This window comes from Lutjanus erythropterus, chromosome 3, assembly GCF_056507025.1.
Source record: "Lutjanus erythropterus isolate fLutEry1 chromosome 3, fLutEry1.hap2, whole genome shotgun sequence".
NCBI lineage: Eukaryota > Metazoa > Chordata > Actinopteri > Lutjaniformes > Lutjanidae > Lutjanus > Lutjanus erythropterus.
In genome coordinates, this window is record NC_139319.1 from 15,997,790 (window position 1) to 16,119,149 (window position 121,360).

Consider the following 121,360-nt stretch of genomic DNA (forward strand, 5'->3'; position numbering starts at 1 on the left):
TAAATGATGAATCAACTATAAAAAAAAATGTCTGATTAATTTTCTGTGGATGAGTTAATCAACTAATCGTGTCAGCTCTGTACTGTTTACACGTGGACAAGGTTTAGAAGCAAATTGTGTTTGTTCCGGGAAAATAAGTTAATTCCGACCAAGCAATCTGATTGGTCAATTAGACATTTAGAACGTGATGAAATCACCATGACAGCACATCATCCTCATCACTGAAACGTTATTATTCATGAAAATAAATTTTAAAAATCACATAAGGTTTATATTAAGGAGTATGTTAGGCTATTCTTGTAGTTGTTTGAGTAACATTTATAGAATGATTAGAGCTAAATCAACTTTTTTAAATGAATATAATTTATGGTGCTGTCAGATTGCTGCAGACCGCCCATTTAACACAGGTGCGACTCGCCTTGTGCGCGACAAGCCGGAGAGTGAAGAGTTTAGTGACGTAGTGAATATGTTCAATGTTGAAAGACTAAACGCCAAAAAAAATATGTATCAAAGCACAATATTTTGTAAGATAACACCATGTTGTTAATTACGGAAGTCTGTCTTTTAATACAATTTGACTTGGACTTTAAAACGCTCTGGAGTTACTGGAAATGTTTGGAAACTGCTCGGCATCTACCAACTGCTGTCCGGTGAGTCTGTGACACGGTGCTACTAGCTTAAAAAAAACACGCTAAGACTGCGGGCATTGTATAAAGTCTGTCCATATAAATTTATTCTTTTCAGTAGATGTCTAGCTGGTTACAACAACACTGAGCTGTACAAAATTGAGAATTCCCACGGTCTCTTGAAAAGTATTAGTCTAACGTTAGCTCAACTTGGCTGCTGATTCAGCAGACTGGAAATCGTCTGTGTTGCTAGGTCGTTATTAAGGATCGGTCTACTTGCTGGAGTTGTTAACTAGGTTTCGTTACGTAGGAATTCTACTGACGTAAATGACCGTTTTCCAGTTATTAGTCAGACCCTGTGTGTTTCAAGGGATAAGATTACACTCGCAAAAAGTTATTTTTAGAGCGAATTGACGATATGAAGAAATTTTGATTATATATTTTATTTTGTTGGTAACCTGTTGTATAATCGCAATATTACACTCCAGGGTGAGTTTTGCCATCATTATTGGCACTTCAGTGGTGCTTAAGTTTAAGGCTGCAACTAACAGTTATTTTCATAATTAATTAATCTGTCAATTAGTTTTCACGCTTTAGCAATAATTTCTTGTTTTGTCCACTGCCTAAAGATATTCGGTTTACTGTAAAAGAATATATTCACTATGAGACGATATTCACAGTGAAGAAGCTGAAATCAGAGAATTGTGACTTTTTTTTTTTTTTTTTTTTTGCAAAAAATGACTCAAACCAATGAATCAATTATTGAAACAGCTGGTGATTAATTTAATAATCGATCTACTTACAGTCCTTACTGAGTCACTGTTTGGACACACTTCTTTTAGGTCTAGTTGTTAAATTGTGCAGAAATATTCTCTATTTGTGTCAGATGAAAACATGAGCCTGACGCCTTTTCCACCAACTTGGAACCGGCCCTTTTTTTATTCAAGCACAAGCGCTTTCTACCAAAAGTAAACTGGTTGAGAACCTCAAAAGCTGGTTCCCAACTAGAATAAAAAAAATAGCAGGTTCTCCTTAGGAACCAAAGTGGGCATGTCGTATCCTACAGATCATTGTGCATTCTGCAACAACCTCTGTTAATGGCATCCTTGGTTACCATGGTTCCACTCAAAATGGTGGAAACAACAATGGTGAGCTGGTTTACTAGACAGCACCAAGGTCCCAAAAATCTTGAACGGAACTGGTTCAAGAACTAATTTGGTGGAAAAGGGCCGTCTGTGAGTTGCTTTTTAAATAATTTCAGAGCCTGACTGAGCATCAGATAGTAGAGCTGAACAATTAATCGAAATATCATTGAAATATGGCAAAGTGCAATATCCAAATCACAGAAACTGCAGTGTTTTGATGAAGGTAAAATGTGTCACAACATGCCATCATAAATGAAACATTGTGATGCAGCAGAGATGCTCCAACCTACAAATATTATCCAGATGTAAGGGAGCATGGTTGTGTGGTACAGACCCCAGCAAAACTCACATCATCATCATCTTTTTTTTACTTTTCAGTGAAAATGAAAAGCTAAAATTACCATTCCCGCTAAATAATGAATCATTTTGCAATTGCAGAAGGTGATCATTCAGAATAATTGCAATATATTTTCTTTGCGTATCGTTCAGCCGTATCAGATATGACGGCGTGTTTACCATTGCTGTTAACGGTGCATAATATTGCAACAAGAGTTAACAGAAGTTCTTGCAGAAACACATGAAGCAATCATAGTGTTACGCAATGGATCTGCAGTCTAGATGAAGGGACAGCTTCCAACTATGCAAAAAACTGTGTATGCACTCCTACTTGCACAGACACTAGAAGTCATTTAAAAAGATCCAAGAGCATGCTGTGATCTGTGTGGATACACATGCACCTGTATACATGCATCACTTGGACTGTTTAGAGATTTGCTATCAAGAATTAAATAATTACTTAATACAGACTCTGCATCCAAAAACATGTTTATATCATATTTCAAAGTGAGTGGGGGAAAAAAATGTCTAAAGTTATTTTAGGCACCCAAAATGTTTATTAATCTCAAATTTGGCTCTCAAATTTGTTAAAAGTGTAGTGAGCGCTCCTCCTTTTCCAAGATAATCCATCCACCTGACAGGTGTGGCATGAAGAGATGCTGACTAAACAGCATGATTATTGCACAGGTGTGCCCTGGAATGATCGCAATAAAAAAAAACACGCAGTTTGAGATTGAAAATAAAAGACATTTATTAGGTACTGAACTGTGGATATTTCACAAAGCACTACAGATGTTACGCCCTTGCTACAGTTTGTGCAGAAATACTTTGGTTTTGTTGCGTCAGCATCTCAGATGATCTTGCAGGTGAAGAAGACAGATGTGGAGGTTTTGAGCTGACGTGGTTACACATGGCCTGCAGTTGTGTGTGGCCGGCTGGATGTAATGCCAAATTCTAGGAAACAACTCTGGAGAAAGCTTATAGTAGAGAAATGAGCATTGAATTTACAGACAACAGCTCTAATGGATGTTCCTGCAGTCAGTGTGACAGTAAACCCTTTTCACAGAAGCCCTTTTGACCTGAAACAGTAAACACAGGTGTTACCAGTGACACTAATTAAAGTTCAGTTCCGTTCAGGTCAAACAGAGTCAGTGTTCTGCTAATGCGCATGTTGGCTCACTGAAAAGGCTCTGCTACATAAAATGAAACAGGACCTTATTTAGTATCATTGGTGACACCTGTATGTACCCTGCTGTTTCATATCAATATGGCTGCTGTGAAGACGGTCTGCCGTGTTTAACAAGTGCACATTTTAGAGTGTCCTTATATTGTCCAGGGCACACCTGTGCAATAATCCTGCTGTTTAATCAACACCTCTATGTGCCACATCTGTCAGATGGATGGCAGAGGAGAAGTGCTCACTAAAAAAACTCAGATTTTACTTAAACTCAGGAAAACCGAAACAACACAAGTCTTATATTTTACAGTGAGTGTCCAGATATTAACTTAACCAGTCAGAATGAAAAAAAGTACTTATATGGGAGTTGACAAAAAAGTCTCACAAGCTCCACTCAGTATCTGTTCTGCAGCTGTTGATCATAAGACATGGTCTTCCTCAGTCAGCAGATAGTTGCCTAGATGTCTTCAAAACAGATATTAAAATTATCATTATTTTTCAGTTTCTTATCTGTGTTGGCTTAAAAGGTCAACCGTGAACTTTCAGTCTCAACTATTCACAACAGGGAAACTTCATTTTCAAAAGATCATGTGATGTGATCGAAAGTTTAGTAGACCATTTTTATGTCAACTGCTTACACTACTTACATGTAACTACTCACATGTAATAAAATTAAATAAATAATAAAATAAATGTAATTGCAATCTGTTACAGTTACTGAGAAAAAAGCAATTAATTTACGGTTATTAATCAAAATATTGGTGATTAGAAAGAAGTTGCATCCAAATATTCATTCCAGGTTGTCTGGGGATTCTGATACCTGTACATAGCCTAACAGTACTGATCCAATACCAGCATGTTAAAAAAAATAAAATAATTAACAGCTGTATATTACTAACCATACATGAAAGTGATATGATTGCTATCATGGTTTTGTGGCCTGGCTCAAATTTTAAAAAATCGTATACGGGACGCTGCTGGGAAGTACAGGGTCCTGTTCAGGGCTAATAAATGACACAATACCTGTGCATAGATTCCCTTATACCGATCCAGCATTTCAAGCTATATCAGGACATTTATGATACGGATATCAGAATCAGAACAACCCTAAAAATTATATAGTGCTTTTTCAAATATGATAGAAAATGTTGAACATATTGTTGTCCAAGAACACAATCATGAAACATGCAGAAAATGTATATTTCCACTGTATTGTTTTATTTAAAAAGTTGGCTGGAACAGAGAGCTTTGTGTAGATTTCAGACAAATATGCAAAAATCACATTTTCAGTAGCACATTAAAAGGTGCAAAAAAGTCAAGGGCTGCACAAACCTTTGCATAGGACTAAACTCTGCAGGAGAAATCAGCTTTAATTAGACAAATATATTGACTGAACATGTAGAACATGTGTGTGTACATGCAGTATAGAGCTAAGCAAGAAACGTCTTAGAAGAGTCCAGTGTTTTAAGACCTTTAGAAGAAGAAGAGCCCAGAGTCATCATCACTACATTACTGGGCTGTTTCAGGTTGTTATTGCTAAATGGATGTGTCAGTGTGACCCGTCAGTCAGGACACATCAAGTCATTTATCTGAAGTCACATTTACACCACTGTCATGTATGAAATATATAAAAAAATATATATATATACTGTATGCAAGACCATTTCACACACTTCACGCCAATGCACGACCTAATTAAATATCATTTTGGATTAAGAGGTTTGACTGTAGGAATAAATACAGCATCAGGGCAAGTTTTGGAACAAGTCATGTGATAGATACAGTTTATATCTAGAGTACTTAATATGTCATCTGCCCACACTGTTAAATATGCACTTATGTCATCCTGCCACAAATGTCACATTTTAATTATCTGGATACAAACTAATTACAATTACTAATTTCAATGATTATATATTAAGATTTAAAGGACATTTGGGGACATGCGCGTATTTCCTTTCTGGTGGAGAGTTAGCATCGATATCTACGGTTAGCATAATGTCAGCTCTGTTAAGTAGCCAGCAGCTGGTTACCTAGCTGAGCAAAAAGACTGGAAATGGGGGGAAAAAGCTACTCTGGCTCTGTCCAGTGGTTAGAAAATCAGCCAACTGGCAACTTAAAAACTCACAAATTAATGGATTATATCTCATTTGTTTAATCCATACAAAAAAATAAATGTAACTGTGACACTTTGCCGTCTTACACGGGGTTACACGCCGGACTTTTTCTTGGCTGAGATCAGTTACCGAGTAACCAGACTTTAGAAAGTTAGGTGACCGAAAGTTAGACCTACATATATCTGGTGCGTTCAAATGGAATTGTGTTTACTGTGTTTATGAGATGAGCCCTTTTAAAGCCTCCATCACGACTTTGTGAACTGGATGGATTTTCTTTTTAACGTTCTGTTCACAATTTCTGTGTCGTCATTATGAGTTCATGAGTTCCTTTTAAACGCAGCATGTTGGGTAACTGTAGAAGCTGAGGATGGCCATGCTTACAGTTAACCCCTTCTAAGTCCCACCCCTTTTTGCTCTGTTTTCCAATAACAGCTGATCAAGCTGGGTACCAGGCAGAACCTCAGTCTACTTTCTCTTTCCCTGTGTCCTGTGCATATATATGCTGTGTGCTTGGCTTGTCTATGTTGAAAAGAAAACCAAATGAAGATGTTGCTGGGGGGCCTGTAAATAGCTGGTTTTGCTACGGAGCAAAACACTTGCTAACTAGCTAGCTAATGATTGATGTAGATTAAGTAGCTACTTAGCTTATGTCTTTTTTACAGGTCTCCCAGCAACACCTTTTAACCATAATCAATGGTTGACAGGTTTCACAAGAGGTGGGACTTGGTAATCAATTATTTTCAATCAAACTGTTTTGGGTTTTTTTGAGTTATTTCAAGATCATGAGTTAACAATGTTGTTATCTCAAGATAACTAACAAATAAGAGGTTTTCTTGTCATAACACCACAGGGTAATTAATCTTGTTTTCTCGATCTCTCTAGATAAAAAGATAATTTATCTTGAGAAAACAAGTTGTTTTTACAGATAAATTATGGAGAAGTCCACAACAATGAGTGTGAAAACATTATAGCTAATAAGATGACGCAACCTTCTAGTTTCCAGTGATAGCGGTTTGATTATCTTGTTATGTTGAAATAACAAAGCTTCTCAAGATATTTCTCATGATATGATTCTCGTGATGTGATTAAGTCTAAAATCAGCAACAGAACAATAATTGCAAGTGGCCATTCTTAGCTTCTGTAGATAACCACTAAGATAGGCAATAAAGTAAAATAAATTAATGATAAATGTTTGTAACAGCATTATAGGCCTAGCTAAAATTTCTTTCCTAATCAGAACACAGCCAAGCCGAGAAGTTGTTGGGTACATAATCTCATGTACAACTAAGACTGATCATTTTTACACTGGCTTTTGTAGGCAAGTTGTTTCACATCCTTTCCAGTGTTTGTGCTAAGCTAAGCTAACCGGCTGTTGATTACCACCTTGTACCAAAAGGGAAAGTAAATGATCTGGAGAAAGATAGTTTATTGTTGAGTCGCCCATCCTAAAATGTCAGCGTCTGACAACCTGGGAATGAGACTAAATAATCAACCACCATTCTCCAGACTCGCTTACTGCACCTGTAAAGGTCAGTTGCGAAAACAGCATCAATCTTCTCATCTAATTCTCTGCCAGAAAATTAACAAGCATATAACCCAAAATGTCAAACTTTTAAATGACAAATATGTTTTTTTTTTTGCTTTCACTCAAGAACATGCACACGGACAACAACCACTAATAAAAATCAACTTTAAAAGTCAGCTTTTCATGTAGGTTTTGCTGTAGAAGGCAACACTGTTGAATGCAGGTTCAAGACAAAGTCAGCTGCTCTGTGATCCACAGCTCAAAAGGAAAAGAGGGATTGCAAATAATATTCACCACATCTCATCATCCTGCACCCTCCTGCCTGCTGGATCCTCCTCCATTGTTTCAGGCAGAGAGGACATGCTGGTGTCCAGATTTGAAAGGATCAGTGGGACGAACGCTCCTCCCAATGTCGAGGGTAAAGATTATATCCAAAGTGCTATTTACATACATATATACACAGTTTGATTTCGAAAAATAACCACTCTATTTAATAAATTAAAAGTAACAAAAAGCAGATATATTGTCTCAAGGTAATAACATAATTCTTTAAAGGTGAAAAATAGAATTTAAGGAATATAAAATACACTGCTGTGCAAAAAAAAGACGGAAATTAAATGACGCAAACACCCAAAAGCCAGTTTCTCAACCTTCTCTAGTCCTTTATTTTAAGTCCAAATTTTTTTATGATCCCAGGTGGTCTGTTTTCCCAGACTGTGATATATTTCAAATAAATCACATGAGCCTTTAAAATATCTTTCAGATGGTCGTAAAAGGTTGAGAAACATTGCCCAAAGCAATAAAATGAATATTACTCTGCATGTACATACATAGACCTTTCGGATTCAAGATGCTTAACAATCTTGTAAGAGTATATATAAAGAGAGTGACTTTCCTGTGTCCCCCGTTACACTCTGTTGACACTGACACGGTGGTGTATTGCTGTTAAAGTGCATTAAAACCACTGCAGATAGATCTGCCCTCCTCATCCTCAGACCAGGCTGAAGCCCTCGTACTGCTCCACGGCCTGCGTGAGGCGGCGGCGCAGGATCTCTTTGGTCTGGTAGCGGGGCATGTCAAGCAGGTTGTAGCAGGTGTGCGCCACCGGCAGGTAGTGCTCCTCCGCCGTGGTCGACTGGATGACGATACGCAGGCTCTCCATGCCATGGATGGGGATGCGGTCGCTGCCGGTCAGGAACACTGCAGGCAGGAGACACGGAGGAGTTAGAGGGACAATATACCGGAGCTCCACATATGGCTGCATAAAAAGCACTTATATTTTAATTTATATATTCTAAACTAAAGCCGGACTGATAGAGAAACTTTTGAGGCCAAGATTGATTTCAGTATTTGAAAGTACTGCATGCAGTGTACTTAGATTTCCTATTTGTTTGGCTCTAACCTACCTGTTGGGATGTGTGAAAGCAACGTGTGTATATATAGTTACATCATAAGTTAGCTAATGTTAGCAAAATGCTAGCTACCTAGCTAGCTAAAGATGGAGCCAAAAGAGGCAGGATTAGCAAGTGTTGTGACAAAAAGTCAGCCAGCCTGGATGCTGGGAGCTAGCCTAATTGCTGTACATGAGCCTGGACGGTGGCCAGACAGCTAGCCTGAATGCTGGGAATCAAGTGCTGGGAAAGCACCTAGGTGACCTAGGTGATAAATATCGCTGTCAAACCCTTCATTGCAACCACTCTGGAAAACACCAAACAAAACACTGCAGCAGTATTGAATGACATATGCTGGAGGGATGTCATGACAAAAATATACCACTACACAAGGGCCAGTTGTTGTCTAGAGAAAACCAAACATACCATATTTAGTAAATTTTAAGTAAACAGAAGGATTACATGCTCATGTCTTAAAAGACCAGTGTGTCCATAGTGGGCTACTGTAGAAACACGGAGATGCAACATGGCGGATAACTGAAACCCCACAGAAAAAGTATTATTTTAAGCCAATATTGATATCAATATTTGAGAGCTTTAAAACATCTAGTATCAATATTAGCCAGCCATAAACAGATATTTTGAAAAGATACCTTAATTTTGGTTATACATTTGGTTGATACAAAAGATAAAATCAGGTGTTAATGATACTAATTATAGTTCCATTCAGGTCCAGTAGAGTCAGGGTCCATGTTGTCTCACTGGAAAGGCAGAATTAGTATAATTGGTAACACCTGTGTTTACTATTTAGTATCAATATGGCTGCCATGAAAAAAGGTCTATAATTACTGCTAATTTCAATTCAGAATCTACAGATACAACCTGAATTGCCGTCGAGAACAAAAACATGCATTTCCAAGTTTGAAATGCAACGAAAGATTAAATGCTCCTTCATGGGTTAAGAGATGTCTCTTATATCTTCAGCTAATAAAACAATTTTAAAAACATTAAATTATCTAAAAAGAATCATCACAAACTTGATAACAAAGATGTTTTTCTTATTCATTGGAAGGCAATGATATGATCTGATCAGCGTTAAGATATCAGACTCTGAACACACAATTTCATTCATCACAAGGCCTGAAGGAACGAGTCGTCTCAGGCCATCACATAATTTCATTTTCGTGTATTTTTCTTTTCACATGCTTGTTTACAGTGACCTAAAAAGATTAATTTACTGCATCTTAAAGTCTGAGTTGTGCTTTGTGCAGGGATGGAGGAGGTTGTTGTCAACATGTTCAGGCTTTAGTTAAAGCAGAGTGTTTGCAGATTCTGCCTTCACAGCAGGAACTGCACATTATTACAGTATTTCTAAGATGTTTGAGTGTTAGAGCGTGAGAATTAAACTGTCATTCAGACTGAGCAATGAGGCAATTAAGTGCTTACATAAGAACTGCTTCTTCTTCTCCAGAGGGAACTCGTGGAAAACCTCCCAGAACAATCGGACTGTTGGATGAGTGGCTGTATATTCCCCTTTGTAAACGGCGTTCTGTGGAGATGAAAGATGAGGTGATGAAAAGCTTTTCCCTGTTTTATCACTTCCTGTCTGACAGTGACATTTACACAACATTAATCAGTAAAACAAATTCCTCAGAGACGTGCATGAATCTTTGTGTTTTCTCCACAGATAGCATTAAACTTGTAAACACATTTCAGAAAAATTTCTCATGTTTGCTTTGATTTTTTTTGGTTACATAACAATGTTAAGTTTCCCCACTGATTTGATGATGTAATCTGCATAACATGTCTGCACACAAGGGTTGAGCTCACCAGTAAAATATGTGAAACCAAGTGCCAAGACATCACACCCCAAGCTACAGCATAAATAAACAGTCCGTGTCATCCATGTAAACTGTTTTTTTTAAACTATTTGTTTGGTCGGATGTGTCGTTGTTAACAACTGATCAGGGACAACAGATGGAAATGAAGCTTTTAGTCTAATTCTGGCTCAGTTACGTTTTTGTCTCCGTTGATAAATGAACACTGTCCCTGTCAAATAAAATATAAAAAGGGTACTATATATTGTATTACTGTACGGCAATACTGTATTTATTCATAATTTCCATGTTTAACATTTGAATCCACTATGTATCAATTTTTATGGTATGTTCTTGATTATAAGGTTCATATTTTTAACCCTGAAATTTCAACAGATAGTTTTTGTCCCCTGAGGATGAATCATATAGTCTTAAGTGTTCCTATAGAGCCACCTGCAGGTGATAAAAGTTTTCACTTTTAGTTGACAACAACTCAACATCAACTTGATGAACTGGCACCAAATTTTATTCAGACATTTATGGTCCCCAGGTGATGTTTTCTAAAGACTTTAGTGATCCACTGACTTTTTTTTTGTCCTACCACCACCTGCAGGTCAGCATTTGACTTTTACTTTGTTTTATAACCAACAAAAATCACTTTGTGTCCAGTGCTAATTGTAAAATGTTAATAAGCTAGCATGCTGAACTAAGATGGTTAACATCACTGCTTTGCCTCAGTACAGATTCACAAAGCCCCCTGCTTAAAAAAAAAAAAAAGTTGGCCATGTCCTTAAAACACAACCTACAAACTCTCTCAATGTGCTGAACCAGAAGAAACAAAACCTGCAGCTGCTGGAAGAATCTTGAAAGTGAGCGTTAGCATGATTTATCAAGTCACAAGCGTTTCTGTTTACCCCTGTGTTAATGTAATGTACTCCCTTTTAAGTCAGAAATACTGTGAATAACGTGATAGATGTTGATGATGTGAAAGTCACATTTCCAGCTCTGTCCAATGAAACGTGATCATCAACATCTCAACAGCTATCAATTTGCAAATACTTGCGTCACTGAGGATTTGAGGATTTCTACACAGTCATTCCAATTCCAATCCAACTGTGAGATTAATGTGCTCACAAAAAAAACACAGTAAAGAGAGCCAGATCGGACCATGAGTGGGTTGTAATTTCTGCTGCATGACAGTAAATAAGTGCAGCAAACTGAAGTGTTAGACACATTGTTTCTACAAACACTACATGTGTAGACGTTTAAACCACCACACACTGACCTTCTCCATCTCCTCCCAGTTGTAGTTGTTGTTACCGACCACCATGGCCATCAGTTCTGACGGCTGGAACAGCGACAGGATCTCCCCCCCACACACCTTCAAGAAACCAGAGGAGAACGCGGAGTACTGCTCGCTCACGGAGTCTGAGAACACGTAGCGCAGGTAGGCCTCCACAAACTCTTTCCTGAAATGCACACACACACACACCACAGAGTAAGTAAACATTTAGATCATTAATTTGTTCTGCACAGCAGCTGCATCCTCACAAATCACTTTATGAGGAAAGAATTCATTCACACTTGAAGGTGTGACTGTAAACACTCGCTTCCTCCTCCATTGTGTCGGTATCTGTGTGTGGAGTAATTTCATCAGTGGTTCAGAGCTATTAAATTTTTTTCAGACTCGGAGGAGTTTATCAGCAGCCCGATCTGAGTTTGTTTACATCTCAGTGAGGTCGTGCTGCAGATGTTACTCAGGTCGATTAAAGCGATAATCTCTTCAGTCCTGTTGGATCCACCTGTGAGTCCATCATTACAAACACATGTGCCACAACAGCTGAACCCACTCAGGGTTATTTGAAATTTTAGAGAAGCCAAACTACAGAAAAAAGATGAAAGAAAAATCTGAAATATTTCCATTTGATATAAAGTTGAACCCGAGAACCATATCACCGTGCAGAAGGAAGTGTGCATGTTGGAGTGCATGGACGAGAGGCTCATACTCGTGACAGCATAGGATGTAAAGATTAATGGTGTCCCCCCTCAACTGAGTTGTAATGTTAGCACCAGTAAGGCTAGCTAGTGCAGTGATCTGATTGGTGGGTGTAGTACAACAAGCTGCATGCCATCTTCTTCCTTTATATTGCCTATTGTCTCCAAAACTTGGCAACTCATCCAAAACAATTTAGATGTATAAATAGCACTAAAGATAATGTAATGTGTTTTTTAATTTTGGGGTGAGCTGTCCCTTTGACTTAACAGTCACTCTCTGGAAAAGTGACTCCATAGTCCAAAGATTTCTGAAAATCTCCATTCTCTCCACTCTCACAAAATAAAACTGTCTGTAACTAACAGCCACACAGAAATGATGACTTGCTGTTTTTACTTACTGCCACAACATCCTGTCGAAACAGAAAAATCTTGAAAAGAAGGAAGCAAGTTCTTCCAAAAATATTGCTTTGGGGAGTTTAAGGAAATAAACTGAGCTGCAGGGGCTTCTCAGAACAAACCGGCATAAATACAAGTACCGACTCAATAAGCTCATACCGCATCGTGTCAAACAATACTGTCCAATAAAACATTCACAAACACTAAAACCCCTTTCACACATGCACTGCAGTCCTGAACGTATATGGACATCACCCAGAGGAGCTGTATGTGAGAACACAAATGCCAGTTGGACTTGACATTAAATGAATTTCGCCCTGACTAAAAAAAAACAAAAGTGCATTGATTCCACTGACAACTCAGTTGAATCAGGATCACAGTCTTATCTGCTCAGCCACTGAGCAGCTCCACTGGAGCAGTCAGGAGGAGCAGTCGCCGTCTGTCACTTTCCTCACCCAGATTTATCCTGCCGGTTCGGGGACTGAACCAGCGATCTTTCGAGCTTACTTCTGTGACCTTTAGGCCACCACTGCCCTTTTAGGAGCCAGTTCTGATGTAGCAATGATATCAACCCAAAAACGGTCATCTTTATGAGTGAGTCGTCGTCCTCTTCCTGCACGTTCTACAGCCCCCAACCTTGCCTAAACCAAGCAGAGTATAGAGTGCTGCAGGGATGATGTATTCTTGTAAACCAGCCTGGAAGTCAGCATTGCTTTAGTTTCCTCCACAAAAAAAACAATTGGATTTTTATATTCAATTTTGGATTTTAGTCCAGAAAATCTGTGGCAAATAAAAGTTTATGATACTGACGTGTTTCACAAACAAAAAACACTTTTTTTTTTTTTTTTTAACATAAATGCCATCACCAGAAGAGAGAAGCTAATGTTAGAAGGCTATAAACTCCAAACAAAAGGCCAAAACACACTGCAGGCTTCATTTGACGCGCGTCAAAAGACATGCATCAAATGAAGCTTCTATAGCACACTGCAGGCGTCAGATTTAACATGCCATCACCATAAAACCAGCAGTATTTTAGGAAAAGGTCGCTATTTATATGCATCTGTTTATTTATTTAGTATAACCATTAATAATAGTTTATGTCTTTAATAAAATATTGTCCTCTGAGGGGAAAAAATCCTCATCTTTTTTCAGGTCCGTCTATATAATGACTAAACAGTGCGCGATATTCATATTCATAAAAAGTTTTTATATCAAGTTGGCGCATCTGTCCCTATTCACGCGCTCTCTCCCTCCCTCCCTCCCTCTCTGCTGCGGGTCTTTTTTTTTTTTTTTTACCTGGTTTCAGGTGGAGCTAAAGCTCTATCAGCACTCGCTCCTCATGTCCATGCCTTTTTTATTCACTTTAACTCTCCCAAACAGCAGTTGCAGGAAAAAAAAGGCCTGGTCCTCATTTGACGCTCGAAAATCGAAACAGGTTCAGAGTGCGAGCGTCAAGGTAGTTTGATGCGCGTCAAGACGCTTTCAGTTGATTAAATGTATCAAGCCTGGTGTGCTCCGGCTTGGTTGGAACGAAAACCCGTAGCCACATGGCCCTTCATGGAAAACAAACTACACCACGATCACATGACTTCATGTCAACTCAGCTAACTGTTGTGAACATCAAACCTCATCATGCTGAACACTAGTCAGTCTCTGTAGTCTCATTTAGCCACTTGTTACCAGCTGCCTTTTTTAAGACACATAAAAGCTGCAGAATTCATGAGTGAGGTATTTACTGATGCATTTGATATCCTAGAACAAAATGTGACAATCTCTCAAAGTTTGATTGTTCAGAATCTGATCTGAAATACAACTGATGAGCCTTTGAGTGTGCTTCACTTATCATCTGATATTTAAGTATGCATGTTTCATAAATGCTGGCCTTTGGTCTTCATATATCATAGGCTGTGTAATGCTGTCAGAGAATATGCAAATATTGCTGTAGAAATGAAGCTTTGATTGAGGGGGGAAAACATTAAAAAATGAATCAAGTATTGGTTAAGGAAAGTGTAACCCTGCAAAAAACCCACTGACTTTGAGACGAGGGAACCGGACATGCTGATATACTAACTCATGTCCAGGTGTCAGGACTCATTCCTGCAGCTCTCTGTGTATGTCATGTGAGAACACGTCTGACACAGACAGTCTCCTGCTGTGTGCTACATGTGTACAACAGCAAATCTGGACAATGTCCTGACCTGATTCTACGGACATTTTCTGATAGACAGAAACATGAAGACAGGAAATCATCTGTCTGACAAACTAACCTTCAGTCTAAATCAACACATTTGCTTCAGATTGTGATTTCATTTTTATTTTCATTCATTTTCTCTTTTATTTCTGTGATTACAGTTTTATATTTGAATGTTGAGGGGATATTGCAGGAGCAACTTGGGTCACTGCTGCTCGCACCATCTGTTCAGCACTAGCAGCCAGACATGTTGACATCGCTGGCCCCACAACTCTCTGTGGACTCATCCACATTACGCTGTAATCAATGCTACCGGCACAAGGATGAGCTGAGGAAACAGGGCGTTAGCGGTGGAGAAAGACACACCCAATGATGCTTAAAATACCAAAATCAATCTTTCTTTTCAACATAGAACATGACCTTCATTTGGGACAATAAGCCACGAGCTGCCAGCTGTGTGAGCACATGATAATCTGCTGGAAAAATATATTAAAAACCTTATCTGTTTATCTTTCAGAAAGAACAGCGTGTAGAGCATTAAACATATTCATAAAACAAGGTCATTTCAAATGGGACATCAAGTGACGGCAAGTTGATGACTTCATTCATAAAAACATCAAATTGCTGCCTCAGACTGAGTGCAGTTTATATTTGATCCGTCAAGCTGCCTCACCTATTGTTTTTGTCCACGCTGATGTTCTCTCCTCCAGGGATCAGCTCCTTCACTTCCGTCATCCCGTAGTTCTCCCTCGTGATCTGAGATGTGAACACAACAAAAAGTCTTAGACTGGAGTTTTGTACATTTCAGGAAGAAGATGAACTGTCGACTGTAGGATTTAGAGCAGTGGTGTCAAACTCAATTATCATCAGCGGCAGCATCACAATTGTCCTCAAAGGGCCGGTTGTAAATGTAAGACCAGCCTATATAAACATGTCTACTTGTTATCATATTACATAATTACTGCCTCTGCATTCAATTGTTACTGGTTTTAGTAACCCCCCCACCCCCCAAGACCAGTTATTTTATTTGAAATAGAGACCCACATCAGCTCCTGAGATTCTTCCAGTCGAGTAGTCGGCGTTTTTTGTCAGTGTGCATAACAATAGCAGGTAAAAACAGACATAAGCCTATAAAATGCACTTCTTCAGTTTGAGTAATGCTCCCTAAAAGCTACAGTAGTCAGTCGTTTTAGGAAATTATTTAGCCTTTTGAACTCTACATTTGTAGAGATTTCATTTAGCTGTTCCTGCTCGGGCCAAAATGAATAGATCCCCTGATAACTGCACACATCACAAAGAGCCTTTAAAATTAACATTTTATACATTTGAAGTAGAGCTGCAACGAGTAATCGATTATTAATCAACTATTAAATGATTGGCCAACTGTTTTGATAATCAATCAAATGTTTTGGGTAACTTTATAAGAAAGAAAAAGGTCCAATTTTTTTTTTTTTTTAACATTTTATAGACCAACCACCTAATTGATTAATCCAGTAAATAACTGACAGATTAATTGATATTGAAAATAATTAGTTAGTAAGACTAACTAACCTAGAGCCTTAGAGCCCTGATATGAAGTTGAACTTTGAAACTGAATTCTGAGTTTGAGTTTTGACCCTTTGAGGCGTTATTAGTTTGATGTGCCTGAAAGTCTGAGCACACTTTTGGTTTTATTTTAAGCATGTGAAGTAAAATGAATCTGTCAGCTGAGATAATATTACTGTAATCACAACACTAATTTACATCAGCACTTCAATAGCAATTCCAAGTATGTTAGCATCAAGCTAACAGACTGAGTGCTAATTAAAAATTGATTCAACAATCAATCAATCAGGAATTGTAAAAAGAAGAATTATGACACTTGATTTTTTTTCTCCCACCTCTAAAATCCTGTAAGTCAGCATGAAGCAGTGTGAATTAGGTGTGTTGGAGCAAGGAAACACCTAAAACGTGCAGGGCAGTGGGCCCTGAGGACCAGGGTTGGGAAACGGCATAAATGAAGGTAACACTTACAGCAAAGTTGAGAAGAAACGTCTCCTCCACATCATTTCCATCATAGTCTAGAAGTTGTTGTAGACTCCTGCAGAGGAATAAACAGAAGGAATATTAACAAATGATCATGACAGTGAGGAAAACACCATTACAAGTTAAAGTTAAAGGCCAGAATCAGAATCATTAAAAATGTTCAGATGTAGGCGGCCTGGAGGAGAAACAAATAACTACATTTAATATTAAAAATAGCTTATTCATGCACATCATCATACACAGCTGAGGGCTTATCTGTAATAATACCTCCTTCATTTCAGAAATATCTGCAAATCTGTGGCATCATCCATCTGTTTTTTTCTACCTTATCAGACAGTTTATTACATCCATCTGATGTCCCAGGCTTCAATCTGTCCCTGTTTGACTTTTAAAATGAAAACCAGGATCAGCTGTGCCTGTCCTACAGCTGCATGGATCAAACAGATAGGGAACACCCCAAATCGTCTGCTAGATTAAGAGTGGAAACATAATAGCGAATAATACTGAAGGAAATGACTCAGAGGGAGTGTTGTGTTGGTTTTCCAGCCAAGAACATGCTGGAAATTTACCACCAAAACACAGGAAACATTGAGAGAGGGCGAGTGGGTTGGCAAAGGAAGTGCTAATTAATGAAAGACAATCAAATGGTACCAGGCTGAGGTCATTGTGCACTGTTTTAATACTGAAAAGACAATACAAATGGATTTAATGCCAAACATTTTAGAGCCAGTGCTAGTCTTATCTTGTTCTTGTCAGTGTGCTGACTTCAGTCTGTTGAATGTTTAACAGTCAAAATAAACCTGTGGCATATAAACTGTTTTTTGTGATCATGTCCTCTGAGGTTGTGTCGTCTCCAATAGCAACACTTCAGGCTGTGCAGGCCCGCTTGTAGCTTTCAGAGGACTAATCTAAAAATCAATACTCAACTGGACACAATCGGGCACTGAGGAAGTGCTGACACTTCCTGCACTAAATTCAATAAAGAGGCATTTCCAGAGGCAGCCAGTTTCACTGATACTTAAAAAACACACACACACACACACACACACACACACTGGTTATGCAAGAGAGTGACACACTGTTGCACCCTGGTGACAAACTTGAAGAGCGTGTGTTTACGTGTGTTTGAGCACAGCAGGATTCAGGACTGTTGCTTTGCAATTTTACACATTTTACTTACACCTGAAGTGTAATGGATGTGAAATTTTCTCTTTGAAGCCGTTTTGATTTCAGGCTCAGCAGCAAAATGTATTTTAGCCACCTAAGGAAATCAATATCAATTTAAGTGTATACTACTATTAAAGCCAAATATCACTCTTTTCAAACAAACCAGACTCCTTTAGCAATAACAGTAATTTTACCTCACAGGACAGAGGAGTTGCTGGTCTACTGCTGCCTCGATGTGATAATTTGTTTGTGTTGTTGTGTGACTGCTGTGTTTTAAAAGGTTAGTTCAGATTCACCAAAGTCACACAACAAAACAGACAAACTAACCGATCGAGGCAGCAGTAGACAGGCAAATTTACTGTTTGTGCCTATAGAGTTTGCTTGAGCAAGAAAGATCAATATTTAACTCATACAGTGGCAGTTTTACACTGAAAAAAGGCAGTGTGGAAGTAAGATAAAGCAGTAAAAATGTTGTAAACATATATATAGTTAAACTGATATATTTTTAGGTGGGCCCTTCTTTAAAGAAAAACAACTGTTATTAACCACCAAGCCAAATTAGAATGATTAAAAAAAATCGTCTGTCTCAGTGTTGAACACCACCATGACCTGAAAATGACCTGAAACATGGGACGCTCCATCTAGCAGTGTTATTGGACATGTCCAGACTTGTTTGAGCCACTAGAGCGAGAGGACGGTGACAGGAGGGTGTTTGTTTTCCTTCCGTGTCTGGTTGTTGGAACTGAAATAAGCCTAAGACGACGTGAACTGCTGGAGTTGCTGAAGGTACGTTCATAACTGACCGTTGGGGAGGGTGAGGTGAGAAGGAGGCAGTGTTGTTCATGGAGCTTATGTAATGAGGGGGGACTGTGGTTTCGGCACATCACTGAGCCATGTTTCAGGTCTGCCCAAAAGATCCTGAACGCAGAAACCGTGAAGAAGAGTTTAACAGTCTAACTCCTAGTTCTGTGTCTCATGTTTTCAGCTACAGTGCTCTAAGATGTGTAATGTGTTCACACAGTCTTTAAGTGGCTAAAATAGTGACCACTGAAAGAGGATGAGAGGGCTGTCAAACAGGCAGGAGGTGTAGGAAGCTAAACAATGTACTGCTAAGTATCTCATACAACCCCACTTCAAATAATCCAAACCATCCACTTAAATAGGAAAGAAATGTTTATTCTGTGTTGCTTCTCAGAGGACATGGTACCTGGCCTCGGTGGGCGAGAGCTCCTTGAAGTCCTCCAGCGTTGGTGAGACATCAAGCAGCTTCTTGTAAAGAGCCAGAGGGAAGTGGAGGTCCACTACTGTGGAGTTATAGATGGCCAGACCACAGATGATCCCGATCAGGTGAAACCAGTTCTGCTCTACAAAACACTGGAAACACACACGAGAAAATTATTTTACTATTGCCTTTCCGGATGTAGCAACAGAAAGTGTAGCTTGGCTGAACATAAATTCTTACATCCCACAAGCTTGGAAATGATGAGATGATGATCAGCATGGACATGTCTGGATAAATGCACATTTATTATTCAAAAGACTTAAAAGACATGTACTTCAGCTGCCTGTTCTTAAAAAAATGGAGCTGGATATCTGAAATATTAAGACGTTTGATCCAAAACTCAGGCTTAAAAAAATGCGGAATTAATTCCATTTAAAATTCCAGTTAGAGGTTTAGGATTTGTAGACATAAATACACATTTTAAAAGTGTCTGAGTGTGTTTCAGACATTTAACTGTTACATAAAGTCTGAGTAAATATAATTTGTGTTTTTAACAAGTTAATATCACAAGTATGAGGTAATAATGAAGCTGTTTGACCTTGCAAAGACGAATGGAAACAAAAGGGCCCATTAATGTTTCTGTTTCATTGTTGGATCACTTATTAGATTTAAGTAGCTGGTGGTTCTTAAAGTTCAGGGTCATGTTCTCTTATAGAGGGCAGTGTTTTGTAAACCTGAAGGTTTCCACTGACGTGTGTGTGTGTGATGGCAGAACCAGCAGCTGTTCCTGGAAAACGAAGCTGCAGGTCAAATAACACACATTCTGCAGATTCATCATATAGTCTAGTATTTAAAAAAATAAAATAAAAAAAGCTTCCTTCATTTGATTTACTTAAATACTGTCTCAAAACTCTGAGCTGCTACAGGTGGTAAATTCATGTTAAGCTTTTGCACAATCTTCCAGGTGAATTTTTTTAATCTTCTGCTCTGCATTTTACTGACGGCATTGACAAACGCTGATGAACTGTCACTTCCACTCTTCCAGAGAGACAAAACAAATGTCCCCTTTATCAGCATGGAAATGTCTGCATCTGTTTGGCTCTACATTATGTTTAAAGTTGAAGCTAGTAAGAGCTAATGTTCATTTTAATTCAATGACTTTACTGTGGACAACACTGTTATTCATTATCATAACAAGGTCATTTTTATACCACTAATATCAGTGTATTAACAACATCATACCTTTAAAACAAAGTTATATCAAATAATTGAATTTACATACTTCTGACACATTTACAACTGGGCAAACTGTCAGACCACAAGATGAGAGGACCTTGATATTTATCTGTCAAATTACTGATTCAACCCCTAAATTTTAAGGAGGTACTGAACCGAGAACACAGGAAGTAGGAGGTTCAAGGGGTCACTGTCCCCTAACATTAAGGCCCTGTCCCACCTTCTTTTTTAATCGCAAATCAGTTTAAATTTCAGTAGACATTTCAATGTATCACCACTGTTACAATATTAAAGACAATTAACAAATTAAATTAACATTAATTTAAATAGAAATAGTTGATCAAGTAAAGTAGGTAATCAAATAGATACATGAAATATAATATAACACAATATATAGAGAAATGTTAATATTAGTTATAACCATTTATCTAATAAAGACAAAAAAAACAAGCAAACAATCAAATGGAGATGTTGGCAGTAAGTCCAATACAGCACAGTGTATATGTATACATTGTTATTTATCTGTGTCCCACTGGTTTCTTTTGTTGTTGCAGGAAGTGACACGTCTGTCAACCAACACCAAATATTCTGTTTCTCTCTTGTCATCTAAATTTTGGAATTCTTTTCAAATTTTAAAGAGAATTCTGTTCTGATATTTATGTAGTTTTGACGTTGCATTAGAAAGTGTAGTTCATCACTAATAACCTACTGAATCACTGTATTTCTGAAAAACCCATATATTGCTGAGACATCTCAATCATTCCTGTCTACCCCGTGTATGTGTAGACCGCGAGCGTGTCATTAGCTGTGTTTACTCACACACTCGTGATACAAAAAAGCTTTTATTTCAACCTGTGCAGTTGTCTACACCGCCTGCGTGCAGACTTGTGTCTCAGCTGTGTCTCACAGGCGAGCCCACAACTTGAAGGGTTTTTTTATGTTTTGAGTCTATTTTTCCGACAAAACGTGTAAATAAGAGATTGGTGCCAAATAAAAAGACACTGAGTAATATATTTATCCACATTTTGTGACCGAGGCAGAGCAGTGTGCTGCTTTCTGTCTCTCTGCTCCGGCTTGTAATGTAGTTTGAAGGAGCAATAATAACACTTGCATGCCTAAAAATGAGCACTGCAGTCTAAATAGCAGGCTGGGGCCATACATGGTATATTAAATAGGTAGAAATCCTATTAAATAAATTATCTATAGTTGAAGTAAGTTGTTTCCCCCTGGCCGTCTGCACTGTTCCTGCAGGAGCACAAGATGTGCACAACATTATAATTTGACAGTAACAAGTGATGAGTCCAATACTGTAAGTTGATCAACTGTTTATAACTGTCAGAAGTCTGTCAATGTAAAGTCAAGCCTGTTAACCTGAAAACAAAAGCCAGCTGCTCTGAAAATACACAGTCTGGAGTTGTAGTTTAGTGACTGCCTGCCAGACTCCATTAACAAAGTGCTCATTTTAACCGTTATAAATGTCTACTCCTTCTAAAAGAATATTCACGATTTCTTACCCATAAACAAACACTTGGCCTTTTGGCAAACATCTGGCATTGAATTGAACACTAATGAACCTGAAACTGTCAAACAAAAGTCATTCCAGCTCAGAATGGAAATTTCAACTTTCCACCTTAGCAAGTTTCCTTCATCACCGATGACATCATGGTCATTTTATGACTTATTACAGTAAATATATTGCAGATTTCTCCTTTAAAATATTATACCGATGGCCTTCACTTCCCATCATGCAATGCTGGACTACTTACTGGACTGCATTTTCTATTTTCTGTTCCAAAATGCAAAGGTATTGTTTTTTTGTTTTTGTTTTTTTTACTTTTTTTTGTTGGTCTTTTGTTTGTATTGTTGCTCATGTGTTTTTTTGTTTTTTTCAGAACATGGTGGTTCGACACAGCTGTATTTCACTACTGCTTCACACACTTTCCAGTTCCCCTTTGTAATTCTCTATCTAGTGGTATCTAGTGCCCTTGTACTGCACTCTGAAGCTTAATTAAATTATTGATTGCACTGCTCATTATATGGAAAGGCTTCACAAAGCTGATATGTTTCCAGTTCTCCATTTTCATTAACTTGCAGTAAGCTTGTTTAGTAACCTAAAGAATCGTATCTGGAGTCTTTTACATCATTGACATGTGAACACAGCGTTGTTGTGCACAGCAACTCACTTTGTCTGAGAACCACAGCAGGTTGGACTCTTTGTAATGAGTGAACATCCCGTATACAGGATCCATCAGCTCCTTTAACAGCAGCAGGAAGAACTCTTTAGTTACTCCACCTGCATCCACGGCTTCCTCTCCATCAAAGATCACCTGCAGGAGGAAGATGAGGAGATCACAAAGAGTACAGATGGCTTGTGGAATTTTTTTTTTCAAAAGCTTGGGTGTAGCTCTCACCTTGAGCGGTTTCTTGAGGTCCACATCAGAGTACATCGTGAGCTCACGCAGCGTGTCGCTCACTAAATGGTTTCTGCGCACATGGAGCACCAAGTAAGGGTTCCTAGCAAGGTGGGGTTCCAACGTGAGCAGCATAAAGACATTGTGCAGGTTTGCACCGCTTACTGCCATCTTGGTCACAGAGTGATGAGGGAAAAATCAAGAAAAGGTAAAAGTTTATCATTTATAGAGCACATTTAAAACAACCACTGTTGACCAAAATACTGATTAAAATGCCCAAACAAACAAATATAAAAATGCATAACAAATAAGAACTGAAAAAAATCTGTGTCAATAATAATAAATGATCAAGATCGAGAACAGGTGAGTCTTTAGCACAGACTTAAAAGTCTCTGAGCAGCTCTTATATGAACAGAAACTGTTCCAGAGATTAGGGGCAGCCAACGCAAAGAGCATCTGGTTTGTCGACCTCAGTGCTCTACTATATAGAGTATGATGATGCAAGTAGATAATGTGGCAACAACCCTTTTAAACCCTTAAAAACAGGCAATAAAATCTGAAAATCAACCCAGTGAAGGGAGGCCAGTACTGGTGTTACACCTTCTTGTGCTGAGCCGAGCGCCACCTTGAGACAAACACCTGCATTTTTTTCCAAAATGTGAATGGAGAGATGACTGTTCTAGACACACAAAGAATTGGAATAGTCTAACAGAGATGTAATAAAAGCATGAATAACTCAATTAAAATCTTTGAGAGGTAGGCCTAAAAAATCTGAACTGAGAAAAGGTGGTTCTGACGATTGAACTAATATGTTAATCAGTTTTGAAGGAGCTGTCAAAAGCCACAACAAGATTCATCACATAGAGCAGGTCATGCAAACATAACAGAAAAGAAGAAAGTTAAGAGACCTTTTTAAACAATTTAAATAAAACATCCATCTTTAAACCCAAATCTGTGATCAACACTGTATGAAAGAAATAGTAAAACTACTTTCACATTAACAGCAGGTACCTGCATTTGCAGTTCAGCATCTGTTTGCAGCATGGTTGTCTTGGCTTGAGCGTTCAGTATGAACGGGTAGGCACATAGGTTCACTGCGGGAAAGTCGCTCTGCAAGGAAAATAAAGAAATATACTTACTACCCTCGTGACATTTAAAATGGGTAAAATCTAATGTGTAATTTTAGATAAATAGATAGTATAGATAGATAAATAGTTTAAGTTTAGTTTTTAAATCAAGTACCTGTGAAGGGGAGGATGATCCCACTTTCTAGAAAACAAAACAAAACAAAGTCATTTCACCAACTTGAAATGGAACTGCAGTAACATTAAATAAGCATGAAATTGCAATGGCTGCAACCACGTATGTGCATGTATTCACACATACACACTCAAAACCTCACACACACTTGATCTCTGCCAAGTCCAGTGATGCCTCTGAAGGGTTCTATGATAAAAAAGGGTGATGTTACGAAAGGGGGCGTGACCAAAGTATAGGCTAACCTTCACCAGTTAAAAAGAAACTCCAGTGAGACCAGTAATGCCTCCAACAAGAGTCTTTTTCTTTTAGGCCACTCCCACTGCCATGCCCTCTTTTTGCCAATTGACACGAACAGTTTATCAGTTGTTCTCTGGCTCATGATCAACCTCTCCACAAAATATTGTGCAATTCTGTGAATCCAGTTGGAAGTTATGCACCACTCCCGTTACCGCACTCCCTTTAGCCAGTTGACCTTTCCTAAACCCCACTCCTTCTTTTTCTGCGTCCCAATAAGCAAGCAAGCAAAGTCTATTTATGTCGCACCTTTCATGGACTGCAGTCACATGCTGGATCGTCAAAGAAATTAAATCAAATAATATAGAAACAAATAATTAAATCAAAGATAAAACACCATATAAAATATACAGGGGATGTGAATAAAAGCTCAAGACTAAAATCTAAAATGCCACATGCTACCCAACAGCCTGTCTGAGCATGAAGGTTTTTAGCTGCTTTTTAATCCACAGAGTGTAAATATCTCAAACTTTTTTGGGACACTGTTTCAAAGCTTAGGGGCTGCCAATCAGGAAGAATGATCTTCCCCTAAACACTGGAGCAAACTTGGTACTCTGGTCAACGATCTCCTTTTCCTATAAAAGTGACATATATTCACATCTTAGGTTAGCTAAAGTTAGTAAAATGCTGGCTAAATAGCTAGATAGTGATTGAAGCAGATTAACTAATTTGGTTGCATTTTGCTTACATCAAATTTTTTTATTTTTTAACACAGACAAGCTGAGCACATATCTAACATCAAAGGAAACAGGAAAGGAAGAAATTGACCGAGGTACCAAGCTTTCTCAACTGTCATTGGTGCAGTTGTCATGAACACAAACACACACACACAAAGTCCATCCCTAATTTCAGCCTCATAGGGCAAAAACTGTGGCTGCAAACAGGGTGGAAAATTTTTGCGGACTGACTGACAGACTGGTCGCAGCTAAAAATCCCTCCAGTGTCCGAGGAGGTACAGTATGGGGGCTTGTCTGTGAACCTAAATGCTTATTGGACAGCAAGAACTGACAAACAGCGACACACCCACAAGCAGTTATGGATAAAATTTCACACTCTGTCTGCAGACACTGAGAAATACACCAGTTAAGTGCATCTGTGTGTGTTTGTGTGTGGGTGTTGATTCAGCAGATGTCAAGTAACAAGGAAGTGAAACCTGCCAGTACTCACAATCTCAGCTTTACTCAGAAACCATTTGAGGTAGTCTTCCTGGATGTCCACCAGGCTGGTGATGTCAGGGATATAGAAGCGGTTGTACTCTACATGGTGAGCCTTCAAGTTTACCTGGTGACAGCAAACAAAAAAACACCTGCCTCAGCTCCAGGAAATCTCACAGGTACACGGACAGCAGCCTACAGATAACACACGCTTCCAACTCAGAATTGATGGACACGTTTTTAGCAGCAGCGTGTGGCCTGTGCCGTTACCTTGTGGAGTTTCTCCAGCAGCCTCAGAGTGGCAACAAAATAGTTCTCATAGAAGACGGGTACGAGCAGCGTCTTGCCTCCCGTCAGCATGAACACAACGATGCTCTTGTACATGTCGACCATTCTGGTGAAAACACTGCCGTCCACAAAACACCACCAGTTATCTGCAGGGACAGAGAGAAAGGCTGAATTAATTTACAGAGCAGATACCAAACATGGTAACATTTTACTAGAACCAGTGGTGGAATGTAACTAAGTACATTTACTCAAATACTGTACTTAAGCGCAAGTACCTCAAAACTGTACTTCAGTTTATCCTTTTTATGCTACTTTCTACTCCTACTCCACTACATTTTGGAGAAAAATAGTGTAGTTTTAATTTACTTACTTTACTTTTTTTGATGCAAATAATTTTGACATCTTATTAGAGTAAAATTTTGAATACAAGATTGTACTTCTAACTTTACTTAAAGCTAATAAAATAAGTTTTTATTTGGTTATGAAACAGTCTCAAAAAACGGATGCCTCTATATGACCATCCACAAGCAGAAGCAGGTTGTTTCTATATGTTTGTTCTGAATGGCTGCTACCAGGTCAGATTCTCTGTGAAATCAGATGAAACGAGCCTGTGTTTACATTTTCCCAGCCAAAGTTAAAGTGAGTAGTACATTAACCAGTTAAAAAGATGCAAGAGGACATATTTATATAAATGAAATAATTTTGGTTGTTAAATTTTGTGGTTATTACAGTGGAAACATGACCACTTTTGTCCACAGCGGTCTCCAAAATCAACACATTATTTTCCTCATAGCTTTGAGGAACTGATCTGAATATTTCTTTCACCACTGACTGTGACAGCAAATCATTATACTGTGGTTGGCTGTTTCTTCATTGATCTGTCAGGATATTTTTAAACGCTCAAAGTAAACAAACATTTTTCTGGTTAGGGATGTTAATCAGTTTATCTTTAGTCGGGTAACCACCAAGAGAGTTTTTGACCAGTTACGCATGTCAGTGAATTTTCATACAGACATGCTGTGCTCATGTCTAGGAGGGAACCCTAGATTTGTCAATTTGTAGGCAATGTTTCATTATTGTGCACGGCTTAACAACAAACGAGATTGGGTGCAGTAATAGCCTAACCTACTTCACTTAAAGCTCTTCAAAATCAGTTCCATGTCCATATTAAATTTGACAATTCTCTGTCTGTCTCTCTCTCACACACATGCTGCTGCAGCAGTAGACGCGGTGCCGCCTCCAGCTCACTCTGTCCGCTCAGCTGATCGATGCTCAGAGCATGTTGCTTTCTCTCCCTCTCACTTTCTCCCCATTTTTCGCAACAGTGAATTTTAACAGAACAGTAAGCCCACACTTGTAGGTCTACACCGTATTTTTTAGCCTGGCTGTACTGTGTGGAAAAAGAATCAAGTTCACAGTCTCAAGATTTAACCTGTATTGCTGCGATCTGAGCACCAATTACCTGAGCGGACAGAGCGAACCAGATCCAGCGCCTTGTCCACTGAGGTAACAGAGCACTGAACTAGAGCAACTCTTGTATTTAACATTATTTTTAACATTTTTAATCGGTTAGTTGTCAGTAAATGCGTGTCAGCTATCGAAAGCAAAATTTGTTGTTGGTGTTCTGGCATATGTGAAATAGATAATTTTATACTGTATCTGTAGGTATGTAAGGGCATCAGTATGCTTTAAACAAAGTTCTTGTTGGTTGTTCAAACAGCATCTGTTACACCTTTCCAATGTCAAAATTACAACAAAACATCATGCCTGCCAGTATATTATTATCTTATTTGCTCTGGACCAACTTGGAAAGTATTTATTTAAATGTCATTGCAAGGTTAAACGGTTGCAGTTTAAATAAATACAAAAGTTTCGAGATAGAGTGGATTCTGTCAGTTTGTGCCGTCAGTGTGAGAGAGATCAAAAACAAAGAAATGGTTTGCCACATAGCCACTGACTCTGTGAAGAGAACTTCTGATTTTACTTCATCTCTTATCAGTATGAGCCTCAAATATCTTTAATCAGTCAGGGCATTTACAATAGGGCCTTTTCCACCAAATTAGCTCTGGTTCTTGAACTGGTTCCCATCAAGATTTTTGAAACCTTGGTGCTATCTAGTGAACTAGTCTGCAGGTCGTTGCACAAAGCACAACAACCTGTAGAATACAACAGGTCCACTTTGATTTCCAGGGGAAACTGCTGTTTTTGGTTCCAGCTGAAAAAAAAAAACAGCTGTTCAGTTTCTGCACCAATTCATTTTTGGAGGGAATGCTCTGAACGGTTTAAAATTAGGTGCACAGACTGGAACAAGACTATTTCCACGTTGGTGGGAAAGGCCCATGTTTTTGTGATGTTGCAGCATTTCTGAAACTTTTGCTGGTTCGTTGGCCTCTCCTAAATATTCCTCAGGATAACAAGCTAAGCACAAGTGACTTAGGTGAATATAGATGCAGACGCTGACAGACTGTGACAAGTTAAGAGTCATGTGGTGTGATGTCACATGAGTTTGACAGGACGTTCTGTGTTATTATCTACCAAATGTGGTTTGAAATGACTCGATCGATATAAAAAAATTTGTAGTGTGTGCATGCAAGTATGATACCCAATACTTTGCTGGGGTTGGCGTCTAGCCGCAGGATGGCCATCGCCAGGGGGATAGTGAGGCGGATGTAGTTCTTGGAGTCCTGCAGGGCCGGATACTCAGACAAGATGAGGTAGATCCTCATGGCCTCGACGTCAGGAGGGGAGCGCGGCAGCTGAGGGATCAGCAGACTCTCAAAACTTTTGGTGGCCTGAACAGAAAGAGAGTGGAGATGTATTGTGTATATAATTACACAGATCAAAGACACAATATTTACTGTTTTACAGAGAAAAGTATTTGAAATGTAGTGTGATGTGGTATGTTTGAAAGCTACAAGTCTCAATAAATAAGCCAGATAAATGTATGGGATATTTTTTAAATTCCGCTTGGATCAACTTCTTGGCAGCAGGTGGAAAATATCAGTCACTAAATTTTGGGAGAGGCTTTTAGCGGCTTGGAAAGAGGCCTCAGTCTGCACACAGATTATAATTCATGTGCATGAACCCAAAACCTAACATTACAGAGCTAATGTTAGAGGTTGTGACTCAGCCTGCAGTCTGTGCCACAGACCTGCGGCAGGACTTGATGTACTTTCAAAACAAGCACAACTTTTTTTTTTCTTTCATAAACCCAAACAAAATGATGTGTACCGACCACAATGTTCCTCCTTTAACTGCTTCATCACAGACACATTAGGAAGTTTAATATCAAGCTTAATATCAAATCTGAGTCATGTCAAGTATTTTTTTTTTTTACTTTGTATTTCAGAGGTTTTAGATTTAAATGAAGTTTTGAATTTGAGTGTGTGCTATTTTTCTCCTTGGCAACTTTTAATCCACAGTTCTGTAAAGTGAGGCTGTGTAGCGTATGCTGAACAGTAGCCTCAAGTAACAACTGACGCTCACGAAGTCCCGCTCCTTTTCTCTCTACTGTGGCAGAACCGTGACCAACTCTCTTCTTTCCTGTTCCCTGTACTTACATATGTTTTGTACTTGGCTCGTCTATGCTGAAAAGAGAAAATCAGATTCTGAAGATGATTAAAAGCAGCTGGTGAGTTAGAAAAGAATAACTAGGTCAGTAATGATTGACAGAATAGTTTTACTTTTGCTAACATTAGCTATCAGAGGTAACCATCTAAGCTAATGATTGATGTAGTTTTGCTGGCCAGTTAGAACTGTTATTGGAGCACAGAGCAGAAGCCATGTTGAAAACATTTTTTTAAAGATGGTTAAAAGATGTTGATGCGGCTGTTACATAGAGACAGAATGCATGTAAACCCCGCCCCACTAGAGCGGAAAACAATCCATGGCTCTTTATTGACTTGTATTTCCATCTGCTAGCAAATAATAGAAAACTGTATAAAAGCTGCTGTGTGCTGGGATGCACTACCAATAAGATAAAGAACCCAGAACTAAGTTTTTATCAGCTGCTGAGTCAAACAGAAGTGGATACAGACGTGAGGCGTCAGCAGGATGACTGGAGAAACTGTAGGATCCTGACACTCAGTAATGTTATGCCTAGATAACAGGGCTGCAGAAATAATCGCAATAAAATTGCAGTACGGCCAAGTGCAATATCCAAATCACAATTTTTTGAAAAAGGGAAAATATGTGAGGAAACAGCATTTTAATGAGGTACTGTAGACGTGCATAGATGATCTGGCCTAAAAATCTTGTTCACCAGATGCAAGAAAACATGTTTGTTTGGTACAGACCTACGTATATAATAAATAGAATAAAATCTGCCTGTTTTTAATTGAGTTTTTAAAAATCTGACTATGTAGAAATGAATGGGATATTGTTATGATTTTAGTATCAAGTTATTAAAAATGCTCTGGTGAAAGAACAAGGAAGTAATGGCAGATGTAGGCTGTTGTATTTTGATAAAGGAAAATAAGAAAAAAATATGAACCTTCCGGTTTTAAACAACCTTTGTGGCTATTCGAGTCTAGATTTCAGAGTTTAGGAGTTGCACATGGATGCTGCATGAAGTCCCTGCATGTGTCGAACTCCAACACAGACAGTAGGTGGACAGAAGCAGCGTACCTGACACCTAAGTGTGGTCGAGACTGCGTAGTTTTTTTATAACGTGACTATTTTGGTGCAAACATTTACCCACAATTACGGCAGATAACCTTCATCAAACAAAAAAATCTACCCACACTTGGGGCTTGGTGGATGTTCATTTGATTCTTAGCAAACTTTTTAAATAACACTTTTTAATCTCTGGGTTTTTTCATTGTGACAGGATTAATCAATCAATCATTTTGAATCATTTTTGAAAAAAAGTCCAACTTCTCTGATTTCAGCTTTGTAAATGTGAATATTCTCTGATTTCTCCTCTCTGACAGTAAACTGAGTATCTTTGAGTTGTGGATAAAACGAGACATTTGAGGACGTCATCTTGGACTTTGATCAACGTTTTTCACCATTTTCTGACATTTCATGGACCAAACAACGAATTGATAAATTGAGAAAATAATCGATTTATTAATCATTGATGAAAATAATCATTAGTTGCAGCCCTAAAAAACACTATTTTAGGCTAAATAATTTCACCATGTTTTATGTTGAGGTAATCCAAAGAAACGGAAAGTAATTAAGTTACATTACTTTAATATTGTGATACATAGATTAGGTTACCGACTACATTTTTAACAGGTAATTAGTAACTGTATCAGAATATATTTTAAAGTAACTCTCCTGACCCTGGTCACAGTTCATTGATGTCAAAGTCCAAATCAAGTCTTTTTTGATTTTGTCAAGTTGAGTTTATAACTCAAGTCCAACTGTATTTGGGACTTAAAAAAAATAAAATGAGATTGTTATTACTTTGTACATCTTTTAGATACACTGTTAGTCAGTACCTGCTCCAGAAGTCCAGAGAAAGCCGGTTTGCTGAGCGTTGCAAACAGCATTCTGACAGAGTTGAGATCGATGCCTGGGATCTTTGGGTTGGTTTTGAAGTGGGCATCATCACTGAGAAAGCAAAAAAAAATCTGAGTACGTCTAGACTATGACTATGATGTGTCAGTGATCAGGAACAAGATAAAAATAGGTCAGAGCTCAGGTTCAGGCACTTTGTGGTAAAGCCTCGATGTAAAGGGCACACGTTACTTTGGATTAAACACAAATCTATTCCAGCCTGTCATGTGTCAGGTCAGCTGCCAGCCAAGTTCACCGAATGGTAGATGTGCTAATTCTCAACACTCACGGGCGTAAACACACACACGGGACACACAGAACACACAGCCTGAAGGTATTTAAGTCAATCCCTAAGCAGATCTGCTCTTCAGCCCGGGACTGAGTACAAACTGATAAATATGGCTTCACCAGCCAACAAAACCCCTCGGCATGAAGGACAGAAACTATTTACAGTGTAAGCCGTCACATTCTTATTATTCCACAGGTTTTATTTAGTCATAACACAAATAAATCAGATCTGAGCTCATGGAGACTGTTTGCCAAACAGAAAACACTGATGCAGATAAGAGTACGAGCACTGACCACCTTCATCCTGAGAACAATGTCAGCTTCAAGAACCAGATCTGAGCGGGTCTGAGTCCCAAATGAACCTCAAATTCAGCCCCTAATATCTGTCCACCTCATTTCCACTGTCCTCTCCTCTCTGAATGAACGTCCCTGTTGCTGTTTGTCTTTTTGTTTTTGTTGACTTTCTCTGGTTTATGGTGTGATTTTGTCTTTTATGTGCTGCAGAACAGGAACCTGCTATAAACCAGTTTTAACTGAGTCAGGCTCATTTAATTGTAACTAATTTTATTGTTACATTAAATTTTTTCCTATATAATAAATGAAAAAAAAACAAACATAGTAATGCACCTGAAATGGAGGACAGGTTTTAGGTCTTCAACTACAGTTTATTTGTATTTATATTTAATCTTTTACTGACTATGTTTGAATGCATGTTGTTAAGTTTTTCTGATGCATTCATGGTGTATTTTTCCAACAGGCAGCCATTGGCCTCCATTTATTTCCATGTGGTATAAACAGAATTGGCAGACTCTTGAATTTCATCACCAGATCTGCCAACGCTCCGGTTTTTCACAGGTTTCTCCTGCATTTCACTGCTACACACCCTGTTTGTCAAAATGTCAATGCAGGACGGCGTTCCACCAAAAGAAAATCAAAATACTCCCCCACACCCTCCACCAGAATAAACCTCCCGTATTTTGACACCTAAATGTCGGCAGGTATGGATCACAGTTAACACCAATCTGCAATAATTAGTGCCAGTCTTATATTATTATTATTATTGCTGACATGATGCTTCCTGTGATGGAAGTGTCATCAGTCTGCTAATTAGTCCTCATTCTGCACATGAATAAATAGCAACAAGACATAACAGGATGATTTTCAAAATGGTTAACAGTAATGTAAAGCACGCAGCGGGTCCTTTAAATTACAAGTAAATCTAAGACTAAAGCATATTGATCTGCAGGTTTGGTATGAAACGGTACAGTAATAGTAATGTTCAAGATTCAGGCCAAGTAGGTTTTCACATACAAGGAATTTGCTGTGGTATATTGGTGCATTAGAACAAACAAAATCCTAAAAATGCTAATAGAGATTAAGGCAAGTACTGTGAGTCAGCATAAATAGAAAATAAGAACAACAGAGAAGGTCAACATACAAAAATATAAGCAGTAGAAACAATGATATGTTCAAATATGACTTTTAAAAGAGGGAAGAGGCTGAACAAACTTATTCAGGAATGTGCAAAATGTTAAACAGGAACGTTCAAGTTAGTTAAGAGTAGTAATAATGTAATAACTACAGGCTCTTCAAGACTGATTCTGTTTTTTGGTTGTTGTTGTTGGTTATCATTATATGGAGGTTTCATATACAGTAGATTTGATGAACACTGAAGTGGCTAAATTTAAAGGATTTTACAGGATCATACCGAGCACTGTCGAGTTTTAAAAAGCTGTAATACCAAAAAATATCAAAACTATTCTTGCCAAGTTATTATATACAACAACTGAGATCTTTTATTTAAGTAAAAGTAGCAACACTACAGAGCAGAAATACTCTGATACTTGAAAAAGTCGTGCAGTCAGAATTTTACTTGGGTAAAAGCAGAAAGTATGAAAAGTATTAGCATCAAAATATACTTGAAGTACCAAAGATGCTCATTATATAGAATGGCCCATTTCAGAATATTAGATATTACTGGATTGTAATTATGAATGCATCAATTTGTTCACTTTAATGATATAGCTGGTAAACGTGGTGATAATTTTAACTATTTTATATACTGGGTAGTTATATCTATAATAATATAGTATTTATTTGTTGATTACATTTTGTATTAACAAATGAAACTGCAAAGCAAAGCTTTAAAATAAATGCAATGGAGCAAAAAACATAATATTTCCCTCTGAAATGAAGTGGAGAAGAAGTAAAAAACATTCCTACAGCACTCGAGTAAGTGTACAGTACTGGTTTAATTATAAACTGGCTGATTGTTTAATTGACTAATAATTCCTGGTGGGTTTCAGCGGACAGAAACAGTAGTAAGAACTTCCTGTTGTCTCCACAGGTCTGTTTTCCAGCCTGATGTCCTCCACAGTTCATTTCCTGGACATGATAAGTATCTGCTGATGAGTCGGTATTAAAAAGTCATCACACCTCCAGTATCACAGATGTCAGTGACCACACAGATGGCATCTTTTCCAGCCCTGACTGTCAGCATGTTTTGTTGGATAAGACGACATACCATGATAGTACGTGACAGTTCAGTGGACCCTGTGAGGTCTCTGCTCGGTCAGTTCCCAGGAGTCTTGTTTATCTGTAAGTCTTTGCATTCAGACACGTGGTTTTAGGTTGTGTAACATGTATTTCTTTTCTGTTTAATGTCAGTGTACGTGCCTGAGTGACAAGCCAGTCGCTGTATGACTCTGATAAAATGAATATATTATAATGCCTTTCTTACTGAAGTTATTGTGTGAGAAAAAAGGACTGAACCTCACATAAATTACAACAAAAAGTTTAGTTTAAAAAATGTTACTTTTCAAAGGTATTTCTTGACTGTGCGCTGATACCACTTTTTTTTTCTTCTAAAAAAATATTTTAAAGTAAAATCATTATATTACTACGTAAACATAAACTGGCATTATTCCATATAAATGTTGAACTTTATTAATATGAATTTAAAACAAAAGTATTTAAATATCACTCAAAATAAGTTGAGTTAAATAGGTTTAGAGGGGAAATGGTAAAACTAACAACCCACAGAAACCTGAAACATAACAAGGGGCCCCAACAACACATTGCCTATTGTAATAAAACACATGTATTTTATGTAAAATCTTAACATGAACAAGTAATTATAACTGCAGCTGTCAGATAAAGTGGAGTAAAAAAGTGCAAGTGGTAAAATATAAAGTAGTAAAAAATTTATAAAATCTTAATCTGAAAAGTAAATGTGATGCTGTTGTCTGTCATTTTTGTCTCATGTAATACTGTGTGTGTTGCTGTCTTTTAACTTTTGATGCCTTTTTTTTAGCCCCTTAATCCCTTTCCACAAGAGGCTTTTGCCTTTTGGCAGGCCACAATGTTAAATAAAAATTTGTTCTTAATGACTTGCCTGGTTAAAGAAAGGTAAAATAAATAAATAAATAAATAAATATTTTAGAAAGTACTTAAGTACAGTATTTTAAGTTGGGTAGTTAGTTACTTTGTACCACGGAAAGCTTTACATTATGTAAATATGATGTTTACGTACCTTTGGTCCAAGAAGCTGGCGTTCCAACAAGCCGTGGAGGAGAGCTGAATAATGATGTCACTGTTCAAGAAAACATAAAACAGACAAGTAAAGAGGCCATTAAAATATTATTAATTCTTTTAAAAATTAAGTCTTATGTGGGAAAATATCTCCAAGTAAAATCATCACCATTAATACTGAACATCTACAAGAGAACAAGTTTTTTTTTATATCCAGCAATAATGAGCAATAATGACTTTTATTACTCGACTCACTTTGTGACACTGGAATCTGTGCTGTACATCAACTTTAACCTCCAAGAATTTAATCTTTCGTAATTGATCGGGGAGATTGATTTACTGATATTAATCACTCTGAAGTCTTCTGGGGGGATAAAACTCTGCAGAGAGGAAGATAAACAGAGACAACAGAACAGGACTGTCACAAACATTCAGATGATTGTTTGCACGAGTACTTCCACTGTGTGCCTGTACCGTATGTGTGTGTCTGTGTGTGTCTGTGTGTGTCTGTGTGTGTCTGTGTGTGTGTCTGTGTGTGTGTCTGTGTGTGTGGGCTGGGTTGTGTCTCTTTCCTCCATGAAGATAAAATAAATAGGCCACGCCTGAGGTCTAAATATTTTTGCAGGAGCAGCTGAATGTCTTTATCAGCGCGCATTCCTGACAATTTGCAGGATATTTGTAGTAGACATTTATATACAGTCCATATAGAGTCCAGCTTTGTGCCAATATTAAAGCTGCTCTAAAGTTTAGACATTAATGCCCCCTTGTGGTGTCACACTGAACTGAATAAATAGACAGCATTAACAAAAGAAGGTTATGTGAGGTGGGAGGTTTTAAATAAGCTACATATTTTGAAATTATTTTTATCAATATTTTTTGCATTATAATTATGATTACACTAAGATTTGTGTTGAAAAACTGTCCATCCAAGACATTTGATCCTTTTAAATTGGAAGCAACGAGCTCCTCTGTCCTTTTCTCATGGGGTCAAAGATTTCTTTAAACTAAAAAAATAAATACACACTCGAAGGGTCCTCTAAAACTTAAACTCATGTGGAGGCTCTTTCTAGATTTTCTATGATTATCTAAAGGAACACCTTGATAAGGAGTATGGTGGTAAAACCCACAGATATCGTATTCCAATAGTGAGTATTTTTTCTCCTTTTTGTTTGAGTAATAAGCACAATTATTTGTTTATGTTATTATACTTTTCCTTCCTTCACATAAATATATTCTGTAACCTGTAATCATGGGTGGATGGGTGGTGGTCATCCCTACAGTCAAATACAAATGTTTAAGTCTATGTTGGACTTTTCTCAATGCAAAAAAGGTTGAAGGATAGGTAATAAATACTTTAAATGGACTGTAGGTTTCTCAGTATCTAATTTTTATATTTCCCTTTGCGTGACTTATTTCATGTTTTCTAACTTTAAGTAACAGTATGTGTGAAGTAAAATAATAATAATAATAATAATTATGCTCTGAATTCTGTGAAGGGAGTGACAGTAATCACCAGGAATAAAAGGAATAATTTAATCACATTACAAACCTGTTCAGTAGAGTATAATAAGAAACTGTGGTCTCCTCCGCAGATGATTTTGGTCACTGAGCATTGTTTGGATTCTAACAAAGAAAGGAAAAGAGAAACAGAACATGTTAGTTTAACAATATTTTATACAGTTTCATCAAATAGTTACTCAGAGTGGTTGTATGTCTTGTTTTTTAAATTAAATAATCAGAAAACTGTTTGACATCACGAGCTGAATTCTGATAATTCCAACACCATGAGCTGCGGTGGATTTTATAGGGACAGTTCTGTTGTTTGTACAGCAGCTTTTCTCATGATCATTAAGCAAACTCAGTCTGTCATCCTCAGTTAATCGCCTGTTCATCAGTCCTGCCAAACCCAATGAGACAGTTAGTACTTGGAAGCTCATCCGGTAATAACTGGACATTTTCCTTCCATCTGAGAGAAAAGCTGCAACATGTTGGTTATTAGCAGATTACACTAATTTATGCCCACTAACTACACACCAGTCTCCCTTTTGGTTTTCAGTTCTCTAAATGTGACTGTGATTGGTTTTAAAAAGCTTTTACTTGGATTTTTATGGATTTTGCAAATAAGAAATCTAAAAAATACTAACTGCCCCCAAACAAACACTCTTTTCAAACTTTTACTTGTATTATTTTGTTAAGATCCTATTACTTTTACTTCCTAGAAAATAGGGAAAGCACATAAACACATAAGTACTAATGAATGAGAAATGTAATCCGTAGGAGCCAGGTGAGCACACAGTCTTGCTGCTTACCTGTTTTATGGGAATTCCCACTCAGGAAATTAGCTTTGACAGGAAACGGGCTCCGGGCATCCCCCAGTATTCCTGTTCCCAGCTGGCCGTGGCTGTTACAACCAAACGCATAAACCACACCAGTGGAGGGCACAAACGCTAACGTGTGGTGCCTGACGAAAAGGAAAAGCAGCAAGATTTAGGATCCAGAGGGGCAGAACCAGCCCTTATATACTGAGTATTTTAGTTAGACCTGTACACTTTCACAACATAAGAACAATGTCTTCCATCTGCAACAGGCCTCATCAACGAGGCCTGTGACCCCCACTGACACCAACTTCCCCCCATCACCCTTTTCCACATTACATTAACGTGATTTTCAGTCACCTGACTCTAGTTTACACATTGTAGTATCCTCCTCTACTGTGAACTTACACATTCCATGTCAAACTTTTTGCACTCTAGACATATTATTTCTACTCTTTTTATATTTTGTTTTTTTTGCGTGTTGACTGTCTTTTCTCTATTTTTCTATTTACGCCGTTTTAACCGCACTTGCCTTAATCTTTATTTATATTTCTAGCGCTAACATGCCACTGCAAATTCCTTGTAAGTGAAAACGTACTTGGTAATAAAACCGTTTCCGATTCTGTTTTAGCCTCTGACGCTGAAATTCATTCGTGATCTCTTAGTTTTTGTTGATGCTGTGTCAGAAGAACAGTGTTCAATTTCACAATAATTCCGATGCTGCAGCTGCAGTTCTGTGAATTAGGAGCCGACAGAGCATTTAGCATTTTTCCAATTATTGGAAATGGAATTGGATAAACTAATTTTAAAATGTGATCATTTGTCAATACTATAATAAAATTACAACAATCATGCAGCATGTGCCTTTATTTGAGTGATCTACCAGAAGGAATAACAGGACAGATGCCTCCTAAAAAATATTAACTGTAGCAGTGAAAAAAAGCAATTACTTGCAAATGGTTACCCACCACTGATTTTCCTGTTCATCTGTTCAAAAATCTGTTATCAGATATGATTCCTAATAACGGTTATCAGCCCTGAGGAAAACATGTCGACGCCTTGTGTGAACGGCGTAGACACAAAAAATACCTTTCAAATTAGTTCTGTACAAGAAACACCACCAGTAACTACGGCATCAAAAATGTGGTAGAGCTTAATCAACAACTTTCTGGCACAACAAAGTCAAAGTTTCACAAAGACAGAAGTGTACTGAGTCATATCGGATTGAACGGTGTACAAAATAACACGGTACCTGCCGCAAGTGATCTGGGACACCTCAGTGCCCATGAGCTCCAGCACTCGTCTGGGTAAAAGTTCATTATTGGTGGAGCCATGGCCCAGCTGACCCCACGAGCCATCGCCAAATGTAAACAAGCCGCCATCCTGCCACAGAGACGATACAGTGTTCATTTTTTTTGTGGTTCTTTGAAACAGAGTAATGCAGTTAAAATATTAGATGTTTCCAGGATCACGCTTTAAGCCAACGCGTCAGGTGGTGATCAATTATCAGACAGCTGATCAAGCAGCAACTAACCAACTTGGACTATTTAAAATTTGTTGTCAGCAGGATGGTCCAAGATTATGTGAATGTTTTAACTAAAAACCACTGTGGAGCGTTTATTTATTCATACCTTTGTGAGCGCTGCTGTGTGTTCATCTCCACAGCTGATGTGAACGACTTTCTGAGACCTCAAAAATTTGATGTGGCACGGGACGGCACGATCTGAGGAAGGGAACAGAAACCCCACAGAAAGGTCACACTGATCTCCACTGCACTACTGCAGGGTGATTTACAAATGAGCGGTGAGACTAAAGAGAACATGGAAACTACTGCACTTCAGTCTACTACAACAGTGACAGTGACTCAGTGACTTTGACTTTACTATCCAACAGGTGTTTCTGATTTATCATGACAGGAAGTAAAACAAAAAGACAGAGGTTTTGCATGAGACGTCTGTGTTAGTCTCTCAACATGTCCTGTTCAACACTTAACAGCTAAAACACTGAATGTATGACATGGTATCACTGTTCCACAGAGAAGTGACAAAACAATGAAGAAAATGCAATTTGCAATGTTAGATATGTAAAATTTGTTTTAAAAAAAATGTTGCACAATTCAATTATAAGAACAATATTCTAACAATACATCCTTTTTCTCTTTTAAATGGCTGCATCATATTTCCTCTTTACACTTAAAGATGGAGACTTTCATGCAACACTGGGAAAAATGGGTGCGATACATTAAATCCCAAAAAGACCTAATTTTGTTAAGGTAATGAACTTAAAATTATTTTATTCATCTATTTCTCCTTGTTGCATGACTGACATGTGTCCAAATATCTAAATGATGCATGTGTCTTTATTTTTCCCCTTTATCTCTCCCTCTCCGGATGTATGTAGTTATCGTCTGTTTTAGAAGAAACAGACGATGAAATAATCGTGACAGGCCATACTGACAGGACGCAACACACAAGACTCTAGCAGGAGGAGGACTCTGTTTTTACATCGAGCTTTGTGCTCAAACAGTCACAGATGATGGACAGTGTTTCCCAGATGGTGAACTTTTTATGTGAGGATGTCAACCATATTATCACCACCACCTGATGCAAAATTCAAAAACAGATTTATTTCCTGGTGTATATCTGTATCTATCTATGTTTTCATTCTGTTTTATATTTCATCTTATTCCTTTCTGATTTTAATTAATAATCTGTATATATGTTGTATTTTGTGTGTATTATGAAGGAACTGCAACTCTAATTTCATTGTACAACCCTGTACTGTATAATGATAATAAATGTTATCTATTTTGGTACAGGAGAAAAGATACTTCTTCCTCCTCTCTTAATTATTGGCTTATATAAGTATGCTGTTTTTTCCTCAATGCTTGCAAATTCATCTTTATTACTGTAACTGTTGATATAAAACAAAACAAAAATAAAACAAAAGGCACTGACTGCTTTCTACCCAGCTCATTATTACCTTGTTTATCATTGAGGCCCAGCTGTCCAGCTTTGTTCTTGCCCCATCCAAACACAGCTCCGGACAAGGACAGAGCAAAGCTGTGGTCTCCTCCGGCCGTTATCTTTGCCAGAGGAATTCCTGCCAGAGACTTGAGGGGATGAGGGAACAGCTTGCTGGGCTCTCCTTTCCCCAGACCGAGCTGCCCGCTGGTGTTCTGGCCCCACGTGAACAGCTGGCCGTCTGAGAGGGAGAGGACGGGCAGAAGAGTTAAACGGAAAATTTGGCACTTTCCACATGGATGTCCAGTCAGTGTTGACGGTAAATGCTGTCAAGTGAAGCATTAAATCCTTCAGCGTTTGCTACACAGACCAGGAAACCTGAATCCCCTTGCATCCAGTGACATCACGGGAAGAACAACGGATTTTGAGCGTTCTCGGCCATCACAGCACACACTGAGGAATTAACTGTTTCAGCTACATGACAGGTGCCTCACTGTACAAAAACATTTGTCAAGATGAATTTGAGATGCATTTGAAACTGCTATCAGTCTACCTATATTCTTATTTATAATACTCACTTCTACTCACATCCTAACATGTTTATCCCCTCATCTTATTGTTTATATGCAGTATATATTGATGTATACATATTTTCACACATTTATTATTTCTATATATTGTTGTATACAGCAGTGTAATGCAAATATTTTTTTTACATGTTTACATACTGCACAGTATACTGACACTAAAAAGGTATCGCGATAGCCACTGATACATTATGAGTGACAGCATTTTAGTAAGAGCCATATTGCTCCATGTCCGACAGCAGGGCTCTGCGTGTGTGTCTGCTTTCACTTCCTCCAGGTATTGTTGGTGTGCCAAACATTTTCCTACTTTCATGGTGAGAAGTGGAACGACAGGCGCGGCCGTTAACATTGGGGATGATAGTCTTGCCAACCGTCCACAGCTTGTTGACAAATCAGACGTACGGGGCGAAATATGCCGTCTGTGAAAGATGTTTGCAACTCATAAAGACCGAGAGAGCCAACGCATCCAGTTTGACAAAGCATCTTTCCGACAGACATGCCGACCTGTTCAAGGAATTCAAGGAGTGACGGGTTGGTTAGCGAATGTGACAGATAACATAATTACATCCACCCAAATAAAAGTCAAACAAGTGATTTATTTGGTGACATGCAAACCTTTTCATCATTAGAGTTTGACGAGGCAATTAAGGGTTTGACTTTAGCTTTTAAGCTAGTTTACCAATGTGGCAAACATTTCTAATGTTACCGCAACATTCACACTTACAATGTTAACTTTACCAGATCTCACAAGCTGCTAAAATCAGACACTATGCACATCAACAACACCAGTAAATGATCAATTTATACACAATCAGTAATAATAATGATAATCATGGCATGTAGCCTCCATTATTGTACACACAGAGCAGAGCCCTCCGTTAATAAGGAAGTATAGTTTGTGACTTGTGTTCAGTCTATTGTAGTGTACGGCTGTAGTGTGCAGGCTAATAATCCTGGGTTTGAGCCTTTATCATCACAAAGTGCCAGACTTAGAGTTCGTCATTTATGTTTATTGTTTTTATTGGCCTTCAAATTGAAACATTATAGTTCACATTAAATCCCAGATTCCTGCTCAAGTTCATTTCTACAATAATAGTATTGACAATAAAACAGCTCAGATTTCATGTAAATACCCATCCGCTGTTGTCCATTTTAAAAAACGTTTATTTCCGTCATGTCAGGACTGTCATCTTATATTTTATTCCATTAATTTTCCTGGTGTTTTAGGTTTTTGCCATAGTATCATTTCAGTGGTGGTGTAAAGGTGGCACCTTACAGTGCAGGTATGTGTATCTTTTTATATTTATCATTTCTATATGTTTATATAAACTTATATTCTCTGAATTTGAGCAACTGTAACGCAAACAATTACTCTTCGGTGGATCAGTGAAGTTTTTCTGATTCTGATTCAGTCTAACCCGGATAGAGAGACAGTGTGGACATACAGTGGACGGATATAAGAATCTGAACAGTGCTGGTGTGTCATGAAGAGATTCATACCTCTAGAAAGTGCAATGCAGTGCTGATTCCCACACATTACTTGAGAGATCCGGTGGTCACACAGCCTTTTGACCAACCTAAGCAGAGAAAAAAAAAAAAAAAAAAAGATGTTTAAACATTTCTCACTGAAGTTACTGATGTACAAGAACACATAACATTTGTTCATATTCAAAATTCATGTTTTCCCCTTTTTAACAGCATCAAGGTGTCATTAAATATTATCATGGAAACACAGCTCAAGTTCAGAGATAGTAAAGGGGTAATTAAGTCAGTTTTTATTTATCAGAAAATGTGTAATTCATATTGGACTAGTCTCTGATCTAAACAGTAAGGCCAGCCCCTAAGAAACGACTTCACAGTCATAAAAGTTTCACTATCCTGCAGCATGCAATTAACTCCATCTGAATAATTAAATAAATCAATAAATTATGATTGTTTGTTGCATTCTAATTTCATTAGACCAGAATAATTCATAGCATGGTTATTTTGGATGAATTGCCCCCCCCCCCTCTCATCTGCAACGCTCAAACCGACACCTCCAATCTCTTCAAAGTTATTCGCTTGGATTTCTTTATGGGTATACTTCTCAGTCACCTTGGGATTCGAACAGCCGTCTCTGCGGTCCCCAGGCCGAGCTGACCCCCTTCACCGGCTCCCCAGGCGAACACTTGACCCTGCTCATTGACCACCATGCAGTGGGCCCGACCGCACGACACCATCGTTATCTTCTGAGTATCCAGAGCTCCGACCAGCTCTGCGGAGAGGAGGAAGAGCTCGTCAGACGAAAAATAAATACATCAAAGTATGCACAGCCTCGATTTTAGAGTGCAAGTCCTAAAAAAAAAATGTCTCAATACCATTTTCTGACATTTTAAAACAACAATTAATCAATTAATTGAGAAAAATCGACCACTTAGTCAACCATAAAAGTAATCGTTAGTTACAATAATGTAAGACAGGTGATACATTTATACTTTTTAAATCTAATTTTAGAAAAACTATCACAGTATAAAGAACACACCACTGTATATTTAAAAAAAAGTTTTTTATGCAATCAGAACAATGAAGATAGATAACATTACTGCTGTCGACACAAAATGAAGCTACTGCCACAAATCCTTTCATGTATCACGATATCACAACACAGTGTTTTTGAGAATTGATATCACAAAATATAATATCGCAATACTCAAGTGTATCAATACTTTCCTACACCTCTACTACTACTGACTACTGAGCTATTTTTGGTTTGCAGTGCATTTGTACGTACATAATTCAAGGATTCATTGGCAAAAACAATTCACGGCAATTATTTGTACATGTTAATGTCATGGCTGGCTACTTTTGTTTTATTTTATTAAAGAGAGAAAACAATATGAACAAAAAATGTTGTACACATCAGTTTAGGGCAGTAAAATGTGGAAAAATTGATTGAAATTTGATTGAAATTGCAATTACAATATGCGACAAGATTAGTGAGAATAATCATTTTTGTTTTATAATTTTACTTTTTCCTGATATTTATTAGGGTCTGTACCAAACAAACATGTTTTTTATTTCATCCCTAGTAAACACACCGTTTACAAAAGGCAACACAGTTAATTTACTGCACTAATTTTTCATATTCAAGGTACCATGTCATTTTCAATGCCCTCGCCTGGCATTCTTTATGCCCTCAAAGACCAAACCCATGTCAGGCATTTAGCGTGAGGATTTTATTTCATGTTTTGGAACAATCAAACTTCAGACAGTTTCTCTTTCAATTAACCAGGAAGAAAACAGGCATGTACTGTGTGTAATAACAAAACAAACCCCAAGATTCAGAAGCCAGGAACTTTTAAAACTGTACAATAGACGCAAATACACTGTAAAACTCGACTTGTCTCCATTAGGCCTGCTCTTCGTCACATGATAGAGAATCATACAGTCAGTCGCACATGTGAAGAGACTGAGACTGTGCAGTTGATGAACTAATTTTCTGCATGATTTGCTGCTATTAAATTGGTTTATTATCTTGATGAGAAAATTACAAATAGACGATAAAGGTGATGCTGTGGTTTCAACTGAGCTGACACTGCAGCGTGATTTCAAAACATTCAACCTGAAATCCAGATTCTGCAGTCAAGTAACTAAACATACCTGACAAAGGCCAACTAACCAAAACAGTATTAAAGTTCCCCTCCATACAAAAATATGTTGCTCTTCTTGTTCGTACAGTTGAATGTTTGAGCTTCACTGTGCAGAATGACGTATGTCCAGAGTTTGACACTAGAAGGTGGAAGTGGAAAGTTTCTTTGTGCTCATTGAGAATCCTGTTTTCAGGAGTGGGTCTACAAGCATGGTTTGTGACGACACAAACAGTTTTGAAAACAATGGTTTAATCCTTAAATGGTTTCCGTATCGTTGGGGGGATACAGTCATGCGACAGGCTGTGGGAGGGGGGTGTCAGTAAGTGACAGATGAGAAACACTGAAGAGGGGATGGGTCAACAACTCAGGTCATGTGACTTCATGCCAACACTCAAAAATACGCTCAGAATTTGTATCAAAAATCCAAAATGGCAGCATACATAGACAAAGACAATGACCGTGATGTAAGTCTTGTTAAAAATATTTGGATGATTTTTTTAAGTTCTTGCTGAAAAATACTGAATTATACTTTCACAACTTTGATAATCAGACAGTGAATGTCTGCATCCTGGATGATACATTGCCCAGATGATGGTATAAAAAAGGAATAATCACTCACATACATACTTTTGAGGCCTAAACTCTCCAGATAATCAATAATAAATATATGTGACACATTGATTACTCTTTATTTTACTCTTAAATGTGTATTATTGATTATTTCACCAGTGTAAACATGTTTTTGCATGGTCGCTGGTCAACTTGTTGGCAACTTCTTCCTGTTTGCTCTTCTTTCATTGCCAAAAGGACAGTGCCAGTGTGGGGGAACCACACAGGAAAAGGCATATAAAAACAGGAATAGGAGGTTTTGTTTATAAGTGTTAATAGCTCAGTGTTTATTCAGAGATTACATTTGCTTCTAACATTCAAAACATACGTGAATAACTATTGTTTGGTTTCTTCCATTTAATGTTTTATGAAAAACACAAAAGCTAATTAACTGTGGTTAAAAGTTGGCACATTAACAATTTAAAATTTATAACCTAAATGGGCAATATATCTCAGGATATACAAAGTATAAACTGGAAACTAAACATTACGTTTGAAAAAAAATCATTAAGTATTGTCGTTTTAGACTAGATACATTAGAAAACAGCAATTCATTAATTTCCCAAAATATTTACATGTGGTTGCCCATTTAAGGTTTAAACTTCTGAACCACATCTTGAGTAGGTCAACGTATATTTACAGATTCTCAGCTTTTAATGAAACTGAAGGAGAAGATGGAATTTCAAAGAATTTAGTGAGATGATTGAACTATTTTGTGGGGAAATAACATATAAAAGTTCTTCTTCAAAGCACAGTAATTTATATATATGTTAAAACATGTCTGGAGAGGATCTTTAATTAAAGTATATGTGTATGTAGGTGAGTGATTATACAACATGTGGGGTATTATCTAGTTAGTTTCCATCCTACACATTTGTCACCACGGTTTTTAGGTATGCAAGAACCTTCTATTGAATAGGTCTGTTTATTGGCTCAAGGTGAAGTGGTTTTTGCATTTATTCATTGTTGTTACAGCTTCACCCACATGCCTATACACAGTAACACACAACACAAACCTCCACCCACATGATACCAACAGACCCACCACTGTCTGCAATCACTTCACAAGCCATGAGTGTTTCAGTTCTCCTAGAAATGCGGTGCAAGCTGATGTTCCCATAGAACCCACTTACAAATGGAGGCACTTTGACAAAAAATGTGTAGACTGATACTCTGTACAGTTTGCTTTGAATTCAAACAAATCATATATAAAAGTAGCAGCAGTGAAATGAAGCTTATGATATCATCACATTTTTTATTAAGCTTCATCAGAGTCATTCAGACATCTCAAAGCTGTAAAACAAGAGTAGCTGAACTTGCCAAGACCTGCAAAAGACATTTTACTGCATTTTCAGAATGCTTCCTTGGTTTTGAACAAAGACGAGGTGACCTGAAAAAAAAAAAAGGTATGCTGAAACCACAACATCATGAAATGTTGTCATATGAGGGTGTAACTCTCCCACGGAAAGTCACAACTGCTACGTTAATGTGTTTTGTGTACTAATACAGTTTAATCATTTAGGAAGTTAGGCCCAAATCTGTCATTTCCAACAAGATGTTTGCTGCACAGGAACAAGACTTCAAGTCTACATCTATGCTAAAGGCTCTATGAGGCTGAATGTAGGCAGTGTTACTTTGAGCTAAATGTTCATATCATCAAGCTAACATGCTCACAGTAACAACGCTACCATGCCGATGTTAAGCAGGTATAATGTTTACAACATCCACTATCTTAGTTTGGCATGTTAGCATGCTAACATTTGCTAATTAGCACTAAACATAAAGTACAGCTGAGGGTGAGGGGAATGTCATTAGTTTTGCAGGTATTGTCATGAACCAAAGGACTGGACAACATGAGATGTTGACCTGATGATGCCACTGGATAAACGGTCAGGGGACCAAAGTTACAACAAATAATCCAAAATGAATTTTGTACGAAGTTTTGTGCCAATCTATCCTGTAGATGATGACATTACTTCACTAAATTAGTGAACACTTTGACCTGCTAGTAATACTTAGGGGTATAAGAAAATATCAATACCACTGAGTGTCAAAACACTATGTTTTGTAATGTGATACGTTACAAATATCTGTCGGCACTTCACTCTGAAACACAAATGTCAACCTCATGGTGGCACTAGACAAAAGGTCAAGGGGTCACCGAAGTCAGTAGGATTCCTCCATTAGGGTGTGTAAATGTCATAGCAATCAATCAGATAGTTAAAGAGATATTTCAATATTTCAATCAGGACCAAAGTGTTGGACTGAAACAACTGACTGACATTGCCATCCCAGGAGCCATGTCACTAGCACGGCCAAAAATTCTACATACGCCAGTGATCCAAGCACTACTTCTACAGACAGTCTTTGTTTTGTTCTTCAGCTACATTCTGACATTAGTTTGGTGACTTTCCACACACACCTCCTGAAACTACTGCTGCAGGGTGAAGCAGTAACCTACCATTTGTGCTTTTATGCCTTTATGCCACAGGTGGGCCATGAGGCCACCCAACCTACCACTTAAGGTACGCAAATCTTACCTGGGGTAGTGCCAGGTTTGTCGTGGCCCAGCTGTCCACAGCTGTTAGAACCACACGTGTACACACTGCCATCCTGCAGCAGGAATATTGAGTGTTGCCCTCCACAGGCTACCTCCTTCAGGCCCCTGCCAATGAACACGTGACAGTTCCTTGGCTCAAACATGGGGTTCCTCTCCACACCAATACCCAACTGTCCATCCTTTGCATTCCCCCAACACAGCATGTTGGCGAGGGGAGAGGAGGAGAGGGGATGAGCACCAATCCAAAGAGGGAGAGAAAGCGACAGCCAGATGGAGGAAGACAAAAAATGTTCAGGCTTGAGAGCAACCTCGCTTTCTCCTCTTCATGTAGCTTCCAACCCTGAAGGAAAACAAGAAACAGAGAAATGATGTCATCTTTCTTCATCAGGAAAACACTCTGATCACTGTGCTCCACGTGTGGTGTTTTTAAGAATAAAGTAAAGATAGGTTTAGAGGTGGGTGTGGCTCTGTGTCAGAATGATGTAAGCGGCATGACAGAGGAACAGGCAGTGTGTTTAAATAAACCCTGTCAGTGTAATCCCAGCTTAAACAGCTCCAAGCAGTCCAATCCACATGCAATACATGCATGTTACCGACTGAGTTAGCCAAGGGTAACATACACATGGGTACAGAGTATAAGATTGAGAGCAATGAAAAAACAGAACAAAATTCCTTTTATGTGAGTATACTGTATTGGCCAATAAAAATGGTTCTGATTAGAAAAAAAAAATGACATAAATCTGGAGACAGAAAGACAAAAAGAAGAAAGCAACATGAAACCAGCCACCAAATGAACAACCACAGCTACACCTTAAGACACATGACCCCAATCTAATCACTTTTCTGTCCATCTGATCCCTGTCTGAAAAGCTGTTTGCAGTCTGTCACAACTGTAGATACGATTTGTAAACTTAAATTTCATTCTTGAATGTACTAACCTGCACTACACATGTATTTCTAGGTTCACACCTGGCTAAAGTGAAATCTGTCAAATACGAAAGGCCTGCAATTAATCCCACCTTCATAAATGAAGGTTAAAATTGGACCTGAAACAATCAGTTGATTAATCAGGCAGCTGATAGAAAAATTAATCCGCAAATATTTTGATAATGGGTTGACTATTTAAATAATTATAATCAAGCAAAATTAACAAAATAAATCACAGGTTCTTACTTCTCAAATGTGAGTATTTTCTATTTTTCTTAGTCCTCTATAAAAGTAAATTTAATATCTGTAAGTTTTAGACTTAGATTAGACCAAAGAAGCCATTAGAAGATATCAACTTCAGCTCTGGGAAATTGTGATGGGCAGTTTTCACTGTTTTCTCACTTCTCATAGACATAATGATAAAATAACCAGGAGATTAATAAAGACTTAATATAAATGTTAATTACAACCCCAGTTATGATGCTTGTTTTTTTTCTAAAACTGTTACATATAAATGAGAGTAGACTAAATATTTGAATCACTTCTATTTTATTAGCCATTTTTCTGATTTGGTTCTTGCTGTTTTGTTAAAATTTTCAGTGTTCAGTTGATTTTATGTTTGACCACTACCCTCCCATTCCTGGCATGTAGGAGAAGTTATTATGGCTGCAAAGCTTGCAAAAAAGTGCAAAAGTCTGTGTCTAGAGCCACTGTTTAGTTTGTCCTTTCTGGGCTAATAGTGGTGCAGCATGGTGGACTCAGAGGAAGAGGACCCACACCTGCTGTAGATAAAAATGAGTCATTCCAGGTTCTCATTTTCAGGTGATTATAAACTAATGCAAACATGCTCAAGAATGGTATATTCCATATTCTGCCAGTAAATCTTACACACTGCACCTTTTATCAACATTGTTAGCATCAGTAGTAATGGTAGTAGCAGTGTGGTGTAATATAAAAGCACAGCATATAGCTGCATACAGAAGCACACAAGCTGTTAAAACGACTGTAAGGTTGAAATAACACCTGTCTAAAATTTCTCTGCAGTTTCAACAGAACCTAAACACTATAACCTTATTAAGGGAAGGTGGGTTGTTGTATCAGACTGAATTATTTTTATCTGAATGAACCTACCAACCTGACAAGTCGGTGGATATTAAGAGAGGAAGAAAATATTGAAAATGAACTGTAAAATTACAATAAGCACGCTGAAACCACTTCGTAAAGACTGAATAAAACATTAATAACTCTATTATAGCTCATATCACCTCGCTATAACTCCCGAAACTTGGTTTTGAGCTCCTAGGAAATATTTAAATCCATGTTAATCATCTGTGGGCTCTTATAATTACTACAATCAGAATTAGCTGGATATGAAGTAGCTGTGTTTATGTGCGAACTGTGAGCCTCGCCATCTGTAAGGACTTGTATTTAAGGTGATGTTAGCTTGCTGCTGGGGAGAAGATATGAAGAGGAGTGGCCTGGTTCTGCGTTGTGCATACATGATTAACACTGTGCAGACGTAGCTAAACATCAACTAGTACTGACATTACCTGGTTAAACAATTTAGCAATGTTATCGGAGCGAAAACAGACGGCTTTATGACCCACAGTTATAGTTAGGCGTTAGCTAATTAGCCTTAGCAAGCTGTAGCATCGCTGACTGTGACTCTTATCGCCAAAAAAACAGAAATTCACCGGTTGACGGATGCCCACGTACTAAGTTAAACGGTGTTGTAATATAGCTGGTTCATGCAGAATGAAAACATGCTCTTTTACCTGGACAGATGCATCCTGAAATTGGGCGTCTGGTTTCGGTTCAGCTCAGAAAACAAACTAGGAAGTGTCAAAGCTGCCTACGTCACTGAACAAGAAAGCTCCGATTGGCCCGCTCATCAGGAAGTGCAGGTGTTACAACGAATCCTGTCACCCATCAAATTCTGTGATTTAATTGTGGTTTCCGGTGCAAACGTTAAATTACTGTATCACGTTTTATTTGTTTCGATAAAATGTTGTTTCGATTTTCTCATCACCTCATCATATTTATTGGAATATTTCTGTGATAATAATAGATGGATAAACTATCATTTATTATATGTAGTATCTTTCATGTATATTTTATGCATGAACAATATTAACTGTAGATGATGAGATAGCTTTTTTGATAAATAATCATTCAAAATGTGGATATAATGACTAAACTGATTAAGACAAATAATATCTCAACCAGTACAGTCCAGTAAGTTCAGAAAATTACATCACTTTACTGTAATACAGCCTTTAAGACCAGAAAAAGACAACACGAATTTCATATCATAATACAACAATATCCAAAATCTAAGACATTTAGTCTCATATCATGGCATCAATATATATTGATATATTGTCCAGCCCTTGAATGTTTACCAACACAATTTTTTACATGCATTAGATCAGGACAGAATAATAAAGTGGAGTAGAAATGTTGCATATTGGTTATTTACAGGCTTAATGAATGGTTAAATCATAACTGACTCATTAATAAGTTATGGTTTGGACCAGACAGTATGTCCACATATGCAGAAGGCTCACATAGACTTGGCTTCAGCAGAGCATGAAATGCACTGTAAGGCACTTTGAAGAAAATGTAAAATGTTACTTAAATTACATGACAGTACTGAGAAAACTTTTTTTTGCAAAGAAGTGTGTGAAGATGCCTGAAAGGTTCTGCAGGAATTAATTTAATTGAGTACATCAAATAATTGCAGTTCTGTTTAGAAAAGAGAGGGTGCTGTAAGAGGGTGTTCATTATGCTAATTCGTGCTCTTTAACTACCTGCTACCTGGTTTTAGCCAGTGACACTAGTTTACAGTACTCTATGCCAAAAGCAGGGCAGTGGTACCAGTGAGTCCTCTGCCCTGTGGCCTTAAATTCCAATGGCAGTAAACATTCAAGCCTCAGCTGACTCATGTAATAGAAATACAAACTGGTGTGCTGGTGGCAATAGAGGAAGTAGTAAGTGATTGGACTCCAGAAGAACTGGGAACAAAATTAAAGGTGTGTATGGAGAAATGCATACCTTTACATTAACATGAACGGCATCCATTAACCACTATCCACTAATTGATACCCAACATGCAGCCTGTGGGCCAAATCTGGTGTGCAAAGACCAGTAGGACCAGGCAGCAATTAATTGAAGAGGAGTAGAAGTTACGCACAGAAATTAGGATAATTCTGATTTTATGAATATGTATTTCATATTAAAAGTGTGTAACTGCAAAAGTGCATAAAAATGTGCTCTTCATTCTGTCTGTGGTTGGATCAGTTCATATTTATGGTTTTATGTTTGTGAATCATTCCAACATTTCAATGATTGCATGATGAAAGAGGTTCCAGATATGTTTAATATTGTGTAAGCTCTTCTAAATGTTACCAAAAGCATTTACAACTAAAATCCAGTTGTAGTTATTAAATGCAGTAAAATATCTGATTTATTTGTCAGTCCTTGCACCAAGTTAATTTAGCTAATTGGTATGCACTACTATGTACATCAATTGTATAATATTAGTACGTGTTTTCAGGTATAATGTTACTTTATACTATGCAATATTTCACACAGGTGATTTTTTTTATTTAACTGCGCAACATTCAGTACTTCAGTCAGGTGTATTACCATTCAGTGTGCAATGTCAGTATTTCACTCCGATGAATTTTAATTCCAATGTGCAATAATCAGGTGTATTATCATCATTTTATGTGTAATATGAATATTCCCTCTGTGCAATGGTGTCTCCTTGTATTGTATATACAGTTCATATTTTTATATTTCCCCTGTTTATAGTGTTCCTATTTTTAGTTTTATATGTCCCCTGTTTGAATTGTTTATATTCTTTATATTTACTCTTGTTTATCTTATCCTATCTTATCTTATCTTATCTTATCTTATCTTAATATGAAAATTTATTTGAAAATAAAGATTTTCAAAGAAAAAGGAGTTTGGGGCTTATAATGTTAATCGATTTTACCTGATAAATAACGTCATTGTTAATATTTTTTATTAACTGGCCACTGACCCCCTGTCATTTTGCAAAAGTGCCCCAGCATGTAGAGTATCCCTCCTGCCCTACAGGGTCCTGCAACATCAAATCCTTCCCTGATTCGCTGCGTGTGGCCAAAGTTTCCGATTAATGATTGGTGTATACAGCTGTCATTGATCACTCCGTCGACCAATCATCTGCTCTACACGTGGGGGCGTCGAAGTAGGCGTAGACGTTTCGTGCATGCTCATTGGCGCGGTCACATCAGAGGCCGTGTTTGATAACATTGAAGATCCACAACACTGAAGACGCGACGAGGGCGGAGGTCTTCATTCAGATATTAGCGAGTTATTTTCCATAAATCAGTCGAGGATTCAATCGTATTGATACATTCAAGACATCAAAGGTATGATTTTCAGTTCACAAAACGCTGAAAGGTCAAGGGTAATGTTGGACAAACTGCGAACTTCTAGCTAATGCTAACCACCTAGCCAACTAGCTCTACTAATCAGTTAAAGCTAGCTAACGTTAGGTTGCTAGCTAATCAATGCTAACGCCGCCAAAACGAAAAGCTGCTAATTTCTTGTTATTTTGTTGATAACTGCAACATCTAGATATTATTCAGGAGTATTGAAGTATATTAACTGAAACAAAGGCATACCTCAGCTGGCACGTGTGTTTATGTAATCGGTATGGTAACGTGTTGTTAGCGGTAGGAGCTATCGGTAATGGTAGTCACTGTAAGAGTTGCATCATTCGTGCAGGTAAGCGTTAAAGCTAGTCTTAACGTTACTTAAAAAACTTAAAAAAATATATATGATGTAACATGAAGCAAAACGTAATATTTTATTACTCTTTTCGAATAGGAAGTTCTCGCATTGATTGTACATATAAATGCGTTTAAATGAAAGAAATGAAGCAGGGTTTAAACTCAGTAATGCAGTTTAACTAATTTATGATCAGTTGACACGATTTTTCAGTCACACACGCATATAGGCTAATAGGCTCAAGTTTAACGTTAAATGGGTAAGAATCAAGGCTTGTCTCGGCTTGTAGCTGATTTTAATTTTAAAGGTTATGATTTAGAAAATGATTTTTTGAGAGCCATCTCGAAAGATGTGAGGTCAATCATGTTAGACTTCAAGTATTATCTTAATGTAATTCCCCCCATTAAGTGTTTTGTGTAATCTTAGCAAGATTTTATAAATGTTAATTTTCTTTCAATCAACTAACTTTCAATTCGAGTCAATAGTAAGTACTGTGTAGAGCTGTGTGACATAGCTGAAAAATGTATCGCAATAAAATGTTAAATTTCAGTTGATATTGGTAATTATTTCTATTAATTTATAATAATTTCTAATATCTTCCTAGGTGTGAAAGGTTGAATTTAACCACCTTACTTTGATTTAACAATTAATTCATCAGGGCTCACAGGTAATGCTAACACAAGAGTGAAAAACATAAATAAAGACATTTTCACCCAAAAAAAACAAAAACAAAGGATATTTTAATGATCCAGCACACAAATGATACTGAACAAGTCCAATCAAGCTGCAGGACCAAGCGTCCGTGTTTCAGGTCCTTTTCAGGTTGTACTGGTGTTTGACACTGAGACAGTGGATCGGTCACACCCCCAGCATTTCAGAGCAGAAAAAACTGTTCATTTTTTAAATGATTTTGAGGCCTCATTTTCTATACATAGAGATTTTTAATGATTCAATTTTGGCTTGGTGGTTAATAACACGTTTCTGTGATGTGATAAACTCAGAAAACACATTTATTGTTCCTGTGCATGACCTTTAAGCACCTTCTGTAAATAAGTTAAGGGTTTGTAACATATTAACACAATTCTGTCTTTTAAGAGATGAGTGGAATCCAAAGTATTTGGTTAATGATTTTAGTTTTAAGACTTTCACTCCAAACAACATAGGGTTGGTGGCAACAGCTGCAACATTTAAGACATTCTGGTATTGTGAGACCCTCCTAAAGAATCAAGTTTTTAAATGTTCATTAAAATTCTGCACCCAGTCTAACTAACTGATTTTTATTTGATCTTTTCCTCATTGTTAGGACAGCAGATCCTTCTTCCTGTGCATCCAGTGCTTCTCTGGTGTTTGTGCTGTCAGGGTGATGTCAGCAGCCTGTCTCGTGCGCCTGGTTAGGTGCAGTGGTCCTCATGTGGGTCGCAGTGGTCTTTTACAGACGACCCTAGCCCCATTCACATTCCAGCAGGACAGCCATCTTCAGTCCACAATCTTCCGGAGACAACTGTACAGCCCTTCAGGAAAACGGCACAGCAACACACGCTTTGATCCAGACAGCAGTGGCCGCCCCACAACTTGGGATTCGTTTGGCATATGGGACAATCGCATTGATGAGCCCATCCTGCTGCCTCCCAGCATTCGCTACGGCAAGCCCATTCCCAAAGTCAGCTTATCAAAGGTAGGCTGTGCCTCGCTCATCGGTCAACGCAAGGAGAATGAAGACCGCTTCCAGGTCTCTCAAATGACTGACAACATCCTCTACTTTGCTGTGTTTGATGGGCATGGTGGGCCAGAAGCAGCAGACTTCTGTGAAAAATACATGGAGAAATTTATCAAGTAAGGAAATCATGCTGTTATTACATAACATTACCAGTCAGTGTGTCTAAGATGACATCTGTAAATGTCTTGTTTTGTCCACAACCCAAAGGCATTTAGTTTACTGTCATTTAGGAGAAAATAAACCAGAAAATATTCACATTTAAGAAGCTGAAATTGAAGAATTTGCACATTTTGTTTCATCACAAAAGTACTCAAAATGGGGCGTCCCTGTAGCTCAGTTGGTAGAGTGTGCACACCATTTATTGAGGCTGTCAGTCCTCTGCAGCGGCTGCTGGTTCAATTCCCACCTGCAGCTCATTTGCTGCGTGTCATCCCCTCTCTCTGCCTCCTCTCCTGTCATATCTTCAGCTGTCCTATCACAATAAAGGCAAAAAGCCCCCCCAAAAAAATCTAAAACAAATAAATAAATAAATAAAAGTACTCAAAATGATTAATTGATTATCTAAGTGGTTGATGATTCGTTTAATAGTTAACAATTAACCAATGCATCAAGTAATCATTGGAGTTCTAGTTAGAACTAGACTGGAAAAAAATCATAGCTGTTCCTTGATAGTCTGATCAGTTTGGTCTTTTTGTTGTTGTTTCAGGGACCTCGTGGCAGAGGAGTCCAATCTGGAGCTAGTTTTAACAAAGGCCTTCCTTGAAGTAGACAAAGCTCTTGCGAAGCACTTGCACTTCTCTCCAAATGGTAAGTTCTTTCATATTTCATGTACATAGATATACACACGTATATATGTAATGAAACTTTTCTGTTTCTCTCTTCAAAACCTGACCTACTTATTATCCTACTTAGGCCTTGAAGCCTTGGATTTCACAACTGACATGACCTGAGCACTTTTGGTTAGAGGTCTGTCATTTAAGCCAAAGTTAATCAATTATTGATGAGCAATAAACCAGCTACAAGTAGAGCAAACACTATTGCTGCACTGCTTCCAATACTGCATGTGCACATACAGAATGGTGCCAAATTAAAGGAAAAACGTGAATATTTGTCGATAAATATAACAAATGTGCCGGTTTCCATATAGGGCACAAAGGGTCACTGAATGGGTTTTGATGTGTGTAAAAAAATATATGCATCTTAGCTGAACGTCCTCACAGTTACCAGATCTCACCTCGGTTAAGCAGCATTTGAAAGAATGACTCTACAAGTCCTAGGACTTGTAGAGTCAATACTGGTAAACATTTAAGTTTTGAACAGGCTTATGGTTGTTTTCTTGTTGTTTTTTCCTTTAATTTGTCACCCCTCTTTTCATATTTTCTCAATATGCAAAGTATATTTGTTTAGTGTGAACGTTTAAATTGATATTAGAGGTGATTTGAGCATCCCTAAAACAAAATAATGCAAAACATTTCTCTCAATAAATTATGTTTGCCCTCATATAGGAACTTTTCAAATTAGCTGTATTCTTCTCAAAGGGCATTATGTCTGATTAAGCATATGTTTATATAAAAGTTAGTATATCTATGATGTGGCCGTACATTGGCCACGCTGTGTGAAATGTCCCAATATGCCTGTGTGTGTGTGTGCATGTTATCTACGGCAGCTGCTGACCCAGCTAAGAGCTGGAGGCCCTTGGCACCAATGTGGATGACGAGAGGCTAGATATTGAAGGAGAGTCCAGCGGGTCCTAAATCCTGGGCTACTGGAAGGTTCCCTATCTTTCTCTCACTCCTCTCTATCTCTCTCTCTTTCTCTTCCTTTTCTTCTCTCACCAAGTGTATGCAAAGCTTCTTGTGAGACAGTGCGTCAGCTTGACGAGTTGTATGAGATGTGTGTTGTCAGTGACAGATCTAGTCCATGAGATGCAGCATTTTTAATGTGCAGATTAGGCTTTAAAAAAAGCAAAACACGTAGCGTAAACTGTTCAGTTAGCCATCTCATTTATTTACTATTTCCTTGCAGAGAAAAAGGTCTAATGCAGGTGCATGTCAGCAGATAAACACATGACATTTGATGCTATTTCAACAAATTTGTCATCCCTTAAGAGAAGGGGTGTACTATGAAGGAAGATGGACATGGCCAGGTTCTCTTTGTGTTACCTTGGTCGACAAAACTTTTTCTTTTTGTTATCCCAGGTTTCTGTACACGCTCTCATAAAAGGGGAGGTTGATTCGTCACAGAATGGGGTGATCCCCTGCTGTTTACTTCAGTAAAGAGGAACAGGTTGTTCTAATGGACACCTATGAAGAATATTTTAAAAAAATGGTAGAAAGCAACATTTTTGCTGAACAATAAGGTGGTATAATAATAATATAATAAGTATGGTGTCAGAAAATTTGCTGATTGTGAAAATTTGTAAGTTAACATATTTATATTATTACTCCACTGCATTCTTGTGGTCTCAGGTTTATTCATAATGTGTCAGCTGGACATTGTAGAGGTTGTAAACTTAAATGTTTAAACTTGATACAGCTGATATTCAGCAGTTATATTAAGGTTTGACACTTTTGTCCCATCATGAAGGATATGTGGATATCACTTTTGTTTTTGGCCAAATGAAAGTGAAATGAACTTTATCAACTGAATATTATCTGCAGTGTTTCCCCAATTATTGTACAGGCCTGGTGGGTCGCCAGGCCAACAGGAACCCCGGTTATTCATGAATCTTATTAATCTTGCTTTGTAGTACACCCTTCTGCATCTCAAACCAGACACATAAAACTGTCTGGAGTTCAGTGTTAAAATAACATCTTACTGTTTGCCTGCATTAATAAGAATTGTTACTAATTGCCATTATCAAGTACTTAGTAGCTAAATAATAACACTTTCCTTATGTCAGATAAATTGTGTGTTTTTTTCCACTTGTAACTCTAGATAAGTGCATGCAAATCTAGAAGTAAAACAAACCGTGTCTCTCAGCAAGTATTACGGAAAGTAATTTTTCTTTTTTAGATGTGTTGCTTTTTCGAATATGATGATCAGTACTGGAGATTGATAATTCTTGTGTCAGAAAACATATATAATTTTTATGTTCAGCCTTAGACTTAAGTCTGCTGTAACATCTGGACCTCAACTCTGTGCTGAAACAGTTCGACCTGCATGTGTGACTGCCTCCTTTATTGTTAACTGTGTAATTTCTAGTTTGCTCTAAGTCCACTCTATGACTTCCCACCCATGTGTTCATGTTTTAGTGTGTGAATGTGAGAGTGTGAGATACGCCATGTGGTTGTTGTGAACAATGTGACTTTTTGTGTGGACCTTTTTATGGCTCGTTCCTCGTCTGATGTTACCTTTTATGTCTCTATAGTACCTGGTGCGAATGCAGGAACCACCTCCACCGTGGCCCTGCTGAGGGACGGCATTGAGCTGGTGGTGGGCAGTGTGGGTGACAGCCGCGCCATGCTGTGCCGCAAGGGCAAGGCCCTTAAACTCACTGTCGACCACACGCCTGAGAGGAAGGATGAGAAAGAGAGGTACCAAGATGTTGTCTGTGTTTTTGTCAGTATAAACAAAGTACTTCTGTGGGATATAGTGGTATGAAGCATCATGGTTCCTAAAGACAAGTTCATAAAATGAGAATAAAATTAGATGGTTTCAGTTGCATCTGCAGGATTGTTGCCTGTTAAAACAATGTATATATTTTTTTCTTTCTCAAACATAATTCTCAGAAGAACTTCTCCCAAATTTGTGCAGGACTGTCATCAGCCAGAATGAATAATGATTTTAAAAAAAGATAATAATAATAACTTAATTTATATAGTGCTTATCTAAACAAGGTTATAAAGTGCTTTACAAAATACATAATATTAAAACAAAAAGTTAAAAAGATAGGTAACCATACAAAATATAGCTATGCTCTAAGAAAATTAAACAACACACAAGTTACACATCAGACATAAAAAAAACCCTTCCGATAAAAATATGTTTTAGGCAGTGATTTAAAAACAAGTCAAGTGCTGGCAAACCTGATCTTCTCAGGGAGGGAATGTCAGAGCCCAGGCGCCCTGATGACTAAAGCCTTGACCTAGGGACAACTAGTGAGGGTATGTTACCTTTGGAAGGTCTCATGTTTCAACTTGGAGCTTAGGAAGTCAAGGGCTCTGGAAAATACCTGGGGGCCAGACCAAACTGGGCCCTAAAAGTTATTAAAAGAACCTTAAAATCAATCCTGAATTTAACCAATGAAACTAGGCAAGAATTGGGGTGATAATGGGACCTACGATTGGTCTTAGTTCAAATATGAGCAGCAGCTTCTGCACAAGCTGAAGCCGGGGTACTGAGGATTGACTGAGGCATGTAAACGGTGTATTGCAATAGCGCAGGCATGAAAAGACAAAGTGAGATGAAATGAGAGTAACTAAACTCACATCTGAATTGTCTATCTAATGATAACATTGGAAGCAAGTATTTAGGCTTCATTATCTTCTTAATTCCTCTTAATCATCAGTCTGGGTGTTGCTCAAGACAGTTGGCCTCTTGGCCTTCAAGTGATTGAGAAACCCACTTAAATCTGTGTTCCCTGCTGACTAAAACCCACCATATCAGTTTTCCCCCTGTAACTTCAGAATCCAGTTATTGGATATTGATGCAAAACACATTTTAAAGTGGTGTTGTCAGTGCTGATGAAGTTGTGTCTGCAGTAGTGAGAAGGATTTTGTTAGCATTATCATATAAAATCTTTCTATCTGAACTGCAGTAATTCTTTGTGTACCTGTTTCTCTCTCTGCACCTGCTTTCAGGATAAAGAAAAGTGGGGGTTTTATCACCTGGAACAGTCTGGGACAGCCAAATGTTAACGGCAGGTTGGCCATGACACGCAGCATCGGAGACTTTGACCTGAAAAACATGGGGGTCATCGCTGAGCCTGAGACCAAGAGGATATCGGTATGTTCATACAAGTGGAGAAAAAATTCTCATTTGTCCTGTGGGTGTTTCAAGCTAATTTATACTGGATTCTTACTGAACAACAACCTGAATGATTTGTGCTTTAACAGCTTTTATTTTAACGACATGCATGAGTTTGTTTAATGTTAATAATGTATATATAACAGCATAATGGCAATGCAGACTTGTACAAACAAATGTATTAAGCCAACACTCTGTCCCTCATGAGCCAGTACATATTTTTGGTATATATTCAGCTTCCATCTATAAATGTGTTCAGTGCAAATATTGCAGCCTGCATCTTTTAATGTTTCTGCGCACATTTTACCTCCATATTAAATGAAAAGATGTGAATGTCTTACAGTAAATATTGCACTTTGGATATATTTTTGTAGAATTGTTCTCCTATCTACCAATATCCAAAACATTAATCTGATTAACTGGAAATGCATTTTAACATCTGCCTCATCTAGTAAATGTGTCTATAATGACATTGTATAATTAGAAATTATTTTAGGATCTGATTTTTGTTGTTTTCTGCTGTTCTTTATGCAGTTTCTCCCTCAAGGGTTTGGTGAATTGTTTATCTCTGATGAATTAAAGTAGCAATAATTCAGCCCTACATGTTGAAACAGAATTAGAAATGCTGCTGAATGTTGTAAATATTCCTTTCCCTTTCTCCAGTTGCACCATGCCCATGACTCGTTCCTGGCACTGACCACAGACGGCATTAACTTCATAATGAACAGCCAGGAGATCTGCAACGTTATCAACCAGTGCCATGACCCTAAAGAGGCAGCTCAGAGAATATCTGACCAGGTAAGACGTTCACACTTTGTTTGGAATACATCAATAGTGAAACCACACAGTGTATGTAAAGTAGGATAGTTTTGTAGTTTGTAAAGTTTTGAGTTCATGAATCACTGAGTGGATTAGGTAGTTGTTAATTGGAAGACAGACAGATCTTTCAGTCCCTCCAGAATGTTGCGATCCCAACAGTTAACACATATTCAACCAATCCCTGTGAATTCTGTGTGACCTTGCAGTTTTGTCCAGTCACCACAAATTTTACTGATCATTGTAGCTTCCTGTGACTCCCACCAACTATAGCAGTCCCCCACGCAAATGTCATACACGTAAGTCTTATTGAACCAACCCAATGTTTTTTAAATTTATTTTATTTATTTTTTTTTATTTTTTTATTTACCAGCAGAGGGATTTAAATCATCATGGACCAAGTTGCTTTCTTTTTGGAGCATTTTTAGGCCAAACAATCCCCAAAAAGCCTGTGAAATCCTAGTGGGAGTGATGTATGAGTTGTGGCAGATTCAAACATATTCTCTGAAATGAATGCTGACATGTTCTGTCAGAAGGACAAATCAAAATAAACCATGAACAGTGTTCACCTGGATTAGCCTTCAGTCACACTCATCAGATTATAGAGAGATTAACTGGGAGCAAACCTCTCAGAAAACACTTGATATTTGGAAATATCCTGCACCAAGGTCAAGTATTGTGTACAAACACTCTGCTTTCTAGCTTATGAGTTCACACACCACTCATTTTAAGTCTTATTCTCATGTTGTTGTTCCTCTCTCATCCAACTCTCCCAGTGTGATCCAAGCCTCAGTCCATCCATCCAGTGCTCTGTACTTCCAAAAAACTTGCAAATGCATGAGAGATGGTTGCTAAAATCCAGTGCCAATCTTGTTTTGGCCAACTATTCAAACTTTTTTTTAAAAAAAGTTAAACTAAATATTCGTGAGCTATTTTTAAAGTTTTCTTCAATAGGAATTTGCTAAATCTTCACAAGGTATTGATAGGCAGAATAAAGCATTTTGATTTTGGTCTTCGTTGTACACCTGATGTATACACTGGTGGTTGCAAATATAGTTATTTCAAGAGAGAAAGCTGTTTGCTACACCTGCTCAAGCCTGGATGGTTTGAGTGCTGACTTGTATGGAAATAAGTAAGGGTGTAACGATTCACTCATGCAGCCATTGCATCAGGCTTTAATGTGTAAGATACGAGTGCATTCAGACTGCATGTATCGGTATGTTTCATTTTTGGCATCAGTGATCTGCCGCTCCCCCCGCCTCTGCCTGCACTGCTCTTACTGGATGCTCACACAAAACAAGCCCCCCATCACCACCAGTCTCTCCTCTCCATTTCCTCAAAACAGATGGCAACGCAAACAGACAGTGAAAGAAATTATGTTGCACTATGTTGCACTACCAGACTTTGATAACGCTTAAGTGTAGAATAAGTGTGGGTTTTATAAGAAAGATGAGAAACACTGCTGCAAATCATTTATGCAAAAGGTGTTGGACAGCAGAGTATAGAGACACAAGTGTGACTCACAGGGACATAAAGGCACTGTGAGAGCCTGTAACACAGAGCATCACTGCTCCCTCACACCAATCAGAACCACAGCACTCTTCATATGAAACAGAGCAGCAGATCAACTTACTGCAAAAACACACCACTGTAATGTCTCCTCTCTGTCTCTACTGTTACTGGACTTCTAAAAGCTATCATATCGCTGAACATGTATCGAGATAAGAATTCAATCGGTCTCAGTCAGCTAGATACACAGCCCTAGAAAAACTCTAAAAAAATATAAAAAATCTCTGTATCTCACGTCTCACACAGTTATTTAATCAAAGTGACCAAATGTTTTTTTTAATGATTATGGTTCTCTTCTCTCACAGGCTCTTCAATACGGCTCAGAAGATAACAGCACAATTATCGTGGTGCCCTTTGGTGCTTGGGGAAAGCACGAGAATTCAGACCCAAGTTTCTCCTTCAGCAGAAGTTTCGTATCCAGTGGTCGCTGGGCGTAGTCAACAGGACGCTGGATGAAAAGGTGTGGTCTCTGGACCCAAATAATGTGTGCAATACAATCCTATGGTGCCCTTGAGGAAACATGATAAAGAGTGTGGTTTGCCCAAATGATAATACCTAAGGGTTACAACATGTAATTTAGAGTAGCATGATATTAGCCTCTGTAGAGTCAGAGGCAGTGAATTCATGATGTGCACTAAATGAAAAACATCCTCTTTATACAAGGTTTCATCTACTAGCAAGCCAATGACCTTATAGGTGCTAAAAGTTGAGAAATGTTTGAATGGCAGACAGGAATTTGTGATGACATTGCTCAGCAAATATGTAATCTGTTCTACAGTAGCTATGATTTTAATTGGCTGCCATTCAGATAATTTTTTATATTTTTAGCTGTTCGTAAAGCCCAAGTTTGCACTTATTTATTTTCATGGTTAACTTGGAAAAGTTGCGTTTAATTAAAAAAAAAATATAGTGCTTCTCGATTTTACCAGTTTTTTAATTTTGGACAGTTTCTCAGTGTTACCAGCAGGACAACATGCAGAGAAGGGAGTGGGAAAATACAATAATTGAACTGCAGTAATATGTCAGTTAACTGGACTTAATTGAACCCTTTTTTGAGAATACAAAATCTATGTGTACATAGAATGTCATAACGTCTGATCCAACTGGAGTATAAGTGTCATGGCCCAAATAAGTCAGTGAATAGGCCTTAAAGGAATAGCCCAGATTATTTGAAGTGGGGTCGTATGTGGTACTTATCCATAGTAAGTGTCTTACCTACAGTAGATGGCGGTTAGCATGCCCCCTGTTTGGAGAAGCAGAGAGGGGCACCAGCATGGAAACTAAGCAATGCACTGCTGTTGACGGGGTCAGCAGCAAAAGGTATTTTAGATACTTAAGAAAGGCCTGCTGAAAAATGTCAATATCACTTTAAGTGTGCACTATATTTAGAAGATTTTCATCACTTTACTTTGCTGTCAGACATTTTTTTTTTCTGTCACTATATAAGCCAAATTTTGCTCTCTCCAAAGCAACCAGACTCTATTGGCAAAAACTGTAATTTTACCTTGGAGAGCATAGGAGTTGCTGAACTTCTGCTGCCTTGTTGTGCAAGCTTGTTTATGTTGTTGTGTGACTTCGATGAATCTGAACTTACTCTTAAGAGCAGTGGATTGTTGTTTTCAGGAAAACAGGATTAGATTTACATTTGCAGACAGCTGACAGTTATAAACAGCTTGATTAGCTTACAGTGTAGGACTCGTCATGGTCAAATTACAATATTGCACCTGTCTTTCACTTCACTCTTCAAGGGGACAGGGGAAACAACTTACTTCAACCATAGCAGGTTTATTAAAGATGATTTCAGTCTACTATCTATTATTATACATTATTATGGCTCCAACCAGCTATGGTATTTTATACTCAATTCTGCAATTGCTATATATTTCTCTTTTAATTTGTTGTTACTGAATGGCAAAACTATGCCATGTGCCTCATATTACACAGATATGTCATAGCCTGAACAACACAGTAAATGTGTATCACTTCACACAGAGTCAATCTCAGCCTGTTACTCTTCAAAACAAAAGCCCCAGACATACATTGTCTCCTGTACTAGCTGCTTGATGTGGTGCTGATGTAATTGGTCGCTCTTAAATCACGAACAAGGTTTCGTTCTGGGTTTATAGAAATGGCAAAATTATTGTACATTCAGTTTATTTTGGAATTATAGACTGTTTATTGTACAGTTGTTAAAATATTGATACAAATATGATAATTATTGTACATCTGGCAACACTGAGTACCAACTGCCATTTACTGTGGGTAATACACTGAGTATTGATAAGTACCTCATACAACCCCACTTCAAATAATCTGAACTATCCCTTTAATGACCGAACGTCAGTTTAGAGCTTCCTTTTCAACCGGTGTATCTGGATTGGATGACACAGAAAAATTAACAGTTTAATCTTTAAAAACGCTTTGGTCCTGACTTCTCCATAAATAAATGTTTAAGACGTTGTGCTTATAACACGTATTAAAGCACCATTGAAAAGCATTGATGCTCAATTGCACAATCTTGATGGATTGGGAGGGAAAGAAAACCCTGAATGTTCTCTGATCTTGAGAATGAGTGTGAATGGAGCTGCTTAATGCTGTTTATATAAACGGCATTTCAGTTGCCGAGTGACATGTATAAAAATAAGATTTTCATGTTTCTTGCAACTGAAGCATTGTTCACTGTCTCTAAGTGTTAATATCTGTACTGTTTTGAAACTGGTCTTGTTAGGGCACAAAGAAGTGTTCAGGGTACAGAAATGTATAGTTTATGTTTTGTAAATAACTCTATTTATGTACATCTGGAAAACTGTTATCTCCGTTGCATTTACTTAATAACTTGTCTGAACAAAATCGCTCATATCAGAATATTTCACACACTTAGGAACTAGGTTCTTGTATTGTGTAAATCTACATAATTTTCACCGTAACTCGGTTATAATCAGTAACTCCTCACTCACACCACTTATTTGTCAGTGAGAAAGAGCGAAGCACACTTAATGCAACACTAAAGAACTGTTCAGCTAAGAGCCATGTATGACAATGTGAATGTTTGCTTCAATGCCCTCCATGACTAAAGAATACAATCAAACCCCGTAGGGTAAAGGAGTAATTAAGCTGTATAAGTTGTCTTGGCTGATGTGAGTGGGTATATTTCCAGTGTAGGACAGACTTACATTGTAAAATTTTTCTTCAGTGTTTATTGTTTGTGTTTGTTAAAACTAGACAAATTCAGCACCTCATATTTATCAGCATTTTTCTGTTTGTGAGACTTGTGTAGTTTTTTTTTTTCCTGAAACATCATGTACAAATGTTTTGTAAATAGTTTTCCTCCTCATTAACATACTGAATGAAACCTTGAACTGTTATAAGGACTTTGTCTTTATAATTAACACGTCCTCAATATAAGCCTCTTCATCTGTCTAAGTTAAAAACTCAGTTTTTATTTACTGTCTTTTACTGTTTCACTGCTTTTCATATATAATCATTGTGGATCAGTATCTGGGACCTTAATGTGACTATTTGAGCAACACTGTTAGTACTGTACTTATGGTCTGAATGGCTTGTGAGACACTTCAATTAAAAACTATACACCGAAAATTAATCTTGTGTTTGAACTTTACTGTATTTAGTCATGCGTTTGTGGGAATTTGTTAAATATTTTACAGCATTTTGTCGGTTATAAAACAGAATGTGCGTTTCTTTTTAATAGCCATAAATGTATTTGTTGACTCTTGAAGGTTGTCCAAGTCTGGATTGTTTAATTTTGGCACTTATTATATTCTTTAATTTATTTTATTTAAATATTTATTTAAAAAATATATATAAATATTTGTCATAAGGGTTCTGTAACAATTTTCATTCATTATGCTCTGAAAAAACAGTTTACATATTTAATCTATATTTATTGATACAGTTTTGATTGGCTAACATCAGGCAAATGATATAAGGCCTTTCTGGGTCTTCTTACATATATGCAAACATAATTCTGTACTTAAAGGATGACAGTAATATGGTACTGATATATCTACCTTGCAAGTCTTCTCCATTTAAACTTACTGAAGAACTTTATCTAAAACAAACAGAAGAATCTCACTAAAAGGTAAGCTTTGTTATCAGTCTGGTGAAAAACAGGTACATTAATTTCACATCTTAATATTTAAATGTTTATGCAATTTCATCTTTTAATGCATTATCAAAAGTGACCTCCAGCAAGTTCGAGTTAATTAGGCAGCTATCTTGATGAGATAAGGCCATATTAGCTTATGCAACACAGAAGATGCAGCTAGCTAGCTAACGTCCCATGATTAAATGCTTTAGTAAACGCTTACACGAGAGCCGCTCATATGTAGCTTAAGCAAATTAAAAATATCAATATACATATATAAGCCATAAGCTATTTAATAAGCTTACTTTTCTATTTTACACATTGCTAATTAGCATGAGCGCATGTCTTGCTAACTGAAAATTCCCGGCTTGCGTTGCTAGGCAACATTTAACGTTAGCCTCCTTGTCAGAACAGTCTGCTCATATTTTTTACCAAAGGATACAGACCATTTTATTTAGCAGCTGTTTATATACTTAGTGCAGTATGTTAGCTCAAAATTTTACCCAAAGGACTGTGCCAGTGGTTTTACATGTTTTAGCCTTTTAAGTTGGACTACTAACTATTGTACCTTAAATCGCAGCTAGCTAAATTAATTTTAATGGCGCTGATGTCTGAGCTTTCGGGTGTGTTTTTCCATCCGGGCAGCCATTACAATACAATTTATTGCATGTTTAGGTTTTTGTTCAAATTTACCGTGGTGGATTATAATTGAGTACATTTACTCAAGTACTGTACTTAAAGGAATAGTTCACCCAAAAGCCACATTCATATGCATGTGCACACTGTGCACTGTGGGTGTGATGGTGTGCAAAGGCATGTCGGGACTTTAGGAGACTTGGATTACACCAGACAAGTAGTATGGAGGCATTTAATGTTTTGTTTTTTTTTTGTTTTTTTAAACTTCTCACCATTCACTTAAATTGTTCGAGAGATTCATCATCCAGCAGTGTTTTGTGGACTAAAAAGTTAAACTCAACCTTCAGTTGACATGACAGTGAGAAGATAGTGGCAGAATTTTTATTTTTGGGTGAACTCTACTATATTTATTTGACAACAAATACTTTTCAGAGTCATATTAATAATACAAAACATAATTAAAACGTAATTATTGTATATTACTAGCTGCAAGTAATGCAAGACTTTAATGCATCAATAATTATTAATTCAGTATGATAATATACATTATTCTGAAATCAGCCACTCTGCATGAGTGCTTTTGGTATTTTAAGTATATTTTGGTGCTAGTACTTTTGCACTTGAACTCAAGTAAGAGTTTAAATGCAGGACATGTACTTGTAGCAGGTGTTTTTAGACTGTGTTGCTAGTTTTAAGTAAAAATTACTTCATCCACCACTGCAAATTTATTTTAAAGGTCTGCTCTGCTCGACCATGCAATATAATAATACTGTAAGTCACACAAGAATGTATGCAAAGTTTATGTTCACTGAGATAAATTGCACAACTGTAGCAAGTTTAATGACTCTTATTGATTTTCACACTGAACTGAAATAAATGGAAAACAACATCACAGGACTGAAAAGAGACTTTCTCTGTTTCACACATTCATGTCATTTAGGTGGTAAATAAAGGGTTAAACCACTGTGCATTTCTGCAGGATCCCGGCTGAGTGTGAGGCTGGATGGTGAGGCACCTGTCCCTGCTGTCATGAGCTGATGTTAGTCAGCCCTTCACACACAGTCTCTCTGCTCTGCTCTGCTCTGCTCAGTCTGCAGCAGCAGCGCTCCTGAAGGCTGCAGCAGGACTCTGGACCAGCAGCCTTCTCACAGTCTCACAGACCACTGGTAAGTCACTGCAACAAAACCTTTTCAGTACTTTGCATTACTTTACACGGTGGTGATCATTTTTCAGTTCATTTTTATCTTGGAGGAACATTTTTTTAGTTAATTTGTCTAAATGAAGGTGGATCAAGAAGAGATTCCTTAAAGTTAAGCCCGTCACCTGATTTACCAAAATGTTTTAAGCCCTTTTAGTTCTTTAAATCCAAACGAAGTAGTGTAAGAATCAGTGCTGTAGACAGGATGTTAAAATACTAAAGTTATGTGTCTTGTGTCTGTTTTTTTTTTTTTATAATTCAGGTTTTTATTTGAGTTTTTACTTGGTACATGACAATCGTACAGTGCTCTTTAACATTAAAGAACAGGGCTCTTATACATAAATGAAAAGTATTAATGATTACAAGGTGTGGAAGTTCCTAGAAAGAAAAACAAACAAAAATTAAATAAAATAAAATAAATATCAGAGGGAAGAAAATCAGCTGTCGTCCTGCTGACTGACAGTAAAAGTAACGTAGGACCAAAATGGTTCTCATTCTGGCGCTGTGGTATCATCTCTGTTATTCAACTCCACTGAGACCCCAACCATGGTAACAGAGAATTTTCCTTTTGATCTCCCTCTCTTTTTTCCTCCTTTTTTATTTTTTTTCTTGTTTTTCGTGTTTTGTTTTTTTTTGTTTGTTATTAATTTCATTAATTTTAAGTTGACGTGTAAGTGTTCCCATTCAAAAAAAAATGGCTCTGCCGGATGAAACAATGTTAAATGAGGTACAATTAGTGCCATTTCTATGCTATCAGTTAATTATCAAGTAACACTTTTTGAATCAGTTAATCTCTTAACTGTGACTTATCGATTAATAATTGATCATCAACATCCCTAAGTCTAATCTACATATCAAAACACAACAAACTGACATAAATTTTATAACAGATGTTCACTTTCTGGTTTGGTTTCCGCCAATTCTTGAAGGAAATGACTGTTTAGCTGCTAAATGCTCCACTTTGATCACCACGTAGTTGATAACTTTGTCTGTCAGCTTTTTCTGATGAGAGAGATGAGAGTGAATCAAAACAAGGAAAGCTGTGTGCCCTAAAGCTGAAAAATGCACTTACACTTACTGAGCTAAAGTTTACAGCAGTTTTAACAATTTAAACAGCATTTTTTTTTTTTTGCACTCCCTTAGTAATGAGTCCCTACATTTTAAAATTTAACACTAAGTTCCCCGAAGTTAAAATTTGCACTTGGGTTGTGAAACTCCCACATCACCAGGAATATCCAACACTCACTGTCCTCAGATTTAGAATACGTTCTGGTGACAGTATTGTGGGTTGCATGAAAATTAATTAATTTATGCTTCATAAGGAGAATAAAAATACAAGCCCACATGCTTGTCCTAAGGAATTAGAGCCACGTCTTCTCAGTACTTTATATTCAGAATAGTAAAGACTTAAAAAAAAACTTTTGAAAATAATAGTACGAAAAATAAAATATATGTGAGTCAGTCCATTTTTATTGATATTATTATTTATTGTTTTCATTTTTGGGGCCATGTGAAATCTAGGAAGTTTGTTAAAACCTCAAACCAATAAAAGAAATCTAACAGAAAATATGCTACTTTAATCCAGGGCTGCAACTAATGATTATTTTCATCGTCAATTAATCTGTAGAGTATTTTCTCGATAAATTGATTAGTTGTTTGACAGTTTACTGTCACAGAGGAGTAAAGAAACCAACAAATATATTTACATTTTAGAAATCGAGACTTTTTTCTTAAGAAATGACTCTTGAAATAAAATTATTAATCAATTATCAGAATAGTTGGTATATTAATAGTTAATTAATTTAATTGTCGTTTACTAATCGATTAATTATTGCAGTTCTACATTAAACATACCTTGGACACAGATGTACTGTATTTAATTTCTGGTTAAAACAGCTCTGTTAGCTTTTTTCTTTTCTTCTAATCGCACTGTTTGTGGTCTTTCACTTGTCCTTCTGGAAAGAGTTTTTAATACATTAAAGAAATTGAGCTGTTGAATTCCTGGGATACAAATATGATTCCTATGAGTGTATAACTTTTAACTTTTAGACGCTATACGTTTTTTTTCTGATGTTAGCGAACACATTTCGTTGGATATGGTTTTTAAATAGATAAAATTACTTGCATGTTTTTCCATCTGGATTTCACTTCATAGCATCTTTAACATAATTTGTCTTTGCTGGTTTTGTGAATATTGTACAAACATACATTTAAGACTCAGATTTGTGTTATTAATTTTGAGATATATAAGTTTGAATTGTTTAATATTACTATGATGAACAACGATTCAGCTGTGTCTTTAGTGGAAAAAGTATATTTCCCTATAAAGTGTTACCAAAGGTAGATAAAAGTATTCTTCACCTGGCTCTTCTTAAGGAAACGTGTGTAAGAACATGTGTCCATTTTTTTGCCCAGCATCAAACGCTTGTATGATAGTAATATATCAAATCTGTTGCTTTTGCTGTGAGAAGTGTCACCTCTTCTGTTTTTCCTGTAAGGTTGAACTTCGCAAAAATGAATGAATATTTAATGATTTTAACAGATGTAGTCTGTGCGGTAAACGTTACATACATCTGTGTTGTTTTGCATCACATCAGTAGGGGAGACTGGGGACACCTTCATAACTCACAGACTACTTGAAATAAACTAGTCATCTTTTGACATCCAAAACACAACATGCACACTGATTAATAATACAGCTGATATATTTTCAGTGGGAAGGACAAGACTATGACATTAAATTTAAAGCAATTTTTTGTATATGTGTCTACTTCTTTTAGATGTCAGGTATTGTATGCATTCAAAACAACTCTATTTCTATTTTTGACCAGATTGTAATTATTTGAGTTGAGTTAAAAGTAATTCTACATTTAGATTTAGTGAAACATGTTTAGTATCTAACCGGAAGGTATGTCAACACAAACAATTATAACAGTATTTCAACACCTGTATTAGCATAATTTGATAGTATATAATCGCCCAATGTCAGCTGGGATAGGCTCCAGCAGCCCGCCACCCTTACGGAATAAGCGGTTACAGAAAATGAATGAATGAATGAATAATAGTATATAATAGTATTTTAATAGTATATAATAGTAATTTAATAGTATAATAAAATAGGCCTGAAATAAAACTGATGCAAGTTTAAATTCACAGTCATCTTATCTTTTGACAGCAGAAAAGAAAAATACTGTAATCCAAAAAGTAACTTTATTACCTTAAAACCAGTCTTTTGTTGAAAACTACTGTTGAGGTGAAATGTTCCTGCTCCTGTTCCACAGGTAGAGAGAGAGTCCTACTGAGCATGTGCAGAGTAAGTGTCATCACTGTTTTTTGATCAGTAAAAGACTGATATCTATCGGATCACTGTCATTTTATTTGACAGGGTGTTTGCTGCACAAGATGATGGAGAGAGTCAATCACATCAACATCGCAATGATTGAAGATATTGGTACCAACGGGACGGCCAGGTCAAAGGTCATCACAGCCATGGACCAGGGCAAGCAGCCGTGTGGCTCCACTGTGAGCTTCCACAACATCCATTACAAAGTGCAGCTGAAGAGCGGCTTCTTCTGCAAAAGGAAAACCAGTTCCAGGGAAATACTGGCTGACCTCAAGTCAGTTGTAAACATTGTACAACTTCTGTGTGTTTGTGTGTCTTTCTTTTGTGTCTTTATCAGCTGTATATGTCTCTTTATGTAGCCTGCTCATCTTTCTACATTTCTCATTATTCTCTCATTACACAGAGATCTGTGTGTGTTTTGATCAGTTGTTGTTTTTTCCCCACATTTTCATTTGATGTTACTTAATTTTTTAATCGAGCACATACTCAACCCTGCTTCACCTGAATTAGGAGCTCTTTCTCAAAGAACAAGACAAAAAATTATAATTTTTGGTTCATTGACTTGCAAAAAGGCATCATTTTTGGCGCAAAATTTATGGCAAAACTTCTTTTGTGTCCCTTAATTTGGGAGACAGTGATACAGTAAAAGACTGAATATGGCTCATTGTATTCGTATCCACAGCAGGACAGTAGTGAATAGAGTCTTGCATTGGTTTCTTTCTGATGGTATTAAACACAGCTGACATTTCCCAGGGAAGAATGAATCATTTCACACAAGTTTTTGGGCCTTTTCCCGCCTCAGTGTTAATTATATGATATTAAGCATGGTTTCTTGCATATAATCTCTCTGATGCACTAAAGAGCAGTCTGCCAGGGAAACGAATTAAACAAAAAAGGTGGATCACGTGACGGCTGTGGTCCACTGCCAGGCTTTTATTCAGTCTTTTAATTCCGTTTTATATCACTGACTCTTCCTGGTGCTTTTGTGTAACTGCTCTCCCTGAAGTCAAAGGATTTGATTTGTTTTACACCACAGAATAGATTTTTTTGGTGTGTGTGTGCAGCTTTTAAGAAATAGTTATGAAACTGCAAAATCCTTTCTTGATCATTATTGGATTTCAGAGGAAAAATTATTTTAAAAAAAGTGCTGTGAGGAAAATGATTGAATTGCTTCTAAGTTTCATGATCACATGTCCAAGAGTCACATTAATCCACTTTATTTCACACTCCTCACATCTGAATCGTAAAACTGATACAGCAAAGCGAAAGATTATACAGCTTAGAAATTACTGCTAACCATTTAAATATCTCCCAATCTTTGTCTTTAAAAGAGTTTATCCACGTTAAATTCTTTGTAAAGATTTGTGTGTTATTGTCTTGCAGTGGGATTATGAGACCTGGCCTCAACGCTATCCTTGGTCCTACTGGAAGTGGAAAATCTTCGTGAGTATCACACTGATCTCCTGCAGCAGCGTACTGCTGTGACAGCAGAAAAAGAAAAACAGATCAGTGTCACATTATAACATGAAAAGCTTATTGTTATAACAAGATATTTAGGCAGATGTTTATTCATGCTATTATGACACATGTTATAAAAAGAAACTTTTCTTTTTTCTTGTTCTTGTTATAACAATATGCCGTTTAACAAAATGTTTCTTGTTATAAGTGGATAACTTATTGCTACATTACAACAATGTAGCATTATAACTATGTTATCAGTTATAAGTAAAATTCATGTTGTATATTATAATATGATAACTTGTCTTGTTATTGCTATAACAAAAAAGTTTCTCTGTAATGTGATAAGTTTGTATGTCATCATAACATGGAGCCATCTTGTTAGAACTATAAACTTTTCACATTATAACATGATACTGATCTTTTTTTGTGGCTTTAATACACTGTCCTAGATCTGCAAGAAAGAATGTATTCAAAATAGTCACCTGCATTTATTGTAGATATGTTGAATTATTGTTTTGTTTTGTTTTTGTTCACAGATTCTTGGATATTCTGGCAGCAAGGAAGGATCCTGCTGGTCTCTCAGGAGAAGTCCTCATCGACAGAGCGCCACAGCCTCCAAACTTCAAGTGCCTCTCTGGCTACGTGGTTCAGGTTCACATGAGTTATTTTAATGACCTAAACCTGCATGAACAGATGCAACAATGGAAACACAACAACACATTCATTACCTTTTGTAACAAATAATGTTGGTATAGCAAACGTGTTAGAAAACATTTACCTATTTACACATTCGGCAGACATTGGTCTCCACCAACTCTTGAACTCTTTAGCTGCTATTAAATGCTCCACTATATTCACCAACTAGTCGATGTTTTCTGTCTGCTGTTTGGAGCTGGACAGGAAGTGTACAGTAGGTTTATCAGAGATTTTTCAATGAGAACCACTGCAACTGGAAACAGCACTGATGAGAGTAGTGAGAGTGAATCAATACAAGGAAAATTGTGTGCCATAAAATATAAAAAAGAGATGAAAGACTGTAAAAAGCTCCATAAAGCTGAGGAGAACTGCAGAATTTGTTTTTTTTTACTTAAGTGTTATTGGTGTTTCCAGGTAAAAAAAAAATAAAAATAAAAAAAGGAACAAATATTGTTATGGGCTCCACATTAGTACAAGGCTGTATTATTTAATTATACAGCCAGGAGGTTACATTCCATAGAGTATGTTGTCCATTTTTTCCAGTATTTTACATATTGTTTAGATTGTAGTCCCCTGGCGGCTCTCTTGCTTGCTACCAATAGAACTTTATAAAAAATATTCACCCTTGGCCTTGAGTTTGTTCAGAATCTGCCCAGGTATAATGACAAAAGATGAATCAATTTGTATTCCTAAAATGTGCCTTGTTTATTTGTATAAATTAAAATTTTGGAGTGTGATTATAGCAGCTTTAAATTTAGAGATTGCAAGTTGCCAAACACTATCAGGTAAACATTTCTCTGCATTACAAGTCTGTGGAAACAAAACACGATCTTTCCTGCTTCTGACCTTTGACCTTGTGCTCTCGTCTCCCTTCCCAGGAAGATGTGGTCATGGGCACCCTGACCGTGAGGGAGAATCTGCGCTTCTCTGCAGCGCTGCGGCTGCCCAGCTCTGTGCCTCAGAGTGAGAAGGAGGCTCGAGTCAATCACCTCATTAAAGAACTGGGTCTCGCCAAGGTGGCTGACTCCATGGTAAATATACACACACGTCCCAGTTACTCATCTGACCCTGTGGTCTTTCCTCAAGCTTGAAGACACCAGGTGAGAGTCAGGACAGGTTGATTGTGTGGACTCTTCTTGTGTGGGCGTTTTTTTTTCTTTAGGTGGGCACACAGATGACCCGGGGAATCTCTGGAGGAGAGAGGAAGAGGACAAACATCGGCATGGAGCTGATTATTGATCCCTCAGTTCTCTTTCTGGATGAACCGACCACAGGACTGGATGCCAGCACTGCTAACTCTGTCCTGCTGTTACTGAAAAGGTATTTCAGTTGGTTGATTTAGGGGTTTTCAAAATCTGAGACTGTTGGCCTTCCCTCAGACAAAGCTTAGAAAAAGACAACCCTCCCCACTTGCTTAGTTTCACTCAATTACAGGATGTCGATGTCAATGTCAGGATCATGATTAGGTTATTTAATCTCACTGACACTCAACAATTGAGTCAAGATAGCCTAATTTTGCTGTTTAACATAACTTCACACAACACCAAATGCATTAAAAAAAAGTTATGTTCAAAGGCATTTATTAGTTTCTGACTCTGGGAAAAGTTGGAAAAAACAGTAACCAAAACACGCACATTTATTCTATGTGATGTGACTTTGGTAACTGATGTAATATTTTTCACTTCCATTCTCACCTGAAACTATTTGGAGGTGATAAAACAACAATTATTTACCAACTGTTTTGATAATTGATTAATCAGTTCAGTCATTTTTCAAGCAGTTCAGTCATTTTTCAAGCAATAATGTCAAACACTTGCTGGTTCCAGCTTCTTAAATATAATGATTTGCTTATTTTCTTTCTCATCTACGATAAAAAGATAAATGAAGAGTCTCTGGGTTTTGGACTGTTGGTTTGACAATAGAAGAAATTTGTAGATGTCTTTTGGGCTCTGGGAAATTGTGACAAGCATTTTTTCACAAATATGTGACATTTCATTGACTAAGCGATTAATCATGAAAATAATCGGCTGATTAATCAGTAATGAAAATAACCATAGCCTCAAAACTACACCTGTATCCGATCTTTATTTAGAAAGTTTTTCTAATTTAACAATAAAAACACAAAAGTCTTAATTGATTATGAAGAAATACTGTAATAATCTTGACTGTAGAACACAAACAAACCTGAATTTGATTAAAATCTTTTACTGCAGTCGTTTTTGAAATCAAAAGGCAGCTTTATTGTTTATACTAGTAGTAAGTATTTTTACTTTGTGACTTTTCAGAATGGCGAGTCATGGAAGAACCATAATCATGTCCATCCACCAACCACGATACTCCATCTACAGACTGTTTGACACTCTGACTCTGCTGGTTAATGGTAAAATGGTGTACCATGGACCAGCACCAAACGCTTTGGACTACTTCGCCGACATCGGTGACTATGTGAAAACTTTTTATCACCACCTGACAGCATCTCACGTGTTCATAGTGTTCAGATTTTTTTAATGTTGCCAGGAAATAAATGTAGAAATGTTTGTGCAGTTTTTTTCTTGCAAGGTTTGTAGGGTTAAACATCAGACAACATAAAAAGCAACATCTGGATATAATATTAGACAAAATTTTTTAATGAATTAGTGTTAATGTTAAACATGAATGATTGTGACCTGTGTTCCAGGTTATCCCTGTGAGCCCCACAACAACCCAGCTGACTTCTTTCTAGACGTTATCAATGGAGACTCCAACGCCACAGCCATGACCAAAGTACATGGGTCTGAAGGTAAAAGTATTTATGTCATGAATACTACTCTTAAGATGTTTTCATATTTTTGCCTTCATAATAGGGTAAATTTGCATACAAGTTAAAAGTATTATTGTACAAATAAAAGTTAGAATATAATGTTTTATGCCACTTGAGCTTTGTCCAATGTCCCTGGATTTAACTGTATTCATATAATATATAATTGAATGGAACTTTTGATAACGACTCGCTTTACTTTTTGTTGAAATAATCAGCATCATCAGCAAATGAGAGTGTTGTCTTCTCACAGCACTGGGCTGTGAGGTGCAGTCGAAACAACTCGATATTCACTTTTGTGTTTATAGAGCCAAGTTAATATAAAGTGCTTTATGTGAGACATAAAAGACATTAGATCATAATGCCAAAAACACACATGGCAATACAAAAAGACACAAATTAGATTTTAAATGTGTAAAAATAGAAGATAAAAATAAGATAAAAATAGATTAAACAAAGCAAGAAGAAGCTAACAACTAGCAACCTCATTTATAAGAAGATTATAAATGTATATGTTAAATATTATTCCATTTCAAGTGAAAAGTCCACACCATGTTTTTTTAAGGCAGGTGCTATTAGCACCCAGGTGTCCATAGCGAACTGTGCACGCTACTTGCACCAGCATGGTAGAGACAAACCATGATCTTTTCCCAAACATAACCAGGTAGTTTTGTTGTCTATAATCTAACCAAACTGTAACTGAAAACTGAAAACAATAATTTAAAGAAATGAAAATCAGTAATCTAAGTCTCAAGATTAAAAACCAACACTGGTTTCTCACAGGACTCACACTCTAGTCTCCCAGGGGAGAGTCCTGTATTTAACTCATTCATCCACCATAATTTCATCTCTATGAAGACTTTGTCCCTCTTCACAGCTAGACTGGGGGCCCAGGTGTAACTAGTCAAATAACTGCCATGTGACTATTCTCCCTTGGGTGCAAATAGACTCCTTTTTTTAAAAGCCAATGCTTTATAGTATTATTGGTGTCTATTGTTGAAGAGTATTTCCGCTTAAATCAGTCATCTTCCTCCTGTGTTCCTGGTCAGATTTAGACTTTGAGGAGCTCAGCAGCTCCAGGCAGAGCATCGAGGAGCGTCTGGTGGAGGAGTACAGGAACAGCAGCTACTCCGGCGACACAAGAGCTGAGCTGGACCGCATCGTCCAGGAAAAGGAGTGTTTCTCATGTTCAAAATCTCGCACCATCACCTACAACACCTCCTTCTTTCACCAGCTACGTTGGGTGCTTAAGAGAACCTTCCAGAACCTCATGCTGAACCCACAAACATCTGTGGCTCAGGTAGTACATCCCCACACCACTCGCTTAGAATATAAAACTCATCATGAAAATATGAGATAAACTTAAAGCCATCTGTTGTTTGCTATTTCCACAGATGGACAGAGCTGTTATTAAATCAAACTTTGGATTGACTCCAAGATGAGTCTCAAGTCTTTGAGAGTTAAGCAGGAAAAATGCAATAAAATTAAATATTTTAATTATTTACATGGTTGCAAGGGTGAATATAGACCATGTACTGGATATGAGGGCAGGGAAATAGAGGAATTGTTCAACATTTTGGACATTTCTGTGCAGTAAGTACATAGCTGAAGCCAGCAGCTGGTTAGCTTAGCTTAGCATAGAGACTGGAAAGGGGAAAACAGCTTACATCACTCTACCAAACATAAACAAATCCAACTACCAGCACCCCTAAAGCTCACCAATTAACACATTATCTCTTGTTTGTTTAAAACCAGTGTGAAAACAACTCATCGCCGTTGTACCGGGGTTATGGGCCAGACTATTTTTTGCCTCTGAGTAGTTGCCAGGCAACCACTGGAGGCTCAAGGAGGATGCTTGCCCCAACCAAGAACTGAACTTCATCCAAAATCTATTATTCACTCAAATCAGTATTTTACTTAAAGGTCCAGTGAATAAGACATCCCATAGACAATAACACATGTCGAGTTGAACAAACCTTATTTGTTCAAAAATTATTCTGTGACCTTGCCTGAACCTGAATGTTTGCAATATCTTAATAAATTAAGTTCAACCAGTCATGCTGCTTTAGTCTTCCCTCCTCTAAGTGGATCGTTATGCTAAGTGTGTCTGTAAATAACAAAACCTGTCAATAGAGGACTGTTGATCTAAATTAGGCTGAGATTAGGTCAGAGATGACAGTCTGATGCTGCTGTATTGTAACGTAATGACTGAACAGCCTCACACTCAAGCTAACGTTAGCTCTCCTTCAGTAGGAACAATTGCTGTCCTCTGTAGGTTCTAATCTCCTTTTAAAATCTTTAAAATCTAGTGATGGACTTGTATATTTCTTTGTTTTACAACCTGGCACACTGCACCTTTTCTGTGTATTCCTATTTCCCAGAAGGTCCAAATACTATTCCTCTGAGCTACTCCTTCATGCATGGGGTGATTCATAAAGTTAGTCTAATTTGTCTGTTCTGAATTTGAATATTTTTAAATTTGTCTTGGTCGCATCATCAAGAGTTTAAACCTTCAAGTGTTTGAACAACAGCATCCTGGTTGTAGTTCTAATAATTTTTGCATTTTGGCAGTGCTCCAAAAGTAAAAACTACGCACAGCAGAGCATTTTTAAATATTTATTGATCTGAGTTCAAGTGTCCTCCGCTTTTTGCCCTCAAGTAAGTTTTCATTTTCACAACTTCAAAGCAACTCAAGTCCAAGTTACATGTCTCTGACTGATACCTTATTAACTTTTTCTGTTTTAGATTTAAAGGTGTAAACATGATCCCATCCCACTATCACATTTACTTTCCTCAAACACTCCAGAGAGTGAAAAGAGCAGAAGAATAACTCGTGTTTTAGTGCTGTTATGATCATGAACAGGATGCACAGACAGCACTTTGGAGGGGTCAGGACTTATCGCCCTCATTAGTCACCCCATGGCGGCAAAATGCCGTCAGAAGTCTCCTCACTTTAAGAATTATTAACAGCTAATTGGCCCTAAATAAGTCAAAATAATCCTACAAGAGGGGCTCTAGGTGGCGTGGGTGCCCTAATCGGCTTAGGTGACTGTTGTGACCCCACTCTTGCCTCTTTGGGCCAGGATCTGAACTGATATCATATCTGGCCAAAGCCCCTTGGCCCCGGTCCGGGACTCATCACATGATGGCGTCATGACCTATCCCTCCACTGCCCACACATTCTTCACATGAGGGGCTGCAGGGAATGAGGTGAAAAAGGCTCAACCGTATTAGCTTATCCCTTCACCCTGGGAACCGCTTAGTCCTGTCATAATCTGTAAATTGTTAGGATTAAAACTTGTGTCGCTTTCACTTTTCTCACTCTTTTCTGTCATCTTCCCCCACCACCAGTTCTGGTCCTTCTCTCCGACAGGCCGGTCTGGAGGAGGAGCGGGGCGTCCGCTTGACCCCCTGATCCCCAGAAACATTGGCTTTTTTTTTGTCAAAGACGATACATCTTAAGGAGATTCTTCTATATACTCAACCGTAGATCAAAAATGTGTTGGGTTCATGGAAAACAGGGAAGACTAGGACTATCTTCCTGCTTAGGAAGTTTATTTATTAAGTTCTATTCACATTCTTCAGAAAGAGTTCGTGACAGTCCACAATTAGAACCACTGTGGTACTGAAGTACTGGTCTCAGTTTGTTCCTTCACATTCACCAACATTTGCCTTTTACTCGCAGTTAAATCTTATTTTCCCATAAAGACAAAAGCATCAGAAGTTTAGTGTTTCTGTATTCAGCGGAGTTTCCTGCACCTCCTCACCTACTGACACGGTCTACACTGTTAGAAATGAAGCTGCTAACTAGAACCATAAAGGATTCTTCAGCTTGTCACCATAGGAGAACCCTTTTGGCTCCTGGTCGAACCTTCTGTAAAGGTTCCACCTGGAACCCTTTCAAAGAGCTCTACTCACAATCCAACAATCAAGGGATATACCCAGAACCATCAGTGAAAGGTTTCACCCAGACCCCCCTGATGAGACGTTCTACAGAGAACCTAACCCTAACTCTAAACCTAACCCTAACCCAAGGTGTAATGGGTCCAGGGTTTCATGAAGAACCTTATCATATTCCAAGGGGTTTATCTAGAACACACTCTGGGGGTTCTACAGAGAACATTTTTATATTCCAAGAGCTTATCTATAATACACACATAGTGTTCTACCTAGAACCTTTTAATATTCCAAGGGTCTTATCTGAAATGCACTCAGGGGGTTCTACAGAGAACATTTTTTATATTCCATGAAATTATCTAGAACACATTCAGGGGGTTTAACTGAGAACCTTTTCTTATCCCAATGGTGTTATCTAGAACCCACAAAGGGCATTCAATCAAGAACCTTTTTATGTTCCAAGTGTTTTATCTAGAACACACTCAGGGTTATACTGAGAACCTTTCTATATTAAGGCACAAAGTACCCTTTACAAAAGAGTTCTTCGAGGATACCAACAGTCTGTGAAGACCTCTCTATGAAAAAGGGTTCTTTGGATTAAAATGGTTCTTAAAGGAACCCCCAGTCTTACAAAGAACACTTTCCTCCAAATAGAGTTCGTAAGAAGCAAATGTTTCCTTGTAGAACTTCAGCTGTCCAAGAAGAACTTTTTTGGAACCCTTATTTCTAAGCGTGTCTGGAGCAGGTAAGGGTCAAAAGTACTGTGGAAAAGAACAACTTTATTTTGAGACCAACATGTTTCAGCTTGTGACCTTAATGAGGGTCCTCGTGGAACACAAGAACAAAAATACAGAATAAAACAAACCTTTTTGTTTCTAACGTGTCCTGTAAGTGTTCTTACAGGCTAATATACTGTTAGCTTTACAGTTTACAGACGTGATGCAAATGGTTACCAGTCTTCTGTTGTCTAAATGTCTGATGCTTTTTTTCTGTGCAGCTGGGAGTCAACATCTTCCTCGCCCTCATTGTAGGAGCCATTTTCTTCGGGGTCAAAGATGATCAGAGTGGTATCCAGAACAGGTGAGAGAACTGCTGAAATACACGCTGCACATGTTGTTAGCTGTTATAGTTGAAGCTGTGGGAGGTGGAGCTAGTTTTAATAGCTTTATTGAAGGGTTGCACAATTTATCAATAAAAGCAATAAAATTGCAATACGGCCAAGTGCAATATCCAAATAGCAGAACCAGAACCAAACTGCAATTTCTTTAAAAACAAAAAATGTGTAGTAAATGTATAGTAAATGAGTAGTGCTGCAGAGATGTCCTGGCCTAAAAATTTTGTTCTCCAGATGAAAGAAAGCACGTTCATTTGGTACAAACCTCAATAAATATCACATCACCACACTTTTAATAGTATTTTTTTTTTCAGTGAACATTATGACAGTATGACTTTTTTACCCAACAGTGCAGCCCTACTTTATAGGTACTGTTTATTTCTATATTGTTCTTTCTATATAGCTTTTCTGGTGCTCGTCTGTCTCTCCTCAGCTCCTCTCCTCCCTGACTCGTCCCTGACGCGACCAGATATTAAGCCTGCTTGATATTTTTTCGGGCATCTGTGAGGCGTCGGAGAGCTTTCAGATCCCCATATTTGAACAGTTCAGACATAGGAATCACACAGAAACAAGTTCCAATTTGTCTCTGATCCGGGGTCTTTTGTTGGCTCCAAAAACCATGTAGGCCTTTGTGGCAGTCAGTACAATTATCCGGAGTATATATGTCAAATCTGTGCAATAGATCTCTTCAGGTACACCTCCCAACAAAAAAAACAAAAACAATGGATCTGAGGGAGCATTTTACAGTGTTGTCAGTTTATTCTTAAACACTTCTCCAAAACCCTTGAGCAATCCCAAAAGGAATGTGTGTGGTCCCCGATTTCTCCAAAATGTCTCCAACACAATGCCGCAGAAGGTTCTTTCACACATGAAGCCGACTTAACTTAATAATATTATGTGGCTTTATAATGTGGCCATACTGATTACTGCTACGCCTTTCATAATAATTGTTCAGGGCTTTAAGTCAGTCACTGTTTTTAATAAAGAAGTGTGAAAAGTAGAGCAATTTCTGCAAGGCTAATCCTCTTACCATATTTTATTGGGCACGACCTGGTACTCAAAAGCCCAGCGAAGCACATCAGAAATCTCAATGGCCGCCCTCTTTCTTTGTGTGCACGGTTCAGTGGCACATAGGGTCCTAATGTCATTATGTTCATGGTCAATGCATAGGCAGTATGGCAGACATCAGTGTACGGTGCTTAACTTATTCACCCCTCTCTCCTTTTCATGTGGAGTAAAGTCAGTCACCTTTTAAGTCCCTGTATGTACATAGAGACCACACCACAGTTAGTACCATAATCTGCACAGTGTTGTGTGTAAAGAGATCAACTCTTGATGCTGCCGTAGAATTAAAGATGAAGCTATTTAATTTATATAGCATGCTTTGTTACAGTAGTGCAATTTAACTAAGTACAATTTTCCAAGTACTTTACTTAAGCAGAATCAGAATTACAATTTTACGGTACTTTGCTTCTTTGAGACTAGTAGCAGCATTTTGAAGTCTCTTTCTGGCAGTTTGACCCAAAATCTTCAAGACAGGAAATGTGTTGGGTTTTTTTTAAAATATTTTTTATAGTCATAGATTTGGCCTACTTGATGTTTCTAGCAGGGAAAATAATAATAATAACAAATCACTGTTAATATCATATTATTATTTGTTGGGTAAAATGGCCTTTAAATATGTAGGATACTTATAAATATTAAGTATGTTTCAGAATCTAAACAATGTTCATTTTCTGAATTAAACAATCAATATATAACGTGTAAATTAGTGAGCTTTAGGTGTTTGAGGTTTTGAGGTGCAAGTAGGCAATTTTGTTGACTTTGAACAGAGCCAGGCTAACTGTTTCCAGCCAGTAACTTACAGTATGTGTGGAATATGAGATAAAAACGTTGAAATAAAAGCCCAAGTGACTTTCATCATCAAGTTGTGTTTTGCTGTTCCTCTTATAGGATGGGTGCCCTCTTCTTCATCACTACCAACCAGTGTTTCAGCACTGTGTCTGCAGCTGAGCTCTTCATCATCGAGAGGAAACTCTTCGTGTATGTAATCTGTCAAGAAGTCATACAGGACTCAGCGAGCTGAAATAACTCTGACTGTGTGGTTAATGCAACCTAAATTTAGAACGAGTGAGTAAAGCCAGAATTTGATTTCTGCGTTGTGTTTTCTGGTGACAGGCACGAGTACATCAGTGGCTACTACAGAGTGTCTGTCTACTTCCTCGCTAAGATCCTGTCTGACATCACTCTGCGCACCTTCACCTCCGTCATCTTCAGCTGTATAGTCTACTTTCTGATTGGTAAGAATAACACATCTTTATGATACATTATAGACGTCTATAAACGCATGAATTTGAGGAATACTTGAGGTTTCAATGTTTGAGCACTGGATCAAATGCTGAACTTTGATTCAGATCGTTCAGTATTTAGGCTCTAATAACTGTGTGTTTGTGTGTGTGTGTGTGTGTGTGTGTGTGTGTGTGTGTGTGTGTGTGTGTGTGTGTGTGCAGGGCTCAAATCCACAGCAGCAGCGTTTTTCATCTTCACGCTGACAGTGACTCTGGTGGCGTACACGGCCACAGCCATGACCATGGCCATCTCAGCTGACCAGAGCGTCGTGGCTCTCGCCAGCATCTTCATGACCATCAGCTTCGTCTTCATGATGGTGAGGGACGCAGCAACACACAGAAATACACACAAAGTACAGCTTGTTGGGAAATGTAGCCTTTAATTACCTCATGCTGTTTAAAGTCACATAAGTGAATTAACAAGAAACAATATAGTTTACAATATATTTGTTGTGATGTTAAAAATGTCAGTTACGTGACTTACATCTTCACTTTGTGTTTTGTTTCTAGATTTTCTCAGGTCTCCTGGTGAACCTGCCCAGCATCATGAACTGGCTCGCCTGGCTGAAGTACTTTAGTATTCCTCGTTACGGCCTTGCAGTAAGTCACAATTTAATGAAAGCTCTGACAGGAAAATTTTCAGTAAAATTAATATATTCTTAGATATAGAGAAAGGTACTTTGTGATCTGCAAGCTTGTGTGTGTGCTGAATGCCACTAAATCCTGCACACTGGTCCTTTAATTGACCATTGACAGAACTGTAGTTTGACAGAGTAATGCTAGCTCAAGTAGAGATGTTCTGATACTATTTTTTCCTTCCCGATTGCAATTTAGATACCTAAACTTTACGCTTGGCTGCTGCAGATGCTGCACAGCTGCATACATGCTGCATGTGGTTTAAAATAGCAGTTGGACAGTTGTGGCTCTCAGAGGATTGTGAACGCCTTCCTTATCTACAGTCTTTATTCCTCATTGATCGCCACAGATCAGCATTCAGTCTACAGTCTAATTAAATACATTCACTTTGATCTGTTCGGTATTGATCGGCTCTGCCGTCTGTGTTCAGGCCTTGAAGATCAATGAGTTTGTGGGTTTGAAGTTCTGTGAGGAGGCTGTGATCAGACACACCAACATGTCGACTGCAGGACCCAACTGCAGTGTGAGCACAGCAGGCCTGACGTGAGTAGATCTGCATACTGTATCTGCATGACATTTCCTGTCTAGTTATTCCACCGGCTTCATGACAAAAATTGACACTTCTAACATCATAAAAATGGTTCCAGTTGTCTTAGAAACATTTATGAATCACACAAATCATCTTAAACATTGATAAATGAATTGTAAGTGACCAGCTGTGACTTGTGTTGTTTCAGGTGTACAGGTGAGCAGTATCTGGACTACCTGGGAATAGAGTACACCACCTGGGGACTGTGGGAGAATCATGTGGCTTTGACTGTCATGACGTTCATATTCCTCACCATCGGCTATCTGAAACTACGCTACATCAAGAAATTCACTTAAATGTGAGATATTCGACAAAAAATTCTCCATTAAAATAATAATATGACACTAATTATTTGACAGTTTCAAACAGTTTCTCTGAGTGTGCCTACAGTTTCCACTTCCATAGTACTTCAGTGTACTAGAATAAGTTTTTAACTGGTTATAAAAGTCTCAATTTAATACTGATGCCTCTATATCACCTACATAAGTTAATGAGACCATTCATGAGAAGATCAACTATTTCTTTATAGCTGATCTTGATGCCTAATGCCTAGTTAAAAAGAAGCAAGCAGAGATTTTTCTTGACATAATTTTTATTTTTGAGGATATATTTTGTCATAATGGCGGTGGAAACACTATCGCTTTTGTCCACAGGGTTCTCCAAAAACAACACACTATGAAAGTTCCTTGTAGCCACTTTAAAAATTCAGTATAGTCAAAATACATACCTGAATGTAAACATCACTTTTATCACCTTTGGTGAAAACTGTGTGTCTCCAAAATGTTAACCGTTTACCAACTTATATGATAATGTACTTTTTGAACTTTTTTTTTTTTTTACTGTTTATCATTGTTGAGTGGTTTTAGTGGTCCGAGAGAGAAAAGACAATACAGATTATCACACAGCGACTGTGATACAGATAAATGTATGATGTGTTTCTTACAGGTTTATATTTCAATGTTAACTGTGGTTATTTATGAATATTTACGTTTGCTGTATTATTTTAAAATCAAACTATGCCTTTTTTGGTACTTTTGTAATTCAGTAGTCTTGATTATTTAGCTTTTGCACAATTTCCAGAATCGTTCTTGATTTTAACTCAGCACTGATTTTTGGTAACTGTAGATATTGCAGTTATATCACATAGATAGTGTGTGTTCGCTTTTTCTATTGTTCCAATATTCTATACATACGTTTATATTCTTATAAGCTTTTTGAGTGAACATGTATAAACATTTTCATTGAACCTTGGTCTCAGTCGTCTAATTTACAGTGTTTTGATGTTGACCTACCTGCTGGGATGAATGTGAGTGTTGTAATGATCACACTTTCTTTTAAAGACCTGTAATTTTTTAACAGTAATGGGAAGTTTTCCATAAAGAACAATGTTATTTGGTAGTATGTAACCTGAATCATTTTAGTCAGTACACAGTAGGTCAGCTGAAAATGCACAAATGTAAAAATCATCTGTAAGTGAACATACTATTCAACATATATACAGAATAATGTTTACAGTAATACACAAATAATGAAGAAATATTTACTTTGTGTTTAAATGGAGCTGCTCTTGCTAACTCAAATAACACGAAATTGTCTCTCTTATTCATGTAATTATGACCAGATTACACTCTTTTTTTCCAGTAAACTTGATTTAAAATTATTAGGAAATTAACCATAAAATAAAGTGGTACTGAAAACTTTAATTGTATAGTCCAGCATTTGTACATCAGCAGATATATTGTTGAGATTGTTTGGTATCTCAGATGCAAAATTTAATTTTATTGTGTATTATTATTAAAGCTTTAAGGATTAGTTGATAATTGGTCAATTGTTTAGAGTCATTTTTGAAGATAAAATGTCCAAATTCTCTGATTTCAGCCTCTCAAATGTGAATATTTTCTGGTTTCTTTAATCCTCCATGACAGTAAACTGAATATTTTTAGGTTGTGGACAAAACAAGACATTTGAAGACGTCAACTTGGTCTTTGGGAAACAGTGTAAACATTTTTTCATCATTTTCTGAAATTTTATGGATCAAACAACTAATTGATTAATCAAAAAATAATTGCTACACTAAACGATAATAGAAAATATTTTTTAGTTGCAGCCCTAATTATTATACACAATAAAAAATGAAAAATGAGTAGTAGGGTAAGATAGGTCAGTAATCGTCAATAGGCTTCATATGTTCCTATAACTGTAAGATAAGTGAGGAAGGAAATACAGTCATAATGTTATCAAAGGGCACTTTCATTCAACAAACTATGTTTAAGAAAAAAGACAAACAAACATTTTATTAACACTTTATTTTGGCAGATTAAAAAAGAGATTGTAAAAAAGTAAGGCACAGGGGAAAAAAAATAATAAATGCATGGGTTTCCCATGAACACTAGATGCACTCCAAATCGAAGTTTGTTTAAGTTACAATATGTATCATAAAATGATAACAAGCTATTTAATTTGAAGCTTCATCGATGTACAGAAGATGAGTAAATATGACAGAATATGTCACACTTGTACCTACTGTATATTAAAATGATGACAAAATATAATCAGCACAATTATCATAAAAATGCCTTTTTGGTACAAGTATTTGTGTAAATGCTAAGATGTGAGGATACAGTAATCAAAAGCAGGTGTAATACTAAAATCATATGATGTGTATTCTACTGAGTATGCTTGAAGGCTGGTGTATACTGTGATGTAATACTGAACTGCAAATACTTCATCGTTCTTCGTTTTGCTTCCCTTCATCATCCTGTTACAGTAATACTTGATAAAAGACAGTTTAGTGGATACTTGTAGATGTCTCTGTTGTCACGTTCAGTGCATTTAAGTGTGTGAGGTGAAGTGCGTTTGATTTTGTCACCTCCTCTGTAATACGTCAAGAACAGCTTCAATAAGATTTGTTCTGTGAAAATGGTCCCACGTCTTCATGTGCTTGTACCGCTGCCGGGAAATTTCCAACAAAGAGTTTCTTGCCAGACTGGAATTTTCTTCACCGAGCCAAGTCCTCACACATGGCCACTCCCGGTTGTGCCTGTGTCGAGGCCGTCGGTGGATAAAGAAGAGGACGGACGGGGCCGGGGGCCGACAGGAGTGGTTGGCTGTGGGTGGCTGACCTGTGAGGCCATATCGTCAGACTCCCAGCGCTCCAGTTCCTCCCTCACCAGCCGCTCCATCTGCTCCCTGTGGGCCTCTGTGTCCCGCCCCAGACGCTCATCCTGACAGACGAAAACAGATTAACTTGTACATTGTGTTTACATGCACATAAGAAACCAGGATATCTGGCAACATGCACTGTAGTAACCCTGGTTACTGTGAATCTGCAGATACAAAACATTCAGCAGGACAGAATTCACAGTTCTTCCCAACCATATTAATCAAGCTTATTTATTTTGTTGGATTAGTGGTTTAAGATGCTGCTTTCTGATTTTGTTTTTATTAGGTGTAAGCCATCAGGGGATCATGTGATTATTTGCGTGTGTGTGTGCATGTGTGTGTGAGTGAATGACCAGTGGATGTGCAGCTTGTCTGCAGCATAATTTGCAGACTATTGGTCTGAGCAGCCTAATTTATTATTGGCTCGTTTTGGTTTTTTTTAATGGCTGCACACTGGCGACAGCTGTGGCCAAGGCATCATGTCTTTGGGTCACCCCATTATTATGAACAGCATCTTCAGACATTTGAGGGAAGTTGTTCAAACTTAGTACAAACATCCACTTGGACTGAAGCATGAACTGATAAGATTTTGGTGGTCAAAGCTCACTAACATCACATCCATCTCATTCTCGTGAATAAGATGAGATGAGAGCAGTGAGAGTGAACCAAACCAGTAAATCAAAACATTGAGCTAAAAGACGATAATAAAGCTCCACAGAAATGAAGAGAACTGCAGAGTCGGGTGATGATTACCTGTGGATTTGACACTATTTTGCACATACAGTTATGTGATCCATTGAAAATATAATATCTATTGTAGAAGCTTTAAGGCAGTGACTGTGTGTCCACTGTGTCTCACCTCCATGACTCCGTCCAGCAACCTGCCCAGCACATCTCTCCTTTTGAGTTTAGCTCTCTCCATGGCTTCCAGCTTCACGATCACAGCGTCTATCTTGGACACGATGCTGCCGATTGAGTGCTCCATCCTGTCCACACGTCTCACCAGCCTGAGAGACAGAGACATTAGTCTGCTTATTATACCATGTAATAAATATGCCATACCACAACAGTCAGATTAGTATGAAAAACTTCAACATGACAAACAGGGGAGCAATATTTTTGACATGGGGAGAAGCTAAAAGTAGAGCCTGACTGATCGCTCAGCATGCCATCACTCTTAGCATATATCTCTGCCAAGAAGCAACAATTCATTTGGAGCTGTCTTGAAGAAAGATTCTTTCAGGCCCAAGATCTTTGGCTGATTCTGAACTTTATTCACTGCGCAGCAGAGACAGCCTCACAACGTGGTGGCATGATACAGTCTGCTGGAGTCAGGTTGTTTGCCAGGTTATACGCAGTAATACAGGAAATCACAGGAGGATCAGAATGCAAATTCCACCAGACGGTTCAGGAAACAAGCTTCCTGAACCCAAATGTGAATTAGGTGCTAAATGAGTGGGAGTGCGTCTGAGAAACCCAAAGTGAAAGTCTGTAATTACAATGGCAATGAGTTCTTGTGATAAAGGACACAGCTTATACTGTAAAGCCACAGACCAAGAAGGGGAGAGCAGTTGGGGGTAGGGAAGTTGTGATTTCAGAGGACGACTGGGCTCTCCTCACAATTTAACAAAAGGTTCATTTACAGAGGTATGTTAATGAATGTAAAAAGGCTGACTCTCAGCAGAGACACTCAAATTCAGAAGGAACCATACAAACATAACAATAAAATAGAAAGAAATAAAATATCTTCTTCCACAGGCGACTGACAGAAAAGAAATCTGCAACAGCTTGTGATTAATATTTTTTTCAAGCAGAAATGTCAAACTTCACCTACTTGAATCTGAAAATTTGCTCTTTTTTAAATGATAGTCTGAAAAATGAATGGATTGAAAATGTGATGGGGATTTTTTTCTACTATTTCCTGTATTTTTAAAGACCAAACGATGATTCAATCAAGAAAATTATCTGCAGATTAACAGATAAAATATCTGTTACAGGCTGAAATGTACTTTTGTTTTTATGAACCCTCAGTCTCACTTGTTCTTCAGTATCACAAACTTCCACAACAACCAAGAACTGACGTCAGCTGAATTTCAGTCAGAAGTGTGTGTATTAACTTTAACTTGCATGTAAGTTACAGAAAAACAGCAATAAAAGCTCCTTACACTTGAAACTCTTCATAAGAAACACCTCCTGAGCTGCTGCCACGACGACGAGAGCTGTGGCCGCTATCCTCATCATCATCTTCCTCCGAGTCGTCCTGGGTGCGAGGGAAGCTCCGCCCGGTGCTGGGTCTAGTCAGCGAATTACGTTCCAGATCCAAGTCCTCCTAGCATACGAGCAGAAACACACTGAACATCTGCAGGCGTTGTGGCAGAGCGGACGTGACCATGTACCATTTGTGTTTTTTATCAGGATCAATAAATAAAACCATCGGCTTTATGGAACAAGCTGCTGGTGTCGTCACTCACTCTCTCTTTCTCCAAGTCGTCTCTCATCTGCTGGTGTTCGTGCTCCGTCAGCTCCTGGTCGCCATCATGATCATACTTGGCAAAGATGGCCTGAATCTCTGCATCTGTGTGGCCCTTTCTGAGCAAAGAAAAAATCCAAACACACTCAGTTACATACTGATATTTACAAAACCAAACAGAAACACTGAATTATCAGGTTTTGTTCACCCTTTAAGATCCTGGCGGAGTTCATCAAAGTTGAGTTTGCCTCCAGCCTGACGCAAACTGTCAGAGATGTCGTCTACTGCTGTCTTCTTCAGTCTCAACTTCATTAGAGCTTTGTTACAACCCTGAGAGAGGAATTACATCTGGACTTACTTAAACAAGTACGCTGAATATGACAGGTAGCACTGACAATGATAGACATGTGTTTATTCATAAATCTGACACAATAGATCCACCAAACTCAAAATACATACAGTTTACTGTAGTTCTACTGTCACTTCTCAGTAAAAATACTTAACGTTACAGCCAGTAACCTATTTCTGCCTTCTCATCTATACTCTATATCACTACTATGGTTCAGAAAGAGGTTGAGATGTGCAAGTCATCATTTCAACATTCAAGACACATACATGTATTAGACATGGTACATGGAACTACATTTCTGCAAAAGTAAACTAGCAAAAATACATACACATAAACACACAGAGACATCTTCACAGTGAATTTTAACAAATTCGTAGCTTACATCTGTAGGTCTGTGCTGTCTTTTTTTAGCCTAGTGTTTGGCTACACTGTGCAGAAAAAGAGTGGAGTCTACAGTTCAAGATTTTACTTATTTTGATGTGCTTGAAGCACCGACCAGCTGAGCTGTTGCTGGGATTCACAGCCCTGCAGTAGCCAGCATGTTTGGGAGAGAGCCAGAGAGAGAGAGGAAGAAGAGGGAGAAGGTGGACTACTGCACGCAATTTCTACAACAACAAATGTTCCCAGGATCAGATGAAACCTGCTTGAAATCACTCTGCTACTATTATGGAGTGCTAACTGAAACATTCAGGAGGTCCTGCAGCAAACTATAGCAGATAGAAATAAAGAGCACCTTGAGAGACATCAGAACAAACTATAAGAGGTCACTCAGTAGACCGCAGATCTCCTGTAACCCCTTTGTAATCACCAACCTTTTGATTGGTAGCTGTAATTTAAGCACTTTCAGGTATCCACTATGATCCCTTAGCCACTCTGTTATTATTCCCATGATGACTTGTTGATGTAATGGAAATCTGTCTTGCCAAAATAAATGATACATGTAGTTCAATACCTTCTTAATGAGGTCAGTCATTTCCATCTCAGACCTCTGCTGGGACATGTCGGCCTTCACCTCAGAATATGTGTCATTGATGATGGCCAGGAACATATTCTGCATAGAGAAAAAAGAAAATGTATTCCCATGTTAGTGAGGGCCACATATAAACAACATGAACAAATTTACAACTAGAACACAACAGGTGTGACTAACTGACTCACCATGAGAATAAAGAAAATGAAGAAGACAAAGGTTGTAAAGTAGATGGGTCCAAGCACTGGATTTGCATCCTCTATTTCTGAGAACTCAAAGTCTCCCAGGATGATACGGAACTGGGTGAAACTACACAATCAGACAAACATTTTTAAACATCAGGAAACATCAGCTGTTAGATGTATTTGTACATTTGTGGAGTAAACTTTGAACGCTCTTACATGCTGGCTTGGAAGGTGCTGAAATCGTTGACTTGGGTTCCAAAAACCAAGTAGGCTAGCTGAGCATACGCCAGGAAGATGATGAAGAACATGATGGCAAAACCCACCAGGTCCTTGGCGCAGCGAGACATGGTGCTGGAGAGTTGACTCATTGTCTTATTGAAATTGATGAATTTAAAAAGCTGAGAAGATGAGAGAAAAGATTAGTCATTAACATCAAATCCGACTGAGTGCCTGTAACACAAAGGAGTCCCTCAAGGTTATGTTTAGAGCCCAATTTTATTATTGGGAAATATTATGAGGATTTCACTGCACTGACTACACATAAACAATATATGACTGACTCCTCCCTTGATTTTAATACTTAACTTGTCTGATTTGTGTAACCAGGAAGTTGTAATACCAACTTCAAAGAAGGAGAAGAAAAAGGCGAAAAGTTACACCAAGTGGGTTACTGATTAAATTTCTCGCTCTGTCTCTCTCACACACTCTTAGATGCAGAAGAGGCATGTTGTCTGCCCCATAAGCAAATAAGAAAATAACATTTTTTCATTTTGGATTCTCAATTGAATATCAAAAGAACAAATGTTACATGGACCGAAAACACTCTCCATCCTCTCTCAACTGAAACCTTAATGTCCTGCTTGACAGCCAGCTCCCATTTGTATGACATAAAAATAATATTACCAAACTCTACTTTTTTTCAACTCCACAATATTAGATTACTGTAATGCCTTGTTTTACTGTCTCCCATCAATTATCACTAGTAAACTTCAATAATCTATCCACTACAGATGTTTTGTAATTTGGACTGATCATGAACCAAAGGGGAAAACATTTATACCTTGACCCAGGCAAAAAAGACGATGATTGCAGCCACGTTGTTGAACTGGACCTGCAGGTTGGCCAGAGACTCAAAGCTGGGGTGAGCGGTGTGGTTCTCCAACAGGCCATGAAGGAGACTGCCAACCATGGCTGTTCTGGTTATGTTCATGATAATAGCAACAACACTCAACTGAAAAAAAGAGCAGAGAGAGCAAACAACAAAACTCAGTCAATCTTGTTAAAATGATGGTGAAAATTACTTTAATAATCTGAAATAAGACTTTGATACATACCACTACAATGAGAACATCCAAGCAGTTCCACAGGCTCCTGAAGTAATGCAGGCGGCGGATGCGGATCTCCAGCACCTCCTCAACCACGTAGTAGAGGATGAACAGGCAGAATGCCACCTCACACAGACCCACAAAGTAGTCCCAGCTGGACACGTACCGTATCAGACGCACTGTTTGGAACTGCCAGGAGGTCACCACCCCACCGGTAGCAGGGAACTCCACCAACAACCTGACAAATGCATCAATTTATCGAACTGTTAGAAATCATCCATCATAGTAAACCTATACAGTCTCATTAACCCTTTTCAAGGGTAATTTACTGACACATTTTAGAACAAAATGAGAAAATCTCTTAAACTTGTGTTAACCACAGACCTTATTTCAGACTAATAACCAAAACCCCATTAAAAAAACACTGACTTTGAGATGAAAGAACTGAAGGTACAAATACGCTAACTCATTTCCAGGTTTAAGGATTCATTCCTGCAGCACTCTATTACAGAGACAAATAAAGCACAAGTATGTAAATGACAAATCTCACAAATAATTTTCATGTTTGAAGTATTCATTTTTTTCTGTTTTCAGACGGTAATGACTATCAATTAATTAATTAGTCATCAAACAGAAATTTGAAAGCATGTTTGAATTAAAATTAACAATTTAAGACAGTTATCAAATAAAAAAACCAAACATTCACTCTTTCTGATTGCTCAAATGTGGGAATTGTGCCTTTCTCTGTTTCATATTGTTAGAAATTTGGATTTGGATTTAGACATGCTTGTTGCACAGAGAAGAAGCAACATGAAGACATCACCTTTGGCTCTGTGAAATCTTCATGTGCATTTTCTCTATTTTCTGAGGTTATTTCCTGAGATAATTGTAGAATAAGTTAAAAAAAAATTGCAACAAATTTACGAGTAATGAGGAACTAGGAAGATACCTACTGTGTGATACTATTTTCAGCTGTGAACACTCACTCTCAACACAAACTATTAATTTAATTCTCCCTTAACAGAATGATAATAATCAGTTCTGCAAACATTTAAAGCCACTTGATCTCTTCTGCTGTCACCTTGTTAATTCAAAATTGTCTGATAAAATGATGAAACTGCTTTAAACACCTTCTGTGACAGAACCAACCTCATAACCGTCAGAATATTTACATGTATGTAAATATAAATATGTCGAGGATTCAGCAAAGTCCCAGAAACCTACATTCACCTTGGACACTATTTGTTAGTATTTTGTTTGACTATACTCATTGCCAGAGTCCTAGATTACATTATGTTGTGACTGATGCTTCTTACCTGGCGATGCAGAAAAGGTTGATGTTTGCATTGTAGACAGAGAAGTCAAGAAAGACCGCCCTGGTGCCTCTGTCCAGCCACAGGTGGTCTTTGAGAAACTGCAGTTGGATTGTTGACTCCTCTTTCGTACGAGACAGGTCTTGGTAGTATCCTCCACCTCCATATTTAGATACCTGACCCCAATAACTGCTTCCGTTCATCTCACTCTCTGTTGCATACAGCCACCTGAGAGACACCAGAAACAAAAGACTTAGGATGTAGCTATTAATTAGACGATACAGCTTTCGTCTCCTTTTTGACTCCTTACGCAGTTCCATTCTTGGGGCCAAAGGAGGCGGTGTCCTCGTTGGTTGGGGTGTACATGTTGAAGCATTCCTGGACCTCGTCTCTCAGATCTTCGTGGACGGAGCAGGACTCATTGCGGACTTTGACCTGCCGGAGCCGCGGCACCCCGAGGAGCAGGTTCTCATAGTAGATGAGACTCTGATTCTCTGGCAGGCTCTGGTTGTTGTACCACACCTCCCAGTACATGCCGTTGAGGAAAGGTCCCTCTGTGAACTGCAAGTGAAAACCAAAAAGCAATTTCTACAAAATGCTGTGTGTCATCATCTATTCTTTATATAAATATATCTTTTTTTCTGGACAGAGAAACCTGTTTGATACTGGAGCGATGTGCAGCTTGTTAAAGAGTGTAGATTTGATGTTTGCACTAGTAATTTTGTAGCTAACAGTCTGAAAAGTCTCTTATATTATCATTATCAATAACATTTTGTTGAAACTTACAAATGTTTGTCGACTCCTGTCAGTGTTTTCTCCTCTCTTACTGTCACAGTTATATTTTTTCATTACTTCATCTACGGTTTGTTTCACCTAAGATTTCTCACATTGATTTTGTCAGTTACTTCTTGCTAAATCTTCTGCTTGTGTGCATTTATGACTGGATTGAACTTATTTTGGATTATATGAATGTACTTTCCATATTCTTCACAGAGAACAAAATTCTCATTTTCTGTCCAGTTTGGCTCTCTATTTTTAAAGCTAATGGGACAATAATTCTGTCAAGTGTAGCATAACCATGGTAACTGAAGTTCTCATGTGCTGTATTAGGTTAGTAACTAATTTTGAATGCCTTAGTCTAAACCAAGTGAATACCTCAGCTTAGGGGAATACATAGCAAACAATAGCTCTTTTCCCTTTTCCAGTGTTTATACTAAGTTAGGGTTGGTTAGGGTTAGTATTTAGTGAAAATGTGTGTAGGAGCTTTCTTTCTCAAAATGAAACACACAATATAAAATTACAGCTAGAATGAAAATAGATTTTAGTCAGCCTGGAAAGCAAAACAAAGATGAATTTTGCATTTCACCTTCCAGAAATCCTCCATGGTTGAGAGGCCTCTAAAAGTGGACTGGTCCTCGGCAGACAGTGGTGTGTCCAGGAAAAGCTGAGACATGACTTTGGTATAGTAGTACATATTGGCACTCACCATCCCATAGGTCACTGCAGAGCAAGTCACAATTTAACATAAATAATGTTAGCACATAACAAATGCAGAATGGCAAACAGGAAAATTAATATAAAATAAGATTAACCTTAATTCTGTTTCACCTCTGCATTACTGTTCTCTGTTGTATTCAGTATTCATCAGGGAGCAGCTCTGGCCTGGAAACTGCATTTAGTAGTTCAGCTCTGCCTGGCAGAATATGGTCTAATCCAGTCTGCCAGGAAGTCATTTCCTGATCCACCCTAAACCACAGCTTGGCATTTTCATTGCAACATACAGAGAGTAGAAAAACTTCACCATTAGCTTTCTCCTCACACACATTTTAAATGTGGGATTTCCATCAATTTGTTTACTATCCCAAAATGTGGCCATCAAATTTGTGCATGATGGAATAAAAGCCCGCTGACAAGTGTCGAAGATTAGATTTTCAGCTGCCAAAACCATTAAGCACACACTGTGCGTTTGGAAAATAACTTCTCAGCTACAAGAAAGGTGCCCAGGCAGGCCTGCGAATTTGGTGCCACAATTTAAAGAGCTTTCTATGAGTCACTTGGATCAACTGTTGGTTAACTTCAGTCCAGGACTAAGTTTTAGAGCACAAGCATTTAGATTATAGATATGTTACCACAATGATGTAGGCCTACATATTTTGGGCATGTTTCTTAAACCATGTAACCACTCTCTATCTAAGGCTATTACTGTATTCTCAATCGCATTTTTTTATTCTTACTTAAAATTCTGCACTTTGGATTATAACGGATGCATGAGTAAGAGGGTCAAAGTTCAAGATGCAATGTTATGATTAAGTTGTATGCCCCAAATGTATGCATTCTGCATACTAAAAGTAAAAATATAAGCTGTATGTGCAATTTGGAACACAGCATTTGCTGGCACAACAGCCATTACTCTAAATGCCCACTTGAGAATGTTTTTGCACATAACTGACTTGTTTGTGTACTATTAAACAGTATATTTTTTGCAGTTGTTCTAGTACAAGGGTCTTCAACATTTTTCAGGCTAGGGACCTCTTAGAAATGGAGCAGGGCCCTTCTACCACAAATATTGCATTGAATATTTTTCAGGTCTTCTCCCATTTGTTCTTGCCCACAGTTGCTAAGTCAGCAGCAGTTACAGCGCGGTTCACGAGAGTGTCTGTACACTTGGGTTAATAACACAGCTAATAGGCCAATATGTTTAAATAATATGCACCTAAATAGTTCACAGTTATGAATAGGTGTGGCACAGTGATCTAGTAGCTAGTTCACATGATTGCTGATTTATCTTTGCCACGTTGGATTCATGTTGATGTGTATTTTCATACATTATAATTAAAAAAAAAAAAAAAAAAAAAAGCCTTTTAAGCAATAATTTGCGGGACCGCCTTTAGACTGAAAGGTGGGCCATGTAGTAACAGGCCCTTGTAGCACATGATGAGGCTCCACTAGCACTTTTCCTCTATGTTAGTTACTCACTTGATGTGTAGGTAGTCCTGCTGTGTCACAAATATTAACATCCTGTGATTCCTGTTAACTTTACTTCCCAACAGTGACGCTAACAACTATTACAACATAGTATGTTTTACGTGACATGCAGAATTTTTGAGGGTTTACTTACAGACACAAACAGTGACGAGGAATGCGATATATGTGAGCATCTCCCTCAGCACATTCCTGAGGTACCTTTCTCGACTGCTGTCACTGTCCTCCATAAGCTCTGTGCCCCACAGGACTGCAAAGAAAAACAGCAATGCAAGCATGTGGACAGTATATAGAGAATCAGTATATGATTACATGAATATTAAGGCTGCAGAATTCACAGAAGCTTCAACTGTTTGATAAAGGAAAAATATGTCACAAAACAGTATTATAATTTAGTACTGTAGTGCTGCAGAGATGCTCCGGCCTACAGTCTTGTTCTCCAGATGTCAGAAAACAGGAATAGACCCTAACAAACCACAGTCACGCCATCATGATTTTAAAATTAATAATTTCAATGGAAATTAAAATTGACAAAATCATCATGTCCACTGAGCAAGAATGATATCACAAGTTGCAATATCTGTTGAAATAACTGTAATATGATTTTTTTTTTTTGCCTATCATGGAGCCCTAATAAATGTGGCAGTCAAACCTACAGTATGTGAAGAAATACATTAGAGATACAAATGTATATATTAGACCACACATAAAAATTTGTGCTACTTCAGAAAATGTGTTATAATTTAATGTTATAATTTAATGTCAATGTAATTTTCCAATAGGTCTGTCTGTTCTATTATTTACCTTTATCCACTTTAACCATAACCACATAACTATTATGTCCACATTAACAATGATTATTTATCAAAAATCTCATTGTGTTAATATTTTGTGAAAGTACCAATAGTCATCTCTACAATATGTTTTTGTTACATACAAGATCTGTACTTGGTTTGCTGTTATTCTATTATGTAAGTGTTGATTTAAATTTAATAACAATTCCTTGTTATACTTGATGAGTTACAGGACAGGAAAAACTGGGACTTCACATCAGTTACTTAACTAAATACAAATCTGATTGATGTACAGTGACTGAACAGTGAAAAATCTGTACCAAATCAGTAAAAAAATTATCTGTAGGGAATTAATACAATCTTCAATGAAAGACTCTGTTATGCTGACAAGTTAAGAAAACATAAAGAGAGTGACTAACCTCTGATCTTTTGCAGTATCTGCTTCATACAGCTGCGGTGCTCATGTCTGTCCTGCTGCTGAGCATCCACAGTCGGGGTCGGGTACAGTCCTCCTCGGGGGATGTGGGTGCTGCTGCCGCCGCCGGTGTAGCTGCCCAGGCCGCTGCTGCAGCTGCTGCTGGAGGCCGTGGACACCGACCTCCTCCCGGGACTCGCCGGAGGCCAGTCGGCTTCCATAATCTCATCCTCGGGCTCAAACCCCGGGTTGTCCCGGCTCCAGGCTTGTCTGGACGGAGGGGACGGGGTGCCTATGACTCCTCCGAGACCCAGGTCTTGATGCTGGATGTTCTCCATCTCGATCCCCTCGCTTGAGTCGAGTCTGTGCGGCAACCTGCCAGCCTGGCTCTGCGGGAGCTGCTGCGGTCTGACTCGGGATGAACTCATGGTCCACTTCGTTTAACGTACTTTTTTTTTTATGTGGTTCGGGGCATCTGAAAAAGTCCAACGTCATAAAAACGCAAAAAAAGACCTCCGATAAATGTTTCTAACGGCTTTTGAGATACTCAACTGTTAAAAACCCAAAGCAGACAGATTGGAAAAGTTAGTCAAATGTCTAACTCAACCTGGACACAAAAACCGTGAAAATATAGCCTATGTAAACGTCACATTACAGACATTTAAATAACGGTATCCCGCTCCTCATAACGTTTACTCTGTACCGTTTTCACCGAACCGTTAGAAGACTTTCCGAGTTTCAATTCCGTCTAAAAAAACAAACGATGTCCGTCGTTATAAAGCGATGCCTTTAAAGCGTTTAAAGTTGTTGCCTAACAATAAGCTATCAAAGGTGTTACATAATAAGCTATGTCCATAACATTGACGACCGCTTTAGAATGTTTAGGTGAAGCAAGAAAGCCACTTTTCTTGCCCCAGGACAGCCATCTTGTTCCTGAACTGTTCCCCCAAAAAGGCTCTCTTCACTCTCATTTGTTCGGGACTCAGATTTCATTAGAAGTCATGGCGTCGCAGTAGAGGATGGAAAACACCTATTTCTTTACTGAAATATCCACCGAGCCAATTAAAAAAACAAAAACAAAATAAATATAACACGTTTTCTTCAATGAACGGTGTGAATTTGCTTGTTGTGACGCTTGGACCAATTTGGCTTCGTTTTCGTGGAATTCGTAAAGATCAGAATTCAGTTTCTCAAAGTAATAATTTTCCTTGAAAGTTTTTTTCTTAAGTTTTTTGAATCTCGTATGACGACGAATAAACCTCGCTTTTACTTAAAAAAAAAAAAAAGCTAAAGAAAGTTTTTTAGATGGGTATAGACGTTAGCATTTGTTACATAATCTCTTTATGTTTGGGACAGTGGTTGCTATGACAACAAGACACTTGGCTAAGAGGAGCCTGTCTAATTCACAGGTGGGTATAGTATTGGACTGTTTAAACTTTTCTGTCTGTGTAAAGCATCTAACCTACCAAACCTCCAAATATGAAAGTTCTGTAACATCTTATTTGTCTTATTTTTGCATCAGCCTGTTACAACCTAATGCATATTATGTTAATAACACTACAATATAAGTGATAGGTAACTTGGAAATTACAGTATAACCAGAGGTTGGGTGTAACTAAGTGGCCTGTACATTTACTCAAAAATGCTACTTCAGCTAAGTGCAATTCTCTTCTCTTCTACTCTATTCTATGTTACTTAATACATTACTCTATTATATATTGGATGCAAATATTTTACTTTTAAATCCACTATATTGATTCTGACAGCTTTAGATACTGTTTTGTGGAGTCAGATTATTAATACAGAGTACAATTAACTAATAAATAATGATGTATGGATAAATCCACCTTGTAGTACACAAAGTAGTCATCAAAGTTCCTTATTTATCATACAAACAGTAGATACAGGACATTACCTCATCATATTAATTTTGTTTATTCATCTTGTTCAAGCTTGTTTTTTAATCATTGTCTTGTTGATTTTAAAACAATTATCTTGTTTTCTATTGCTGGTGGTCTCTGGGCATTACCAAGCATAATTTCATTGTATGAATGACAAATTAAGTGTTATTTTAACTATAGTTTTGAATGCAGGACTTTACTTGTTAACAGAGTGTGGTGGTTTTACGACTTTTACCTAAGATCTGAGTACTTCGTCCAGCACAGAGTGCGACACTGGAGATAATAGTAACGCTGATATAGAAATGCCGAAAGTTTTTTCAGTGTTATATATAAAATATGGTGTATTAAAGGAAAAAAGGGGAATATCTGATTTCCAAACTGCTAATATATCAAAACAAAGTCACTATCTCTGTTAAAGAATAATGTCATTTCTACATTTAGATCTTTCTATGTGCAGTCACAGATGTTGCATTTTTTAATACTAAACCAAGTTAATTTTCTACAAACCTAACCCTCTTCAAAATTGAAAGGCCCCTCAGGCCGGATCATTTAAATTGTTATCAGATCATCTCTTCATAGAAAAAATCAGAGCACTTGCAAAGGTGCATTTAATTATCAGATAATACCGTATTTTTCACATATTTGACTCTTTATTTTCATCAGAGCAACAAAATGCATAAACTGACACATGTTTCTGTTATGGTTTTAAAATGTACGAGTTTTTATTTCATTGAATGTTACATTTTTTCTGCTACCAAACTGATGGTGCATGAATTGTCTGCTTCACCCAAAGTATAGGACAAAAAGCTTGTTTGACCACTTGGTGGTGCTCAATATCCACACGTGTTAAAATGTGACTCACACCACTTCACAAGCCTACTAAATGCAGCAGGAATGCATGCTCATTTTAATTTATGGAAATTTGCGTCAAAGCACAATTCTTGTCTGACACAACATTTAGGCAAGTGCATATCAATTAGTGCAATTGGGCAGCAGGCTTTAAGTTATAACTGATCTTCACGCTGATTTCCTTCTGGGAGAGAGTGAAGTTTCACATTATTGTTGTTATATTGCAGAAATTTGCCTGCTGATTGTGCTATCAAGAGTGGTCATTTGTTTTAGGTAACAGAGTTGGGATTATTCAATATTATTAGATTGCTGTTATTATTGCAACCTTTATGTTTGGCTTTGTTGAACAAGTCTCTGCAGCTGACCAGAGACAGCTGCTAATGGGGAACATAAACCACCAGAATGACCATTCATGAGGTGAGATGACCTAGTTTAATACATTTAGTACACTTTCTTTTTCCAGTGCCTCTGTAGTTAATTAATTTTTTAATTTTTTGCATGTCTGTGAGACCGATATTGACATTTAGATTTTGACATTAATAACTTGAAACCAGATGAACTGCATTTATATAAATAAAAATAATACTGTCCCCTTCCAAGTGTGTAGGATAAACTAAGGTGGTCACAAAAATGCAAAATGCTGTATCTGGTGTTTTATCCATTCTGGGCTACTAGAAACATAGAGATTCATGGCTCGGTCTAGTTATGAATATTATATTCTGCCAACAGAATATCAGGCACTAATTGGTCACTTGTCCTTGAACACACAGCTGTTCTCCCTTTGGAACAACAACTTCTGATAACACAATCACATCCTGACCCTCCCAATAAGCACTTCAGGTCCATCCTGACCCAACCTCCTCCTCCTAACCCTATAAGATAGATTTACATTCTTGACTCATTATCAGTTCCTTTTACACTCTGAGTGACTGTTTACTGATCCTTTGCAAAACTCTATTAAAACACCACAAAGACAATCTTGGTCTTCGTGCCTGTTTTCATGTTCAGATTTTCCACCACCGTGGCATAAAAGGCATGTGTAGAATTTTAAGTTGTGTTATCAGCGGAAATAACGTATTTTTGGTAAACACAAAGAAGAAATTCAGTATTAAAAGACTGAGAGTTTGTAAGTTTGATTTTACTATGAACGGCTGAGGCGACATATTAACTTCAGATAAATTCTGAATACATTTTTACTCAGAACAAGGAGCATGGATTTGGTCCCCCATCACTTACATTAAAAGTGCAATATGATCAGGAGTATTAATAAGAACAAGCCAAGCATGGTGAATGATATGGCCTTAAAATAATATAATGATACTTCAGTGTATTTCTGCTGTTGAGCTCTCTTCATGGGATTTTTGCCTCTCATCATACTCAACTGCATGCCTCTGCCTGAGGGGGTAAAATTAGTTTGTTGTATTGCACCTTTTTGCCATTACAGTCTTCGTGCACTTTATACTAATTACTGTGGTTTATTGTACATCTGAGCATTTGTAACCAAACCACTTTCACACTACTGAAGTCACTCCTTCTTTGGAATGAACTCCTCCACAGAGGAGCCGGTAGCAATGTTACTTTCACTTTCAGCCATGTTGTTGTGCACGTGGGCATGAAGTTAATCAAATTTAGTCATTATTACAATATGATTTTTAAAAATCATACTGATATTACTGTGAGCAATAATGGTCTCAGGTGACTCCAACAGCTCTAATGACTGTCTTTACAATGGAGCACTAACATACCAAGTGATATCAGTGACCTTGACAGTGGCCCCACAGATGCCTGGGATTTCCCACCAGTGGTTAGAACAAAAGAAGAACAGAAGAGAAGAAGAACTAAAAAAAAAACCTCAAGATGCCCCTTGAACAACATGAGAAACATTTTCAAGAACCCACAACCAAATCCAGTCGCCCTTTATTCAACTTTTCTTGGATAACCATGACCTGGATGATGAAGAATCATCATAGGTACTGTGAGTGATACAGTTCATATGAGCACTTGAGTATAGACTTGAAAAATTGTGAACCCAACCCTTTAAGAAGAGACTGATCGCCAGAGACTGAGGTATCCTAACTTGAACGTTGTATGGGTCAAAGCTGGATTCCAGTATTTTTATGATGCACGTCAATAGCATCTTTCATCTATCATGTCGTGTAAATCCTCGTGTGGGAGACCCGACGCTGGCCATGTAACATGTGAAGGGACTCCAAAGAAAAGAACCTGCACTTGCTGTAGACATAAACAACAATTTTCATTTTCAGGTGATTATGAATTAATTAAAGCATACTCATGAACAATATTTTTTATTGCGGCCATATTCTGCCAATAGATCCCCCAAATTTTATAAACTGAAATAACCCTGATGACATCACCAGGGTTACTCTTTTAGACATTAGAATGCTCTTACAGAACCAAAGATGACATTATGTAACTGTTTTCATGGGCTGAGAATTACTCCTTTTATGCTGAGTAAACTTATCTTCATTTGTTTAAAAAAAAAATGTATAGATAGCCTTTTCAAAAATGTAACGTACCATAAGAGCAGTTTTTCAGCGATATTTCATATGCAAATGTGTGCAAACTGTATTAAAACACAGTAAACTACCAAAAATACCCGTGCCAATATATTTTTGATACGTGTTTATAGCATTAAGGGATTCTGGAGTTACAGTAAGAAATAATGAGAAATACTATGCCAAGTAACATGAGTGGGGTTATCAACACTACCACAGTCAGTCCAAGCGTAATGGTTTGGGAACAGCATTAGTAGGAAGTTGGTAGGCGGGGTTATTTGTTTTGCGTCATAATTTATGTTGCCTAGTGTAAACAGTCCATTGGCTGAATCTTTGTGATGGGGGTTCCCTGCCCCAGATTGCAGGGGTAAAACAATAAATAGAAGCTATCACTTTAAATTTTCAATCTCTGGTACAGCAGAGATCATAAACTGTTAGGTAGTAGTGCGTGGGAAATATTACTATATACACCTGAGATACTCTGTATTTCAGAATAGTTTACAGTCGGTTACTCATAGTTATTTATTACAAATAATTCTGTCTACATAGATAGGTCTTTCACAAGGTAAGTTAGCCATCCTCTAAGCTAACTCTAGGTCAGTTAACCTATGAAACGACAAGCTAACGTTAACCGCACCAGCTAATGTTAGCTGCATTGTCTGGTGAAAACCACGACTAACATTTCTCGATAGACAGGCAAGAATAACTCAAAGTTGCCAACTAGGTGTGTCGCTACTGTACAAACAACCCATTTACGCTATCTAGTAAAATATGCTGCATATAAACTAATTTTGTCAAATGTACGTTCCTTTGTTTTCTTTGAGCTAGCATAGCACTTAAGTTGTTTCATTGATAGTGGGTTGACTGTCATTGTAAGTTGCGGGTAATTTATTATAAAGTTTGTGTAAGCTTTATATTGCATACGGTTTGTAAGGAATGTGATGCAATAATTAGAAATGGGTAGTTCATGTTATCAATTTCGGAGCCGCACGGGAATAACATGGGCTTACTTTACTGATGCACTACAATGGCTATCAGCAGGCTCAACGTTATGTCGGCTTGAAGGTTTCCCCCGCTTGTATTCAGCAGACGAGTGGTCTGTGTGAAAGTACAGCAAAGTAACATCTTGACAGTTGACCGTTTTTCTGTGCTGACCGAACACAAATGTGTTTCATGAAATTTGTTCCTCTCGTACAATGCAAAAGTGACCACCGGTTGAAGGAAAAACGACGACGCCACAAGTTAGCCGGAGCTAGTGTTAGCTAGCTAGCTAGCTAGCTCGCTAGCAATGTCGCAAGCTTGCTGTTGCTTTCCTGTATGCTGGGCTAACGTTAGCCGTTTAAGATGACAGCGAAGAGGCCGGCAGTTATAACTATATTCCTTCAGTTGTTTCTACAAGGTTGATAATGTTGACATAGCTGACTGCGTAGGCGCACAGTGATCCTGAAATTTCTAGAAAAGGCACGTATAATGCAAATTATCAATCTGTCATCTTGCTAATGGACATGCGACAAATGTGAGAAATGGCAAAATGTTGTTAGCATAGACATGAAAGGCCTTACTCATACAGTAGGCCATTTATCTTCAAAGGGACGTACAGATGTGTGTAGCACATGTATGTGGTGGATACTTTTTTAAAATAAGGATCTAATTATATTTAAATTCGGTTACTCCGCTGCCCCAACTTGAACGCCTGTATCGGTCGCTTCCCCTTTCATCTACAGCCAGTTTCCCTCTTTGTCTCATTGGACGAACGTGATGGCGCAGTTGAATGTTAGCTGGTGTGTTAGCCTGGCAGCTAGCTAAACAGTCAGCTGTCGTGCCCCTGCTGCCATAAGGTTGATTTAGGTCAGAGGAAACATTGGCCTAATGAGACAGAGAAAGTGAAACGTTGTCCTTTTAAAAGAAGACGGTTTAATTCACTTTTTGTACTTCCTGAACTTGCTGCTCAAACATATCTATGTTGTTTACCTGGGGCACCACAAACGTTAATGTGTATTAATATGGACTTCCGTAAAATGCCCCGATTTAAACAACTAATGTAGTCGTCAAGGCTAGGCTAGGTATTGTTTTTTTGAAAAGCGATACCAATATCAGTACCCTTAAAGTGATACCAATACCGGTCGACTTCACCTGACACCTTTTTTTCTATTTCATTTGACAAACATTATGCATTCACTTCTTTCAGACATCACAGGTAGTATAGCCGTACCTTTTGAACATTTTGGTGGCATCTTGGCATGCTGAACTGCCAAATGTCAGCACATTGAATCAAAGCATGCATGCAGTGATTGACGACTGACTGTTTAAGGCGGTTGCTAGGTTGTCATGCTGTTATATTGTGTAACACAGTAATACAATGTCAGGGTAAAGTATTGGAAACACCTCAGTATAACACAATAGAGATCACCAGCACCAAATTAGAGCCTTGAAAATAGTTTAATAATTACTTCTCTAAACAGTTTAAACAAAATCAAAATATCATTCATGAAAGTATGGTTTATTGCAGGGCTCAAATGTTAGACAGCATTATTTTGAATTAGCCTAAGTGTGCCAAATATACTGCCATCTATCTGTGTGTATATACTGTGTATGTTAACTCCTACTTCTGGATGGAATTACTGCAATTAAATATTTTTTTTTCTGTTTCAGCACTTAATATTGTTTACCAAAGAAATGGTGATGGAGAAGCCAAGTCCCCTGCTTGTAGGGCGGGAGTTTGTGAGGCAGTATTACACACTCTTAAACAAGGCACCAGATTTCCTGCACAGGTAATTACTGGAATTTGATGTGGTAGACACTAAATCGATAGGTTTTGGTAATACTCTGTCTAACTAACTGTCATATTGTTGTGCCAATTAGGTTTTATGGAAGGAATTCTTCCTATGTTCATGGAGGACTTGACCCAAGTGGGAAGCTGGCAGAAGCAGTGTACGGGCAAGCGGTAGGTGTTATGGACCAATAATGCAGATTCACACTGAAGTTGCAGTGTAGTAGGTGTCTGGTACAGTAACATTCACAGTGGTGATAAAATGATTACTCATTTTAATTAAATTTAACATGGCACCAAATGAGTCACTGGCAGAATTGGAGGAAGGAATAAACATTGGAGGAAACAATATTGACATGATTATCACATCATATAAAACTTCCTGCCTTTTTTTTTTTTTTGGGTAACACCCAGAGCTGTTTATTATCAAGATCAAAATATGACCAAGTGCAATATCTAAACTGCAGAAACTACAATTTTTTGATAAAGGTAATATGTGTGACATTTGTGTGACCAACAGATGTCACATCATCATGATTTTTTTTCCCAGTAAAAATTGTGTTGAAAAAATCATTATTCATACTAACCTGTCAAAATAATTACTTTGTTCTCCATATCATTCAGCAAAACTAACAACATTATGTCTATATAATCAGTGTTACTGTTGATTTGAGTCTTACCAAAAAGCCAAATAGGAAAATATTATCATTCTACTCTTAAGGTTGAGCTAAGTAATGAATATGAAGTAAACAACACGCTGTCTGACCTCAGATTATTAATTGCCCTAAAATTTAAGTAAATGGGAATCAGATTTTGTAACAGTTCTGTAACAACAAAAGTTTGCTGCCAATTGGTACAAGACTAACTTTTGCTGATTAGAGAGTATGATCAATTGTTTTCTCCTACTTCAATATTAAGGCTAATTTTACTAACTTAATATTCGAAGTAAGAAGTTTGAAAAATAATTTCAGGAGTAGGTCCAGTAATCTGCATTTAGAGTTTTTGCGGGTGGAGCAACATGGCTGCCTGCTGAGCCTGTTAATCAGGACGAGTGATGAGTGAATTTTAAATCCTTAATCATAAACCAGTTTCTCGTCTATTAATGAATCTGACACTCTGCATCACCATTCTTCAGACTCTTGCTCACCAAAACTTAGCTCCATAAGAGTAGGTCGTGTTATGGATACAATTTAAGATCTGTATAAATGTAATATACTAATCTTGAATGGAACGCAATGCTTGTTTAAATTTTTCACATAAAAGGTTCACACTGTTAAGATGTGTGTTTATGTAACTAACTGTATTGCTTGCAGAAAGCTTGAAGGTTAGACTTTTTTTAGAACTGTCAGATGCTGAGCCACAATTAAGATGATTATGAGTCTTTAATCCAAATTAAACTGTCAATAATTAAAAAAAATAGCAAAACACAGAATAGATTCATTAATAAAAATGAATAAATACACTACTAATAATGTTATTAAAGTAAAAAACAGTAGAAATGTATTTATTCACATTTAAATAGTTCAGTCCAGCTTGGCACAGTTTTGCAGCCTCAGAGGGATGGTGAACCCACATTGTGCAAATAAATTTTGATTCTGCGTGTCTTACATTGTTACATCTTTTACATAGCTTGCAGACAGACTGTGTAATATCCTCAGGCTCACCGTTGGTATGTGGGTAAAACCCAGAATATAGGATGTGAACATTTCTCTTTGACACGCACTTTGGTGTGTTGTGATGGAACTCCTGCCACTCCCTGGCAATTGGATCACCTATGGGCTGATTGGATGATGTAAAAATGAAAACAATCATTTAAACCTAGTATGAGCTGTTATGTGTTAGGACTTGAAGGATCCAACAATAGCCTTAATGATTGTGATTTTCATAACAGATTAAATGCAAAATGCCCGGAAGAGGCTCAGAAAAAAATAAGTTTATTTTTAATTACAAGATGAAGCTGATTTTGACCACATTGTCCCTTCCTGTTTTTTGGTTATCCTTTATCTTTGCATCTCTTAGGAAATCCACAAGAAGGTCATGTCCCTGCAGTTCAGTGAATGCCACACAAAGATCAGGCATGTGGATGCCCATGCTACACTGAGTGATGGAGTGGTGGTGCAAGTCCTCGGAGAACTCTCCAACAATGGTCAGCCCATGAGGAAGTTCATGCAAACATTTGTCCTTGCTCCAGAGGTGAGTAACTCTGCCTGTTGATACAATTAACAAGCATGATTTTTAGAGATTATGGCTAATTTATTATCTGTAAATAGAATTTTTTTACATTTTGATAACTGAGACAAATCACTGCTGCCGCAATGAAATTACTCAAAAGATAATTTGAAAGTGCCCCAGTGTTTCCAAAATAAATTATGGTTGGCTTTTATTTTTAAAATAAATGCTCTTGAACTTCACTGAAATGTGTGCTTTCCTGTTTGCCTGACAAATGTCCTTAGGGTTCAGTGGCAAACAAGTTCTATGTCCACAATGACATCTTCCGTTACGAGGATGAGGTCTTTGGAGACTCTGAAGCTGAGCTTGATGAGGGTAAGATGTCCACAAATATCTAGACCTTGTCTTTTTGTTTATTTTTTTTTAGTTTATCTTGTCATGGCTAACTTTTACGTTGCTAATGCAAATAACTTCTGAACTTAGAATCAGAGGAGGAAGTTGAAGAGGAGCCAGAGGAGAGGCAGCCGTCCCCTGAGCCACTTCAAGAAAGCCCCAACAGCACCACCTATTACGAACCTCACCCTGTCACGTATGCAAAAATGTCATCATAATCTCAGTAGCACAAGTAGTAGTAGTGCCCCCCACCCCTTCTAGCATGACAGATTTTCCCCTTTTTTAAACCTCTGTGAAAGTGACAGCCTGCTGATTTGTGCTCTGTAGTAACGGAGTAGAGGAGCCCATGGAGGAACCAGCTCCAGAACCTGAGCCGGAGCCTGAACCAGAGCCCAAAGTAGAGGAGATCAAGCCTGAAGCAGATGAGAAGGTTCTAGAGGAGATGGAGGAGAAAGCGCCTTCACCGGTCCCTGTGGAGTCTCCACCAAACACCCAGGAGCCCCCCAAGGTAAGACTGATGTCTCTATGTGGTGTACTTCTCTTGAACATATTATCAGAGGACATACTAGTCTGAATTTATCTTAATCTCTAATCAGCTGCTACTTATTGAGAAGGGACATGGATGATAGACAACTTGAGGAAGATTTGTTGTCATGAGAGTTTTATTTTTATTATTTTACAATGAGGTTAAATGATATATATTGATTTATTAGAATCTCAAGTTTCTTAGATTATGAGTAATTTTATGATGCGTGGTCCAGCAGGGTATCACCTAATCCAGCAGAGATTTCCGTGATGGCAGTAACATGCTTGTGTGAGGGTTTAGTGGTTATTGTAGCAGCCCTAAAAATGAATTACTGCATCCCTCACAGACTTTCTCGTGGGCCTCGGTGACCAGTAAAAACCTGCCTCCTACTGGCACAGTCACCTCCTCTGGAATCTCACCCCATGTTGTCAAAGCTCCAAGCTCACAGGTAACTAACTACCACTGCACATGAAATATGTAAAATATAAAAATGGATAGTTCTTCTAAGGAAATGAACTGTCAGAGCACATTATTCATGGCTCACCACGTAGTTCAGAGTCTGCCACAAGATTGTGGTTAACAGCAGCAGTAAATTTTGCATTTCATTTGAGCAGCACCTTTGACTGAAGTGAGTGCGATTTTATTTTGTACAGTGCCTCTGCTATTGTGCAGTGTTTAGGAACATTAGGGCTTCCAGTTGGTCCCAAAAGCCCCAGTTAAAGGAATTTCACTGTACACGTGGATCAAGTAGAACTGCACCTTCTGAAAAGGGTTGTGGTGTTAGTGGTGTCATTATTTTTCTCTGGAAGAAAATATTTTCCTTTTGCAAGAATTTTGTGGAAAGCATGTTGACACTTACATGCATACAGTTGTTGTGACTGAACTGCAGCATATGTCATTTTATAAGGCCAAATCATTATCACACAAAATCATACTAATGAAAATAAGTTGAACAACCAGGCATATATTTCTATATATATATCCATATAATCAAGTGAATTAAATGCTTGAAAAAACAAGGTACCTTAAGACTTGAGAAACTAAAATGCATAATCAGCTCAGTCAGCATGACCTGAACCTCTGGAGTATAGTGTAAAAGCAGTGATTTAAAAAAGGATGTGTGGTATTTCTTTGTTGTTGTTGTTTTGTTTGTTTTGTTTGTTTTGTTTTTTAAATGTGACACCCTTCCCCCACACAGCCCAGAGTTGAAGCAAAGCCGGAGACACAGACTGCACCGCTTCGTCCCAGAGACCAGCGCACACGTGACAGACCAGCCTTCACTCCACGGGGTCCCAGACCTGGTAATGTCCACACTTGTCCACAGATTAAGAGTTTAACTCTTTGTTTTATCTTTTCATTTGGCTTATTCTGACTCCCTGCATGTCTTTGTCGTTGTCAGATGGTGTTGCATCTTCAGAGTCACAAACGGGAAAACCACACTTGAGTTTTGTCAACAAAGGTAAGCATGACCATTTGAATCTATCTGATTAATCTGCAATCCCATTTCATGATTATTCTTTGATTACGGAGTGAGAATATTCACCCATTGTCTTCCTGCACTTGGCACAAGTTTCACATTCTTGATGCCAGGAACTTAACTTTCTTGAATTTTGAGGCAGATGTTTGCTGTGAGCTGATCTGCTGTGTTTTGTCTGCCTGTTGCTGCAAACTGTAGGTGGCAGGGGAGATACTGAATCTGGTGACGTGGACGGCAGGCGGAATATGCGGTACCCAGACAGCCACCAGCTTTTTGTTGGCAACCTCCCACACGACATTGATGAGAGCGAGCTCAAAGAGTTCTTCATGAGTATGTTTCCTTGAAAAGCAACACTTTGTCAATGTTTGTCACCTAAACATTCATTAAATATGAATTAAATTACATCTTTTTTTTTTTTCTTTTAGCCTATGGAAATGTTGTGGAGCTGCGGATCAACACCAAGGGCGTTGGTGGGAAGTTGCCCAACTTTGGATTTGTGGTCTTTGACGACTCTGAGCCTGTGCAGAAAATTCTGGGGGCCAAGGTAGAAGGGGCATATATTGACATTTCATTACCCACTTTCATTCTTTGCTGGTGGGCTGGTGACACATATTCATACAATTATTCTGATCCTCTATCTGATTCAGTAGCAATAAACCCCTCAGAGATGTATATTTGTTTCCTCATTGTCAAGTCAGTAACAAATCAGTCTTGTAACCTGAAATCTGAAGCTGTGCTCAGACCAACTTTAGCACTGAGTAAAAAAACAAAACGAAACACAAGGATCCGCATTGCAGCAGGAAAAGTTAAAATATGAACCAACAGTTTGAAGGCTAATCAAAACAAGACACAGTAGTTATACTGCTTTGTTGCAAGATTTTATGACCCTGGAGAGGCATCAATGAAGCAATAATTTCAGTAGAGTTGAAAGCTTGTTTGCACTCATTTGATTAGTCATTGAAGTGTGTACATTGATGACTGGATTGTGCTATGGCAAAAGTTGAGTCAGGATAAAGTTTTGCTGGTTTTGCTAACCTGATTTAAATGAGGAGGCTGTATTTTCTCAGTCACAGATATTACTGTGTTTTTTGTTTTGTTTTTTTTTTTAATGTTTTTTTGCAGAAATAACTGCTGACAAAACCCTCGGTAAGAGCCTTTCTATAGATGTCTAAAGCAACTACTCTATAAAAACATGAGTGTTTGTCATATGTGAATAACCAAACATAATTTGAGTAAGAGCAGGCTGACACAGTGATACCTAAGTGGGCGTTTAACCGAAAACTGCCTGTGTACAACACAAAGCTGGTTTGGAGTAGGCGTGTTGCTCCAGGTGTCCCTAAGGCAGGAAATACGATCCACTTTGAGTAACAGATTCATGAGTTTGGAGGTTTATCAGTCACCAAAACACTGAACAGCAGTTTATAATCCTACGAGACAGGGTTTTCAACTCTGGTAGGGTAACAAGACAGCAATCATTATCTTTTTATCTTTTGTTGCGACGATTGAAAAGTAAACATAAGAAATACTCTGGTCATGTTACAAAGGAATCCGCTAGGAATGTGCACTTGCATGTTTTTGATGGACCAACACAGCACCATGTTGTATGATGTTATGTTGCAGCAAAAGTTGAACCAGGTTGAACTTCTTTGCCAGACAATCTTGTGCTTATTTTGCTGGAGGTTGCTGTGTTGACACCCCCACTGTGACATCAGCCTAGCTTCATTCAAATGAATGAAGAGGCTGCATATTTTCATGCAGGGCTCAAGTTGGTCTGAACACCGCTTCAGAGAATAAATATTTTCACTGGCAGGGACACAGAGCCTGTCAGGTCAGACCAATGTGATACAGAGCCGTGCTTACACAGGATCTGAGACAGATTATCAAACCAGTGAATGATGTGGGTTGTGAAATGGACGCGAAAATATTTTCAGTTCTGGATTCTCCTGTAGTAACTTTGCTTCTCTGCCCACAGCCCATCATGTTCCGAGGTGAGGTGCGTCTGAATGTAGAGGAGAAGAAGACGAGGGCGGCGCGTGAGCGGGAGACCCGCGGAGGAGGAGACGAGCGTCGGGACATGAGGCGCAACGATCGGGGTCCTGGAGGTTCGCGAGGCATCGTGGGAAGCGGAATGATGCGTGAACGTGACGGGAGGGGACCGCCACCTCGAGGCGGCATGGCCCCCAAACCTGGAATGGGCTCTGGACGAGGCTCTGGAGGCCAGGGAGAGGGCCGCTTCACGACCCAGCGCCGCTGAGAAGAGCACCACCTGCAGTGTGGAAGTAGTTCCGTGTTCTTCATCTTCAACCGTTCTCGTTAACGAAAAGAAATCATCATGTATAAACGTATATATTTGTTTTTTGTTTTATTTTTTATTTTTTGTTCCCTCTTTGCTTTGGAATGTGACACAGCCTGTCAACCATTTGTTTGTGAAATAGACAAAACAAAATAAGCAAACAAAAAAATTTCGCTTATTAGTTGTGAGCTGAGCATCCTTTTCGGGTATCTCAAGAAGTCACAAACTTTAATTTGTAAATTCGTGAAAAAAGGCAAACCAACCAGGAGTAATCTGCCACATTAGGAGGGACTGATAAGACTTTTAACTACGACAATACAGCCCATCATTTGGAAAAGAGATTATATGCCTTGACTTAACTGGGGCGCTGCTTCACGAAATCCCTCTATTGCACATTTTATATGGTAGTTTTCTGCCCGTTACTGTTGGAAGAGAGTGAGATGCAAAATTTGTGCAGTTCCAGGGGAAAAGCTTGCCTTTTACTTTTTTCCTTTTGAGAGACCACTGCTTCAAAATTGCATAATGCACTCATCAATATGCACTAATGGGTACTTTTGTCGTATTACATTGACATCCACGCTCGGAACGCAGCTGGAGAGACCTGTTTTGTCTCGAAGCGATACGACTTAACCGGGGCAGGCCTCGCTTACAGCCTGTCCGCTGTGACCAATGTACGTTTCACACTTTTGACCCAAAACTACGCTTCAATTACTGCTGGATGGACAAGATGACAAGCAAATCTACATTATATTTTTCCTCATTTATAAATCAAATAAAAAAAAAAAAGAAAAAGCTCAAATCCTGGACTTTCACCAAATGAGTGGGGGGACAAAGGATAAACAAGAAACAAAGCTGAACAATAGAAGAGTGGTAATGATGGCTGCTCGCTCTGTTTTTCTTTTTTGATTCCAAGTTTGTTTTTTCTTCATGTTTTTCCCTGCCAGCTAGACCGCAAAATGGGGATGGACGACACCTTCCCGCCCTCTTCCCTCCCTTCCTGTCTTAAGTGCGGAGTAACAGAATAAATGTACAGCAAAAATCATAGTTTACTGTATGTTTTGTTTTTCTGTGTATATTTTAATTTCTCTGTCTCGACTTGATAAGAGCATGATGGTGCCTTCTATTTCACCTTTTCCAGTCTTACTAAAGCGGTTCGGGGCTTGCCGCCTCCTAATGGGGAAGCTGCTCATTTTGAACTATTGTCTTCTGGGAGCAGATACAAAAGAGAAAAATTGCAGTATTCACAAGATTTAAGTTTTTCAGGTGCATTTCTTTTGTTCCATACTGTTTTACTACCTAAGATGATCTGTTGTGAGTTTTGTACATTTGTTTTGTATTGTGTCTGTTCTGGGTTTTGTAGAGACAATAGGTGCCTCGACTTCTGTTTGATGTTAAATGGCTAAGACGTGCATCTGAAGAACTACTCCCAAAAACAAAAAAGGTACATTAAAGATGGTGACAGTGGAATGCTTTGTCCTTGGTTTAACATGTCATCACTCGACACGACCGTGATTTCAGTGAACTGAGGTTTGGAAAGAGTCTCACAATGTGATTCAGATACTGTTGATTATTTTTTTTCAGTCTGACCATAGTTTTCAACTCATGGCAGCACTCGGGTTAATCCCTGGACTCAGAAGTTGTCAGACTGTTCTTTTCTCAGCAACAATTTTGTAATGATCTGTGCGGGTGAGCTGGCCATAGTTCCAGTTTACAGACTAGCAAATAATTGTTCTCACTTTTCTAGCTGTTGGTGCATTTGTATTTTCATATGCTGATTATTCATTGTGCTTATTTTATTCACTTATTTTTCCACTCAAGGCAAAGCTAATCTGAATGCCATACTAGTCGTCATCTCCTTGTCCATTGGCGTGTTTTTCTTTTTTTACCACTCGGTAGGGAGGGAAGACCTTTTGGTTTCAGCTGGAAAGGAAAACATGACAAAGATGAGATGTTATCATTTTTATTTAATTTTCTTTTTTGTTACCTTGCACTGAAATGGGAAGTGAAATTGATGTAGCATTTTTCTGGACAAATATACTTTGAGGTCTTCCTTGTCTGGTGGTATTGCACTATTCCCAACATTTCTGGGACAATCTGTCAGTTTGAACACAGCCTCTCTCCAAATTTCTCATCTGGCAATGAAAAAAAAAGAAAATAGTAGTGCTCATCCTGTTATCGGCATGAAATAGTATTTGCTCTCTTGCAGTTAAAAAACAAGATTTCATGTATGGACATGGCATATTTTATGTAGTTTTCCACAGTGATGCTCAGTTACTCTCCCTTGTAGTTAAGATTGAATATTTTCAGATGTGAGAGTAGTTTTCAATAGAGAGACTCTTAATTTGTTGCCATCAGTTTTGACCTAATAATATGACAGAAAAATTACAGCTCTTTGGTGTTTTGAGTGTTTATAACAGACAGCTCGTATGGGTGCCTCTACCCCGAATGTTTATTTGTCAGGTAATTGCTTAACATGGGCACTTGACTGCAATCACACTTTTTACAGCAGTGGTCAATGAAGAGAGTGGTGAAGAAGAGCCATCATGCTTTCAGACCAATCTGTGCTTTTACATCGTAGTGGTGGTGAAAATGTTTGAGCATATAAATTTGCGGTTGGATAGTTCTTCTTTTTCACTGAGGGTTTTCAGCAACCCACCCTTTTCCAAACTTTAAAGGATCCTCATAAGAAAAAAAAACTGTAAAATTATTTTCCTGTGGTTGAAAATGCAGTAGAGTGGATCCTCATTGTGAATCATTCCAGTCCTTTTTTGAATGGAAATAGAAGTACCTTCTTGGCTTTAGCAGGTGTGGTAAACAGTTGGCTGCCATCTTAATTTTACTGTGTTTACCCTTTACTTGTTGCTAGTACAAAAGTGTTGCAGGTGGAGATTTTTTTTTTTAGTTTGTTTTTTTAGTTTTTCTTTTCTTTTTTCCTTTCTATTTTGAATGTGTTGGACTTAACATACAATAAACTACTGATATCAGCACCACTCACACCGTTTGTCATGTTTGCAGGTTCCTCATTAGAAAATAATGTTAATGTTAAAGAAGAACAGTTAAATTAGGCTTGCTCCAGGCAGGTTTGTTGGGTTTTGTAGTTAATCTTAATTAGATACTCCATTCTGTGGTGCAGGTTTGACCACTGAAGTTGTTCATGCAGGTTGTGTCAGCAGAGAAAACTTGCAGGTTCATTATGTTCTCAATTGCTTATCTGTCTGTCCCATTCTTGCAAAGGTGACATTGAGGAATACCTGGAGGTAATGTCTGAAATTTTGGTGCAAATATCCACTTTGACTCAAGGGTGAACTGGTTAAATTTTGGTGGACAGAGGTCACTGTGATCTCATCTTTGCCCCATTCTTGTGAATGTGGTATCTCAGGAATGACTTGATGGAATGTCATCAAATTTTACATTGAAGGATGAACTGATCAGATTTTAATGACCTCACAAAACCACCTTCTTATGCCTCCATGCTGGTCACACTGTGGTCGGAGGCATTGTGTTTTCAGGCGACCTGTACATGTCCCGTTCTTGTGAGCGTCATATTTCAGGAACACCCAAATGTCCACTTGGACTTATGGTTGAATTGACTGGACATTTTGCGGTCAAAGGTCAAGGTCACTGTGACCTCATGTCGGTCCCATTGTTGTGAATGTCATATTTTGGTAACACTTTGGTGGAATTTCTTTACATCTGGTACAAATGTCCACTTGGACTCAAGGATGAACTGATAACATTTTTGGTCATAACTGAAGAATTCATGCACTAATTCTGATGTGATAAAGACTGTATATTCCTCACTGGAAATTATTAACTGGAATCATACATGTCAATATAGTGACAACTTCCATCCAAAAGAAAGGGTACCTGAAAATATTGTATATAACCAATAGTAACCAACATTTTGATTAGTAACTAATTTAAGTACGTATTATTTCTCAGTAACTAACAGATTACAATTGAGTAATTTGATTACATGTAACTATTAAGTAGTCAAGCAGTTCTTCCTCCAGTCCAAGTGGGCATTTGTAACAAATCAGAAGAAATTCCCTGAAGGCATTCTTGAGATATCATGTCAATAAGAATGAGTTGATCCGGTAACACAAGAGTCGTCAGCGCGGAGCCAATGAAAAAAAGGTCCACAGAGGTCACATCAGCATACAGACATGAATGTGCACGGAAAAACGGGCTGATGGGTCCGGTGGTATTCGAGATTGGCTGCGCACGAGCGCCAGGTTTGTCGGCCATGCATGCATGCACACACTGAAGTGATTGCATGATCCCTACCAGGCTTATGCCTGACGGAGATAATTATGATGAAGCTTTACACATATATCTAATAGGATGAAGTGATGACATTTTATATCCAAAAGGTCAAAGGTCAACATCACTGTGACATGATGTTTCATTATTCCTCTCTACTTCTCTGTAAATACAGACTAAGTGAAGACAGCAAGTTTTTCACTGGAATCACACGTCACTGTACTATGTAGTGATAACTTACAGTCCTAAAAGGACTCTTGATACCTTATATTAACTTCCTGCAAGTCTTTACTAAATATTGTTGCTGTTGCCTCAAATGAAAAAGTAATTGAATGCTGCGTAATCAAAGTTAGTAGCTCATTTTAATGGTCAAGTATTCGAAAAGCCCCCAGAGAGACAGAAAGTGACCAACAGCATTGATTTATGAAAAACAAAACAAAACTCATAATATGGCTATTCAATGTTTGCACCCGACAGCAACAATGTTGTGAACAGACATGCATGCTTTGCAAATGCTTTGAGAGGAAGGAAATACACTCAACATGTTAGACAAAATGTATTTTGGTAACACTAAATATAGAACAGAAACTTTGTTTACAAGAAAGCTTCACAGGGCACTTTTAAGACTGACAGACACCATTAACCTGATAATTAAATGCATATATTAGTATTTCTATACATCAGATTTCTTATTCATGTACATTTGGTACCCTCACATGTTCAAAGGATTTAATCAGTCCCAGTCTCTTCAGTCACCGTCACTGTCCTCCTCAGAGGACATTTCACTTGATGTTGAATCAAATCTTTTAGCCTGGAGGGGTCCTCTTTGGTTTCCTGTTGGGTTGCCATGGTTTTGAGGATACAAGGCCACAGGGAGGTGTTTACGTCTCTGAAGATCCAAGAACCACTGAGGAGCTGGGAGGAGGCCAGACGCACCAGAAGGTGAGTGTGGAAGGAGAAGTTGACCCCCTCCTGGTATAAACCCGACGTGAGCAGCACCTTGTCCGTACACGTAAGACCCCCCGCTGACTGGATGATGTTGCGGGATGTAATAAGGCATGATTGGTTGGTAGAATACATTAGGAGGAAGAGGAAGAGGAGGTTTCTGATATATAAATCCTCCTGCGTTATTGACAGCAGGTGGCTGAGGAGGAACCGTCTGTTGTTGGTTCTGTCCTGGTTTACTGACAGAGATCGGAGGTGGAGTAGTGGTGGTGACTCTTGTCAGAGGAGCATCAGTGGCAGGAACAATCTGACATGGAGGGTTCTCATTCATTGTCATCGCAGCAGCAGTTTCTTTCACAGAGGACCCTGAGAAAATAAGCAAATATTCAAGTTCAGTCATGTGAGGATCTGATACTACACATGTAGTGCTGAGAAATTAATTCATGTCATACCACTTCCTGAAGCATCATGTTGATAGTTGGCGGGATTATTCCTAACAGGAAGTGCTCCTTAAAGAAAAACAAAGTGTTAAAAGTAGTAATAACAAGGAATTTCACTGTTTTATAAGATTGAGAAATGCATTGCAGTCACCTGGATTTTAGCTATATTTAATTTAAATACTGCTTCTCCTCTAGAAAGTTGCTGAAAAAGTCTTAAATTAAATTAAATTAAATTAAATTAAATTAATAAATTCAAATGATTTGGATGTTTTCAACACTATTTATTAAATTAACTGTTTATAAAATAAAACCAGACATATTTTTACTTCTGTGTATTAGATGTGTTTTTTAGTTTATGAATTACAAAATCAACATATTAAATAATTCAAGTTTAATTACCATCTCTCCCCTGCTCCCCAACATACCCCTCCATCAACCCCGTGCATACTCCCAAGATGACCAAAGCAATGATGCCAAGCTCAACGCAGATGGACACAAACAACAAATAAATAAATAGATAAATAATACTCCCAACTTCACAAGATTTTAATTTGAATTTAAGGACTATATTGGGACTCTACAATTTATAGACAATAAAAAATAACAAAACTATCGAATTATTCTGTGTATTCTACAATGAAAATGACCCCTGCCCCCCCTTTTTTTCCTTATCATGTTGACAAAGTTTATATATCCCAAATTGGTTTTGTCTTTTCTACTAAGTATTTATTTATTTATTTATTTGGTAGCATGTTTTTTAAGTGTAGAATCTTTTTTCTCTGAATTTTCTGAATACTAGTTGAGCATGTCTGAAATGTTTGTATATTTGTTAATAACGATAATTTAAAATTGACACAAAGAAAGAAAGTAAAAAAATATGTTAAAAATATCTTTATAAAGTAACTTCATGAACTCTCCCAGTTTATTTGGGTTATATTGTCATAGTAGATAAGAAATGGTCTCCAGACTTTTTCAAATTAATTAATATTCCCCTTCTATATAAATTAAAAGTACAAGCACAAATAAACTTAAAGGAATAATAAAATAATGATCTAATAGAACAAATAAATAGAGCTACTCCTTCTAATATACAGAGAGCATAGAAATATAATATTATGTAATTAAAAAATGAAATATAATAGAACAGCAAAATTGAAATGGAGACTTTCTACTCAGGATTTCTAGCATTTATTCAGCCATGTCAGTCACTGAAAATAAAGCTTTTATTTTAATATTTGGCTGTATTTAAAGTGACTTAAAAAAACCCCAAAAACTTATCTCTATAACCTTCTTGGTATGAGTTCCGGAGTCCTACAAGAACACAAAATGTTCTGCCAAAGTGTTATTTCACATTATACGTTTCTGTAATGCTGTTATTATTGTGAGACCATTTCAAATAATCAGAGATAAAAAAAAAATATCTCTGTCCTCTAAATAATCTATAAAAAAAGAAGCTGCCTGAAACTGGTCTTACCTGTATTTTGTATCTGTGAACAG

At 37.9% G+C, this 121,360-nt stretch overlaps 5 protein-coding genes across 7 annotated transcripts; 3 read left to right on the plus strand and 2 right to left on the minus strand.

Annotated features, from left to right (window-relative positions):
• Positions 1 to 6,240: 6,240 nt before the first annotated feature.
• On the minus strand, positions 6,241 to 50,577 carry herc3 (HECT and RLD domain containing E3 ubiquitin protein ligase 3). Its single transcript, XM_084715181.1, has 25 exons — positions 50,463 to 50,577; positions 47,741 to 48,100; positions 43,057 to 43,216; positions 42,463 to 42,539; positions 40,395 to 40,616; positions 39,044 to 39,135; positions 38,665 to 38,795; positions 37,407 to 37,558; positions 36,647 to 36,720; positions 35,353 to 35,477; positions 35,099 to 35,158; positions 31,221 to 31,332; positions 28,376 to 28,565; positions 25,756 to 25,919; positions 25,499 to 25,612; positions 24,020 to 24,046; positions 23,789 to 23,887; positions 22,778 to 22,948; positions 22,550 to 22,693; positions 19,116 to 19,282; positions 16,730 to 16,796; positions 15,390 to 15,472; positions 11,420 to 11,603; positions 9,764 to 9,866; positions 6,241 to 8,126 (listed from the first exon to the last, which is right to left on the minus strand). The coding sequence occupies exons 2-25, from the start codon at positions 47,961 to 47,963 to the stop codon at positions 7,918 to 7,920; spliced, it is 3,150 nt and encodes a 1,049-aa protein (XP_084571307.1). The 5' UTR covers positions 47,964 to 48,100; positions 50,463 to 50,577; the 3' UTR covers positions 6,241 to 7,917.
• A 4,186-nt stretch (positions 50,578 to 54,763) lies between these two features.
• On the plus strand, positions 54,764 to 63,272 carry ppm1kb (protein phosphatase, Mg2+/Mn2+ dependent 1Kb). The gene is made up of 6 exons (XM_084715182.1): positions 54,764 to 55,299; positions 55,890 to 55,990; positions 58,554 to 58,719; positions 59,986 to 60,130; positions 60,815 to 60,949; positions 62,842 to 63,272. Exons 1-6 carry the CDS (start codon positions 54,830 to 54,832, stop codon positions 62,971 to 62,973), a joined length of 1,149 nt encoding a protein of 382 aa, XP_084571308.1. The 5' UTR covers positions 54,764 to 54,829; the 3' UTR covers positions 62,974 to 63,272.
• A 5,005-nt stretch (positions 63,273 to 68,277) lies between these two features.
• abcg2d (ATP binding cassette subfamily G member 2 (JR blood group)) lies at positions 68,278 to 85,904 on the plus strand. Its single transcript, XM_084712730.1, has 16 exons — positions 68,278 to 68,443; positions 71,861 to 72,092; positions 73,202 to 73,261; positions 73,816 to 73,930; positions 74,854 to 75,006; positions 75,138 to 75,295; positions 76,261 to 76,412; positions 76,653 to 76,754; positions 77,822 to 78,072; positions 81,667 to 81,749; positions 83,737 to 83,826; positions 83,962 to 84,083; positions 84,294 to 84,448; positions 84,642 to 84,731; positions 85,198 to 85,310; positions 85,505 to 85,904. The coding sequence occupies exons 2-16, from the start codon at positions 71,878 to 71,880 to the stop codon at positions 85,650 to 85,652; spliced, it is 2,007 nt and encodes a 668-aa protein (XP_084568856.1). The 5' UTR covers positions 68,278 to 68,443; positions 71,861 to 71,877; the 3' UTR covers positions 85,653 to 85,904.
• A 1,743-nt stretch (positions 85,905 to 87,647) lies between these two features.
• On the minus strand, positions 87,648 to 100,287 carry pkd2 (polycystic kidney disease 2). Of its 2 annotated transcripts, none has more exons than XM_084715184.1 (15): positions 99,326 to 100,287; positions 98,249 to 98,362; positions 96,497 to 96,630; positions 95,441 to 95,691; positions 95,134 to 95,358; positions 93,827 to 94,055; positions 93,553 to 93,723; positions 92,709 to 92,890; positions 92,496 to 92,616; positions 92,290 to 92,388; positions 91,197 to 91,318; positions 90,990 to 91,107; positions 90,684 to 90,844; positions 89,378 to 89,525; positions 87,648 to 88,580 (listed from the first exon to the last, which is right to left on the minus strand). In XM_084715184.1, exons 1-15 carry the CDS (start codon positions 99,747 to 99,749, stop codon positions 88,371 to 88,373), a joined length of 2,709 nt encoding a protein of 902 aa, XP_084571310.1. In that variant the 5' UTR covers positions 99,750 to 100,287; the 3' UTR covers positions 87,648 to 88,370. The 2 variants fall into 2 exon arrangements, with proteins under 2 accessions (XP_084571310.1, XP_084571309.1); XM_084715183.1 differs by having other exon boundaries at positions 90,684 to 90,847; positions 99,326 to 100,286.
• A 4,684-nt stretch (positions 100,288 to 104,971) lies between these two features.
• On the plus strand, positions 104,972 to 117,209 carry g3bp2a (G3BP stress granule assembly factor 2a). 2 transcript variants are annotated; one of them, XM_084715186.1, is made up of 13 exons: positions 104,974 to 105,152; positions 107,240 to 107,358; positions 107,450 to 107,531; positions 109,377 to 109,550; positions 109,811 to 109,901; positions 110,010 to 110,115; positions 110,247 to 110,427; positions 110,792 to 110,893; positions 111,644 to 111,746; positions 111,845 to 111,904; positions 112,121 to 112,252; positions 112,348 to 112,466; positions 113,895 to 117,209. In XM_084715186.1, exons 2-13 carry the CDS (start codon positions 107,264 to 107,266, stop codon positions 114,174 to 114,176), a joined length of 1,527 nt encoding a protein of 508 aa, XP_084571312.1. In that variant the 5' UTR covers positions 104,974 to 105,152; positions 107,240 to 107,263; the 3' UTR covers positions 114,177 to 117,209. The 2 variants fall into 2 exon arrangements, with proteins under 2 accessions (XP_084571313.1, XP_084571312.1); XM_084715187.1 differs by lacking the exon at positions 110,792 to 110,893 and having other exon boundaries at positions 104,972 to 105,152.
• Positions 117,210 to 121,360: the final 4,151 nt, after the last annotated feature.

Coding starts and splice junctions, on each gene's coding strand:
- herc3 (XM_084715181.1), bottom strand. CDS start 47,963: ATGCTGTGTTGGGGGAATGCAAAGGATGGACAGTTGGGTATTGGTGTG. Junction 37,559..38,664: donor TCCCAGATCACTTGCGGCAG/GTACCGTGTTAT, acceptor CCTTTTCGTCAG/GCACCACACGTTAGCGTTTG. Junction 36,721..37,406: donor TGGGAATTCCCATAAAACAG/GTAAGCAGCAAG, acceptor TTTCTTTGTTAG/AATCCAAACAATGCTCAGTG.
- ppm1kb (XM_084715182.1), top strand. CDS start 54,830: ATGTCAGCAGCCTGTCTCGTGCGCCTGGTTAGGTGCAGTGGTCCTCAT. Junction 60,131..60,814: donor CTGAGACCAAGAGGATATCG/GTATGTTCATAC, acceptor CCCTTTCTCCAG/TTGCACCATGCCCATGACTC. Junction 60,950..62,841: donor CTCAGAGAATATCTGACCAG/GTAAGACGTTCA, acceptor CTTCTCTCACAG/GCTCTTCAATACGGCTCAGA.
- abcg2d (XM_084712730.1), top strand. CDS start 71,878: ATGATGGAGAGAGTCAATCACATCAACATCGCAATGATTGAAGATATT. Junction 73,262..73,815: donor ACTGGAAGTGGAAAATCTTC/GTGAGTATCACA, acceptor TTTTGTTCACAG/ATTCTTGGATATTCTGGCAG. Junction 83,827..83,961: donor ATCGAGAGGAAACTCTTCGT/GTATGTAATCTG, acceptor TTCTGGTGACAG/GCACGAGTACATCAGTGGCT.
- pkd2 (XM_084715183.1), bottom strand. CDS start 99,749: ATGAGTTCATCCCGAGTCAGACCGCAGCAGCTCCCGCAGAGCCAGGCT. Junction 93,724..93,826: donor TGGATGTTCTCATTGTAGTG/GTATGTATCAAA, acceptor TCTTTTTTTCAG/TTGAGTGTTGTTGCTATTAT. Junction 90,848..90,989: donor ACGACTTGGAGAAAGAGAGA/GTGAGTGACGAC, acceptor CTCGTATGCTAG/GAGGACTTGGATCTGGAACG.
- g3bp2a (XM_084715186.1), top strand. CDS start 107,264: ATGGTGATGGAGAAGCCAAGTCCCCTGCTTGTAGGGCGGGAGTTTGTG. Junction 111,905..112,120: donor CTTGAGTTTTGTCAACAAAG/GTAAGCATGACC, acceptor TGCAAACTGTAG/GTGGCAGGGGAGATACTGAA. Junction 112,467..113,894: donor AGAAAATTCTGGGGGCCAAG/GTAGAAGGGGCA, acceptor CTCTGCCCACAG/CCCATCATGTTCCGAGGTGA.